This window comes from Urocampus carinirostris, chromosome 9 (assembly GCF_059441175.1).
Source record: "Urocampus carinirostris isolate Australia breed hairy pipefish chromosome 9, RoL_Ucar_1.0, whole genome shotgun sequence".
Lineage (NCBI taxonomy): Eukaryota > Metazoa > Chordata > Actinopteri > Syngnathiformes > Syngnathidae > Urocampus > Urocampus carinirostris.
In genome coordinates, this window is record NC_142357.1 from 38,791,952 (window position 1) to 38,936,130 (window position 144,179).

The 144,179-nt window shown below is 40.7% G+C and overlaps 4 protein-coding genes and 1 long non-coding RNA gene across 6 annotated transcripts; 3 read left to right on the top strand and 2 right to left on the bottom strand.

Annotated features, from left to right (window-relative positions):
• Window positions 1–6,641: 6,641 nt before the first annotated feature.
• Window positions 6,642–13,186, top strand: urp1 (urotensin-related peptide 1). Its single transcript, XM_088344236.1, has 5 exons — window positions 6,642–6,763; window positions 10,444–10,560; window positions 10,630–10,670; window positions 10,750–10,855; window positions 13,070–13,186. Exons 1-5 carry the CDS (start codon window positions 6,673–6,675, stop codon window positions 13,099–13,101), a joined length of 387 nt encoding a protein of 128 aa, XP_088200362.1. The 5' UTR covers window positions 6,642–6,672; the 3' UTR covers window positions 13,102–13,186.
• A 9,037-nt stretch (window positions 13,187–22,223) lies between these two features.
• Window positions 22,224–32,768, bottom strand: clic2 (CLIC family member 2). Its single transcript, XM_088343787.1, has 6 exons — window positions 32,603–32,768; window positions 29,170–29,279; window positions 27,262–27,387; window positions 25,210–25,310; window positions 24,970–25,151; window positions 22,224–22,672 (listed from the first exon to the last, which is right to left on the bottom strand). The coding sequence occupies exons 1-6, from the start codon at window positions 32,654–32,656 to the stop codon at window positions 22,511–22,513; spliced, it is 735 nt and encodes a 244-aa protein (XP_088199913.1). The 5' UTR covers window positions 32,657–32,768; the 3' UTR covers window positions 22,224–22,510.
• On the top strand, window positions 29,192–98,081 carry LOC148360246 (uncharacterized). The gene is made up of 5 exons (XR_015851300.1): window positions 29,192–29,331; window positions 32,217–32,331; window positions 73,766–73,948; window positions 84,564–84,651; window positions 97,455–98,081. It is a non-coding gene; the product is annotated as an uncharacterized LOC148360246 (long non-coding RNA).
• Window positions 44,104–59,897, bottom strand: LOC148360247 (alpha-1A adrenergic receptor-like). Its single transcript, XM_088343785.1, has 2 exons — window positions 58,817–59,897; window positions 44,104–46,888 (listed from the first exon to the last, which is right to left on the bottom strand). The coding sequence occupies exons 1-2, from the start codon at window positions 59,709–59,711 to the stop codon at window positions 46,377–46,379; spliced, it is 1,407 nt and encodes a 468-aa protein (XP_088199911.1). The 5' UTR covers window positions 59,712–59,897; the 3' UTR covers window positions 44,104–46,376.
• A 416-nt stretch (window positions 98,082–98,497) lies between the features above and the next one.
• LOC148360248 (cell adhesion molecule DSCAML1-like) lies at window positions 98,498–116,185 on the top strand. 2 transcript variants are annotated; one of them, XM_088343783.1, is made up of 14 exons: window positions 98,498–98,610; window positions 100,740–101,075; window positions 103,968–104,096; window positions 104,159–104,326; window positions 104,421–104,491; window positions 106,775–107,021; window positions 111,067–111,150; window positions 112,608–112,676; window positions 112,762–112,890; window positions 114,503–114,667; window positions 114,745–114,794; window positions 115,628–115,733; window positions 115,859–115,889; window positions 115,964–116,185. In XM_088343783.1, the coding sequence occupies exons 1-14, from the start codon at window positions 98,556–98,558 to the stop codon at window positions 116,019–116,021; spliced, it is 1,698 nt and encodes a 565-aa protein (XP_088199909.1). In that variant the 5' UTR covers window positions 98,498–98,555; the 3' UTR covers window positions 116,022–116,185. The 2 variants fall into 2 exon arrangements, with proteins under 2 accessions (XP_088199909.1, XP_088199910.1); XM_088343784.1 differs by having other exon boundaries at window positions 112,623–112,676.
• The last annotated feature ends 27,994 nt before the right edge of the window (window positions 116,186–144,179 follow it).

Below are 144,179 nucleotides of genomic sequence, written 5' to 3' on the forward strand. Positions count from 1 at the left end.
ACATAAAAATGACGTTTTTCAAAATAAAGTTCTCCAATTGGTGGGTTGAGTCGTAATCAGCGTAAATTAGTTTGGACTCATAACAAAATGAGTACTTTTGATTACAAATGAACATTTAGGGCTTTTAAATCTTTATTATACAGCTGAAAAGTCTGGTCACTTCTTGTGAATAAGTTGTGGGTCTTATGTTGTGTATGTTATGTTGTAAATCTAAAAATGTAATATGTAAACAAAATGAAACATAAAATAGCATTTTCGCAAACCAAAATATTTTCAGAACATCATTTTTGATTTCCCAGAACTGTTAAATATGTATTGCTTGAAAAAAGCCACTGCAGTTTAATTTACCCATTCAGAAAAAAAAATAGTTTGGCTAAACCTGGATTCCTAATCAATTTAACTAACCGGTTTGTTATTTTTTTAATGTTTTGTAATAGTTTTTCGCAATTTGGGATTGTCTTAAATTGATCACCAGAGGGGAAAAAGAAAGAGACTTTGCTCATTGGAATGGATAAAGATGCATCCAAAACTCATTTTCTCACATTATTTAACATTTTTATTTTGCTATTAAAATACAAGTGAATCAAAAGAACATATTTTGGTGAAGGACAATATGTTTCTTCAAGTAATATGAAATATGTTTTTTTTATTTCTATAAATCTGCTTATATTGGGTGTTTGATGATAATGGGTCATTTTGTCTCTCGAGGCAGAAATGGCTAAGGTAGCCAAATATTTTACTCAAGTAAAAGTACGGTTACTTCAGAATAATGTGACTCAAGTGGAAGTAAAAAATAGGGATTCTAATATTTACCTGAGTAAAAGTAAAAAAAAGTACTTGGTGTAAAAAATTAGTCAAGTACTGAGTAGCAACGTCTTATTTATTGATTTTTTTTTTTTTTAAACAACCATTCAATTAGATCATCAAAGTCCTATCAATCAAAAAATAATTTACAACTGAATGTAATTGTAAGTCTATGTACTCAGACAGTTTGATTGGGTGATACCTCTGTGGATTAAATATATATAAACAGTGCATCCGGAAAGTATTCACAGCGCTTCACTTTTTCCACATTTTGTTTTGTTACAGCCACATTCCAAATTGTATTAATTTAATCTCTTATCTCAAAATTCTACACAAAATACTCCATTATGACAATGTGAAAAAGTTTTTTTTTTACTTTTTTTGAATTTATTAAAAATAGAAAACTAAGAAATCACATTTACATAAGTATTCACAGCCTTTGCTTAATACTTTGTTGCGGCGCAGTGGTTAGCGCTTGTGCGGCACAGTTCATGTCATGGGAACCTGTCGTGGGTTCAAATCCAGCTCCAGACTTTCTGTGCGGAGTTTGTATGTTCTCCCCGTGCTTGCGTGGGTTTTCTCCGGGCACTCCGGTTTCCTCCCACATTCCAAAAACATGCATTTCAGGTGAATTGGCCGGTCCAAATTGTCCCTAGGTGTGAATGAGCGAATGAGTTGTCTGTCCCCGTGTGCCCTGCGATTGGCTGGCAACCAGTTCAGGGTGTCCCCTGCCCACTGCCCGAAGATGGCTGGGATGGGCTCCAGCCCCCCCGCGACCCTAATGAGGATAAGCGGTACAGCTAATGAGAGATGAGATGATCCACCTTTGGCAGCCAATACAGCCTCAAGTCTTTTTGAATATGATCCCACAAGTTTAGCACACCTATCTTTAGGCAGTTTTGCCCATTCTTCTTTGCAATAAGTCTCAAGCTCAATCAGGTTGGATGGGAGACGTTTGTGCACAGCCATTTTCAGATCTCTCCAGAGATGTTCGATCGGATTCAAGTCTGGACTCTGGCTGGGCCACTCCAGGACACTCACATAGTGGTTCTGAAGCCAATCTTTTGAGATCTTGGCTGTGTGCTTTGGGTCGTTGTCCTGCTGAAAAATGAACTTTCGCCCCAGCCTAAGGTCAAGAGCGCTCTGGAGCAGGTTTTCATCCAGGATATCTCCATATATTGCTGCATTCATTTTTCCTTCTATCCTGACTAGTCTGCCAGTTCCTGCTGCTGAAAAACATCCCCACAGCATGATGCTGCCACCACCATGCTTCACTGTAGGGATGGTATTGGCCTGGTGATGAGCGGTGCCTGGTTTACTCCAAACACGGCGCTTGGCATTCACACCAGAGAGTGCAATGTTTGTCTCATCAGACCAGAGTATTTTGTTTCTCATGGTCTGAAAGTCATTCAGGTGCTTTTTGGCAAATTCCAGACGGGCCTCCATGTTCCTTTTACTAAGGAGTGGCTTTCGTCTGGCCACTCTACCATACAGGCCTGATTGGTGGATTGCTGCAGAGATGGTTGTCCGTCTGGAAGGCTCTCCTCTCTCCACAGAGGAACGCTGGAGCTCTGACAGAGTGACCATCGGGTTCTTGGTCACCTCCCTGACTAAGGCCCTTCTTCCCCGATCGCTCAGTTTAGAAGGCCGGCCAGCTCTAGGAAGAGTCCTGGTGGTTCCAAATGTCTTCCATTTTTCAGATTTGTGCCTCAAGACAATCCTGTCTCGCAGGTCTACAGACAGTTCTTTTGACTTCATGCTTGGTTTTTGTGCTCTGACATGCACACTCAACTGTGGGACCTTATATAGACAGGTGTGTGCCTTTCCAAATCATGTCCAATCCACTGAATTTACTGCAGGTGGACTCCAATAAGCTGTAGAAAGATCTCAAGGATGATCAGTGGAAAAAAGATGCACCTGAGCTTAATTTTCAGCTTCATGGCAAAGGCTGTGAATACTTATGTAAATATGATTTCTTAGTTTATCTATTTTTAATAAATTCAAAAAAAGTTTGAAAAAAACGTTTTCACATTGTCATAATGGAGTATTTTGTGTAGAATTTTGAGATAAGAGATTAAATTAATACAATTTGGAATGAGGCTGTAACATAACAAAATGTGGAAAAAGTGAAGCGCTGTGAATACTTTCTGGATGCACTGTATATATATATATATATATATATATATATGGGCAGCACGGCGGCGCAGTAGTTAGCGCATGTGCGGCACAGTTCTAAGGTCTTGGGAACCTCCTGTGTGGGTTCAAATCCAGCTACCGGACTTCCTGTGCGGAGTTTGTATGTTCTCCCCGTGCTTGCGTGGGTTTCCTCCGGGCACTCCGGTTTCTTCCCACATTCCAAAGACATGCATTTCAGGTGGATTGGCCAGTCCAAATTGTCCCTAGGTGTGAATGAGCGAGCGAGTTGTCGGTCCCTGCGATTGGCTGGCAACCAGTTCAGGGTGTCCCCTGCCCACTGCCCGATGATTGCTGGGATGGGCTCCAGCACCCCCGTGGCCCTACTGAGGATAAGCGGTGCAGCTAATGAGATGAGATGAGATTTATATATATATATATATATATATACATATATACCCTCCGCATACAGTACAGTTAAAAAAAAACGTTACTAAACTTGCTCACAAGGTACACCAAGTGGTTGTTTGCGTCACTGTTCACTTCTAAAAAAAAGAAACAGGTCTCTAACAGAAAAAAGCGCCTTAGCAGAAACAAACCAATGCGTTCATACGAGGAAAATATTTAAGGAACGGTTTCCATGTAGCGCAATGTAGTGGAGTAAGAGTACAGTTTCTTCTTTACAGATCTACTCAAGTAAAATTGAAAAGTATATTGATTTAAAAATACTCCGAGAAGTACCAAATGTCCCAAAACCTACTTAAGTAAATTTAACAGAGTAAATGTAACTCGTTATTAATACCCACCTCTATATACAATCTATAGTATCTCCCTCCAAAGTTTTCCAGACCAAATTTATACTCTTGTTCACCAGAAAGACGAATTAAACGTCATTTTTTTTCGAACAAGTCCAGAGACGCCGAGACGCACTAATGCATCATCTGACACCATCCGAGGATCATTACGGACCTTTCACTTTGACAAAAGACCCTATAAGATTTTTCCAGTCCACCATTTTTTCTACGAATCTTTAAAGAAAAGGCTTTTATCGAGCTTGTTCACACTTTACCCGCCATTAGTCTGTCAACTCAAAATAAATGCTGTGAATAAGACCAGGTCAAGATAAGTCCAAATGAAATATATATTGTAGAATATATTCAATTTTACTCTATTAGCAGCAAATGTTGCTTAAATAAAGGGACATTGTGTAATATTTACTGCCTCCTAGCGGATCATTGAAAAGTGTTAAAGGCGTTGAATCCTTAATTCCAAAATAAGTGTCAGGGCCAAAACGGAATCAGGACCCACTTGCGTAACGTTTCTCACAAGTTTCATTGGGAAGAAGGCAAAGGATTGCACACCCGATCCAGTGATCGCTGGTCGCGGGGAGCAGGTCGCTCTGAACGTGGAAGTGGCACTTCCGTGGCGAGCGATGGCGGTGTCAGGAGCGGGGAAAACAGGTCAGTAGCCGGGACAGGAGAGCGAAATACGTGGTCGAGATCAGAAACGAGTCGAAAGCCAGAAGAGGAGAGTAGACGTGGTCAAGGTAAAAAAACGGATCGTTATTCGGGACGGGAGAACAAACGTGGTCGAGATCAAAACAGGTCGTAATTCGGGACAGGAGAGCCGACGTGGTCGAGATCAAAACAGATCGTAGCGAGCGAGCAAAAAACGGGACAGGCGAAAAAGAGCTTGCCGTGTAAAAACAGAGATTCGCAGACGGACCGACAAAAGGTGACTGACAGGTCAGAGTTTAAATACTGCCAGGGAGCCAATCTGTCAACAAGTTGCAGCTGGTGCCACACGGGCGGGGCCAATTGGGCACCATGGCAACCGTGACAATAGGGCCTTAATCGGCATTAACATTTCTTAAATCCAACCTTCAACAGTCCTAAAATGTGAACACGGAGATCTAGTAATACTTATCAATTGTCCACATCCAGGGAGTACTACATTTTTTTTCCCAAGCATAATTTTTCATGACGCTACACTCAAAATTGGTCATGATTACAGCAATGTTATGTTTTTCAAAAAGGTTTTACACTGGACAAAAAAGTATTTTTTTCCTGCATCATGATAAAAGAGTTATTTAAATTTAGTCATTATTTATTGTTTTCCATGTCCAAAACTTTGAGAGTGCTCCGTTGTTGTTTTTTTGAATGGAAAGTTTTTAACTGGACCAAAATGTGATTTAAAACACGCTCTCTTTTTCTTCGTACGCACTCAAAGGGGAAGCCTTGTCGGCCTTTGCCCCCTTGGGACGATGGGAACAGAGGAGGCCTCGATCCACGGCCTTGTCTCTTTGGCCATGAGGCCTAGCTCAACCCAGGAATGTGGCCGGGTGGGCCCATTTAACTCTTTTGCCTTCTCCATTGACTGAAAAAAAGGGTCAAGAAAGGAAAAAAGGGCCTTTATGCTGTTTTTCTAATGTAAATAATAGTTCAAAAGAAAAAAAATAAAGCAATAATAAAAAAAACTAAACAATACGAAAATGTAGATGAACACACGTCAAAACGCAAGTACAGACGCTGCCCTACTTACGAACGAGAAACGTTCTGGACGATCGTTTTTTTCATAGTTATATCATAAAATTAAACATTTCTGAACATTAAATACGGTTTATGAGATACTAAATGTGTTTTTGTTTCTTATTGGAATCCATATGTCATGATTACTGATGTGACTCAGCTGTGCCCGCTCCTTTGGCGCAAACTGCCGCAGGTTCTGATTGGCTCCCGGTCAGTATTTTAACCCAGTCCTGTCTGTCCCCTTTTGTCAGTCCATCTGCGAATCTCAGTGAACACTAGGCAAGCCTTTTTCGACGCTGACTCCCACCTGTCCCGTTTTTTGCTCCCGTCTGTCTCCGGCTTCGACCCGTTTTGATCCCGACCATGTCTGCTCTCCCTTCCCGGCTTACGACCTCTTTTTGTCCCCGACTACGTCTACTCTCCCTTTCCGGCTTACGACTCGTTTCAGACCCTGACCACATTTTTGCTCTCCTGTCCCGGCTACCGACCCGCTTTTTCCGTCCCTGACACCGCCATCGTTCGCTACGGGGAATCCACTTCCGCGTTTGGAGCACCATCCGAGTACGAGAGCGACTCGCTTCCCGCGTCCAGCAAACACCGGATCGTGTTCGCAGCCCTTTCTCTTTCCCCCAATAAAACTTGTGAGAATCGTAACGCAACTGAGTCCTGTTTCCGTTCTGGTTTTATTTAAATAGTGTTTTATTTAAATCAATGATGTACTTTCACACCACTAGATGTTGCTATATACCACACATTCATCCTCGAAGTCATTCACTAAACTCTATTACGATCATTTCAATTCTCGTCAATGCATCTTTCATCGGTCGATGAATCAAACTCAAACTAAACAACGGCAATGCGTCATCGAATCGAAAATGACGTGGATTCGGCCAATGACGTCCGCGTCCGCACAAAACCGTCGGACTTTGAGTGATGCTTCGAGGCTTCGCTAGCGAAAAAGCGCGCTCGCTTATTGCTCGGGAAGAGTAAACATTTGTTTGCTTTCCCTGTACAAGCACAGATAGACTTGACAGGCTTCCCCTAAATGGCGTCCGTGACGCCTCATCCGTTAACGTATTGATCGGAGCTGATGGACGGCTCCAAAAACGGCTATTTGAGTCCGGTTTTCGGGGGCCGACGGCTATTTAAGTCCAGTTTTCGGGGCCGAACCGAAAGGAACCGGTTCGACTGTTGGGGTAAAGTCAACATGCTGTCTCTGGCTGTGCTTTGCCTCCTGGTTGCAAGATGGACGCAAGCGCTACCTCTTTATCCTGACTCCAACTTGGAGACGCAGTCTGGTAAAATCGAAATTTTCTCCGTTTTCCAGCATTTATTTCTTTGTTTTATACATTTTGGTTCTGCTAAAGGCTGAAAAAGATGGAACCTGTATTTATTTAATCTATCTACTTCGGGAAAAGCTATTTTCCGGACTATAATTGGCACTCAATAAGCAAAACTAGCCAGAAATTGGAAAGTGCGGCTTATAATCCAGTGCGCTTTATAGACCAAACATTTCAGTAGGTTCAAATATACATCATAAAATTCTAATTACAAATTTATTTTAAAATGTTACAATTAAATTGTTAGTATGTAATCTGTGAAATAAGGTTTTTGATTTTCTAAAGCTCTTAGAATCCAACAAGACTTATATACCAGAGAATACTGTAGGTTTGAATGTATTTAGTAAAAATCTGACACAATTAGGAAATGCATAGTGACTAAAAATGTTATAACATAGGGTAACGTTTTATGAATTAATCTATTTTAAAATGTTAGTTTATGTTCTATGAAATAAATGTGATTTTTTGAAGTATTTTGAAATCAGGTGAGGTTTATAGACCAGAGTATACAGTAATTTCGAATGTATATAATAAAACTATAAGTACAATATTAGGAAGTACATAATTTCTATACAATGTTACAACATATGGTAACTATTTAAACATGAATATATTAAAAAATGTTAGTTTATGTTCTATGAAATCATATTTTTCATTTTCTGAAGATTTTTGTATTGTCACCTCTGCTCCTATAATCCAGTGAGGCTTATATACCAGAGAATATTGTAGTTTTTAATGACGTTACAAAATTTTATTTACAAAATTAGGAAATGCATGATTACTATTACATGTTACAACATATTGTAACTATTTAGACAGTAGTATATTTTCAAATGTTAGTTTATGTTCTATGAAATCAGATTTTTCATTTTCTGAAGTTTTTTGTATTGTCACCTCAGCTCTTATAATCCAGTGAGCCGTATATACCAGAGAATAGTTTAGATTCAAATGTACATCATAAAAATATAATCCCAAAATATTTCCTAAAAATGTCAAAAAATAACCTATTTTATTTTGAAGGCATGATAGTATCAGTTATTTTAAAAAGTTATCAGTATCGGTCCCCAGAAGCAGGATTTCTTCAATTATCAGTGACGGTAGGAAAAATACAGTTATCGTGCATCTGTAGTATTTTTCCGAAAATTGTCAGAAAGAACCTCTTTTATTTTGAAGGCCTTTTGGTGTTGGTTGTAAAAGAAAAAAAGAGGCAGGATTTTTTTCATCATCAGTATCAGTAGGAAAAAACAGTTCGTGCATCCGTAGTATTTTCATCCATCCATCCATCCATCCATCCATTGTCTGCACCGCTCATCCTCAGTAGGGTTGCGGGGGTGCTGGAGCCCATCTCAGCTATCTTCGGACAGTGGGCAGGGGACACCCTGAACTGGTTGCCAGCCAGTCGCAGGGCACACAGGGACAGACAACTCACTCGCTCATTTACACCTAGGGACAATTTGGACCAGCCAATTAACCTGACATGCACGTTTTTGGAATATGGGAGGGAACTGGAGTGCCCAGGGGAAACCCACGCAAGCACGGGGAGAACATGCAAACTCCACACAGGAGGTTCGATCTCATGACCTCAGAACTGTGCCACACATGCGCTAACCACTGCAGCGCCGTGCTGCCCTTTAGTATTTTCATAATTACAATAAAATGTTACAGCACATGGTTACTATTTACGAATGAATCTATTTTAAAATGTTTGTTTATGTTCTATCAAATAAGTTGACTTTCTGAAGTTTTTTTCATAATGCAACGTCAGCTTTTATAGTCCAGAAAACACGGTAAAAAGAAAAAAAAACAAAATTCATAATTATGATAAAACGCTACTACATACGGTAACCATTTATGAAGCAATCCATTATTTTGTGTTGAAAGCAGATTTCATAATGTGTCAGGACCAGAACGGAAACAGGACCCAATTGCGTTACGTTTCTCACAAGTTTTATTAAAGGAAAGAGGGAGGACTGCGCCCACGATCCGGTGTTGGCCACAATACGGGTGACAGCTTCCTGAGGTCAACATCATTCATAAGATATGGAATAGAAGTGTGCTTTAAGCCTAGATTTAAACAGTTCTACTGAGGTTGCAGATCCGATCTCAGAGGACAGAGCATCCCACAGCGCTGGGGCCAGCTCTCAAACCTGCGGATTTCTTCTTGGCTCTTGGGATTACTAGTCAAACAGCATTTTATGAGCGAAGATTTCGAGCAGTAACATAGTCAAGTCAAGTGAAGTCATGTTTTTTGCTAAGCCCTAAATCACAAGGAATCTCAAAGGGCTGCACAGATTACAGATTACTGCAAACTACAGACTATTATTATACCATCCCCTGATCTAAAACCAACATGAGGCCGAGGAAAAACTCAAAACCTCAGTATGAGGAAATTAAGAAACCTTGAGAAGGGACCGCACATCAGGTAATCCCCCTTCCAAGATAACCAGGCTGCAACGGATGTTACAGTACACCGACATCGTCAACATGAAACATAGGTCATTCAAATGCTATCGAATATACGTTTTTTTTTAAGCCTAGATGGAAGCAGTTCTACTGAGGTTGCAGATCAGATCTCAGAGGGCAAAGCATCCCACAGCACTGGGACCCGAATGGAGAACGCTCTCAAACCTGCGGATTTCTTCTTGGCTCTTGGGATCACTAATAGACCAACACATTCTTAACAAAAGCCTTGAGCAGATGGATAAATAGATAGATAGATAGATAGATAGATAGATAGATAGATAGATAGATAGATAGATAGATAGATAGATAGATAGATAGATAGATAGATAGATAGATGGATAGATAGATTTATAGATAGATAGATGGATAGATAAATAGATAGATACTCTATTCATCCCCGCAGGGAAATTCACATTTCCAGCAGCATCCCTGCACTGAGAACAATACAATAATAAAGCAAAAAGAATACAATATACAAATACCCAATGTGACGTGCTAATACCCACTGTAGCATGTTATATAAAGTATCTAGATAGTGCTACACAGAATACACATTGCAATAAAATACGGTAATATGCAATGTAAAGGTAAAGAGCCTCATGGCATGAGGAAGAAAAGATCCCTTCAGTCTGTCCGTGGTACAAGACAGTGACAGCAGTCTGTCGCTGAAGCTGCTCCTCTGTCTGGATATAATGCTGTGTAGTGGATGTGATGAATTGTCCATGATTGACCGCAAGTTTTTCAGTGCCCGTCTCTCAGCTACTGTTGTCAGGCTGTCCAGCTCTGTGCCCACAACTTATTTGTAATTTGAAATTGTATATAATAAACTATTTGATTTGAAATTAAATCTGAAAGATATGAGGGGGCAAATTCACACCTGTTTTTGTATACTACCAACAGAACCTTAAAATTACATCTTAAGCTAACAGGGAGCCAATGCAGGTTAGCTAAAATCCGGGTCATGTGATCAAACGTTCTTATCTTAGTTAAAAGCCTCGCTACGTCATTTTGTACCAGCTGCTGGCTTTTGATGCTAGACTTCAGGAGACCAGAGAATATTATGTTTTTTACCCCACAATTAAAATCATAGTTGTACCAATATATTCCCTCTGTCTTACCCTTAGCCCTTTAAATTCGTTTCTTGAAATGTGACGATTTTGCTCGTTTCTGCACAGATTTCCTCCAAAATTTGGTGTCAGAAGACGCTTCGTACAACTCAGAAGGAGAACAGAAGGAAATCAACAATCAGTATCCGTTACAGCACAACGCACAAAGACAATCCTGGAACAGAGGTGTTTAAAATTATATTTTGTTGTAACCCTAACAAATCAAATACTGAAAAACGTCTTTTTGGGTTAAAGGACCCGGGGATTGGCCGCAAGAGGATGCATATTCAAACATGGTAAACTCGTCGTCATTTGTGAGAGAGTGAATGAAAAGAATAACTAACTGACTCATTATTTTTCTTTGTTTATGTCAAGATGGACGGTCTTAAAGCAGTGGTTCTGAAAATGGCCGCTGCTGACAAGCTTCGGTCTCAAGGTTTCATCAGGTCCGGGCAAGGCTTGCCGAAAACCAACAAGAGAGGTGAGAGAATAAAGGCAACAGAATCATATAATTGTAATAATAATAGTAAAAATAATGATAATAATAATGATAGTAATAATGATAAACTACTGAAACACAGTCGTTTCCTGAAAATCTGACATTTTAGGAAAAATACCCAGGGTGCATGATAACTGTTTTTTTTTCTACTGATAACGGTTAAATCCTGACCCTGGAGAGCGATACTGTCAGGACCAGAACGGAAACAGGACCCAATTGGGTTACGTTTGTCACAAGTTTTATTAAAGGAAAGAGGAAGGGCTGCACCCACGATCCGGTGTTCACTAGGTGTGGGAAGCAAGTAGCTCTCTACTCGGATTGTGATCCGAACACGGAAGTGGATCTTCCATAGCGAGTGATGGCGGCGTCAAGGACGGAAAAACAGGCTGATAGCCAGGATAGACAGGAGAGCAAAAACGCGTTCGGGTCAGAAACAGGTCGTAAGCCAGGACGGGAGAGCGAACGAGGTCAGGATCAAAACAGGTCGTAGCCGGAGACAGACTGTCAGGCGGGACGGAAGGAAAACTGAGATCACTTGAACTCGTTTCTTGGTTTTTATTGGAAGGAAGAAATGACAAGACGTGAATCTTCGATCCGTTGTTTGACGGATTGTCGAAACTTGACAGGCGGATGAAGGCTTGGCGGGAATGGTCGTGGACAGGCGTAGTCATCGTGTTGTTGGTTGGGGCTGGAGAAGAAGGGCGTCGTTGTGTTCGGAAGAGAGATCAGGAGTCAGGCGGGCAGGGCAGGTCGTAGGCAAATTCGGAAACGGGTCAGCAACGGAGATCAGGTAGAAAAACAGGAGGCAGGCAAAGAGTCGGAGGTACGGGCTTTCTGAGCAGATGGCAACAGATCGCATAGTACAATCGGACGAAGTGTTACCGGAAGCTGGGGATTTAAATGTACAGGGTGCGCCAATCAGCTGTCCTGGCTGTTGGCGCCAAATCCTGAACGCAGGTGTTCCCGATCCGGGTGATTGTGACACAGACGGGAGCAAAAACAGAACAGGTGGGAGTCAGGGTCAAAAAGGCTTTGCCTAGTATTCACTGAGGTTCGCAGACGGACTGACGAAAGGGGACAGACAGGACTGGGTTCAAATTCTGACAGGGAGCCAATCAGAACCCGCGGCAGTTGGCACCAAATGAGCGGGTACAGCTGAGTCACATCAGTAATCATGACACAGGGTGCATGATAACTGTTTTTTTCTACTGATAACGGTTAAATCCTGACCCTGGAGACCGATACTATCAAATGGATAACATTTTTTAAAATAACTGACACCATCAGTATTAATGTGGTGGTATTTTTATAGTATTTCCATATTAGTATCTCTGTAGTATTGTTTAACAAGTTTGTAGTATATCTGTACTTTTTTTCGTAGTATTAATGTAGTGGTATTTTTTGTAGTACTTCCATATTAGTATCTTGGTCGTATTTTGTAACAAGTTTGTAGTATATCTGTATTATTTTCTTAGTATTAATGTAGTGGTATTTTTGTAGTATATCTGTCATTTTTCTGTAGTAGAATTTTTGTATCATAGTGTGAATGTAGTGGTACTTTGGCAGAATTTCTGTAGAAGTATTTACATAGTACAACTTTCATCGTAAGTCTGTAGTATCTCTGTAGTATTTACATGGTAGTTTTTTGTAGTATTTCTCTTGTAATATTTCTTCATTATTTCTGTAGTATTATTGTTCTTTTTTAGTGTAATGAATGTTATTTTTCACGGTGTAATAGTAGTCTGTACAACCCTTTGAGACTTAGTGTGATCAATGGCCATACGGATAAACACACTGCCCCTTTAACGTCAGGAATACCCAAAAATATACGGCTCGCAATCGCTAGTAGCTAAAATTAACCAAATTAAATTTTCCGAATGCTACATTATTTTTACCTATCAGGGTAATAATTTGGGTCTTCGACTATACCAGCTCAGTAGCCTAGATGGTAGTGTGCCCGCTTTGAGACTGGGAGGTCGCTGGTTCGCGCCTCGGCCGAGACATACCTAATTGGTATAATGGCGGCGCCCTCTGTTGGCTGCGGCTGCATCGACTCGCTACAACGGGTCAGCTGTATCGACATTTCGTTCTGTGTACATTGTTACAAAGAATGACAATACAAAGGAAATTATTATTATTATTAGCTCAATATTTTTCACGTATTTCTACTTACAATCTCCTCTGTTCCTTCCGCAGCGTGTTTTTGGAAATATTGTGTGACAAATTGACCAAAACATGCAACATCATGAGAAGACACAACGGGATGAAGAAAATCTATTTTTTAAAGTTGTACAAATTGTCTTTTTTTCTGACTGAATAAACTATTACACAAGTGTCTAGTGTGTCTGTGTAATACTGTCTGAGGCTGTTTGAAATCAAAGATTTTTTACAATAAGTTATCGAGCAATGGGATACAAAACGTGTTTTGTTTTTGTTTACACAATTTTCGTTGTATTTATCATTCATTTTTTGTTATTTTATCACACAGCCTACTGTATATAGTTTAAAAGTCCCTCCATTGCATCCACCCACTAACTCCCCCGTACCAGCCCAGGTCAAGTTACACCAAACATAAATACAATTTTACAAGTATATTTATTCCTAATTTTTTTGTAATCATTTGATCTATATTACAATTATGTCGTTCTTACATGACACTCTTTTGCGCAGTTAGTCTCAACAGTCAAGGAATAAAATATTGTGTTGTTAGCTCTTAAAGCAGTGGCGAGTCACCAGCGACATATTTGAAAGTCCTTGAAATACATATAAAAAAATTATAAAAAAAGAAAAATGAAACATTTTTTTGTTAATTTATTACAAAGCTTTTGAAATGAGTTTAAATTTCCCTCCATTGCGTCCACCCACTAACTCCCCGTACCAGCTCAAGACACGTTACACCCAATTTAAGTACAATTTATTTTTTCCTCTCCAAGTATATTTATTCATAAAAAATTTTAATCATATGAACTTATATTCCAAGTGTGAAATACATATAAAAAATCTATAAAAAAAGAAAAAGGAAAAAAGACACATTTTTTGTTATCTTATTACACAGCTTTTGAAATGAGTTTAAATGTCCCTCCATTGCATCCACCCACTAACTCCCCTGTACCAGTTCAAGACATGTTACACCAAATATAAATACAATTTCGTTTTTCCTCTCCAAGTATACTTATTCATAGGTTATTTTAATCATATGAACTTACATTCCAAGTGTGTCGTTCTTACCTTACACTCTTTTGTGCAGTTAGTCTCAACAGTCAAGGAATGAAATATTGTGTTGTTAGCTCTTAATGCAGGTGCGGAACACCAGCTACATAATCGGAAATCCTCGAAATACATATAAAAAAATTATGAAGAAAAATGACACATTTTTTTGTTATTTTATTACACAGCTTTTGAAATGAGTTTAAATTTCCCACCATTGCATCCACCCACTAACTCCCCCGTACCAGCTCAAGTCAAGTTACATCAAAAATAAATACAATTTTGTTTTTCCTCTACATGTACATTTATTAATAATTGTTTTTTTAATCATATAAACCTATACAACACGTATGTAGTTCTTAGAATACACTCTTTTGGTATTTTCATGTTTTTATCTGGTGTTACTGCGGGTTTAGAGCTAATTAGCCTTATGTCAATTTCCCTTTACGATCTTTACCTCAGAAAAGAGTCATGTTATATATCGGGGTCTACTGCATTCAATTCTCGGCAATAATTATAAAATAAATACAACACTGTGAGATTTAAAAAAGTATTTTAATACATTTTATAAGTGTGAACGAGGCACATTGACATTGTGACAACTGTTAGTAGAAAACAATTCAGATTCAGATTCAGATTCAGATTCAGATCTACTTTATTGTCATTCTAGTACACGTGTATACAGAACGAAATGTCGATGGATCTGACTCCCACAGTTTCCCTCAGTGTTCCTCAGTGTACAGATATAAATAAAGCTGTATTGTGTTATTTACCATAGTGCCGATAGTGCAAGAAGAGACGCTAACCAGATGTGCAAGATGGGCAGTCAGGTTAACAAGTCAGGTACACAGTACCATTATATTGTAAACAATAACACTGTAAGTAATAACACTGTAAGTAACAATAGTGCAGAGATCAAATGTGCAAGGAGTGGCAAGCTATAAAAAAACTGCCACTAGTGCAAAAGTCAAATTAGCAGCCGTTTAGATTTAAGTTAACTATATGTTAGATTGACCATTTAACAGTCTAATGGCCAGGGGGACTAGACTATTGCGGAGCCTGGTGGTCCTGCACCGCACACTGCAGTACCTCTTCCCAGAGGCTAGCAGAGTGAATAGTCCATGATGGGGGTGAGAGGGGTCCCCGGTAATGTTCTTAGCATGGGATAAGCAGCGCTTCTGGCCAATGTCCTGAATGGAGGGAAGTGTAGTCCCGATTATTTTCTCCGCTGTCCTCGTTACCCTCCTCACACTACCCCAGTCGGTAGCGCTGCAGCCTCCACACCACACAGAGATACAGCTGGTCAGGATACTCTCTATGGTGCCCCTGTAGAATGTGATGAGGGATGGTGGGGGCAGGTGGGCTCTCCTCATCCTCCGCAGGAAGTACAGGCGCTGCTGTGCCCTCTTAACCAGAGATGCAGTGTTCACGGACCAGGTGAGTTTGTTTGTGATGTGCACCCCTAGGAACTTGATACTGCTGACAACCTCCACAGCCTTGTTGTTGATGCAAAGTGGGGCATGGTTGGGCTGGTTTTTCCTAAAGTCGACAATGATCTCTTTAGTCTTGTCAACATTCAGGACCAGGCTGTTGTCCTTGCACCAGCCCACCAACTGCTCCACTTCCTCTCTGTAGGCCAGGTCGTTGTCATCCCTGATGAGGCCCACCACCGTTGTGTCGTCAGCATACTTCACGATGTGGTTTGTGGCGGACCTAGGGACGCAGTCGTGTGTCATCAAGGTGAAATACACATATTTTAGCAGGAATTTCAATAAAATAAAAGTTATTATTACACCCGTTACATACACCCCCCTGAAATTCTGCTAAATATGGGAGTGCTACACTAAAAAGAAAAAAAATCACATGCCAAAAAGGCAAATACTGATGAAAAAGAGGACACGAAAACTGGTACAGTATTACAAGGAACAAACTGAAGTGCATGTCAGTTCTAAAACTCTCCCAAAAAGGAGTGTGAAAAGAAAGGAGGCGAGCAAACTCCTAACTAAGCACAGACTCAAAGATGCCTGTTACATCTCTGAAATATCAAACATTGTTCCTGTAGTTGTAAGTGCTCACATAGGCACAATTCTTGTTTCTTACTCAAGCTTTGTTACTCAAACTGAAAGTGCATCTCTACTGAACTTAAACTAGGAACTTGCAGATATTGCGGACAGATGATTGTCACCTACCACATGGTCATTCATCTGACAAATAAGACGACTAGGAGGCCTGATGGACTGGCGGACCCTAAGACCATAACGGTTAGGTTGAGCACAAATAACCTGAGCTTGAAGGTCTGGGGCAGTCAAGTCTAAACAGTCAGTATCAGGGGAGTCTGCGTCCAGATGGTCAGTGTTCAATGGGGTCTCGTCTGGGAGACCCATACCCAAAGGGATCATGTTTTCAGAGCACTGTGATGGGCTTTCCGTATTGTCACTTGAAGTATGGTCAACATCTTGTTCGGGGATGTGCTGACTTCCTCGGCTGGATGTATCAACACTGCGAGAGTCGGACTGGGCATCAGATCTGCTGTCTAGTGAGTTATCCTCTACCTCTGGATGAACTTGCTCTTCACCTGCCTGTATCACCCAGTTTACTGTACGGACATCACTGTCTTCAACCGCGTCAGGTAAATCAGGGCATACATCACTTCCATGCATAGCAGCGTCAGACTCTGAGTGTTCAGATTCGCTGGCCACATCATCCTCACAGGGCAAGAAGCTAACAGAGAGCAGCAAATTCCTGTGAACTACCTTCTCTTTGCCCGTCAGACAATCCTTGACTCTGTAGACATTGAGATCAGGCTTGACTGATATGACTTCATACGGGGTTGACTCCCACTTGTCTGCAACTTTGCGTTTCCCCGGGACACCTCTGTTGGCGATCAACACCCGGTCTCCCACGACGAGAGGTGATCCTTTGGCCCTACGGTTGTACAGCTTGGCATGACGAGTCTGTTCTCTGAGAGTATTCCTCTGTACAATCTGAGCAGCTTCATGTAGATCTTTCTTCAGATGGCGTACAAAGTCAGAGTAGCTGACAACAGCATCATTGGTATTAGCATGTTGAAACATGACATCGACAGGGAGACGAGGGATCCTACCAAACACTAGGTAAAACGGTGCAAACCCTGTTGTCTCATGCTCTGTGCAGTTATAGCAGAATGTGAGCTGCTGCAGCATTTGTGGCCACTTTGCTTTGGGCTGAGGGGGAAGGGTTCTGATCATATCTCCCAATGTTCGGTTGAATCGTTCTGCGATGCCATTTCCCATGGGGTGGTACGGAGTGGTATGGGATTTCTGCACCCCTGCCATCTCTAGAAGCTCTTTGATCAGTTTGCTCTCAAAATTAGCTCCCTGATCAGAGTGGATACGCCGTGGGAAACCATAGACAAGGAAGAAATCCTGCCACAGACGGCGAGCAACTTGTTTGGCGGTTTGATTTCTGCAAGGGAAGGCGTGCGCCATCTTGGAGAAATGATCAGTTACGACCAGGACATCTACAGACTTGTTCTCTTGCTCAGCAGTCCAAAAGTCTATACAGACCAACTCCATAGGCTCAGAGGTGACTATGTTCTTGAGTGGTGCACGGTTGTGTGGTTCCGGTGTTTTCCCTACTACACAACGCTGACAGGATTTGACATAATTCACAACATCACGTTCCATGCCATTCCAGAAAAATCGTTGCCTCACCAGAGACAAAGTACGGTTCTGGCCTTGGTGACCTGCTGAGTCATGTAAACCTTGAAGGACTTTCTGTTTCAATGAATCAGGCACCACAAACTGGAAGATTTTCTTGGCCATGTGAGGATCTTTCCTTATTTTGTAGAGCATGCCATTCTGTATGGTGAGTCTGCTCCAATGTTTCAGTAGTTTCATCACACTAGGCGACTCGACAGCTCTCTCACGCCTGGTAGGTCTCTTGTGTCTATGCACAAAGTACATGGTTCTGCTTATTGTGTTGTCCTGTTCTTGTAACCCAACAAGCTGACTCTGTGGGAGTGCCGTTGACTGATCTCCCTTCTGCAGAAGATTGAGGTTGGCATCTGTTCCCATCACTTGACCCACGCCACCAGTGGACTGAGCACTGAAGACAGCAGCAACTTCTTCTGATGTCACAGAACCATTGGAGCCTGATGGAATTGCCCTTTTTACTGACTCGTCTGATGTCCCAGCACTCTCGTCTACAACAGCGTGACAATTGTTGGATACTCTGAACACCTCTTGCACAGTACTGTTGTTCACCCCGTTGACTTGGTCCAAGAGCGAAGTATAGGGCTCGGTAACAAGGCGATGACCCACACATGACCGTACAAATGGCTCACGGCTCAGAGCGTCGGCTACGATGTTCTTTGGGCCGGGAATGTACTTCAGGTCAAAATTGTATGCAGCAAGCTTCGCTACCCACCGCTGTTCACACGCATCAAGTCTTGGTTTGGTCAAAATGTATGTCAGTGGGTTATTGTCGGTCCACGTGGTAAAGTGTCTTCCTTTCAACCAATGGCTGAATTTATCACATACCGCCCATTTCAAGGCAAGAAATTCGAGCCTGTGTGCAGGGTAGTTGAGCTGGGAGCGAGAGAGCGTCTTACTTGCAAAGGCGACTGGTCTGGCTACTTTTCCACCAGGTGGCAGCTGTGACAGGACTGCTCCAATCCCATCAAAGGATGCGTCGACAGCCAAAATAAACGGCGCATCAAAATCTGGGTGGGCCAGAGTGACACCTGTCACAAGGTCGTGCTTCAGTGTTTCAAAGGCGTTCTGGCATGCATCGGACCAATCTGCAGGCGTCAGCTTCACTTGACCTTTCTTGCGGGCTCTCTTGCGCTTATGCTTGTCACCAGATTCAGATGTGAGCCTGAACAGCGGTTTTGCCTTCGCAGAACATGCTTCAATAAAGCTTTGGAAATACATCACCATGCCTAGAAAGGATCTGATTTTACTAGGGCATGGCGTCTTGCCATCCGACTCCATTAGATCAGCGACTTGTACGTCATTTATCGCTCTCACTTTCTCGGGGTCAGTCCGAATTCCATCCTCACTGATGACATGCCCAAGAAATTTCACAGTCCGTCTGAGGAAAAAACACTTTTTGGGTGCGAGCTTGAGGTTGTGTTCCTTAAGGCGAGTAAACACCATCTGCAGGCGTTGGAGTGCAACTTCCTCTGTGGGGGCAAACACCATCAGATCGTCCAGGTAACATAATAGGCTCATGAAATTCTGATCACCGAATATTGACATCATCATCCTCATAAATGTTGCTGGGCTGTTGCAAAGTCCCTGAGGGAGCCGGTTGTACTCGTGAAGCCCGAATGGTGAGGAGAATGCCGTGTACTTTTTGTCGTCAGGGTGCAAGGGGACATTGTAGTAGCCTGACGTCAGATCCATTGTGGAGAAAAAGGCATTTCCCCCAAGTGCGGCCAAAGCATCAGCTTGATGCGGTAGTGGGTAGGCATCCTTTATGGTTCTTGCATTAAGCCTTCTGAAATCAGTACATACCCTTAGTTCTCCATTCCGCTTCCATATGAGAACAAGCGCAGATGCATAGTCGCTAGTCGACTTCTGAATAATTCCTTTCTCTTCCATCTCGTTCAGAGTCGTCCTCAGTTTTTCATACTGACTTGGTGGTATACGTCTGTAGGGTAGACGGAACGGCTTATCATCAACAAGGTGGATACGATGTACAAACTCTTTGGCCTCTCCACAGTCCATCTTATGGCGAGAGAAGATTGACTCGAATTGTTCGATGATATGGAGGAGCTTGTCTTTACACTGCAGCGAAACCTCACATGACTTCAGGTCAATGTCTTGCAGTCCCAGAGCTTCCAATGTACGCATCATGTCCTCTTCTGACCTGGGTCGGACCTCTTTGCTCTGTACACTCTGCACGTTGCACTTGACCTCCTCTGCATTGGGCAGGTCTTCCGCTGCGATACAAGGAGACACATCTGCAATTTTCCTGTTTCTCCTCAGCACCACAACTCTGTCCGTGGGATTAAAGACTTTAACAGGCACCCATCCATCTCCCCAAAGTGGAGTAACAACTCTTCCGACAAGGACTTGTCTGGGCCCTGCCTTTGATTGGGTTGGCTCAACGACCACTGTGCTGCCCGCAGACGTCCCGGCCAACTCAGGTAACTTGCCCCAAATAACGTACTCGGTCCGTGGATTCAGCGTCACGCAACTCTTGATTTTTACTGTCCCTACTTTGTCTGGAATGCAGTCACCTCTCCATCTCTCTGTGTTAGAAAGCATTGACAGGAATTGACTGTGGTTATCGGACAGACCGTTGTCAGGAGTGGAAACTAATCTCCAGTAGCCATCAGTACTTTTCAATTGAGTCAAAATATATTTGATGGCATTGCTGCCAAGGATCATCTGTTCGGTCTGGCCTGGCACAACCATTACTGGTATTATCATTTGGCACCCGTAAACTGTGACGTGAATGTCGTACATATCTCTGGGAGAAACTTTCCACCGCAGCCTACAATGACATAATCATCGGCCGTGTAACTCATCATATCAGGGAATTGCTGCAGGAGGGACTTAGCCGTGTCCTCACTTACTGTACAAGCCATCGACCCACTGTCCAACAGCGCTCTGAAAGTGGGGCCTTCTTGCACAAGTACAGGTGTGTAAAACAGTTCGTCAGTCTCCGCTATTCTCTGAAACCCCTGAAAGATCAGCTTCTTCGATGGAGGTATCTTGTTGCTATACAACTCATAAATTGATTTATTATCTTGCATGTCAGGCTTCACATTAGTGGTGGGAGGTATACTCAGTTGATCTGCACTGTTCTCCCCTAAGCGCAGATCAGTTAGTTTCCCTGAGGCAGCGGGACAACTTTCGTCACTGGACAATCACGTCGAGAATGCCCTGGGGCATGGCAGTGAAAGCAAAGGTTTTTGTCTCGGCAATGAGAGAGAGCACTGTGTTCGACCTCTTTGCAAATGATACATGGCTTGGCAGTGAAACCATTGATTCTGGCTCCAGGTCGCCTGGTTGGAGCTCCCCCTCTCTCTTGAAACTGGTTCGAGGTAACACGTATCAGAACTTTCTCCAACATACTAATAACGTCCGTTAGAGAGACATACTGTGGGCTCGAAGTCTGAGGTGGCTCGTGCACGAGGGTTGGACCATGGTTCACCTCAGCTTTGTGTACTGCAATTTCCGCTCTATTCGCAGGTTGTTGTAGGGAATTTGCTTTGTAGCTCTTCTCAGCGTGGTATTCATTCAGCACCTCTAGTACCTCACATGCTGACCACTTTTCGATGGTTTTTGATCTGTAAGTGAGTGCCAGTTCCTTGCATGGGCAGTTCCTAATAAACATGCGAGTAACCTCTATTTCAGGGTTGTCAAATGTTTTTCCCTGCTCACTCAAGCATTCAGAGGCAAGGTCAGCTGCTCTGTTTAGTCTCAGCCAGTAGTCATAGGGGTCTTCCTGGTCTTTGGGCAAAGTTGAATAAAAGTCAGCTAAAGGGACAGCAGAGTACTTGGCACAGCTAAAGTATTTCCTGAGAAGACTATAAATCATGTCAGGGCGGGTATAGACGTCTATATTACTGTTTCTAACGCCAAACCTAACTACATCTTTAGCTTTTCCTCTCAAATGTATAAGGATTTCCTCTGCTTGCTCTTCAAGTCTCACATTACTCCTTTTAATAAATGTCCTCATTAGATCTTCCCACTCATGTATTGTTATTGAGTCTGAGCCATCCCCAATAAATGACGGCGGTTCCTTAACCTTTCTCTGCGTAACCACCTGACTCAATCTGTTTGCTACATCTTGTGTGGCAGCAGCGTTAGGAGCTACTATATTATGTGACTGAATATTTGAGAATATGCTATCAGCCAATTTATGTCCTATCTCCTGAATAATATTTTTCATCTGATCAGCTACACCCTCAGAAATGTCACTCGTGCTCTGATTAAACATGTTTTGAATATGTAAATGAGTCAAAATCACAAAATAAATCAGTAGCCTGAGTAACACGTCACTGTATAGCAATTTTAAATACTGTGAGCTGATGACTTCATGAAACGATGTGGCAGGTAGGACAGTCCTCGGTTCGGAGAGTTTGAATGAAGTCACGGGTCTCGGCACCAATGTTGTGCTCATGGCGGCGCCCTGCTCGGCGGAAATGTGAATTTCCAACATTAAAAAAATCAGTTATTCACGGACAATTATTGAAAAAATACTGTATGTATGTACACTATTAACACAAATTTGGAAAATTAAATAAACAGTCAATTGCACAGTTAGTCTCAACAGTCAAGGAATAAAACATTGTGTTGTTAGCTCTTAAGGCAGTGGCGGGAAACCAGCGAAATCCTCGAAATACATATAAAATGTTTTCAGGAGAAAAAAAGAAAAAATAGGCTCCCGCATCCCGATCTCTTTGCCACCGGGTACGGATAGCGAAGGAAGGTTTCATTTCCTTTTATTGACCACTCCGAAGTAAGCCTTCTCAATTTCAATTTCGGCCGGGCACGTTTGTTTGAATTCCTCCCTCTCGTATGCGTTTTGCAGGTAGCGCCAAACGCCGGTAAATTGGGCCGGGATTTCGAAGTTGCAGTACTTCTTGGAGGCCACCTGGATCCAAAAAGAAACATAGTCTATGAAACGTTTGACTTTTTAGAGCTGAGGCATATTTAAAATATCAGTATTATAGACTATCCTAGCTAGAGCTACTATAATCTTGTCTATTATACAGTAGGCCCACAGGATACGGCATCTCCCCTTTGTGATGGTGGTCAAAAAAATTTTTTTTTTCATGTGAAATGCTGGTCTTCTGTCTGTTTGCGTCGCTGCGTTATGAAAATACCAATATTTTATTGGCTGAACTACTTCCCACAATGCCTTTCTCTTTATATAGTTCAGAATCTGGTGTGCTTTGTAAAGACTTTGCGAGTCAGCAGTACAATTTATTTGTACTATTTTATTTGCTGTGGGACCAAATCTTGCAGTGATGCCAAAGGGAAAAAAATGACATGATAACCATGGAACTGAAGCTTGTAGAAAATGCGGAGAGGGCACTCAAAAGTTACATGGCCATTAAACATTTGATGAAGGTGATTTAAAAAATGGTGGTGATCAATGCAAGGAAATTGTCAAGGGGCAAAGACAATATTTGCAAGTGGAAGTATTAAAATCAGTTTTATTTCATAGCTTAAAATGAGCAAAATGTTCTGCCAATGGGGTGATTTTTGTAGCTTTTGTGAATGTTTTTATTTCAGCAGTAAAAACTCTTGCCGAGTAATACAAGATTATGAAATATGCTAAAATTTATATCGTTTTTTTTCAATGGAATACACCGATTTGGATCACCTGTGCCCGCTCATTTGGCGCCAATCGCTGCGGGCTATCTGATTGGTTCCCTGTCCCCTTTTAAACCCAGTCCTGTCACTCTCCGGTTGTCAGTCCATCTGCGAACATCTGTTGTTACAAGCCAAGCCTTTTTGACCCTGATTCCCGCCTGTCCCGTTTTTGCACCCGTTTTTCCACCTGTCTGTTCTGATCTCCCTGTTTGTCTCCGGCTACGACCTGTTTATGATCCCGACCACGTCTGCTCTCCCGTCCCGGCTTACGACCTGTTTTTGATCCTGACCACGATTTTGCTCTCCTGTCCTGGCTATCAACCTGTTTTTCTGTCCCTGACACCGCCATCTCCCGCTACGGAAGATCCCCTTCCGTATTCGGATCACGATACGATTGCGAGATGGACTCGCTTCCCGCGTCCAGTGAGCACCGGATCGCGGGGGCTGCCCTTCATCTTTCTATTCAATAAACTTGTGGTTAACGCTACGCATTTGGGTCCTGATTCCGTTCTGGTTGTGACACTTTTCATCATTTAAAAATGTTACTTATTATTTTATTATGGAAAAACAAGTGAAAAACTATAGTAATATATGACAAAAAAACTCTAAAATGAGCAAGGTTTCTGCCGAGAGTAATTTATCGAATGTTTTTTTTTTAAATTTGACCTGTTTTTCATTCAAGAAGAAAATCAAGTATAAAATATATTAATAGGAGACCAAAATACACTAAATTAGGAAAACTGTCAGCCAAAGGAGTACGTTTTTATATATTTTTTTCAAAGTGTAGCATGTAGCGCGTAGCATTAAAAAAAAACTATACACAGATAGTAGTTATAATTATACTGTATATCATATTTTTTATTTGATTCGAAAAACAAGTTCAAAAACGATAGTAATAAATACTCTTAATCGACCAAAGTTTTCCGACAGTTGAGTTGCATTTTTTTTCTTAAGTACTAAGTAGCTGCAGTCTTATTTATTGATATTTTTTAAACAACCATTCAATCAGATCATCAAAGTCCATTTAATCAAAAGTCGATTACAAGTCAATGTAATTGTAAGTCGGTGTACTCAGACATTTGTTTGGGTGAACCCTCTGTGGATCAAAAATATATATCTGTGAGGCCGCTATATACACTGCACATACAGAACAGTAAATCAAAACGTTCCTAACTCAGCTCGCAAGTGTCACCTGGTGGTTGTTCGAGTCACAGGTCAATTCTAAACATAATAAATGAGGTCTCTGACAAATTACATGTGCCTTAGCAGAGACACAGATGCATACTTACCTGGAGGGGATTTGAGTAACGGATTCAATGTAGCCTAATGTAGGGGAGTTATAGTACAGTTTCTTTTTACAAATCTACTCAAGTAAAAGTAAAAAGAACAGTGATTTAAAAATACTCCTACAAGTATAAAGAATAAGTCCCAAAACGTACTCAAGTAAATATAACGGAGTAAACGTAACTTGTTATTACGCACCTCTGTATGTATGTAACCGTAGCAACATGTTATCTGTTATTTTTAGAGATAAGAAAAAAACATTTTAGTGCATCTATTAATCATTATTACCCTGATGACATGCAGTTTTGGTAGAAGGTTGCAATCGGCTAAAGTGAGACGATCTCCATCCAGGAATTTCCTTCTAGAAACTCCGACGGCCTCCGTGGAGTTATGGTCGATTTCTTCAGGCAAGGGAGAGTTGAGGTAATCGTCCAAACGCCTAAATTCCCGCAGCAGGTTTTTCTCCTGAACTGGAAGAGATTTCTCATCATTTTTTCTGATAAAATGTCCGAGAGGAGGCTGACTCACAGGCGTTGTTTGGCGCGTTCTTGATGAAGGCGGAAAACTTGGCGAAAATGTCGGCACCCACGTTGAAGGACTCCTTATTTATTGGGCTGAGGTGAGGATACCTGAAAAAACAGTATCACTTTTATATACAAATTATTGGGTACAAGTGAGTGGTTTGGTATTTTTTAGCACTTTTAATGACCCTAAAAAATGTTGCTAATGTTAGCATTTAGCATAACAGAAGCTAATTTTCAGCAATACAGAAAATGAGGCTAGTTTTTGTTGGTGAAGATGGTGGCGCTAAGTTTGGCATAGGTGAGTTATGTTTTGGGAATGGAAAATCTCATTCCTAGTTTTCTATGTACAAGAAGATTGCGCTAGTTTTGAACAGAGAAAAAAAAAACAATGTTAATTTTGGCCATGGAAGAAAAATAGTGGAGTTTTCGGTATAAGTTAAAGACACTACCTTTCAATATATGGGAAGCTAACGCTAGTTTGGGGTATAAGGAGAAGACAATGCTATTTTTTATTATGATGGAAGATATGGCGAGTTTTGAAATAGAAAAAGAGATTTGTTTTGGGGATGGAAGATGCCAATATTAATTTTAGATGCATTTATTTTCAAAGTATATATTTTTTAGTTTTTTTTTTAATTTGACAAAGACAATGCTAACGCTAGTTATTGGTGACTAAGAACATGATGCTAATTTTGGCATAGAAAAAGAGCTTTATTTCGTCTATGGTCGATTGCTAGTTTAAAAAAATGTATTTTCTATTTTAGCATTTTAGCAGTACAAAAAGACAATGCTAATCCTATTTTTAGCATAACAGAAATGAGTTTTTGGTGACTAAGAAGGTGATGCTAATTTTGGCATAGAAAAAGAGCTTTATTTTCTGTATAGAAGAAGCCATTTCTAGTTTTTTTTAGTATTTTCTACATTTATATTTGAGCATTTTAGCAGTATAAAAAGACAATGCTAAGGCTATTTTTGGACTAAGTTTATGCTAGGTTCGGACATAAAAGATGACAATGCTAATTTTATGTCATGACAGAAGAAGTTTTTTGTAAACAAGAATACCCTAGTTTTTGGTGTCCAAGACAAAGACGCTAGTTTTCTGCGTATGGGAGGATAATGCTAGTTTTTTATCATGGAAGAGGAAGGGGCTAGTCTAGAGTAAAAAAGATAACTTTAATGTTAAAGACGCTAGTTTTTTGCATGGTAGAAGATAAGGCTAATTTTCAGTAAACAAGAGTACGTTACTTTTTGTGTACAATACAGAGATAATAGTTTTTGACATGTATGACAAACAAAATCGTTTTTTTTTATCAAAATGCTCTTAATTTTGGGGGCATAGAAGAAGTTGATGCTAGTTTTTAGAAAACAAATGTACGATACTTTTTTGTGGACAAAAAGATAACGCTAGTTTTTGACATTTAAGACAAAATAAACTCGGCACAGAAGTAGAAAACACAGTTTTTTTTGTCTTAAAGATGAGAGAGATGGATAGATGGATAAATACTGTTGGGAATTAAATATATTACAAATGTATCGTTTACCAAATTGTTCGAATTAGTTATCTGACTCCATTAACCAAACACAAACTTCCATAGATAGATAGATAGATAGATAGATAGATAGATAGATAGATAGATAGATAGATAGATAGATAGATAGATAGATAGATAGATAGATAGATAGATAGATAGATAGATAGATAGATAGATAGATAGATAGATAGATAGATAGATAGATAGATAGATAGATAGATAGATAGATAGATAGATAGATAGATAGATAGATAGAAAATGAATATGCTAGGTTTGCAAGTGAGGATAGTGAGGTTAGTTTTCAGTAAACAAGACTCTGCTACTTTTTTGTGTCTGGGTAAATATGCTAGTTTTCTGCATATAAGAAGATGGCACTAGTTTTGGTCATGAAATAAGGAATAATAATTTTTGTTATGTAACAAAGACTTTATTTTCAACAAAATAAGACTACCCTCGTTTTCTGGGTTCCGTGCTAGGATACTTTTTCTCAACCTATACGAAGATAACGCTAGTTTTAAACAAACCTGGGTGGTGCCAGCGTCTGCTCCAGGAACTCCTCGATTTTGATGAAGTCCGTTTTGAGGGTTCCGTTGTAAAGCAGGAAAGGTGGGTTGGTACCGGGGGCCAAGTCTTTTAGCTCCGCCGGCTTCCTAAGGAGACAGAGCAAATAGCTGGATTTGGTGAGAGCTGGTGTAATTAACTAACAAATGTGGCTAGTGGGCGAAGCTACTAAATATTCCAGTAAAACATTGCAAGAGCAAAGCTGAATTTTTCAAGTGTTAGGGACCCTGAATCACACAACTGAAGGACAAAGCAAGCTTTATCTATATGTAGCAGGAAAAAATAACAATAGAGACCTGCGGCAAGCCATAGCCTAGAGCCAAGTGGCCAACGTGAGGGGCAGAGAACGAAACAGTGGAAAAAAGCGGCGGTGACATAAATCACAGAACTCAGCAATGTTGGCTAGCATGCTCTGGAAAGCGAGTGACACTGACACTTATTTACATGGAGCAGTGAACAATAATGCAGCTAGCAATGAGTCATAGCCCACAGCCATGTGGCTAGAGAATGAAAAAGTGAAAAAAAATGCCTGAATGACAGGACTTTCTCATGACCAGCTGTGGGAGGCGAGCAAAACTGAAGGACAACGCAAGCTTCATTTACATGTAGCAGGTTATATTAATGGCCAGTAGCAAGCTATAACCTGCAGCTGAGTGGCTAGAGAATGAAAACGTGGAAAAAAAGCAAAATATGCCTGAATGCAAGGGCTCAGCGACGTTTTTCTCTTGACCAGCTGTGGGAGGTAAGCAAGAATGAAGGACAAGGCAAGCTTTATTTACATTGGGCAGCTAACAATAATGGCTAGTGGCAAACCATAGTCCACATCAGTGGCTAGAAAAGGAAACAGTTGGGGATAAAAAGACCAGATGCCTAAATCACATGACCAACACATAGATGAGCAGCTGTGAAAGGCAGGTGACACGGAAGACATAGCAGGATCAGCTAACAAAAACAATAGCTGCTAGAAGTGAACCACCGCTTGCATCTAATTGGCTATCACTATTGGCTAGAGAAGTAAACAGTGGATAAAAGTAGGAAATGCCTTAATTGCGGAACTCAGCGATGCTCATTTGCAAAACCCACTATGAAAAACGAGTAACACTCAAGGACAAAGCAGGAACAGCTAACTATTACAATAGCAACTAATGGCGAGGATGGTTGGCTAAAGAACGAAACAGTCAAAAAACAGTGGCAGATGCCTGAATCATGGGACTTGGTGACCATCACGTGCATGACCAGCTGTCAAAAGCAAGAGACACCGAAGGACAAAGCAGTAACAGCAAACATAGCCTGCAGCCAAGTGGCTAGAGAAGGAAACAGTGGAGGGAATAAAGCACCAGAAGCCTGAATGACGGGCACTCGGCATCCATCACATGCAGGCCTCAGATGTGTGTGGTGAGTAATAACGTACCACAAGTTAGCTTTGCAAAATGGTCATTTGGGCTCCTGTAGTTTTAAAATGGCGGCCAAACAAGTCAGCTCCCTTAAGTTCTGTCACATCATTACACATTTCTAAATCTAAATTGTGTTTGGAATAGAATAGAATAGAATAGAATAAAACTTATTCTCTTTGTGAAAAGCACAATAAAATTACACATGTTACAATGAAATCATCCATATGTTCTTCCTTATTTGGAAGATTATTGTTTTATATCACTGAAATCAGTATTTTTGAATCACAAGGAATCGCCACTAGGGGTCGCCCTAGTAGACAAGCTCTTTAAGATATTGTCATTTTATGCAGAACATAAATGAAAACAATCAAGTTCATTTTCAAAGAAGTGATAGTGGATTAAAAAACAAAAAAGGAAATATAAAGAAACAATTATAAAATATATTTGAGAAGATAACAGGAAGTGGATGTGTCTCACTTCCTCATGTCAACGGTGGTCACGGTGAACTTGACGCCTTTGAGCCAGAGCACCATGAAGAGTCTCTGGCAGAAAGGACAGTTGCCCACATTCTCTCCATCGTGGCCGGCCTGAAGAGGGAGAACGGAAAAGGGGTTAGGGGTTCGAACACAGAAAAATAAGGTAGAGATGGTTTCCTTCCTGTTGGGGAACTTTCCTTGGTGGAACGATTTGCCTGCCGCTCTCATTGTGAACTATTTAAAGCTGGGGTCTCCCACCTTTTCCAAGCTACTATTTGTTACTAATTAGTGCAAAGTTCATCCACATTTTTAAAATAGCAACTTAGCTAAATGGCTTGCTATATAGCTAAAACGTAAAAAGGTAAAGAATTTAAAATAAACTAACAAGGAGCTATTTAGCTAGCTAAAAAGTAAAAAGCCAATTAATTAGCGAGGTAGAAAGCTAAAAGAAAAACAAAATGTAGAAGGCAAGCTAGAAACAATCTAGCAAAAAACTACACAATTCAGGCTAGATAATATTTAAAAAAATTTAAAAAGCTAGGTCGATATAAAAGGGTAGCTAGAAAGGTAAACAGGTCAAAAAGATTTATATTCCTAGCCAAAACTGTAACAACAACTAAATAGCTAGCTAGAAAGTTAAAAGAAAAACCTTAGAAAGCTACCTAGAAACGAGGCCAAAATTTAGCTTAGATCAATTTAAAGCTAGATTGTATGCAAAAAAAATGAAAAAGCTATCTAGATATCTTACGCTATAGCACAAAGGGTAGCTTGATAGTCACCTGGGAAAAAAAACTAAAATAAAAATAATAATAATAATAAAGAGCTATACACATAGATAAAAGAGTAAAAATATGACTAAATAGCTAGCTAGGAAGCTAAAAGAAAAACCTGAGAAGGCTAACTAGAAACAAGACCAAAATTTTGCTTGGTATCTAGCAAAAATAGATCAAATTAAAGCTAGTTAGTAGGCAAATGGGTGAAAAGCCAAGCTCGTTTAGCTTGTGCAATAATTCCACAGGTAGCTTGATGATTAGGTAGAAAGGTGGAGAGGTAAAAAAAACTAAAAACGAGCTATATATCTAGCTAAAAGAGTAAAAAGCCAGATAGAGAGCTAAGAAAAAAAAAGTTAGATGGCTAGCTAGAAACGAGGTCAAAAATTTAGCTTGATGTCTATCAAAAAAGGTCAAATTTAAGCTAGTTAGTATTCAAAAATGTAAAAAGCTATCCATATAGCTTGCGCAAGAGCTAAAAGGATAGCTTGATGGTTAGCCAGAAAGGTAAACAGTTAAAAAAAACTAAAAAAAGAAAAAAGCGTTATAGACATAGCTAAAAGAGTAAAAACTAAATAGCTAGCTAGGAAGCTAAAAGAAAAACCTTAGAAGGCTAACTAGAAACGAGGCCGAAATTTAGCTTGATATCTACCAAAAAAGGAACAATTTAGGCCAGTTAGTATGCAAAAATGTAAAAGCTATCTAGATAGCTTGCGCAAAAGGGTATCTTGATGGTTAGGTAGAAAGGTGAAGAGGGGAAAAAAAACAAAAAAAAGAGCTCTATAGCTGGCTAAAAGAGTAAAAAGCCAACTAAATAGCCAGATAGAAAACTAAAAATCAAGCAAAAACAAGTTATCTAGAAAGCTATCTAGAAACGAGGTCCAAAATCTTGCTTGATATCGAGCAAAAAAGGTACAAATTTAAGCCAGATAGCAAATACAAAATATAAAAAGTTAGCTAGATAGCTTGCTAAATAGCTAAAAAGGCAGGACAATAGCTAGCTAAAAAAATGCACATTTTTGGCTCATTGGCTTCTTAAATCCCATAAATTGGAATATTGTTTGTTGTATTTCCTGTCAAATAAATGTAAAAAAGACGAATAAATACTTTTTTTCATTAGGTGAATACATTCTCATTCATTCTTTTATTTAATTAATTGCTTTTTTTAACAAGTTATCATTAGGCATTTATAAAGTCTTTGTAACAGAGATTTTGTCTATAACTCCAATAGGGGATTTAGCATTGATTATTTAGTATTTATTACACATTTACAAGCTTTTATAAGAGACATTTTTAAGCATAACTTCTTTATGGAATTACTAGTGATTATAAATAATTTATTACACATTTTAAAGCCTTTATAGTCGAGATTTTACCTGTAACTCCTTTAGGGAATTTACCAGTGATTATAAATCCTTTATTACACATTTTAAAAGCCTTTATAGAAGAGTTTTACTTATTACCAATTTAATTATTTTAATAATGTTTATAAAGTACTTATTACACATATATAAAGCCTTTATAAAATGTTTTTTACTTATAACTCATTTAGTTATTTCACCTGTGTTTATAAAGTATTTATTACAATTTTTTAAAGGTATTTATCAAATTTATTTATAAAGTTTTTATAACAGTTTTAACCTATAACTACTTTATGGAATTTACCAGTGCTTATAAATCCTTTATTACATATTTTTAAAGCCTTTATAGTCGAGATATTACCTATAACTCCTTTAGGGGTTTACCAGTGATTACGGAATATTCATCAAATATTTCTAAAGTTTTTATAACAGATAGTTTAAACCCAAAACTACTTTATGGAATTTCCCAATGATTATTAAGTATTTATTACATTTATAACATAGATTTTATCTATAAGTACATCAGGGAATTAACTAGTGATTACAAAGTATTTATTTAATATTTATAAAGTTGTTTTTTTTTTAGATAAAAAACAGTTTAGACCTTTATGGAATTCACCAGTGATTATGAAGTATTTATTACACATTTGAAAGCCTAGTCTAGATTTTACCTATAACTCTTTTAGGGAATTTACCAGTGATTTATTACACATTTACAAAGCCTTTATAACACAATTTAGCGCCTGCTTGTAAAAGTGGGTGTGCCCGAGTCATGTTTTTTAACAGCTGAGACTGTCAAAACGCGACCTCACTCCACTTAAACACCAAATAAAGCCGCACAACATCCGTCCCTCCCTTCTCTCTCAAAGAACATTTCGCAACTCTTTACTTTTTTCTTTCCTTTTTTTTGTTTTTAGCCCCCACCCAATTCATCCGTCCTGTGACCTCAGAATGGAAAATAGGAGTTCTGTGAGGAAACAAGGATCCATTTTCTGCACGGCATGCATGCTTTGCAGGGTGTGACTGCATAAGGTTTTTATTTTTGTTTTTTTCTTTAAGGGGAAGGGGGGGTCCTTAAACCATCACACAGCACGCTCTCTGCTCATTCGTTCTGTGATAAGGCCGTGCCTGTGCACTGATAAAATAAAGGAAAAAAAAAACAGCCGCTGCTCAACTGATGTATCAAATCATCAAAAATTCATGAAAGTGAAAAACAAGTTAAAAAAAATCAAATAATTCCATATTAACTGCAGATAAGATAATAAAAATGACCCCAAAATGACACAAAAATGACAATACTGACCTTTACGAACAACTCAATGCTTGGCTCCTTTTCTGAAAGTTGTCGCAGTGCCATTCTGTTCCCAGAAATATTCAAAATAAAATTAAAAACGCCTTAAAAATACAAGTCAAGAGTGCAGGATACCTCACAGCTTCTGAATGCATGGAGCATGTATCGCCCTGAACAAGTCAAAAGAGTGGGAGGGGCTACAGAAGTGGGCGTGTCCACACTCTTATAAAATGAAGGATGCTGTTAAAATAGACACATTATTCACCTGCGGTAGACGCCAGGATACAACATGAATCCCTTCTGAAGGTGGTGGTCCTAAAGTGAAATTGCTGTATAGCGGGGGATGGAAACGTATGTAATTAGCTATTGCGATCTGACAAAAACCCCGGGACCCCACATTAAAACGTTACAATCCAATACTATTTTGTTATTTTATCGTAATATGTCTGTACATGAGGGGTGGCAAACTTATATGAGCTCAGCTGCCAAATAGAATAAAAGCACACTTGCAGGGGCTCGACTAGTAGATTAGAAAATAAGAAAGAAAGAGAGTCAGAGAAAGAGAAAGGGAGTGAGAAAGAGAGAAAGACAAAGAGGGAGAGATAGAAAGAAAAAAAGTGAGAAATAAACAAAGACAAAGTGAGAAAGAAACAGAGAAAGTGAGAAAGGAGGAAAGTAAATGGGAAAGACAGAAAAGGTTAAATAATTTACGAGAGGAAAAACAAAGAGAGAATAGATAAAGAAATAAATAAAATATTTGAAAGAAACAAAGAGAGAATGAATCAAGAAGTACAGAAGGATTAAAAAAGAAAGACAGACAGACAAAGTGAGAAAGAAACAAAGAGAGAAAGAAACAAAGAAAGTGAGAAAGAGAGCAAGGAGGAAATTAAATGGGAAAGATAGAAAAAGTTAAGTAATAATTGAAGAGAGGAAAAACAAAGAAAGAAAGAAAATAGAAAAATAAATAAATAAATAAAAAGTTTGAAAGAAACAAAGAGAGAATGAATAAAGTAAGAAGTAAAGAAGGATAAAATAGAAAGACAGAAATAAAAACAGAAAGGACAAAAGGAAGAAAGAGAAAGTGAGAAAGAAACAAAGAGCCAAAGAAGGAGAGAACAGAACAGAGAAAGAGAATGAAACAAAGAGAAAAATAGAGAAGGAAACAAATACAGAAAGTAGGAAAGTAAAAGAGAAAGAAAGAGAGAAAAGGTTAAGAAATAATTGAAGAGAGGAAAAACAAAGAAAGACAGAAAATAGAAAAATGAAATAAATAAAAAGTTAAAAAAGAAACAAACAGAATGAATACAGAAATAAAGAAAGAAAGAAAGAAAGAAAGACATAATTAAATTGTAATATTTTGTCGTTGATGACGTATAGCGGGGTGGAAGGGCTGAAAACAACACATGTCCTAAGGTGTATTGCAAGAAAGTGTTGAGTCAAAGCAAATTTTACACACTGTGGTCACTTTGCATTCCTTTGCGGTGAGATGTACAAGGGTGGGACGGAGTGAATATTTACTAAATATAAATCATATTATTGAGCAAATATTGGGAGGATGTCAAATCTGAGGATTTAGAAGTGGTGCTCCAATTTTTTTCCTAATAAATGAATGTTCGTTTACTCTTCAAGTTCGTCTATTGTAGAACTAAAAACTAATAACTGTTACATTATTGTGTCAAATATACATTTTTCTTGGTAAATCACAGTATGAATGTCTGATTAGTCTGATTGAGTGACTATAATAGTAAAAGTAATATGTTATAATTATTGTTATTGATACTATTGTTATTTATATTGATATTGTTATTTATTATATAGTTATGATATAACAATGGTGTGATTCTGCAATGGACCCAAAAGCAGGAAGTAGGATGAGGCAAGGTGCTCAAAAACATGTCATTTAACAATCTGTGTAAAACAACAAGGTAACTGCCAGAACCAGGAGTAAAAACCAAACCTCACAAATGAGTATGACACTGGGAAAAGGTGGAGTGATCTTGATGGTTGAAAATGAAAATGACCCGACAACGTTTATGGTGGAAAATGTCCTTTTTGAAGGGTGCAGGATAATTGGGTGGAGGTGTGTGGTCATTACACACTGGAGCCCAGTTCAAACACCAGTTGGGGCCCTCTGGTTGTAGGAGGAGGTAAAAGACCCTAACAAAAATATCTGTTTTTGTATTTTTTGTGATTTAAAAATCACAATTACTTCCAAGAAAAAATACTTACATTGTTTTTTTAGTTTACTTTTTTAAAGTTACAGTTTTCATGTTTTTTTTCATGAAAGTATACAAAATATACAAATAACATGTAAAAATATAATAGTATTGCAATAGTATTATGTTTTTTTAATTTATTAATTTAATTTATTAAGTTACAGCTTTTAATGGACTTATCATAAAAATATAAAATATAATTTTATGTAAAAATAAAGTTTTTTTTTTTTTTTACTGTTGTTAATTATTTTTCATAGAAAATAAAATTGATTCAATGTAAAAATGAACAGTATTTGTTTTTAAGTTTTGGTCAAAAAGTTAAATAAACATTTTTTTTAAATCCTAAAAATAATGTTGAACTTATTTTTAAAGTGTTTTTTGGTCATAGAATAAAAAATAAAATTATAAAATTAATATTTATGCTAAATTAATTGTTTCGTGTATTTATTTCTCGTTTCACTGTTTTTAATGTAGCTGTTGTAAAATGTGAAAATAAAAATAATATTCTGCAAAAATAATGAGATTTATATTTTATATATTTTTCATTGTACTGTTTTTAATTGTTTCACATCAAAATTAAACTATAAAAGTATTATTCTATGTAAAATAAAGATTTTCTATAAATAAAGAATAAACTATTTTCTAAGTTTATTTTGTAATCATTGAATAATCAATAAAATAAATACCCTATGCGGCAATAAATAGTATTAATTTTTCTTTATTTTTTTTCCCATTTAACTGTATTTAATTGTTTTGTTGTAAAATACAGAAATATCCAGTGTAAAATTAATCCGTATTTTTAAAAATATTAAAAAAAAATGTTTTTGTTTTTTTATCATAGAATAAAAAGTCTATATATTTCATTAAACATTAAATAATACTATTTGGCTTAAAAATATTTGACTGTTTTTAATTATTGTATTGTGAAATATTTAAATATGATAAATAATAAATCAAATAAAGTGTTATTTTTTATAATAGATTGTTATATTATTTTACTGTTTTCGTTTTTTGCCTTAATAAAATAATAAAAAGATGCAAAAAAATACGTAAACAAAATAGTTTTATTTATTATTTTAACTAAACCATTTTATTTTTTTGTCATTGAAAAAAAAACAATAAAAAGAATATTCTCTGTACAAATAAATCAATTTTAATTTTCTTTTTGTATTCTTTTTTTTTTACTGTATTCACATTTTTCTTCATTAAGACAAATAAAATAATAAAATAATACATACTTCTTTCCCTTCCAAGGAATTTAAAGGAAAAAGACGCAAATAATCCTCAATTCTGCTTATCTTGCCCACTAATGATTTGAGGAGTTTTTAGCCCTCAGTCGAAGTATGACAAATATAAACACTTCTATTGAAATTCCAGAGAAAAACGTGAAAAATTAACGATCTGGAGATGGAAATCGGTAATAGGGAGTTTTCTCGCTATCTGGATTATGCGGCTCACAGTATTCCAGCTTTGACCCTTTGTAACGGAATTCAAAAAGGAGGGAGTGCCGCAAATATTCAACAAAATGATAAGCTGCCATTATGTTGCCATGGCCCGAGTGTTTATTTGAGATTGTTTGACAGATTATTATATTCGTTTAAAGCGAGGGGTGTGCAAACTATAGCCTGCGGGCCACGGGATGTCGGACAGACCCAAATGCAGGACACAAGAAGACGTAAAACAGGGTTACTCAGTAGAGTAGAACTGGGACTGCTGAGGAAGGCAAACTTGGGGTGGCGAAAGTCTTGAAAAGAAGATTTGAAAGTCTCTTGAAGAAGATGGTAAGTGAGGAAGGTCTTGGGATGAGGAGGGTATTGCCGAGGAGCAGAGACTTAGGAGGGAAACCTGGGAAGGTAGTTTTAACGTGGTGAAAGTTTAGGAGTACCTTAAATAAGATGGCTGGTAAGGAAGGTTTTGGGATAGGGAGGTAGCTAAAGAAGAAAGTCTAATGACAATAAGCTTGTCATCTTGGCAAGTAAATATCTTGATTTAAAGACGAATCTGCAACGTAAAATGGGAAGCTGGAGTGTTTATAGTAAGGGTTGACTGATTGGCTTATTGGGAGCTCCTGGACAGGGGAGTTGAGAGGGAGTCTGGCAAAGTGGGTCATGATGCCACCTCTTGGAGAAGGGGAGGGATAGCAGGTGCTGAACCATGACAATGTCAATTTGTTTTTCAATTCTGCTCCTGTTTATCATTTTGAAAATAATCGAAGCTAGGCGAAATCTTTGTAGTAGAGACCTTCATTTTTTACAATTATTATACAATTAAATAGTCTATTATACATTAAAGCCACAGAACAAACCCTTTTCAAAGGGTCAAGCATTATTTTGACAAAAATTATAGTACAGTATAAACGTTTTTTATTACAAAAACATTTTTTTAAGCTAGCCACTTTCGACACAGCGCTCTTTCTTTTAAGATTGGCTCACTCCGACAAAAACACAAGTTTGCTTTAGCACAGCCAAGCTTAGCTCCTACAAAATAAATAAACGACGCAGAATAAAAGTAGTCCTTCATTTGAGTTAAAAGTCAAATTGAACTTATCAAACTAAAAGAAGTACCCCCCAAAAAATAGCGCTATAGAGAGGGGTAGCTGTACTACAAATTTAGTTTTTGTTGTTTTGGTGCCGCTCTTGTCCCCAGTGTCCCCTATGTGGCCTTCTCTATAAAAATGTACGTTTTTATACCACATTATGGTATTATCTACTTCATACGTATATTAAAATAATCAAATTGTTAGTGTCTAGCCAAGGGATGGGAAAACTATGGCCCGTGGGTTTATTAATACAGCCCATTAAGCATTCGAGGAACCCACACCTGTTTATCATGACCTATTATACCCTAATGAGGAGACATGTATTTAAGGACTGTGCCGACAGCAGAAGCTGTTAGCTCGTTGCTTGCCATTTTGATGTTCATATGTATGCTTCCTGACTCCTTGTTTCCTGTTTCCAGTTTTTTTTTTAACCCTATTGAGTGTTGATTGTTTTTTTCGCTTTCGTCCTATATGCGGAGCACTTTTTGTTATTTATATTTGCCCCTATTAAACCATTATCATTCAGCTTGTATTTCTGCGCTTTGGTCCTCCTCCCCAAAACATATTAGCAAATATAGTGCTTAAAAATGGGCGTAACATATTACTCCAGTAATTCTGAGGGTCTAATGATAAACACATATAAAATGAATATACAATGTAGTCTGCATGCATATTTATTCATAAATACATAGTATACTCATCTGTAATTTTTTCATCTCAAGAGGTTTGTTGGACCCCGAGTTGTAGTATAGTAAGGCGTGTTAAGTGTTTTGTCGCCATGACAACAAACATCACCCTGTAAAGGAAAAACAGCTGATTTTGGCATATTCCCTCAGGCGGGAATTTCCAAAGTCTTCCAGGAAACGGCAAAGAAACGGGAAATACGGGAGCTCGCCATTGACCTTTCGATTTCTCTCGTAGATGAAAACAAAACGAAGCGAGGCGCTATCGGTTTAACTGGCATATCTTTGCTGAGCACATAGCAACCGGAAGCAACATCCTGAAAAAAAAAACCTTATCTAAGAGCACAGGACCTTCTATGTTGACAAGAAGAGAAACTGGATTTTTACCGCCAAAGGAGAAACAAAACAAAAAATCAGGCGAGCGAGATAAAAGGAAATGACAAAAATGGTGCTATGACAATGGGCTAGGGACAAAAAGGTGTAAAGTGAAAGGAAATCCAGTCACTGGGAAATCCTAAAGGGCTCCAAAATTCTCGAAATGAGGTTGGGTTTTGCTGAGTTTAGCTTGCACCAGAGAAAACTAAGCCACTTGGGGGGCCCCCCAATCGGGGTTACTCATATGTATATAATTTAGGATCTAGTATTAGTACTGTGGGCATCACGGCGGCGCAGTCGTTAGCGCGAGTGCAACACAGTTCTGAGGTCATGAGATCAAACCTCCTGTGTGGAGTTTGCATGTTCTCCCCGTGCTTGCGTGGGTTTCTTCCGGACACTCCGGTTTCCTCCCACATTCCAAAAACATGCATATCAGGTTAATTGGCCGGTCTAAATTGTCCCAAGGTGTGAATGAGCGAGCCAATTGTCTGTCCCTGTGTGCTCTGCGACTGGCTGGCAACCAGTTCAGGGTGTCCCCTGCCCACTGCCCGAAGATAGCTGGGATAGGCTCCAGCACCCCCGCGACCCTACTGAGGCGGCAGTAGTTCAGGAGGTAGAGCGATCGTTTTAGGATTAAGGGATCCCAGTTCGAATCCCGGCTTGTCCGTGTTACATGCCGAAGTGTCCTTGGGTAAGACACTGAACCCCCAATACCCCCAATAAGCAGGTTAGCGCCTTACATGGCTGCACAGATCTTGGCCGCTATTGGGAAATGTGAAGCACAATGTAAAGCGCTTTGGGAAGTCATTGACTTGAAAAGCGCTATATAAATGTAGATCATTTCATTTCATTTCATTACTGAGGATCAGCGGTGCAGATAATGGATGGATGGATGGATATTAGTACTGTTACATGTGGCTGCCCGTCAATGCAAAGTCCTGATCTCCAGCTCATCTCTGAGGAGCGATATTACGCTTCACACTGAAAAACAACGGCGACCAGATGAGGAAGGTGCAGTATCTGAGTCAGATCAGAAAGATTCTCCTGCTACTAGCAAACATGAAAACCAGTACTATCCGTTTCATGTGGGGGAGCAAACCCCCTACCCAAAAAAAAAACAGCCTAGAGAGGTGTGGGCATTGCCAGGCTGTACTTGCCCAAGACATACCATGGGAAGTGATGCCCGTACCACCCAAGTGGTTATGTATATATATATATATATATATATATATATATATATATATGTGTATATGTGTATATGTGTATATATGTATAAATGTATTTTGGCTGGCAACCAGTTCAGGGTATCCCCTGCCCACTGCCCGATGATTGCTGGGATGGGCTCCAGCACCCGCGACCCTACTGAGGATAAGCGATGCAGCTAATGAGATGAGATGAGATATAAGTGTATGTGTATATATATATATATATATCTTCACCCGAATATCCTCCTCAAAATAGTTTTTGTTTTTGGTTAATATTCCATTTGTTTGTTTAGAAAACGTAATTCATAAAGTTTTTGTTTTTTTGTTTTAGGAAAATATTGTTTTACCAGATTTTACTATATTTTAAGTAAAATAGAAAATTCAATTTATAAATTAAAAAATAAACTGTTAAAAAAATAAATTAAAACGTTAAACAAGATTAAAAATAGGTTTGAAAAATCCAAAAAAGTAACAAAAAAATATTTTTTTAGATTTAAGATATTGTATTATTTCTTAATTTTACTACATATTTTTTTCCAAACAACATCTGAAAACTAACAAAATTGGAAAAAAATAAATGTGTTTTTTGGGGTTTCAGGAAATATTCAATAGTTTTACCTGGTTTTATTACAATTTTTGAAGGTAAAATAGAAAACCTGGTGAGCTTTGTTGTGAATGGTGGTGTTCATGTGTGCACGTGCACGTACGTGTGAGATTCTCTCTCTCAGCCTAATAATAGTGTATTGTGAAGGAGTGCCTGGCACTGCCCAAAATAAACACACACTTGACTATTGTTGTTCATGTTTGCATGTGCGCTCATAGTCCAATACATCTCAAGGAGCTCCACCTAATGACTTCAACTTCACCACCCTTTTGGAAAAAATGATTCGTTTTTCTCATATTTTAAGTTTTTTTAAGTTTTTTTTTTTTAACTTGTGTGCCGTAAGACCTTGCCAAGTGTGTACATATCTGTGTACATAAGTATGCCATTATTCTGCATATTTACTTTCTTCTATTGATCAGCCGAGAAACTGTTGTACTCACCCATATCAGTAGGTGACAGCAGATTGCACTTTTTTTTGCTATGCTGATTATCTGCTCATAAGTTGGCGCAGTGTATTTGAAAAGGTATTTTTTTTAACAAAAAATGGCCTTCTCAATGATTTTTCACTTTCCTCATGCTGAGGTTTGAGTTTTCCCTTGCCCTCATGTAGGTTTTAGATCAGGGAATACTGTAATAATAGTCTGTAGTCTGTACTAGTCATTGATCTGTGCAGCTCTTGTGATACAAAAAACATGACTTGACTATAAGATTGCACTGAAAAAAGTAATAATACAAACCACATGTAGTAAAACACATATTTTTTCTTATTTCAATCATTATTTTCTCCTTTTTATGTATTTGTAATCCGCTCATGAGGTAGTAAAATAAAATATTTGAAATCATTTTGTTTAATGAAGCTCTTGAAGATTGCACTACAAAAATAACAGTAATACACCAAATAAAATAAAAAGCTTGCGCACACTTTTGCTCATTACACTTATCATTTTCTTAGTTTACCCCCAATCCCCGAACATGACTTGACTTGACTAGTTTAAAAAAAAAAAGAAAAATACATTTTTTCACTGGCTGATCATTTCTGCTCATTTTAAGTATAATTTTTGCTTTTTCCCCCCTTGAAAAACAAGATAATTTTGAAGGTTAAAACTTGAGATTGTCTTAGAATAAAGAAAAAGAACACACTCTGAGTCAGACACAAGGTTTTTGATAGCCCATGCATCGGAGGCGCGTACTTCCAAGATTGGCTCAGGAAGGAATCATGCTCCCCCAATGGGTAGAGACTCATTTATTGAAAACACAGAACAACACATCTTATTGGCTTAAGTGATGTCACATAAGTACAAGAAACGAATCTGATTGGTTTAGACAAAAAATCCCATATTTAAATGAAGTGTAATGGTGGTCGCTAGATGGCGTGCAAGCATAATAAATGAGCGGTAAGGAAAGGGAAACTTTGTAACACAAGAGGTACAATGCGTCACTGAGAAATCAAGGTAATAGCAAAGGGAGGCAAACTCTTCCCCGCACCTCCCAGCACCAAAGCAAAGGCAATCTTGATTAATAGTTTGCGGGCCCCAAGAGGATACAATTGTTGCAAGAATACAAACAGCACCTGGAAATAAGCCTTGCCATTTCGTAACTTTTGAGGATAAAATCATACTGAGGCACATTCAAACTATAATCAAACTATAATTCCCTCTACCACAATAATACAGTCTTACAGTTAATACTTATAGTACAAAAGTGAATAACCTGCATTATCTCCTGAGCCACGGTGACCACAAATGATCAGAAAAGCATTGTACTTTCAATTTAGGTAACATGATAATTTAAGCTTTAAGAACCAAACAAAGCCTGAAAGTTGTGCCAGGAATTAATTTTTAAACATTTTCAATGGACTTTGTGTCCCGAGCTTTTTTAATTTAATTTTTATTTTTTTAAATTAAAAAAGGTTGAAAAGCACTGTTTTAAGTGACAGTGTGTAATGATCCACCACTAGAGGGTATTGTAGCTTAAGTGCGCACATTGGAAGAAGACACTATAGACGTTTGAAGGAAACCACTCGGCAAAATATAGTTAGAATTGGTCAGAGCTGGTGTAAGTGGCTAATATTAGTGGCTAGCAATAGAAGCTACTAAAAAGGCCTGTAAAACATTGCTATAGTACAGCCAAATTTGTCAAGTGTCGGGACTCTGAATCAAGGAACTGAAGAATGCAGCATAGCATAGCGTATAGCATAGCTATATAGCATAGCATAACCTGTAGCCCAGTGGCTAATATGAGTAGCCAGAGAAGGAAACAGTGAAAAAAAAGTTCCAGCTAACATAATCATGGTACTCAGCAAATTTCGCTTGTGTGACCACTTGTGGAAGGCGGTTGACACTGAAGGACTAAGCAAGAGCAGCTAACAGTAACCAAATCCCATCCCATTGTTTAGGTATCTTCCACTTTTTTCCACCATTTCCTTTTCTGGCCACCCGTGTTAGCTGCTCAGCTGCAGGCTATGCTCGCCACTAGCCGCTAGCAAACATTGCATGCATCCAAAACCTTATATTACCATTGTGTTTGGATTTTTCTGGCCCCTGAGGCACACCACTTAATACATTTAGACTGTAACATAAAATAAGGGTTAATTCCAATAATCTGCAACAAAATAAATAGAAAAATTCAACTCAGTAACACAAAAACAAAAAACCCACAATGTGACTCATTAGCACTACATTTCTCGAAGAAGAAGAACTCTCAGTTTTTACGTTTATATTTGTCTTGTGGTCGGGACACGAGTAGCTCTGAGGAACATGGTGTCCGAATAAGACAGATAAAACGGAAAAACATGTCTTGGTGGGACGCATAGTCTTTCCCATGTGGTTTTTCACAACGCTGGAGATATACTACACAGGAAATTATCCAAAGAACATAAAATCTGTGAAAAAAATCTGTATAAAATGATGAAATTAAATCGGTTGAGTTAACGTCACAATCGACCCTTTTATCAAAGCCCCGTTTTGTATTATAATATAATAATAATAATAATTATTATTATTAAAATACATAAAATATGCACATAAAGGAGGCATGTCTTGTGATCAAGGGCTTTACAAATAAACATGACTTAAATTCAGGGTTGGATAGGATTACTTTAACTGAATTACTTTCAATTACTTTTGGATTACTCCAATACCAAATATGTTGATATTAGACAAAAGAAACTAAATATGAAATCAAATTACAAAATTTTGTGCAGGCTTGGGGAGTAACGGAATACATGGAACGGCAAAAATGATGTTGGCAAGCTGTTTGGATTTATTTTCATTTTGTGTCTGTCGCATCCTATGTTAGTTTTGCCAGAGATCAAAGCCAGGAGAGAAAGCTTACCACGTGTTGTGAGTCATCATTTTATTCATAATTAGTTTCTTTTGTCTTTTATTAGCATATTTGGTATTGGAGTCATCCAAAACTAATTGAAAGTTATCCAGTTAAGGTAACCCTACCCAACCCTGCTTAAATTGACTTAAATTGAAGAAGTCCTTTGCAATCTGGTTACACTGTCATTTAATTTTTAGGTCTGACTCATTTTCAATACATAGCGACCTCCAGTGGTGAAAGAATGACTTCATTTATTTGAATAAAAGACTCTAAAGTGAAAATGATAAGAAAACACATGTACTATCTCGTAAACATGATTTTGGGTTGTGAAATTTGTAATTGTACTACACAACCTTAAAGGGGCTGATATCAGGGCCCCCATTTTGCTTCTAAGGAAGCCCGCATGATCATTTTGCCGAGCTAGCTTGTCCTGGTGGTGCTATTAGTGTGGGGAATTAATTCAAAATAAAATAAGGAAAATAGGAAAAGGTAAACAAGCTAAATAACAGTTTGCTTTTTAAAAGTGTAGCTATTAAAAACGTAAAAAAATCAATAAATAACAGGCACGAGTTTCACAAGCCATTTTATTTTCACAACATGAACAAATCCAAAGAGTGCCACAAAACGAAATTTGTCACATTTTACTGTACATCAGTCAGGTCACATTTAGCTTCTCACTAATAAGATGCCGATTTTCAAGCGCAGAATACCCCAAATCTTTGATATTGATATACAGTAGACCCCCGCGATATAGCGTCCCAGCACCTTATTCCACATTTTTCAGTGTGGAATAAGGTGTTTTTACACCCCCCTTTCGTTGCATTTTCTGTTAGCACCAAACCGGCCTCAAGAGGGCGTCAAGAAACAGACAAACTGCAAGACCCCAGAGCTGTTTTCCATTACCCACACCTGACTCTAATCAGGATAATAAATGACTGATCATGAAACTGCTGGTATGCTATTACCCGAACTACTTCCCACAATGCCTTTTTTCATTCGGTTAAGTGATGCGGCGATACAATACTGTATATTTTTGTACTTATTTATTTGCTATGGGTCCCAAGGCTTGCAGTGTTGCTCAAGAGATAAGCAAAAACATGGTAACCAAAGAAACAAAGTTTGCGACTATGAAGAAAAACCAAGGAAAGCCCCCGTATCACTACCCTGCCACCAATCTGCAATCTAGATTATTAGCAAGAATAAGTAAAATAAAGAAAGGGAATCTTCATAATGGTGCGACAATCCTCGTAAGGGGAAGGTTTGTCATCAGTTTCAGTTTTAATCAGCCGTTCCCTGAACCCTCTGCATCCACCCGTACTCTACCGAACCAGCTCAAATAATTTCCCATCAAAGATAAGTCATTTGTCCTTGATATGTACTATAGCAACCCTAATGACCGTAACAGGTACTGTAGCTCCCATTAGAAGTACAGCGGCCCTAATGGCCTTCTTGGTCATTGTGGGTCGCATTTGAAGTCAAAGGGAGCCTATTGACTTCAACTTGAAGTCTTTAAGTATAGCGCCCCTAACGGCTGCGGTGGGTACTGTAGCTCCTATTGGAAGTCATTGGGAGCCTAATGACTTCAATGTAATTTATGTTAATACAGCGCCCTTAATTGCTGTGGTGTGTACTGCAGCTCTCATTGAAGCCAATGGGAGCCAATCGACTTCAACATAATTTCTCTAAGCACAGTGCCCCTAATGACCATGGTTGGTACTGCAGCTCCCATTGGAAATCATTGTGATCCTGTTGACTTCAATGCAATTTTTCTAAATACAGTGCCCCTAACGGCTGTGTTGAGTACTGCATCTCCCATTGGAGCCCAGTGACTTCAATGTCATTCCTCTAAGTCAGGAGTGTCAAACTCGTTTTAGCTGGGGGCCACAAATGCTATACCAAACTCTCACGGGGGCCGGACTAGTAAGTTTAAGTGAAAGAGAGAGGGAGAAAAAGACAGAGAAAGAGAGTGAGGGGAAGAGAGAGCGATAAACAGATAGGGAGAACAAGTGAGACAGTAACAGTGAGAGAAAAAGAGAGCAGAATAGAGATACGAATGGAGAAGAAGCGGGAAATGAATATAGAGGGATAAAGGAAGTGAAAAAAGAGAAAGATAAAAAGAATAAGAGAAGTGAAACGACAGAAAGAGTCAGCAGGAGAAAAAGAGACAAAGTGAGGTGAGAGAGAGGTCGAAAAAGGGAAAGAAAGAGGGTGAGAAAAAAAGAGAAAAAATAGAAAGAAAGGGAATTAAAGTGTAAATTAGAGAGAGAAAATAGAAAGAGAGCAAGACAGAGAAAAAGGAAGAGTTAGAGAGAAATTGAGAAAATAGAAAAGGAGAGAGAAAGAGAGGGTGAACAGGAGAAAGAAAAAGAGGGAGAAATAAATAAAAAAGAAGTGAGTCAGAGAGAAATGGAGAAATACTACCACCATTGTTTTGCAAGTGTAAACTGGCTTTGGTGACATCCGGCGGAAATATTTAAAACTACAGCTCATTTTCCTCTTGCGCTTCTCTCACTGTTGTCTTGCGGGCCGGATTTAAACCATTGATCTGGCCTGCGGGCCGCCTGTTTGACACCTGTGCTCTAAGTGTATATTTATTTTATCATGGTATTTAATCATACATGTATATTGCACATAAGTAGTTATTATTTGAATGTTTTCTTAATAGGGTACCTGGGGTTCGGAGCGCATTAGCTAATTAGGTTTCTATCGGGCAAATTTCACTTTGCGATCCAACCTCAGAATGGATTTGTGTCGTATCCCAGGGGTCCACTGTGCACACAAATCCCAGCAGCTTGAGAATTTTAGATTTATTTACTTTTCAAATACAGATAAATAGCCAGTCACACAATATAACCTGGTTCCGTACAATCAATTCCAACCTCTTCCTTGCGTTTTTCTCTCGCAAAAGAAAATGAAAAAACTCCCAGCTCATCTCCCACTTCCCTCTCACGAACTCCCGGTAAAATATTAGAAGAAGGTGAAGGCGTGGCCGACCAGGTATACAAAACCTGGCCCTCGGGGCAGGTCGGGAGTCCCTCCGCTAGGTAGCTCGGGCTAGCTGAGGACGGTAGAGTTTTCTGGCTCCCGTTGGAGCATCCCGGTGGGAAATCTCCAGAGCTCTTGCGAGAACGTCCGGACGAGCTGAAGGTGGACTCCGACCGGTAGCGGTAAGAAGTCCAACGGGGTCCTCGGGGTTGGTGGCAGCGGCAGCGTAAAATGCGAATAAAAGCTAGCTTGAACTCGCGGTTGTAGCAGGGGTAGATAATTGGGTTCAGGCAGCTGTTGAAGTAGCCCAACCAGAAGATCACCTTGAAGAGGACTTCGGGGGGTCGGAGATTCACGTTGAAGGAACCTGAGGGGGAAATGCAGGGTCAAATGTAGAAATAGACAATAATATACTACAATACAGGGTAGGGGGTTAGGTGAGTTGGATGAAGGGTTACAGATTAGAAGTTAGGGGGGGGCTAGCTGGTTGGAGTCCCTTGGGTTAGGGGAGTCATAAATTACAGTGAAATGTTAGGGTCCTGGTTTGGGGAGGAATGGGGTTATGGTTAGAGTTACTGTTCAATGTTAGGGTGGTTTGGACGGTTAATGTTTAGAAATTAAGGGTTCAGTGCGGAGGTAATCTGGTAAGGGTTTTTGGGTGATGATTAGGGGAGTCAGGTTCAAATAGGATGAGATGAGAGGTTTAAATGTTAGGGGTTAGGGTCAGGGTTGGGTGGGATTAAGGCTAGGGTAATGGTTAGGTTGGGTTAGGGTTATTCTTATAGGTATATGGTAGGTTAAGAGAAGTCAGGTGAAAGGGTTATGTTAAGGCTTTAGGGGATTAAGGAAGGGTTAGGGTTAGTGGGGGTTAGAGTTAGCAGATCAGGGGTTAGGTGGGGCTAGCTGGTTAGGGTTCCTTGGTTTATGGTGAGGGGGGTCAGGAATGAGCATAAAGTGTTATGGTCATGGTTGGGGCATGATTGGGGTTAGGGGTGGGGGTCCAAGAGTTAGCGTTTTACGTTAAGGTGGGTAGAGTGGTTAATGGAGAGTCAGGGTTTAGTGTGGAGGTAATATGGCTTGGACTAGGGGAGTTAAGGGTTAGGTTCATGGTTGGGAAGGATTAAGGTTAAGGTTGATTTTTGAGGTGGTGGTTGGGGGGTGGGGGTGGTGTAGAGTTGGTGTTATAGGTATAGGGTAGGTTAAGGGGAGTGAGGTTAAAATGTTAGGTTTAGGCCTTAGAATAGAATAGAATATACCTTTATTGTCATTGTTACAAAATGGGTTGAACATATTGTGACAACGAAATTGGGAGTCGCACTCCAGTTTCACATTTAACAATGAGGATAAAAGAAAACCAAGAAGATCACGGAACAAAGAAGATAAGGTTATAATTTACACAATATAAAGGAACAAAGAAGATGAGGTTATAATTTACACAATATTTACATAAGAAATGTGGGCATGTAGGATGTTACATACAGTTTTGAGATCGTATTCGTGCAATATGCGTTAAGTGCAAAAATAGTCAACATTGTGCAAAAATAGTCAACATTGTGCAAAGTGAGCATAGGCATGAATACAATTTGACATCTGTATGAGGTAGTGTGTTTGCAAGAGTTTCAGTTTTTTTTGTGCGGTGTGTGTTTAGGGTGCTAATGGCTCTGGGGAAAAAACTGTCTCTGAGTCTGTTAGGGGGTTAAGGAAGAGTTAGGGTTAGTGAGGTTTCAAATCGGCAGATCAGGGGTTAGGTCTAGGGGGGTATGGTTAGAGGCAATGTTTAGGGGTAGGGTTGAGGGTCAGGGGGGATAGGATTAGGGTTTCATTTGTTAAACAGATGCTTGAGCTTATACCAAGTGTTTGTCCTTTGGTGTCAGTGTTTAATGGAGTATTAAGTTGTATACTTATTGTAAAAAAAGAGTTTCTCTTCATGAATTTCGCTTGTCACGGATTCCTTTGGGAATGACCCCCCCCCCGAAAAAGCGTTGGTTCACTGTATTAAAAAATAGTAAATTAAGGCATTTACAGTTATTTAACTCAACAAAGCAAGTTGATTAAACCAAAAAAAATGTCTCTTTCTGTTTAAAATATCACAAAAATATGTTTGTTTATAAATCAACAGTACTGTATTTACTTTCATATTTACAAACTGCCCCCAACACGATGACGTCATTTCACTGACCTCCTTGTTTAACCGCTAGATGGCAGCATTAAAACGGAGAAAGCAATTTAATCATAACAATCAAGGGATAAATTGGATGTTACAAAAATAAAATGAAACACAGGGCTGAAAATCATCTTTTACTATTTTTAGGTAGTCTACAATGAAATGTTAATAAGCAAACGGGACAGTGTGTCACCACTAGATGGCAGAATATCTTAATATATTATTAGACGCGTGAGTTTATAATAAAACGGGTAATATTAGATTTATAGAGAAACTATCTCGGTGCCAATCAGTTGTGAGTTGAGCATTTTTTTAAAATTTGTAATGCAAAATTGTCTTTTCTGAAAGACTAACTAATAATGTAATTAGTTTAAGTGAAACAATGGTTTACCTGTTTAATTGTTACGTGACACTGACAATTCTTTATTCATTGAAACGAAATTCACTAAAAAAAACATCTTAATCCGAGAAAATTTTGTGTATTATTTATTTTCTTATTTTACTATATGTGTTGCATTTTTTTGATAAAATGAAATTAAAAATTAAAAACGTTTTCATTGAGTCAGCTTCCCCCCTGATTTATTGTTATTATTATTATACTTGAACTGAAAGACACACTTTCTTAAAATGAAAATCAATTGAATTGAGTTGGCTGAAAAGTGAGTCAAAGAAAATATGTTGTGGTTATTAAATATATCATAAAATCTGAAAAATAATAAAGAGAATATTTTGGCTTTTATACGGCAGGGTAAAGTTTATTTAAATGACGCTGTGATGAAAAACTGCTTCTGCAGGTCAATTCCAACCTTAATACTAACATTAAATGTTGTCATTGAAAATATAATGACTGCGTAGAAACAGATGCGTTAACGTGAAAGCCAACTCAATCTCGGCTTTTGAATGATTAGGAGGGAATTGACGAGCTCTACGAAATTGGCTGAGTGCTGACTGAGAAGGTTTTGGCTTTGCCTCAAAATGGAAAAGCCTCTTTTATACAACTTCATAAAACCTCCATCTGTATCGTTTTGTTATCAAACAGGAATAACAGCTCCACCTCAAATGAAGCGTTCGTCTCTGCTGGGAGTCATTCAAATTCATGAAGTCAAATGGGTGTTATTTGTTATTTTCTGTTGAATTGGAGAGTCAAGTCAAGTCTAGTCATGTTTATTTGTGACGCCCTTAATCACAAGAAGTTTCAAAGGACTGCACAAACCACAGACTATTACAGACTACAGACTAGTATTACACCATCCCCTGATCTAAAACCTACATGAGGGCAAGGGAAAACTCGAAAACCTCAAGTCAAGTCTAGTCATGTTTATTTGTGATTCCCTTAATCACAAGGAGTCTCAAAGGACTGCACAAACCACAGACTATTACAGACTACAGACTAGTATTACACCATCCCCTGATCTAAAACCTACATGAGGGCAAGGGAAAACTCTAAAACCTCAAGTCAAGTCTAGTCATGTTTATTTGTGATACCCTTAATCACAAGAAGTCTCAAAGGGCTGCACAGATTTTGATTATTATTACACTATCCCCTGATCTAAAACCTACGTGAGGGTAAGGAAATACTCAAAAAACTCAGCATAAGGAAATAAAAAAATGTTGCAGACTCTGACTCAGTACTAAATAAACTTTTCTGTTTCACCTTATAGTTTAGTAGAAACAAGAACCCCCCCCAAATATTACACACTGGGGCTTTGATATGATATTTTAGTTGTTTTGCTATCCGGATACTGAGCGTGTCCGCTCCCACAACGTTGCCAAAATCGATCTCCATCCAAATAAACGTCAACATTATGAAAAATCCATTAAACCAAACGCCCTTTCTAGAACTTTCCATTGGGTAATCATTTCTTAATTGGAGATAATGGAAAAGGACAGACGTGTGGGCTCCTCCAGGCCAGCGCTCCCATAAAGCAAAACAAGATGACATTTATGGACAATTGCCTCCAACATCCGAATAACCTTCTCGAGCTACCGTGCCATCACATGACCCGTGGCTAATTTTAGATTAGCTTTAGCTTCCCTATTCTCTTGTAATGTCACCATGCAGCAGACCCTCGGGATATGGCGACCCCGCCTGGTGATGTTTTCACTTTACGGTGTGGAATGAGATTGTTTTTTTTTTTTTTTTAGGATGCTCCATCTCAGGAGTGTCAAACATGCAGCCGGCAAGCTGTATTAGGCCTGACAGTGGACAAGGCTGAGAAAGAAGCACAAGAGAAAGAAAACGAGCTGCCCTGTTGAATATGTCCACTTGATTTCACCAGAACACTCACAAAACGACTGCAGGTGTATTTGTTTTTCTCTCTCTCTTCCCCCCTCAATCTCTCTCTTTGTGTGAATTTCCCTGCGGGGATGAATAAAGTATCTCTCTTTCTCTCTTTCTCTCTTTCTCTCTTTCTCTCTTTCTCTCTCTTTCTCTCTCTTTCTCTCTCTCTTTCTCTCTCTCTTTCTCTCTCTCTTTCTCTCTCTCTTTCTCTCTCTCTTTCTCTCTCTCTCTCTCTCTCTCTCTCTCTCTCTCTCTTTGCCTCCGCTCTTTCAGACTTTTTTTATCACTTTCTTTTTCCCTCTATTTACCTCTTTCTCTCTCTGTCTCTCCCTCTCTCTCTTGCTATCTCTTTGTTTCCTCTCTGACTTTTTTTCTTTCTCTCAGTCTATTTTTCTCTCTCTCGCTCTTTTTGATCACGTTCTCTTTCCCCCATTTACATCTCTCTCTCTATCTCTTTTTCCTTTTCTCATTCTTTTTCTCTATTTTTCTCTCTTTTCTCTTGCTCACTTTTCTATCTCTTTCGTACTCTCTCTCTCTCTCACTCTCACTTTGTCCCTCCTTTTTTCTTTTTTTTTCTCTCTTTCACTCTTCCACTCTTTATCTCTCCTCTTCTTTCTCTTTTTTGCTCCCTCTTTTATCTCCCCCACAATACGGCAGTTTCTCTTTTCGATCCACAAAACGGATCAATGTGGTATCTCGTGGCTTCACTATACGTATACTAAAAAGAAATAAATGAAAAAAAGAAATCTCTATTTTTAAATCACATTTCTAGAATATGTATTCACACATTGAGTGTTTGTCACATTTGAAGGCGTATTTGCACATTGAAGGCACGCTTTCACAGGACATTAGCGCTCGTTTGGGGTGTTAAATATCTGCAAGGACGGTGTGCCGTCAACTGGAACCGATATTCCCCGAAGACTCATTATTCTTCTCCCGCTAATGACTTATACAACTCATTTAAATATCCATTATTAAAACATTTGCGTCACTGGAAAAAAAACGAAAGATCAAATTTTACACCGGGGGTGTCAAACTCGTTTTAGCGTGGAGGGCCACATCTTTGACTAGTAAAGAGAAAGAAAGAGAGGGAGAAATAGAAAAAAAGGGGAAAGGAAAGAAAGACAACAAACGTGTGAATGAGAGCGAGCGAGAGAGAGAGCAAGAGAAAGATAGAGAGAAAGAGAGAAAGAAAAGAAAGAGAGAATGTGCAAGTGAAAGATGGACATCTTGAGAAAGAGAGAAATAGAAAAAAGAAAGAAATTAAGACAAAGACATTAATAGAAACGAAGAGGTAAAGACACACATATAAAGAGAGAGAGAGAGAGAGAAACAAAGACATTGAAAAGCGAAAAATGCAAAGTGAGAGACGGACAAAGATAGAGAGGGAGGAAAAAAGATAGAGTGAGAGAAAGGAGAACGATAAAAGAGAGCGACAAAGACAGAGAGACTAAGGGAAAAGGTTAAACAAGAGAAAGACAGAGACAGAGAAAGTGAGGAGGAGAGAGAAAGAAAGAGACACAAAGAGAGAGAGAAAGACAGATAAAGAGAGAGAAAAATGAGTAGGGAAAGAAACAGAAAGAAAGCGAGTATGTGAAAAAGATAGAGGGAGAAAAATACAGCGAAAGGGAGGCAAAGAAAAAGAGGGAAAGATGCAGAGAGATAAACAGAAAAAAGAAAGAATGCAAGAGGAAGACATACATAGAAAGGAAGAGAGAGAGAGAGACACACACATAGAAAGACACACGGAAAGAGAGAGAGAAAGAGAGTGAGAAAGACATTGAAAAAGTGAAAAATGCAAAGTGAGAGAGGGACAAAGAAAGAGGGGGAGGAAAAGAGAGTGCGAGAGAAAGGAGAAGGATAAAAGAGAGAGACAAAGATAAAGAGAGACAAAGAAAAAAGAGGAAACAAGAGAGAGACAGAGAGAAAGCGAGGAGGAGAGAGAAAGAAAAAGACACAAGGAGGGAAAGAAAAAGAAGGAAAGAGTATGAGAGAGATAAAGGGAGAAAAAAAAGAACGAGAGGCAAAGAAAAAGAGAGACAGATGCAGAAAGAGAGAGAAAAAAAGAACAAGAGAGATTGGAATAGGGAAACAAATAGAGAAAAAAATAGAGCCAAAGTTTCTTTGTGTGTGTTGCTTGGCTTTGGCCACATCAAGTGGACATTTCAAACTGCAGCTCATTTTTCTCTTATGCTTCTCTCAGCGTTGACTCGCAGGCCGGATTAAAACCCTTGGTGGGCCTGATCCGGCCCGCAGGCCCATATTTTCCACCTATGTCTTAATGCTTTCTCATTTTAAGCGTAATATTCTCTAAAGAGCTCAGGTTAACGCATAAAAACTTGTGTTTTTCCATCTGAGAGCAATGGCAAAAAAATCGAGTGATCCCAGGATTTAATATTAATCCATTTCGATGTGAGGATTGCTGTATAGAGGGGATAATAGTAATGCGTAGCGAACACCAAGTACTCCAGAAGAAAACATTAAAATAACAACTTAATCTATAATAAGTGCTAAATGTGTAAAATGTGTATTTGTGATTACATAGATAGATAGATAGATAGATAGATACTTTACATAACACATATACATAACATTATGTATATAATATATGTATATAGCATAACACAACATATAATAGCATAACATATGACCAAAACATTCCTAGATAAAAATTAAAAGTGACTAAAGAATCCACCAGAGGGTGCTGGAATTTGATACATAAAACGGATGGGCTGCTTTTTGAGTAGTAGCCTTTAATTTAGACTACAATAATTGTTGGGGAGCCCAATTCTTTAGGCCGTATGAACGATGAATAAGAGTAGAGACAAAACATTCCTATATAAAACTAATCCCAGTGAATATTTAAACCACCACAGGGTTTTAAAACTGCATGAGTAACAAAAATAGGTTGCCTTTTAAGATTGTGGCATTGATTTCTGGTTGCAAGGGTTGCAGAGAGAACATACTGTATCTTTGCTGCTATTAATCGCATATGGGAGTGGAGGCAAAACATTCCTGTTTAAAATTAAACTGTGAATAAATGGGCCACAAGATGGTGCTAGAGGTGGATCAATGACACGGATGGGTTGACTTAGTAGTCGCCTTGAATTTAGACTACAAGAGTAGTACAGAAAACAATTTTGGGTGGTAGGAACAGTAAATCAAAATAGAGACAAAACATTCCTATATAAAATTAAGCCGTGTGAATATTTCATCCACCAGAGGGTTTTAAAACTGCATGAGTAAAATAAAAAAAGGCTTCCTTTTGTGGTTGCGGCCTTAATTTTAAGTTGCATACGTTTGCTGCTATGAATCACATATTGGAGTGTTTAAAATCAAACTTTTAATAAATGAGCCACGAGAGGGTGCTAGAGCTGGATCAATGAAACAGATGGGCTGCCTTTTGGATAGCCTTTAATTTAGACTACAATAGTTGTAGAGAGCCCATTTTTTTGGGGTGTTATGAACAATAAATCGGAGTAGAGACAAAACATTCCTATATAAAATTAAGGTGTGTGAATATTTGAGCCACCAGGGGGTTCTCAAACTGCTTGAGTAAAACAAAAAAAGTGCCTTTTGAGATTGTGGCCTTAATCTTTGGTTGCAGAGAGAACATATCTTTGCTGCGATGAATCAAATATGGGAGTGGAGCCAAAACATTCCTGTTTAAAATCAAACGGTGTGAATAAATGAGCCACAAGAGGGTGCTAGTACTGGGTCAATGAAACATATAGGCTGCCTTTTGGGTAGCTTAATTTTGACCACAAGAGTTGTAGAGAGACCAATTTTTTGGGTGTTATGAACAATAAAATGGAGTAGAGACAAAACATTCCTATATAAAATTAACGTGTAAATATTCATCCACCAGAGGGCACTAGAGCTGGATCAATGACACAGATGGGCTGATATTTGAGTAGTAGCCTTGGATTTAGACTACAAGAGTTGTACAGTAAACAAATTTGGGTGATAGAAGCAGTAAATCGAAGTCGGGACAAAAGATTCCTATGTAAAATTAAGCCCTGTGAATATTTCATCCACCAGAGGCAGGAGTAAAAAAATGGCTGCCTTGTGAGGTTGTGGCCTTAACTTTTGGTTGCAGAGGGAACATATCTTTGCTGCTATGAATCAAATATGGGAGTGGAGCCAAAACATTCCTGTTTAAAATCAAACGGTGTGAATAATTAGCCACTAGAGGGTGCTAGAACTACACAAATTAAACAAACGGGTTGCTGTTTAAGACTGTAGCCTTAACCTTTTGACTGCAACATTGAGCATTTCATCAAGTCAATGTTTTTAATTGAATTATGCCGAGAAATCTGTTTTATTTTTGGTAAGAGATCCCCAAAAAAAAATGCTCCCACTTCTCTCTTAACCATTCTCCCTTCTTTAAATCACAGCCTTAGTCGCCATTTCCTGCTTTCATGTCCACGCAATGAATAGAGGTTAAGTAATCCCCGCCGTGGGACGCTTTTTACTGAGTGTGTGGAAAGCCAAGCTCTCCTTAAATGACCGCCATCAATTTTGCCTGTGCTTCCGAATGGACGTGTTTACAAATCCAGTTGATGTAATCCTATTAAGCTTTCATCCCACTTTTAATCATGATTCTATTTTAAAAACTCTCACTTTAATGTCTTCATTGGAGTCTCACGAGGGGCCGGACGAGTAGAGTAAAGGGAATGAAAGACAGACGGAGAGAAAGAGTGAGAAAAAGAATGAAACAAAGGAAGAGAGAAAGAAATAGAGAGCGAAAAAAAGAGAAAGGAATGGAAAGAGGGGAGTAAGAAAATATAAAATAATAATAATAATTTCCTTTGTATTGTCATTCTGTGTAACAATGTACACAGAACGAAATGTCGATACACCTGACCCGTTGTAGCGAGCCGACGCAGCCGCAGCCAACAGAGGGCGCCGCCATTTTACCAATGTTATAAGTCTTAGGTATGACTCGGCCGAGGCGCGAACCAGCGACCTCCCAGTCTCAAAGCGGGCGCCTTACCATCTAGGCTACTGAGCTGGTAAGAGAGAGAGAATGATAGAGAGGGAGGGAGAGAGAGAGAAAGAGAGAGAAGGAGAAAGAGAAATAAAGAGAGAGAGAGGAGAAAGAAATAAAGAGAGAGAGAAAGAGAGAGAGAGAGAGAGGGAGAGAAAAAGAAAGAGAATAAAGAGAGAGAGAGAGAGAGGGAGAGAAAAAGAAAGAGAAAACAGAGAGAGAGAGAGACAATGATAATGATAAAAGAAAGAGGAGAGTGAGAAAAAATGGAGAGAAAGAGGGAGTGAAAGAAAGAGTGCTATAAGATAGAAAGACATATAGAAGGCGAGAAAGAAAGTAGCATAAAGAGAAAGAAAGAAAGAAATAAAGAGAAAGAGGAAGAAAGAAAGAGAAAGAAAGAGAGAGACGAAGAGAAGGAGAAAGAGAGAAGGAGAGAGAAATGATAACAATAAAAGAGAAAGGGGGAGAGTGAGAAAGAGAGGAGAAAAATGAAGAGAAAGAGGGAGTCAAAGAAAGACAAAGGGAATAATAATATAATTTTAACTTGTATTTGTTTCATGCTCTGATGCTTTTTTATGACTTCTTAAAAGAATAGATGCTTTAGCAGGGCTTAAAATGGATTAACAAATTCACATTGAAAACTGTCCCTACTTATGAATGTTTCAGGTTACAAAGCTACATCCAGAACCAATCAAATTTGTAAGTAAAGGTACCACTGTGTGTACGTGTATACATATATATTACAACATTTCTACAAACAGGGCCCTTATACATTATATTTATTTTATTCTGAAAAGAAAAACTATCATACAAATACTACAAAATACCATTACTGTACAGCAATACTGTAATGAAAAAACACTACAACAGAAGTTTTATACCAGAAATTCTACAAAAATACAACATCCCAAAATATTAAAGACATACTAAAAAAATACTACAGTAATACGACAAAATACTACTTTGGAAATACTTCAAAAATACTTTTACACAAGTATTATTATACTGTACAAAAATATATCTTCAGAAATATAATGATAGGAATACTTACAAAATACTGCTACACAAATATTACAATAATAATTGTATTACAGAAATATTGCACCAAAAATTCTACAACTACAGTAATCCTACAAAAATATTGGATACGAAAAATACTACAATAATACAACAAAAATACTACTTTTGAAAAAAATACCTAAAAACTATAATACAAAAATATTCCTACAGAAATATTATAATATAGGAATACTGCAAAGATACTAATACAGAAATATTACGACAGACATACTGCAAAAATACAACTACAGTAATGCTACAAAAAACTGCCAGAAAAATTCTACTATAGAAATAAAACATACTAGAGAATTATTACTTTGGAAAAATGTTAAAATTACTTCTAAAGAAATACTTTATTAAATTACTACTACAGTAATAACATATTACAAACATTCTACAGCAGAAATAATATGACAGGAATACTACAAAAGTACTACTACAGAAATATTACGACAAAAATACTGCAAAAACATAACTACTGTAATACTGCAAAAATACTAAAGATATACTAGAGAAATTCACTCCAAAAATAAAACAGAAAGACTACGAAATACTGTTATGGAGACCCTAGAAAAATACTACTGCAGAAATACTACAATAATACTACAAAAAGACTATAAAACAACATATCAAATGATTGTTAGGCTTTAATCTCTTAATCCATACTTATAATAAGGAACAATAGATTTATTGCAAGTGGGAAAAGAACTGCAAAAGATGCTTAAAGAATTGTTTGCGTTGTTTTTAGTAATAGTAAATAAAATAAACTTGTTTAGACAAATCATCTTTGTTTTTCTTCTATATTTCTGTCTTGCTGTGAGTAAATAGGGGCCCCGTAAGGTTTATGATTGCTTAATAAGCTGAATTGCAATCATTAAGAAGGGGAGTATGTATGCCTTAGAGCACAGGTGTCAAACAGGCGGCCCGCGGGCCAGATCAGGCCCGCTAAGGGATTGAATCCGGCCCGCGAGACAACACTCAGAGAAGCGCAAGAGAAAAACAAGCTGCAGGTTGAAATATGTCAACTTGATGTTGTTAAAGCCAGGTGCATCAAACAAAGACACTGTACTTGTATTTCTTTCTCTCTCTCTCTCTCTCTCTCTCTCTCTCTCTCTCTCTCTCTCTCTCTCTCTCTCTCTCTCTCTCTCTCACTCTTTCACTCTTTCACTCTCTCTCTCTCTCTCTCTCTCTCTCTTCTCTCTTTCACTCTCTGTGTTTCTATTTTTCTCTTTCTTTGTTGCTCTTTGTCTCTTTCTCTCTCTGTGTCTTTTTAACGGCTTTTGCGATAACTTCCTTTTTTCCTTTTCTCTCTTTTCTCTTTCTCTCTTCCTACCCTTTGCGCTTTCTTTTCTCTTTTCTCCCCTTCTGTCTTTCTATTTCTCTTTGGATTTCTTTCTTCCTCTCCCTTTACTTTCCCCGTCTCTCGCGACTTTTTATCTTTTGTTTCTCACGCTCTCTCCCTCTCTCTCTTTTTCTTTTTTTAGTCCCGCCCTCTCTCCTTTTCCCTCCCTCTTTCTCTTATTTCTTTATCTTTTTCTTTCTCTTTAATCTACTAGTCCGGCCCCTGACAGAATGTTTGTTCTATCGTGTGGCCCCCGAGTTAAAATGAGTTTGACACCCCTGCCTTAGAGAATTAGAATTTCTTTCTTGATTTTGGGTTTCAGCTTTTCATTAGGGTGGGACGGTGGCTCCTCAATTTCCACCAGTTGAGGAACACTGCACAACACAATACAGCAACATCTCGTGCTCGAATAATACACACTGTCCCTTTAAGAGAGCAAATTTTCTAATGTGAACTCACCAATGGGCAGAGCGAGGAAGAAAGGCAACCAACAAAGCGTAAACATCCCCACCACCACTCCCAAAGTCTTGGCCGCCTTCTTCTCCCTGGAGAACTTGAGAAGTTTAACGGTGAGGGAACTCCTGGCCTGTTGTCCTCGTCCCTTACCCACCGGCGCCTCCTCCTGCACCTGAGCCCCTTTGTGGATCCTCAAAGTCAGCTCGCCCGAGTCGATCCTCTCCCGCATGACGCCCGCCTCCAAGTTGCGGGTGGTCCTTTTGGCCACCACGTACACTCGGCAGTACATCACCAAAATGACCACCAGGGGGATGTAAAAGGAACCCAAGGAGGAGAAGAGTGCGTAAAAGGGTTCCTCAGTGATGAGGCAGATGTTCTGGTCTGGAGACGGAGGTTGCTTCCATCCCAAAAGTGGCCCGATGGAGATGACCACAGACAGCACCCACACCCCTAGCATGGCGAGTAACGCCCGTTTCTCGGTCACCACGCCCGGGTACTGCAACGGGTGACTCACCCCGATGTAGCGGTCGATGGAGATGACACACAAACTCATGATGGACGCCGTGCAGCACAGAACGTCCACCGCCGCCCAAACGTCGCAGAAGATCCTCCCGAAGACCCAACGGTCCAGGATCTCCAGGGTGGCCGAGACGGGCAGCACGGTGGTGCCCAGCAGGAGGTCGGCCATGGCCAGGTTGACGATGAAATAGTTAGTGGGCGTGCGCAGGTGCCTGTTGCACACCACCGATAAGATGACCAGGATGTTCCCGGCGATGGCGAAGGCGATGAAAGCCCCCAGGACCAAACCCAAAGGGATGGCTCTGCCCAGTTCCACCGGGGTGCCCCCCGAAGTCTCGTTGCCCCAGGAATCGCTAACATTGTCGCTTCTCATGCTCATTTTGCTCCCCCATAGCAGGCTTCACATGCTCTCTCCCTGCAAGTCCGGAGAACTTGCAGAGTTGAGACGAAACGCTCCCCCACTTACCACCTTCCCCCACCTCTTCTGCAGTCCCGTGGGGGGGGGAGGCGGTGTGAAGTCACCCACTTACCCTACGCATCGTCGCAAAGAGAGGAGAGTGAGGTAGTACCCGCCTGATCCTCTATTTATGCAGCCCCCATGTGGGAGGGGGCTTCAGCAGAGGAAAGCAATTTGTGGGCAAAGTGCATTACATTGGTTCAAACATGTAAGGAAAATCAAATATTGGTGCATATACTGAATCCAGGATTCTCTTGTATACTTTTGGGAGGACGGGAGCAAGACCAATTAGATTTGAACAATTTCAATCAGGGAAAATTTGCTCGGTACACAAGCTATTAGATCTACAATCCTGAAACAAATTAAGCTTGTAAGAGAAGAAGTATAACTGTTAGATTTGTCTTCGGCTACGACTCGTTTTGATCCCTACTGCGTCTGCTCTCCCGTCTCGGCTTACGACCCATTTTTGATCCCGACTACGTCTACTCTCCCGTCCTGGCTTACGACTCGTTTCCGACCATGTTTTTGCTCTCTGTCTCGGCTATCGACCTGTTTTTCCGTCCCTGACACCGCCATCGCCCGCTACGGAAGATCCACTTCCGTATTTGGATCAAAGTCTGATCGCGAAAGCGACTTGCTTCCTGCGTCTAGAGAGCACCGGATCGCGGGCGCTGCCCTTCCTCTCTCTATCTCAATAAACTTGTGAGAAACGTTACGCTATTGGGTCCTGTTTCCGTTATGTTCCTACATCTCGTGAGAATTGATCATGATTTGGTTCTTTCGTTGCACTTTTTTTACTGAGGATGAATGGTCTCAAGAAAGTTATAGATAAGGGAAAAGGAAATCAGTTAGAACAACCAATCCTCGTCTAGTAATCTCCAAAAATGTGCTTAATGCCCCAGTCTGTAATATTTGACCATTAGATGGCACCGTGTTGTCCCGGTGCAAGCAAGGGCCAGGGCCATAGAGCACATCGTGGCGGCAGGATCTTTTTTTATGGAATGCAAGTATTTTGTACCCGCAAGATGTGGGTTTAGACTCGGTCCTGTTCCTGTTGGTATTTACTGTCCGGTATTGTTCCCGTTTATTTTGTCCTGTTTAATTTCGATTTCCAGTTTTGTTTCCGTCTATTTTCGTCCTGTTCATTATTTTCTCCAGTTTTCGTCCCCGTCTAGTTTGTCCTGTTTATTTTCGATATCCTGTTTCATTATCATGTCTGTCCTGTCCTGTCCGGTATCGACCCCATCAGTCCGATATCAACTCAGGCAATTGGTATCGATCTCGTCGGCCTCTGGCTTCCTATTATTTCGCGCCAGACTGCTGCCTAACGTGCATGACTTTCCCGTGATATAAAAGGTTTGTGTGAGTAACGTCACGTGTTTGGGTCCTGATCCTGTTCTGGTTCATGACCGTATGATTTGTTATTCCAACATCCATTGCAGCCTGGTCATCCTGGGAGGGGAATTACCTCATGTGCGGTCCCTTCTCAAGGTTTCTTCATTTTCATCATGTTGAGGTTTTTGAGTTTTTCCTTGCCCTCATGTAGGTTTTAGATCAGGGGATGGTGTCATATAGTCTGTGGTTTGCAATAATCTGTGGTCTGTGCAGCCCTTTGAGACTCTTTGTGATTAAGGGCGTCCCAAATAAACATGACTTGACTTACCAATAGATACACTAAATACACACTGCCCCTTTAAATTGACAGCAAAAGACTGGCAATTGTTTCTCATTGCCAAACATTAGAAATCATTCCTTTTTGTTAAATCAAAACAGAATTTTCCATGATTCGTTATTTTCTCGGGACGTGAGAAGATTTATTCAAGGGACTTTCGAAATTCAGCGAGTGTAGTTTTATTTTAGCTATAAGTGGTTTTCCAAGCCATAAAGCAAACAATTGAGTTTATTCCAACTCTTTCTTGCTGAACCTTTTTTGGGTCTATGCTCCGTGCATGAGAAACCGTTCTTTGCCTTTTGAATAAAATAGGAGACCCCCGGGTTACAGCGTCCCCGCCCTATGATATTTTCACGCAAGGAAGATAGTGTATTTGTGGCCCCTCCTTACAGCATTTTAAACCAACGAAATTAACTGTGCGGTGTTCATGCAAAACACAGTGCGGGTCACTAGTCTCAGATAAGTCTCAAAATAGAAAGAATCAATTTTATTTTGAAAAGCTCCAGATGACCTTAACAAAAGTGGCTGGAGTTGTTTTATTTTGTCAAAAATAGCCGTCTTGACGCCTGCCTGTAAAAAAAAAATCGATACCAGCCCACGTCCTTGAGTGGGCTCCGAACAATACGGCTGATGTTGTGTAATATGCAGAGGCCGGTATAACAGCCCAAAATTGTACTCAAGTAAAAATACTGTTATTTAAAAATAATATGACTCAAGTAGTACTAAAAATGACCTGAATAGAATTAAAAAAGTGAAAAAATGTCCTCCTGATGGTGTCCTGAATAACTGTAGAAACGTCTTATATATTGATTTTTTTTTCTTTAAAACAATCATTTGATCAGATCATCAAAGTCCATCGAATCAACAATAAATGACAAGTATATGTCCTTGTAAGTCTGTGTACTCAGACTGTTTGTTTGGATGAACCCTCTGTGGATTGGAAACGGAAAAAATGAAAAAAATATTTATATATGAGAAAGAGAATGAGAGAGATAGGATGAGAAAGAGAGAATAAGGAAGAAAATTAGAGTCAGAGAGAGAGAGAATAAGAAAGAGAATGAGAGAGAGAAATAAAATAAGAAACACAATGAGAGAGACAAAGAGAGAGAGAGCAAAGTAGAATAAGAAAGACAATGAGAGAGAGAGAGAGAGAGAGAGAGAATAAGAAAGAGAATGAGACATAGAGAATTAGAGAGAGGGAGAAAGAGAGAGTGAAAGACAATAAGAAAGACGATATATATTCATGAGAGAGAGAGAATAAGAAAGAGAATGAGAGGGAGAGAGAAAGAAAATAAGAAAGACAATGAGAGAGAGAGACAAAGAGAGAGAGCAAAGAAGAATAAGAAAGACAATGAGAGAGAGCGAGAGAATAAGAAAGAGAATGAGAGAGGGAGAGAGAATTTGAAAGAGAATCAGTGAGAGAAAGACTATAAGAAAGAGAACAAGAGAGAGAGAGTGAGAGGGAAAGAGAATGAGAAAGAAAAAGAGAATAGGAAAGAGAGAGAGAGCAAGGGCGAGAGAGAGAGAGAGCAGTCAAAACCTTCCTAACCCTGCTCACAAGTGCTACCTCATAGGTTTTAGAGTCACTGGTCAAATCTAAATAAAAGAAACGAGGTCTCTGCCAAAATGACTGCGCCTTAGCAGAGACGGACAGACGCTTACTTACGCGGAATGTATTTAAGTAACGGGTACAATGTAGCACAATGTAGCAGAGTGAGTGTACAGTTTCTTTTTCACCAATCTACTCAGGTAAAAATAAAAAGTATAGTGATTTGAAAATACTCCTAGAAGTACACAAATACCCCATTCTATTTATCACATGCATTTTGCCGGCCCCTGCTCAACCAAGGATAATGGATCGCGGCTGCTCAAGTTCATTTTAGGAAGGGAGGAAAAAAGAATCGCCACGCAGAAAAGACAAACCGTTTTCAGCAATGATGAACTGGTAATAATGTAAAGGATTGCAGCCAAAACAGTGCGGTTCATTTTAGGTGGGTAACATGGCTAGCTTCAGTGGCCTAAACCTGAAAAAGAAAGCCTTGCTTCCTTGCTCTCAGCAGGGGTCCACCAGGGATAATGGCCACAACTGTGCATTTCATTTTAGGCAGGCCAGAACAGCATGCCTACCGACAAAAGGGCCTTCTGCTGGTCCCCGCCAGCAGCAATATGGTATTGGGGATAATGGATCGCAGCCTGTATCTTCCTTCTGGCCAGGCCACAGTTTTTTTCACCATCAGGAGGCGCTAAATAATACACACTGTCCCTTAAAGAAAGTGGCTATCAATATTCAATTTTGAAATGCTGTGGTGGACTAATGTAATAATAATGTAGACTCAAGTATATGGATGCATGCTGGATCTCGTCCATATATTTGCATAATTATGCTGCCATCATGGCAGTCCTGATTAAATAAAATTTTAGTAGCACTTAAATGGAATATTCATAAAGAAGTCACTTAGAAAACTATTTTGAAAATCCATTCATGGAATTTAGAGAAATAATGTATGACAGGGCCATAACTGTTCTTCTTTCTTTACTTATGGAGATCAAAATATTTCTACATTGTTTAGATCGTTCGGGTTATTAGCTAAAATAACAAAATAGTATTAACTAAGTAGTACTCGTGTTTGATATATGTGTGTATAAAAAATGTCATTTTGCTTGCTGTGGTGTAATGTGACTTAAGCTGGTCAAGTGGAGTCATGGTGGATGCAGAGAGGGGAGGAAACGGTGGATTCAAATTTAAACTGACTTTCAAACTTCCACTTTCCAGGATTTTCATGCTCCTAATGTCATTATTACCGATGTGAATCACAAGTGCCCGCTTATTTAGCACCAACTGTCGCGGGTTCTGATTGGCTCCCTGTCACTATCTGAACCCAGTCCTGTCAATCCCCTGTTGTCAGTCCGTCTGCGAACCTCTGTTTTTACAAGGCAAGCCTTCTTCGACCCTGACTCCAGCCTGTCCCGTTTTTGCTCCCGTTTGTCTCAGCTATGACCCGTTTTGATCCAGACCATGTCTGCTCTCCCGTCCCGGCTTTTAATCTCTTTTGTCCTTGACTACGGCTTCTCTCCTATTCTTGCCTTACGACTCGCTTACGACCCCGACCACGTTTTTGCTCTTCTGTCCCGGCTACCGACCCGTTTATGATCCCGACTACGTCTACTCTCCTGTCCTGGCTTACGACTCGTTTCCGACCCCGACCACGTTTTTGCTCTCCCTGTCCTGGCAACCGACCTGTTTTTCCGTCCCTGACACCGCCATTCCTTTTCTCTCTTTTCTCTTTCTCTCTTCATACCCTTTGCGCTATCTTTTCTCTTTTCTCTCCCGTCTTTCTATTTCTCTTTTGATTTTTTCTTCCTCTCCCTTTCTTTTCCCCCTCTCACGACTTTTTATCTTTTGTTTCTCACGCTCTCTCCCTCTCCCTCTCTCTCTTTTTCTTTTTTTTTTCCCGCCCTCTCTCCTTTTTCCTCCCTCCTTCTCTTATTTCTTTATCTCTTTTTCTTTCTCTTTAATCCACTAGTCCGGCCCCCGACAGAATGTTTGTTCTATCGTGTGGCCCCCGAGTTAAAATGAGTTTGACACCCCTGCCTTAAAGTGAGGACGTCATGAACTAGAGATATTGTATTCCAGAAGTTTACTGTTATTATAGTTGGTATTGTTCCAACTCAATCAGGGATAACAGATTTTGAGTTAATTAGTGACTCTACTTCATAAAATGTAATTTGCTATTGTGGACAAGCGCAGTTTAGTTTGTGTTTGTTTAAGTTGAAGGTCATTGTCCCCGAAGCATTTTTCCACCAGATCCCACGAAGCTGCGACATCCCGTGTCACTTTATTGAACTTAAGATCAAGAAGATGATTTTGTATTTGTATTTAGTTTTGAAGTATTACTGTAGTTTTTTTGAAGTATGAATGAATGAATGAAAACTTTATTTCGAACATTATAAAATAAACAGGACAAAAACAATAACTCAATAACAAAATAATGTTAACATGTTCAAAAATGAAGCAGACTCTTATTTTCCCTACCCTTTCATCTTCCCTATTAAATACATTTTACAGATCCTCTTCTCCTCTTGTGTCTATTATAACAAAGTCTCATGGATATACATATTACATAGGTCAGATATCAATAATTACAATAATAACAAGTCACATATTTTATACACTAATCATCGTAGTACCCATCCCTCAACGTCATAATGCCCCTAGTCGCCAAACATCACTGCAACACCAATGATAATAACAACAATAGCAATAATATTAATCAACAGTTATGATATAACAATAGCAACAATAACAACAAGTTAACCATAGTTGTAAACTCAGTATTTCCAATCTCCCGTATCACTCATACGCCATTTTCTTCATCTCTGCATTCTGCCAGTGTTTTTTTGTATTTAAATTTGAACAAGTGAATAGTTTGACATAGTTTGATCTGGTCTTGTAAATTGTTCCAAAGTTTGACTCCACACACAGACACACACATACTTTTCCTGGTGGTTCTCACCAGTGGGATTTTGAATTTACCACAGCCCCTTAAGTTATAATTTCCCTCTTTCCGAATGAATCATTTTTGGATGTTTTTGTGGACCTTAAATAGCAGTTATAACATAAAAATATTTACAAAATCATCCAATGTTAATAATTTGGACTGCTGGAATAAAATATGAGTATGATTCCGATATCTTACCCTGTGTATGGTTCTAATTGCACATTTTTGGAGGATAAAAATAATAATAATAATAATAATAATTTCCTTGTATTGTCATTCTGTGTAACAATGTACACAGAACGAAATGTCGATTGCACCTGACCCGTTGTAGCGAGCCGATGCAGCCGCAGCCAACAGAGGGCGCCGCCGACCACTTTTTAAGTCTTAGGAATGACTCGGCCGGGGCGCGAACCACCGACCTCCCAGTCTCAAAGCGGGCGCCTTACCATCTAGGCTACTGAGCGGGCTGCAGTCAACTTTTGTAATTATTGCCCCAGACCTCTGCACAATATGTGCAGTATGGCAGAACTAGACAATAAAATAAATACAATGAAATATAGTTTAAAATGAATTTGGCTCTATTAATTATTGAAATGCTTTTAGATACTTTAGTTTCTTTGTGTCTGATGTGTGTTTTCCAGCTTAATTTATTGTCTACTTTGACCCCTAAAAACTTAATTTCTGATACAGTGTCTATTGCAGCACCATCCATTTTTACTTCTAAATCTTGATTTTCCTAGCGATTACCAAAGAATATTACTATTATTTATATCCATACTTTAAGGTTAATTAATTCACGATTAATGCAGGTTACCAAATCAATATAGTTATCATTTGAATAGAAAATTTTTGTGTCGTCTGCACTAATTTACTAGTTTTGAAACATTAAAAATATCATTAATATATAAATTAAATAACTTTGGACCCAGGATAGAACCCTGTGGTACTCCACAACAGATGTCCAAGTACCGTATTTTCCGCACTATAAGGCGCACCTAAAAGTCTTAATTTTTTTCAAAAGCTGACCATGCGCCTTATAATACAGTGCGTCTTATTTATGGATCAACATTAAATCACAAGGTCTAGCAACTTACGCAACAGCCGCCGACTCGATTTTCCCCCGAACGTGGAGTAGTCCGCGGTGTATGCTGGGATTTATATACCGGCGTTTCATTGGCTAACCAATGTGTCAATCATCATTTGAATCGATCACTATTGGCTGAAGTTTTTCGGAGCCTCGGATTGGCTAGAGCGCCAAAACAAACCCTGCAATTGGCCGAAAAAGATGTATCAATCATCCGTTGAATCGATCGCTATTGGCTGAAGTTATTCAGAGCCTCGGATTGGCTAGAGGGCCAAAACAAACCCCGCAATGGGCCAAAAAAGATGTGTCAATCATCCGTTGAATCGATCGCTATTGGCTGAAGTTATTCAGAGCCTCGGATTGGCTAGAGGGCCTAAACAAACCCTGCAATTGGCCGAAAAAGATGTGTCAATCATCCGTTAAATCGATCGCTATTGGCTGAAGTTATTCGGAGCCTCGGATTGGCTAGATGGCCAAAACAAACCCTGCAATTGGCCGAGTTTAGCAATGGCGTAGCAAGCTTAGCAAGCTTGCTAAAGTACACCATAAAGAAACATGTTTTATTAGTCTGTATTTGCAAATCATTTACTCTCCTGGATTTACTTCACTCACGGTTGTAAGAAGACCATGATTGCGTAACGTGAGAACTTAGGTGAGCTATGCGGCTTTATATTTTCCCGGTATCTTGTTTTAGAACGATCTTGATGTTGCTGTGATGAGTTGAGTGAATTAAACTCAATTCCAAGTGTTTATTGTCATATGCACAGTAAAGTTGCGAGCGAAAAAGAAAATAGAAACTTAGAAATGTTTGGCATTTCTTGAATCCCAAGACTTTAACCTTCCGAATGATATTTGAAACGATGCATTTGAGTGACATCGTACGGACACCGCATCCGCACGTGTCTACGACACGTATTTGCTTCTTTGCAAGCTTTGGGAATGTTAAGGGGGTAATCAGTTGGACTGAATCATCTGACTCTTTTGTCGACGTTCCCATTGTAGCGCCTTATAATCCGGTGCGCCTTATCTATGGAAAATATAGGACCAAAAACTATTTTTTGGGGGTGCGCCCTATATCCCGGTGCGCCCTATAGTGCGGAAAATACGGTATTCAGATGACAACTCTCTCATTTTTCATATTGCTTCTGTCATGTCCTGCACGGTTGTCATGGCGCCCAGCTGGCCCCGCCCCTTGACACCGGCTGAGACGCATTGGACTGATTGCTCTTGGAGTACTTAAGCGCGCCTTTTGGAACTTCCTTCTGCCAGATAATTGCTTAACCTTGTTGAAAACCTGTTCATGCCTTTTGTAATTTTGCCTGCCTTTGAACCTGCTTTGTTTTGTTTTTGGTCCGTTTGTGTGTTGGACAACTTTACTTTCTCAATTAAAGTGACGGATTGTCTACGCAAATGAGTTCCGACTTCCTGCTCCCTGGCCCATTTCGTGACAGCTTCCTCCCCGTCAAATAATTTTGAATCCATTGCAAAGCCACACCACTGATGCCACACATGTTAAAAAAAAAGTTCCAGATGCCTCGTGCCCACCCCCATAAGGAACCTGACTCACTACCTTAGAAAACCACTGAACTGCCGCATCCCTATAAATAACTTTTCCAAAAAAAATGATACAACGGTTCCCGATTCTGAGATATTTCTGCCCGAAAAGGTGGACTGCTGTGATCCAGATGACTCCCATCTGAAAGGTCCTCATCACATGACCCAACAAGAGCCTAGATATCTTCCCAAAATGACTACTTTCATTTATAGTCCACTAAGCTTCCGCTCCAGCGATAAATCTCATCGGCCGGACCTTCACGGTATTGGATGGCAAATGCATTCTCACAGCGGTAGCTCGATAACTGGCAGAGAAACTCGCAGATCCTACGATCCTCCAATCGGACGCAAAAGATTTGTGGCTGAAGTTACGTGGGTACGGACACACAAAGCGATCGTTTTGGATGCCGTCCCAAACGGGAGAACGTGCACGAGTGAAAATAAACTCTGCGCGGAAGTTTGTAAATAAGTCCCTAATATGACCCAACAGGGCCTTTTCTTGCCAAGTCTGACAAAAGGGAAATATTTTCATCATGAGAATCGAAACGGACCATGAGATAGTGCGGCCAGGAAAATTGGGGAGTATTTTTGTAGAGGATGGCAAAAAACAGGGCTCTACCCCTTTATGATTGATCTGCAAGTTGGGGATGGAAAACATTTGTTGGAATTCATCCTATCAACATAAATGCAGTAGACCCCCAGAATACAGCAGCCCCACAACACATAAAATGCTGGTCTGCTTTTGTTTTGCACCGCTGTCGATTTGCTATTGGCTGAAATACCTCCCACAATGCCCCTCTCTCTCTACGTTCAGTTAAGAGTATTGTGTGCTTTGTTTGCAAGTTTGTGCAATACAATACTGTGTTTCTGTCCTGAAACGATTAGCTATGGATCCTAATACTTGCTAAAGGGAGAAGCAAAAAACTGATAACTGTCGTGATTGGAAAAACGCTTGCGATTATGAAGAAATGTGAAGAAGATTTGCTACCTTGGCTATGGAATATTGCCATAACCAATCAACAATCGGGATTATTCATAAAAATAAGGGTGTGAATAATACAAGAAAATCGTCTAAGGGCGTCACAATTCCAAAGTGGAAATTTTAAAATCAATTTAATTTTTAATCAATTGTCGCCGCCTCCCACCCTCTTCTGCATCCACCCATTACTCCACTAGACCAGTTCAAGTCAATACAATTTCAGTTTAACTTTACATGTATATTAATTTATTATGTTATTTACCCATATTAACGTATATAGCTTATAAGTTTATACAATTATTTTTATTTTAGCGTTTTTATTTGGATAAACTCATTGGCTAATTATCATGGGTTTTTACCCCCCGCCGAATGACAATCTTACTTACGTTTCCTACTTCAGAACAGATTAATGTCTTATCCTGGAGATTTACTGGACAGAAAAATTATCATTAAATGTTTTCAATTTCTTTTATATTTGGTGGGCCGGATTAAATGGCCACAATTGGCCCGCAGGTTGTAGTTTTCCCACCCATGTACTAAAGCAGTGGTTTCAAAGTCAAATGCACGGAGGGCCAAATGAAAAAAATTGTCTGCAGGCGACTGTTTTTTATGCTCGTGCTCACAGTTTTCTGTTAGTGTAGTACGAAAATGGCGAAATTGAGAAAATAATCGTTGCAAATACAGTCCAAACTCAGAAGAATTGCACCTACCTGCCACACAAGCAGCTTGACAGAGGCTGTCATGATGATTTAAGCCAGAAAATAGCGTCAATGAGTCGAATATTTTCAAATTTCGGACGGCACCTTCCAAGAAGAACGAAGATACAGTAAAAAAAACAACGATTCTTTGTGTAAAATACCATAGTGTTTGTGAATTAGGATAATCTCTGGGGGCCGTAAAAAACCCTCACAAGGGCCAGATGTGTCCCGCGGGCCTTGGCTTTAACATAAGTGCTCTTAAGCAGGGTTGGGTAGGGTTACTTTAACTGGATTACTTTCAATTACTTTTGGATTACTCCAATACCAAATATGCTAATAAAAGACAAAAGAAACTAAATAGGAATATAATGACTCAATTTTGTGAAGGCTTGGGGAGTAACGGAACACATCTCATCTCATCTCATTAGCTACACCGCTTATCCTCAGTAGGGTCGCGGGGGTGCTGGAGCCCATCCCAGCAATCATCGGGCAGTGGGCAGGGGACACCCTGAACTGGTTGCCAGCCAATCGCAGGGCACACGGGGACAGACAACTCACTCGCTCATTCACACCTAGGGACAATTTGGACCGGCCAATTCACCTGAAATGCATGTTTTGGGAATGTGGGAGGAAACCGGAGTGCCCGAGGAAACCCACGCAAGCACGGGGAGAACATACAAACTCCGCACAGGAAGTCTGGGAGCTGGATTTGAACCCACGCAGGAGGTTCCCAAGACATGAACTGTGCCGCAAATGCGCTAACCACTGCGCCGCCGTGCTGCGTAACGGAACACATGGAACGGCAAAAATGTTGTTGGCAAGCTGTTTGGATTTATTTTCATTTTGTTTCTGTCGCATTTGATGTTAGTTTTGCCGGAGATCAAAGGGATCAAAGCCAGGAGAGAAAGCTTACTACGTGTTGTGAGTCATCATTTTATTCATATTTAGTTTCTTTTGTCTTTTATTAGCATATTTGGTATTGGAGTAATCCAAAAGTCATTGAGAGTAATCAAGTTGAAGTAACCCTACCCCCAACCCTGCTCTTAAGTCTGACATTTTTGCCTTAGATGCTGCTTTTGGCTAAGTAAGAGCTTCAAATTAAATACATTAGTGGTTGAGTTTTTCCCATTCTGCTGCTATTACTGAAACCCAATTTGTTGGCTCCCTTGATCATAATCTCAGCCAAGCTTTTTGCCCCCGACTGACACTTTGTATTTTTACTCCAAAGTTCCCTATTATTTCATAGTCTATATTTGATCGGGGTGTTTTTTTAAGTTCCTTTTGACAGTTCAAAACTGCACCCGAAGGATATGATTTACTGACCTCCCCCAGGGGCAAAAAAAATACTCGTATAGCATCCGCCGGGGAAATGCGGAAATTCTTGGTGGTGTTAAGAATCTTTGCGAGCTACAAGATTTGCGCTTCGCCTGCACACATTTCCCGACGTTTTCTAGCTCGAGTTGCAAGAATACAGTCTAACCTTAATTGCCCTAAAGTCGTTTGTTTGTAAAACCGAAGAGAGCAGATGGATTTAGCAGCGTTTCAAACTATGGGGACACTTGGCACTTGGTTTGTTTGCATGCTTTTAAAAGTGGACCCAAGGGCATTTGTCCATGTGAGGTCAATTTTAAAAGCTTCTCTTTAATAAACTGGACTGTGAATTCCCCTACAGCTCAAATCAAGTACACTTGATTAAACGGAACAGTGTAAGTGGAAACATGGAATTGTTGTATCCGTTGGATAATAGTGTTGTAACGATTACTGATGTGACTCAGCTGTGTCTGTCCCCTTTTGTCAGTCCGTCTGCGAACCTCAGTGAACACTAGGCAAGCCTCTTTCGACTCTGACTCCCACCTGTCCTGTTTTTTGCTCTTGTCTGTCCCCAGCTTCGACCCCTTTTTGATCCTGACCACGTCTGCTCTCCCGTCCTGGCTTTCAATCTCTTTTGTCCCCGACTACGTCTTCTCTCCTATTTTTGGCTTACGACTCACTTACGACCCAGACCACGTTTTTGCTCTTCTGTCCCAGCTACCGACCCGTTTTTCTGTCCCCGACACCGCCGTCGCTCGCCACGGAAAATCCACTTCCGCTTTCTGAGTACAATCTGAGTATCAGAGCAACCTGCTTCCCGCGTCCAACGAACACTGAATCGTGGACGCAACCCTTTCTCTTTCTTCCAATAAAACTTGTGAGAAATGCAGCGCAAGTGGGTCCTGTCCCCGTTCTGGTCTTGACAAGTGTTCCTTTTCTAGTAGTTTTGTAATTTAAAACTACACTTTCCACTGTAGGAAACATATCTGATACTGAATTTGTTCTGGAGGTTGAGATCTGATACTTTCACAAAATCTTTTCCTTGTTTTCTATTCGGAATTGTACAAAAAGGTTGAAATATCTTGCAAATTTGTTGTTCATTGACCCAATTTATGAGACATAAAAGGGAAAAAAAATAGTAATTTAGGATCGATTAAAGTATAGGCTACTCAAGTAATATACAGATGCCTAAGAAATACTTAAGCACAGTACTTCTTGTAGCAGCCCTTGGATCCTCAAAGAGAGTCTCGACTGATGCTTAAGGTGTTCTATAATTTATTTGTAGCAATCGAGTTCATTATAGCACCGTGAAAACTACGTGTCTGTCATTAACCGGAACAGGAGGAGAACCCAAATGCGTGACGATTCTCACACAAGATTTTATTATACGGGAAATGGGGCAGTCATGCACTTTAACCCAAACGCCAGTGATTCGGCGATCGTTGGGCGGAAGACGTAAGGTAGCAGTCTGGCGGGAAATGACAGGAAGCCAGAGCCCGACGAGATCGATACCAATTGCTTGAGTAGATATCAGATGGATGGAGCGATAACGGACAGGGCAAGACAGACAGGTTTGATATCAAAACAGGATATCGTTTTAAACAGGACAAACTAGACGGGAACAAAACTGGAGATCGATATTAAACAGGAAAAAATAGACGGGAACAATACCGGACAGGAAACACATGGAGGAACCGGACAGAGACAAAACCCACGTCTTGCGGGGCAGAGGTTGGTTGACGGACTGACAAAGGGTGAGTGAGAGCACTGAGTTTCAATAGAAGGGAAGCCAATCTGTCAACGAGCCGCAGCCGGCGCCACACGGGCGGGGCCGATTGGGCGCCATGGCAATCGTGACAATAATTGACATTCGATTTATCTAAAGACATAATATCATCGTAATAAATAGTTTCGCTCGAACAAAACAAACACATACAAGAACTGATGTGGTCCTTTACAGTTCTAGCAATGTTGAATATTTTAAATAATCAAGACACAACTCAGACGGGAAACGAAAAAAAACAAAACAATTTCATCAGACAGCAAACTAACAAGCGTATCTCCAAGCAATTTATGCAGAAATGAGCAACCATTAAGATGACTCGCCTTCAAACGAAATATTCCAATTACCGAGCAAAGTTTAAATTGTCTTTTAACGTCTCGCTTTTGTCTTGGACAGGAATGCGGGGGAGGGAAGCAATCAGCCATCTGACTGCTTCAAACCGACAGTGATTTTTGTTTTCTTTTATTCATTAATTTTTTGGGGGGGTTGACAATTTAGCAAACACTTCCCGGCTGAGTTCTACATGGCCATCTGTGATGCCATCGGGTCCGTCGAAAGCGAAATGGATCTTCCTTCTCTGTAAGCCAGTTGTTCCGGTATTAATTTCACTTTAGGATCAGTTGCATAAAGACAGTAGACCCCCGGGATACAGCGTCCCCACCTTACAACATTCTCATGTTACTGTCATGAGCCAAAACAGGATCAGGACCCAAACGCGTGACGATTCTCACACAAGCGTTTTATTTTACGAGAAATGGGGAGTCAGGCACGTTAGGCAGCAGTCTGGCGTGAAATGATAGGAAGCCAGAGGCTGACGAGATCGATACCAATTGCCAGAGTAAATATCGGACAGCTGGAGTTGATACCGGACAGGACGGGACAGACGGGAATGATAATGAAACAGGTTATCGAAATAAAACAGGACAAACTAGACGGGAACGAAAACTGGAGGGGATAATAATCAGGACAAAAATAGACGGAACAAAACTGGAAACTGATATTAATCAGGACAAAAATAAACGGGAACAATACCAGACAGGAAATGCCAACAGGAAACCGGACCGAGTCAAAACCCACGTCTTGCGGGGCAGAGGTTTGCTGACGGACTGACAAAGGAAGAATGAGAGCACTGAGCTTAAATAGATGGAAAGCCAATCTGGCAATGAGCTGCAGCTGGCGCCACATGGGTGGGGCCAATTGGGCGCCATGACAATGGTGAAAGTTACAGTGTGGAATTTTTTTTTGTTCCCTCTATAAAGGTGGGGTGCGTAGTTTAGGGTGTCCTCAAAAAGTTTAAAAATAAATATTATTTCTATTAAGTATGAGTTAACAATGCGCAACTGAGTTCAGGTAGCCTTTATATATTTATTTTTCCATCCGCATCTGCTTTTATCTTACTTTTTTTATCGGTGTTGCCGCCAGTCAACGCATGAGGCTGGACGAAAGAAGGGGGGTGATGAAGAGGGATTTCACACGTGTGCTGGTTGTTTTCATTCTTTCAAGGATGAAAATGGTGAAGGTAAGAAGATGCGTTCATTTGGGCGCATCTAAGAAAATAGCTGTTATGGGCACCATCTTTAATGCATTTTTCTCACCGTATGACGTGAACGACAAATTATTCTCGATACAAAATTCAAACTTGTCACAGGTGTCATGGCGCCCAATTGCCCCCCCCCCCCCGTGTGGCGCCAGCTGCGGCTGGTTGACATATTGGCTTCCCTTCTATTTAAGCTCAGTGCTCTCACTCTTTCTTTGTCAGTCCGTCAACGAACCGCTGCCCCGCAAGACGTGGGTTTTGACTCGGTCCTGTTTCCTGTTGGTATTTCCTGTCCGGTATTGTTCCCGTTTATTTTGTCCTGTTATAATATCGGTTTCCAGTTTCGTTCCCATCTAGTTGGTCCTGTTTGATTTCGATATCCTGTTTTGATATGAATCCTGTCTGTCCCGTGCTGTCCGGTATCAACCCCATCTGTCCGATATCTGCTCGGGCAATTGGTATCGATCTCGTCGGCCTCTGACTTCCTGTCATTCCAAGCCAGACTGCTTCCTAACATGCAGGACCCATAAAATGAAAGGCGTGTGCGAGAAACGTTACGCGATTGGGTCCTGATCCTGTTCCGTTTAATGAGAAAACTTTTAAAAGTTTGTCCATATGACTGTGCAAATTACCTCTCTAAGATGCCTGCCTGTTATTGGTTGATATATACAATTCTTGTCTGCAATTGGTTTGCGTCACGACATCATGCCGATATGCTATCAGCTGAAGTCCCTCCCATAATGCCTTTCTCTATGTTTGATCAGAATTGAATGTGCTTCGTAAAGAGTTTGCAAATTAGAGCAAAGCAATACTATATGACGGTATTTTTGTCACAAGTTGAAGTTATGCTAAAGCAATGCTTCTCAATTATTCTATGTCACCCCTTGGAAGAAGAAATCCTATACGTCGAGAAGTTTGTATTTCTTTTAAACAGTGGAACCCCTACCTAGAAGTCGCAGCCATGTTTGTCCGGAATCTTGCTGCTGCGCTCTGCTCTTGGCACTGGCGATAGACAATGCCATCTAGTCATCAAATATTACATGCTAGGGCTTTGAAGAACAGTCAATACCTAATTTAGTCATAAAATGTGTAAAAAAAACACTAACTATTTATTGGTGTAACTAATAACGAATAAATTGTCAGGAACAGAACGGAAACAGGGCCCAATTGCGTTACGTTGCTCAAGTTTTATTAAAGGAAAAGAGGAAGGGCTGCGCCCACGATCCGGTGGTCGCTAGGTGCGGGAAGCAAGTCGCTCTCGTACTCGGATTGTGATGGCGGTGGCGGGAACGGAAAAACGGGTCAGTAGCCGGGGCAGGAGAGCAAAAACGTGGTCGGGGTCGGAAGCGAGTCTTAAGCCAGGAAAGGAGAGTAGATGTGGTCGGGGACAAAAACGGGTCGAAGCCGGGGGACAGATGGGAGCAAAAACAGGTGGGAGTCAGGGTCGAAAGTGTCACGAAGCGGGTCGGGAAGCAGGAAGTTGGAACTCATTTGCGTAGACGATCCGTCACTTTAATTGAGAAAAAAAAGTTGTCCAACACACAAACGGACCAAAAACAAAACAAAGCAGGCTCAAATGCAGGCTAAACTAAAGACTAGGCATTTAACAGCATTAAACAGAACTTGCAGGAATCTCTCAGAATGTTACACCGAAGTGCAACAAAGTCCAACAAGCACAAGAATAAACAGGTATCAAACAGGCACGAACAGGTTTTCAACAAGGGTAAACAATGATCTGGCAAAGGGCATTTCCAAAAGGGGCGTTTAAGTACCAATAGGAGTAATCAGGAAAATGCAGGTCAGCCGGTGTCAAGGGGCGGGGCCAGCTGGGCGCCATGACAACCGTGCAGGACATGACAGAAAAAGGCTTGCCGAGTGTAACTAAGGTTCGCAGACGGACTGACAACAGGTGACAGACAGGAGTGGGTTTAGATAGGGACAGGGAGCCAATCAGAGTCCGAGGCAGTTGGCGCCAAAGGAGCGGCAAAGGTGATTTACATCGGTAATCATGACATAAATATTATAGATAAGATACACATAAAAAACAACCTTAAAACAAATTTAAATGTCATTTTCTTTATGTCCTGGAGAGCTTCAGTAACAAATGAAAGCACTTGGAAATTCTTATTGTGGAACCCATGTCCCGAAATGTCAATACAATAGACAACGAAACGTTCTGCTTCGTGTTCTCGTCTCGGCAGCTGTCTCGATCTCGTGTCATACGATTTCACGCCCACCTTGTTTTTGTTCCGATGACTCCAACTCGGCTTGATTTGTTTTGTCAGGTGTTAAGAACAGCACTGTTCCTCATCTCGACGTCCGATACATACACTGTATACATGTAGAGTAGAAGTATTCATATTTTAAGATGTTTTATTCATGTTTTTTCTCTACTAAAATAAGGAAATCTATACTTAAAGAATGCAAACTTGTCTGTACTAGCATGAATTTTAGTATTTTTTGTTCTAATCTGGGTGGAGAATTTTTTTTCAAAATCAGCAAAAGATGTTCTAATCTCCTTTGTTCCTTTATCTCTTTGTTTTCTTTATCCTCACTGTAAAATCTGGACCTGGAGTGCCACGTCCAATTTCGTTGTCACAATATATTCAACCCATGTTGTAACAATGACAATAAAGGTATATTCTATTCTATTCTAATCAAGGTCATTTTTTGATCTTGAAGAGGATTTGTTTTATTTCATTAGAGAAACTGTCATGACCAGAACAGAAACAGAACCCACTCGCGCAGCGTTTCTCACAGTTTCATTGGGAAGAAGGGAAAGGATTGCGCAGGTCGCTCTGAATGTGGAAGTGGGACTTCCGTGGCGAGCGATGGCTGTGTCGGGAACGAAAAAAACGGGTCAGTAGCCCGGGTAGAAGAGCAAAAAACGTGATCGGGATCGGAAACACGTCGAAAGCCAGGAGAGGAGAGTAGACGTGGTTTAGATCAAAGACTGATCGTTATTGGGGGCGGGAGAACAGACTTGGTCGAGATCAAAACAGGTCGTAATTCGGGATGGGAGAGCAGACGGTCTAGATCAAAACAGATCGTAGTGGGAGACGAACAGGAGCAAAAAACAGGACAGGCGAAAAAGGGCTTGCCGTGTAAAAGATTCGCAGACGGACCGGCAAATGGGGACTTTAAATGGGGAGTTTAAATACTGACAAGGAGCCAATTTGTCAACAAGCTGCAGCTGGCGCCACCTGGGTGGGGCTGATTGGGCGCCATGGCAACCGTGACAAAAACAGGATAAAATATTTTAGAATTATTCTTAACTAAGACAAGAAAGTTTGATCACATTTTGTTTGCTGATTTCGACTGACCTGCACCTGCTTCCAATCCGTTTAAAATGTTTGTCTGTGTGATCCCAAGAGCCAGGAAGAAATCTGCAGGTTTTAGTTTTCCATCAGGGCACCTACAGTAACTCCAATAAGGAATCCAGTATTAAGGACTGTGCCCACAGCAAAAAACTGTCGAAACCTCGTTTTCCCTTAATATTCCTAATCTTCTGCCTGAGATTATTCTGGACTTCTTCAATTTTGCAAGCTGTGAGTTTTTTTCAGACTGTTTTTTGTTACGTAAAGTGTTAAGTCTTGCACTTTTCCAACCCTGTTCTTCTTTTTCTATTGCCATCCATTGTGGAAAGGAGACACGCATTCACACTCATAACGGATATTAGCAGGCCATGTGGGTGGAGAGTTGCTATCTCTTCTCTCTGTTTTAATTAATGTCATCATAATAAATATGCAGAAAAGACATATCATAAAGGAGCTATTGTCGGACTTTCCATTGATGTCTTTTATTAAAGCCCCTGTGTGTAATATTTGACCACTAGAAGGTCTGTATTGTCTAATGCGAATGAAAACCAGTGTAGCAGCATGTTGCCACAAAGGTAAGGATTCCACTATGTAAAATAAATACAAATATCTGTACCTATAATTTTTTTTTATAAAAAATAACATTGCTATGGATAGTTCGTGAAAGTTTTTTGTTCCACTAGGAGGCACTACATGACTGTCATGGTTGCCCATTGCCCTCACTTGGGCCTGCCCGTTTGGCGCCAGCTGCTGCTCGTTGCCTGATTGGCTTCCCTCCTTTTTAAACGCAGTGCTCTCATTCACTCCTTGTCGGTCTGTCAACGAACCTCTGCACTTGCAAGACGTGTATTTTGACTCTGTCTTGTCCTGTCCGGTATCTTGCTCCAGTCTCCAGTATCCGGTATCGATCCTGCCTCTCTCCCCCTGTCCTGTATTTTGCTCCAATCTCCTGTGTCCGGTATCGATCCCGTCTGTGTTGTCCTGTCCGGTATCTTGCTCCTGTCTCCAGTATCCGGTATTGATCCCGCCTATGTCGTCCTGTCCGGTATCGTGCTCCAGTATCAAGTATCGATCCCGTCTGTCTCGTCCTGTTCGTTATCTTGCTCCAGTATCTGGTATCGATCCTGCCTTTCTCCTCCCGTCTGGTATCTTGCTCCAGTCTCCAGTATCAAGTATCGATCCCGTCTGTCTCGTCCTGTCCGGTATCTTGCTCCAGTCTTCAATATCCGGTATCGATCCCGTCTGTCCCGTCCGGTATCTTGCTCCAGTTTCCGGTATTGGTCCCGTCCTGTCTGGTATCTTGCTCGTGTAGCGATCTCACCTGTTCCATCCTGTCCGGTATCTACTCTTGTGTCCTGTATCGATCCCATCTGTCCTGTCCGGTTTCGATCTCGTCTGCCTCTGACTTCTCTGTCTCACTTCTTCCGCCCAGCGATTGCCACATCACAGGCGTTGTGTGAAAACGTTACCCGTCTGGGTCCTTTGTCTGTTCAGGTTCTGACACTAACATTCAATCTCGACTGTGATTCTTGAGGAATCCGAGATTCCTGACACAGTTTTCTGGTAATTCTACATAATTGCCTTTCATCTTCCTAGTTGGGTGCGATTTTCAAGGTTGAATACTTTTGATATTTTAACCGTATGGTAGGAAATGAGTTACAGGTGGAAAAGGTTCAGAGTTCAGCAAATCACAGCAACCGTGTGTCCCTTATTGTACTCGAAGACTGATGGAGAAATAATGGAGAAAAATAGCAATGCATTTCCCACACCTTTGAAAACTAAAGTTAGAGTTAAACAGGGTCCTTTTAAAACATAAACTTAAGACTTCTAATCCGAGGTCAGATATGTGACCACCTGTAGTAAACACAACCTTAGTTAAAAATATGATGTGAAAAGTTGATATATTTTTATTAAGAAAATGTAAGGACATTCTCATATAAATATTTGAAATTAATAACTTTATTGTTAATAAACAAATATGCAGTAGGGCGGCGCAGTGGTTAGCGCGTGTGCGGCACAGTTCTGAGGTCACCTCCTGTGTGGAGTTTGCATGTTTTCCCCGTGCTTGCGTGGGTTTCCTCCAGGCACTCCGGTTTCCTCCCACATAGCAAAAAATGGCTGGCAATCAGTTCAGGGTGTCCCCTGCCCACTGCCCGAAGTTAGCTGGGATGGGCTCCAGCACCTCCGCGACCCTACTGAGGATAAGCGGTGCTGTCACGGTTGCCATGGCGTCCAATTGGCCCCGCCCATGGACACCAGCTGAAACTCTATGACAGATTGCTCCCCTGTCACTACTTAAACGCTGTCCTGAGAGTCGTTTTTTGTCGGAGCGTCTGCGAAACTCTGTTTTGACACGTCAAGCCCTGTGAATCTCTGTTTTTCCTGTGTTTTCGCTCTTTTTTTGCCAAGCCTTGTGAATCTCTGTTTTTTTCCTGTGTTTTTGCTTCTGTTTTTCTCTCGCCACGATCTGTTTGATTTTGACCACTACCAAAGTTCCAAGCAATCTACTTCCGGATCGCGTGTGCGCTCCTTTCTCTTCTCCCCAATAAACTGTGAGTAACGTTACGCGAGTGGGTTCTGCTTCCTGTCCTGGTCCTGACAGGTGCAGATAATGGATGGATGGATAAACAAAGGTTTAAATGGTCAGGCCCGGTCACACACAGAAAAAGATCTTAAAGGTGTTTTTAGTCTGGCAAAGTAATTCCAAAGTGGTCTCTTAGCCTTTCCCAAACTCTGCCTCCATTCGGCAAACGGCCTTCAAGTAAACACGATTATTTACCCGCCATCGAAATGTTCGTCCGATCAACGGAACGACTTTCGTTATGAAACGCTGACCTCTCATAATGCCATCGCGCTCTCACGACACCGAAAAAGCTCCCATAAAACGCGGCGTCCGTCTCCATGGAGACGACCAGCTCGCTCTGGCCTGGCGGCTCAGAGTTCTGGCGGATGCGTTTTGCATGACAATGAGGCCGACGAACAAAAGGGACGGGAATTAGCAACTAGGAGATAAGTTTGCGGGAACAACACTCGGCGGATGTTATACGGCGTTAACGAACGGCACAAAAGTTCAGACGCTGCCCCGTGATCTTTAGCTTCCATTATAATCGTGTTTCGTTTGCGCTAGCTAGCTTCTGCTCATCATTATTATAATTAAAATATCTGCTCTGAGCAGTCTGAATTGTTTGCTTTGAACTGGAAAGTCGCAAGTTATCCTTTGGAATGGAAAAGAAACGAATTGTGTAATTTGGGGAGCTAAAAATCCTCGAGGCTCTTTCAAATAATTAAGGGCAATAGGAATTTTGTCTTAGAAGGAGGGAGGAATGTTTGTTTTTTTACCAATTCAAGGACTTTCTGAGAAAATAAGAATATTTTAATTGGGCTTTTTAGCTTCTGCTAATTGAATTAAAGAAGGATAAATGTCATGCATTCTGGGTTTATCATACTTTAAGTGAAGTATTTTATTGTTTTAATATCGCTGATTATGGCTTACAGTTTACTACTATACTTTTTCATCACATTCTTATATTTTGACATTGTCAGGACCAGAACGGAGACAGGACCCACTTGCGTTGCGTTTCTCACAAGTTTTATCGGAAGAAAGAGAAAGGGTTGCGCCCACGATCCGGTGATTGCTGGACGCGGGAAGCAGGTCGCTATTGAAGGATTTTATAAATTTGACTATAAATGATTTTATACGATTAAATACAAGTTATTAATGGAGTGCAATGAGGATTTTCACCGAGTAGGCTTAAGTTCAATGAGCAGTGAAAGTTCAGGGCACCCTGACGTGAGGCAGATAAGATAATCAGCGCATCTAGACGCGGAGGGGCCCTGATGACGGAGGACGGCCGGCATTGTTTTGATAAACGCTCTGCTGTTTTGAGTTTTTCCAGACATCGAGGCGAGGTGGTGGAGCCCACGTGGGGGCTTTCCTGGCACGCCCATGTGAGGAGCCGGCAAACCAGCTTGCGGAAAAACATGGGCCATGAAGAGAGGCAGAAGATCGGGAGAGAGGAGGCTTGACAGAGACTCGAGCGACACTAATTCTGCTAATTCAGCCATATTCGATGGAGTTCACTTAGTTAAATAGTTTAAGAAATTAAATCTGCCCCCGTGTGGAAACGCCGGTCTCTTGTCCATCTTTTCCATTAAGAAACGAGCGTGCATTGTTAGGTGAATGTAGGTTGTGTTTGGTAATGGAGTCAGATAATTAATTTGAACAATTTGGTAATACCCAATTTCCAACACTCTGAACGCGAAAGTGGATCTTCCGTGGCGAGCGATGGCGGTATCGGGAACGGAAAACGGGTCAGTAGCCGGGACAGGAGAGCAAAGAACGTGGTCGGGGGAAAAAAAGGTCGAAAGCCGGGACGGGAGAGTAGGCGTGGTCAGAATCAAAAACGGGTCGAAGCCGAGGGACAGACAGGAGTAAAAACAGGTTGGAGTCAGGGTCGAAAAAAGGCTTGCCTAGTGTAAACTGAGGTTCGCAGACGGACTGACAAAAGGGGACAGATGAATCCAGTAAAATTGTAATTGGGAAGATTAATACACACAGAAAAAACTTTAAAAATGATTAGAAACATTAATAAAGATAAATCAAGCTCTGTTGCGAAATGCGAGGGTTTTAGGAGTCTGTGCCAATATCTCTCAGTTCTCGAATCTCTTAACCGCTAGGGTCGTTTGGGTACAACTTCCTGTGGTGTGTCTTGAGCAAGTACAGCCAGGTAGCACCCATCCCTGTCCAGGCCAGTTTTTTTGGGGTTGAGGTTTGCTCCCCCATATAAAACAGAAAGTACTGGTTTCCATGGATACCAGTAGCAGGAGAAGCCTCATGATCCGACTCGGATTCAGCACATTCATCATCTGGTCGCTGGGGTTTTTTGGTGTAAAGCCCCATCCTATACCAGCTCAGTAGCCTAGATGGTAAGGCGCCCGCTTTGAGACTGGGAGGTCGGTGGTTCGCGCTCCGGCCGAGTCATTCCTAAGACTTAAAAAGTGGTCGGCGGCGCCCTCTGTTGGCTGCGGCTGCATCGGCTCGCTACAACGGGTCAGGTGCAATCGACATTTCGTTCTGTGTACATTGTTACACAGAATGACAATACAAGGAAATTATTATTATTATTATTATTACTCTTCAGAGATAAGCCATATCAGATTCAGATTCAGATTCAGATCTACTTTATTGTCATTCTAGTACACGTGTATACAGAACGAAATGTCGATGCATCTGACCCCCACAGTTTCCTTGAATGTACAGATATAAATAAAGTTGTATTGTATTTTGGCTACGTATAGTATTTTACCATAGTGCCGATAGTGCAAGAAGAATTAACATCTTTAAAAAGCTGTACTGTTTTAAGACCCTCTGTTTTTCTGAATATTTGATGTAAGTAACATATTGTTTGAATTGGTGACAAAATACAGAAAATTAAGTTTTATTTCTGTGAAATCTGATTATCGGAATAGTATTTGCTGTTGTTATGACATACTTCCTGTTACACTAGCATCACTGAAGACAGAACATGGCCGTCTTCACCAGTCGATTTTAAGATGAATTCTGAGGCGTTGTACATTGTGTTTATGACACTCATCATACCAATGACTATATTCATGTTTATTTTGAAACTTTCATTTTTAAGAGTTTGCTGCAATCTGTATTAGCATTAGCAACGGTGCTACATGTTTACAACTTATCACGGTTGCCATGGCGCCCATTTGGCTCCGCCCATGTGGCGCCAGCTGCGGCTCGTTGACAGATTGGCTTTCCTTCTGTCTAAGCTCAGTGCTCTCCCTGACCCGTCAACGAACCTCTGCCCCGCCAGACGTGGGTTTTGACTGTGTCCGGTTTTCTGCCTGCGTTTATGTCCGGTATCGGTCCCGTCTATTTTTGTCCTGTTTATTGTTATCTCAAGTTTTCGTTCCCGTCTAGTTTGTCATGTTTAATTTCAATATCCTGTTTTGATATCAATCCTGTCTGTCCCATCCTGTCCGGTATCGACCCCATCCGTCCAATATCTGCGTTGGCAATTGGTATCGATCTCGTCGGCCTCTGGCTTCCTATCATTCCATGCCAGACTGCTGCCTAACGTGCATGACTCCCCATTTCCCGTAAAATAAAAGGCTTGTGTGAGAAACGTCACGCATTTGGGTCCTGATCCTGTTCCGGTTGATGACACAACTTTGATCTTGTATTTTAGATTTTCATTACTCTCCAACGAAGTGTACGTTGCCTTTCACTTGGTTAAATGTACAGTCGATAAATAAATACATGCAAATATAGTTTACATTATATCGGATTATATCTTTTCAGCCTAAACTATTTTTATTTTATTTTCAGGTACTTCTTGTCTCCACAGATACTGTCCTCCAAGATCATCGCAAATGAAACAGAAGCTTCCCCAAGGAATGCAAAGATTGACCTACAGGTGAGAAATGTTTTCCTTTTTTTCATTGTCTACTTGCGCACACAGAAGGTTTCCTTCCTTTCGATAAACAGCAATCTTTGCTAAAGATGGACGATAGCTTGCAGGCTAAAGTGTATCTGTTAGCGTAAATAGACATTCCTGAGATTCCTCCAGCAAGTCGTGTTGTCTGTGAGGAGATTCCGACTGGTATGTTGCCATGATGCTTTTATTTATCCTCCATGTGTTCGTTCGAATCCGGGTTAGGTTATGAAAATAAAGGCTGAAAAAGAATGAGCAGTTCCTTGAAAGCTTTTTATTTACAGAATATTCTGGGCGCAAATGAGCTACAGACAAAGGTAATCGGTTACAATCCCACAGTATCGTCCTAATAAGAGTGGGAGTTCACTTAATGTGACCTACCTACCTACCTACTCAATTGAGTTTAAACCTCAGAGACTTCTTTTATTTGCTAGCCTAGGCCTCTCAGATATTAGATAGAAGACTTAAGATGACCTGCTAGGTTTTTTTTGACCTTTCTTGCTTGGTGTGTTTCTATCTAAAAACACCCTTGCACACATTATCCTGTTTGAACCAGTTAAGACCATAGTGTCTCACATATTGTAGGCACATTGTCCCGACCAGAACGGAATTAGGACCCAGATGCGTAACGTTAACCACAAGTTTATTGAGATAAAGAGGAAAGGCAGCGCCCGTGATCCGGTGCTCGCTGGACACGGGAAGCAAGCCGCACACAGAATCGGAGCGTGTTCTGAATGCGGAAGTGGATCTTCCGGAGCGGGAGATCGTGGTGTCGAAGACGGAAAAAACAGGTCAATAACCAGGACAGGAGAGCAAAACGTGGTCGGGATCAAAAACAGGTCGTAGCCAGAGACAAACAGAGAAATCAGGAACCTACATGTAGAAAACCGCTGCAAAAAGCGAGACCGACGGGATTCAGAGTCAAAGAGCTTGCCTTGTAGAAACAGAGGTTCGCTGATGGACTGACAACAGGCGAGTGAAAGGACTGAGTTTATGATAGTCTTATACTGTATAATACTTTCTTAGATATTGTATTGTATTGTATTGTATTTTGTTTTAGAGTTATTCCTCGCTTTCATGCAGGTTTCACATCAGAGGATGGGGTAATGGTAGTCTAGTCTGTATTGCCCTTTTTCAATTCTTGTTATTAAGGGTTGTACACAAAAACTTCTGTGTCTCGCTGCAAAAGGCTCCAAAGCTTTTGTATTCGATTTTTATAGCATCCAGTGAATAGATAAAAGAGAATATGCAGACTCCTAGTTCTTATTTCTAATAGATGGATAGATAGATAGATAGATACTTTATTCATCCCCGTAGGGAAATTCACACTTCCAGCAGTCTACCCTGTTGTTTATTAACAGATTAACATGATGCCCTACGGGTGCTTGTAGCGGAGTGGATGACGGCACGCTAGTCCAAAAGTTCGACATCCCTGCGGCAGATGGAAAATCTTTTTCTTTGTGTCCAGGGATACACCACTTTGTGTTAGCGAGTCCGTATCCTCTCCGATTCCCGTAGGCTTTTGTGTCTCTGTATAGCGGCGCTGAAGCCGGATAGCTCCGGGTAGCTCCGGGTGGCTACACGTTGGAGTCCGGGGTGCTAAACGTGAACCACGTTTCCGCAAAACACAGCAACTGCGCTCCCTGTGCGCTTCGATGTTTTCCACCAGCACTCGTTGGTCTTATTTGGTAGTGAGTTCACATTTACCATGATTACGGATGGTACCAAAGACTTATAACGCCGCTAGCCGCTTAGCTAGATCCGGCTCTTCTTCCACCATAGGCCCCCTCATCACGCCGGCACGAGAATTCTTCAGGGCAGGGAGTTGATTCCTCGAATAAACGCATTTTTGTGCTCTAAAACCCATGTCCATAGGATAGAAAGTCATCCAAAGTGTAGTTGTCAAACGGGAAGAAAAACACCGAAGATAGGAGCAGACAATAAAACAATAAATCACAAAAAGTGAGAGATAACAGGGCATATATATTTATATATATATATATATTTAAAGAAGTAACAATGGTGCTCAAGGTTACTTCTGGCTACAAACGGACGACCGTAAAAATCGAGGGAATACTATAAAACAATATCGGATGTGGGATCATTTGTATTGTGTCAACAGGACTAAGCGTTTGAGTTTGCTTGATGTCATGTTCTATTCAAAGATATAAGGTGATTCCCCTGACCATGGAGCTCAAGGCCACTTTTGGCTACAAACAGATTAAATGCAAAAATCAAGGGATTACTGTAAAAAACTATATTGTATTGTGCCTACAGGGATAAGAAATAGAGTTCGCCTGAAGGGATCTTCTATTTAAATGAATCCGGTGATGAATCTAACAATGGTGTCACGGTTGCCATGGCGCCCAATTGGCCCCGCCATGGACACCAGATGAAACGCGTTGACAGATTGCTCCCTGGGAGTACTTAAACGCTGTCCTTTGAGTTGTTTGTTGTCGAAGCGTCTGCGAAACTCCTGCTAGAATCTGTTGTGATACGTCAAGCCCTGTGAATCCCCGTTTTTGCCTGTGTTTTGCTCCTGTTTCTGTTTGATTTTGACTACTTCCTCGTTCCGAGCAATCTACTTCCGCGACCAACGATCCCCGAATTGAGTGTGCGCTCATTTCTCTTCTCCCCAATCAACTGTGAGTGACGATACGCGAGTGGGTTCTGCTTCCTGTTTCCTGTCCTGGTCCTGAAAAATGGAGCTCAAGGCCAATTTTGGCTAAAAAAATTGAGGGAAAACCGTGATAAACAATATCATTTATATTGTGTTAACAGGGACAAGAGTTTGCTTAATGTTTTATTCAATGCAGTACGGTGATTGACAATGGCGCTCAAAGCCACTTATGGCTACAAATAGATTAACAGTGAAAATTGAGGGAATACCGAAGTAAACAATATCGGATGGTCCAGCACTTTGACATCAATCTTTTTGCAATCTGTTTTGAAGATGTCAAACTCTTTGCAATTTGTTTTGTTTACACTAATAGCCCAATTTTGCTACGTGACAGCAAAATATCGCTTGGGATTCCTGAAACCAGCTCTAGACACACATTGACAACTGATATTTATGACTTGAGAAAGGTGGACGTGACAAAAATGTGCGATATCAGTTCCTCACTCCTCCTCGTCGTGCTTCTACTTTTTCCGTTCTTTTCTCAACTGATAGCGTAAATCAACAGACCAGCGCACGTATGTGATCTGGAGGTTTTCCTCCGCTTGACCTGGCCTTGACATCCCAATAAAGTAAACGTCTGCTTTCCTGTATTTGTCTCACATAGAGGCAAAGTGTTTCCGTTTTCCTATTGTTGGTGTGTCTTCAAACGCCTCATATCTTTTCCTTAGCGCATTATATTATCATAATCATTAAATAATAATACCCCTCCAGCTTAAATTTTTTAAGCACTAAAAATGTTCAACTTATTGAATGAAATAACTGCAATGCTGACTTTAACAGTATAAGAATAAATATGAATATTTATCTTGGAACCGTTTCCGGAAAAATGTCAAGAGAGACAAACTAAAAAAAGCAGCAATGTAACAAAAACACTAATATAACAAAGTAAACAACTTTACCTTCCATTGCACAATATTTCAAAAATAAAGTCAAAGTGGAAATAGTGTAAACCAGGGGTGTGGAAAAGGCGGACCGCGAGCCGGATCAGGCCCGCTAAGGGTTTGAATCCGGCCGGCGAAACAACACAGAGGGAAGCGCAAGAGAAAAACGAGCTGCAGGTTGAAATATGTCCACTTGATGTTGCTCAAGCCAGGATTCTCTCACAAACGCTGTACTTGTATTAACTATTTCTCTCTCTTTCTCTCACTTTCTCTCTCTCTTCCTCCCCTTTTCTCTCACTTTCTTTCTCTCTCTTTCACTCTCCCTCTCTGTCACGGTTGCCATGGCGCCCAATTGGCTCCGCCCGTGTCGTGCCAGCTGCGGCTCGTTGACAGATTTGCTTCCCTTCTATTTAAGCGCAGTGCTTTCACTCACCTTTTGTCAGTCCGTCAACGAACCTCTGCACCCGCAAGATGTGGGTTTTGACTCTGTCCGGTTTCCTGCTGGTTTCCTGTCCGGTATCGTTCCCGTCTATTTTGTCCTGTTTAATATCGATCTTCAGTTTCGTTCCCGTCTAGTTTGTCCTGTTCAATTTCGATATCCAGATTTGATATCAATCCTGTCTGTTCCGTCCTGTCCAGTATCGACCCCACCTGTCTGATATCTGCACGTGCAATTGGTATCGATCACGTCGGCCTCTGGCTTCCTGTCATTCCACGCCAGACTGCTGCCTTACGTTTTCCGCCCAACGATCGATGAATCACTGGCGTTTGGGTTAACGTGCATGACTGCCCCATTTCCCGTAAAATAAAAGCTTGTGTGAGAAGCTGCACGCATTTGGGTTTTCCTCATGTTCCGGTTGATGACACTCTGTCTCTCTTTTTCTTTCTTTGTTCCTCTTTGTCTCTTTCTCTCTTTGTGTCTTTTTACCTTCTTTTGCTCACTCTTGTTTTTTTTTCTTTTTCTCTTTCTTCTCTCTCTCTCTCTCTCTCTCTCTCTCTCTCTCTCTCTCTCTCAGGATCAAAAATGGTCCTTAAGCCTGGACGGGAGACCAGACGTGGTCGGGTTCAAAACAGGTCGTAGCCGGAGACAAACGGGAGCAAAAACGGGACAGGTGGGAGTCAGTTTGAAAAGGGCTTGCCTCGTGTAAACAGAGGTTCGCAGACGGACTGACAACAGGGGATTGACAGGACTGGGTTTAAGTAGGAACCGGGAGCCTATCAGAACCCGCAGCGGTTGGCGCCAAATGAGCGGGCACATCGGTAATCATGACAAGAATGGTACGACCCACCAACAACATTATTATGGCGCTAGTTTAAATGTGAAGACAGAATCGATACCAAGACGATCGTATCGATCCGATCCACGTACCGTAAATTCCGGACTATAAGCCGGAACTTCAACCCTGCGGCTTATTCAGTGATGCGGCCAATTTATGTCATTTTTCTAACGGCCGCCAGCGGCGCTCGAGTGTTGCTATTGTGTTGTGAGCGTATTGCTAGCGTGTTGATACCATTAACTGCCCTGTCACAGGCACCGTTTGGGATGAAAGTTATATTATTATTATTAAAGCTTTGAAAACTCTCTCGGTGTACCGTCTTTCTTTGTAAATATGTGTTACCCATGTATATTTGTATATTTTTGTAACTGTATATTTTTGTTATGTATTTATTTGTGTTTATTTTAGACACTTATTCTGATATGTTTTGCACGGGTGAATGAAAAAGGAGGGGCGCAACAAACGCGGGGTGCCGAGTTTAAGTGGGGACCGCTAAAGGTGAGGGACAGACAAGGAATGAAGAGGGGGTAAAAAGTTGGTTAAAGAAAAAGGAGTTGCGTGAGTAAATGTGTTCATCTGATATATTTTTCCCACCCTTACTCGGACTACAGGTCTCCATCAAACCTTAATTACCTGTATCATTTTCAGTTCATTTTGCCGGCTGTGATTTTTGGACTGTGGACTTTAATGAAGGACATTTAGTTTCAATCGCCGGACTTGAAGTCGGGTTTGGGTTAATTTTGTGTTTGTGTTACATTTTTAAATGTGGGCGCATGCGGCTTATACGCAGGTGCGGCTTGTGTATGTACAAAATCTTTTTTTCTCTTAAATGTGGTGGGTGCGGCTTATAATCAGGTGCGCTCTATAGTCCGGAATTTACGGTACTCGATAATATCCATATTTGGATCGAGCCACCCTACATTTTCACACGAACCTTGATACTTGCGCTGTTTAATCCCAGTCTTTTCCTGAGGCAATAAAAAACAGTATAAGCGATAAGCAGGGGGAATTAAACCTTTAACCTTCACTTGATTAGCTCCTTTCACCCTGATGTTGTGACTGTTTATCTCTTATCTGCTATACCGAGTGAGCAGCTATAGGCGGAGAGGATATTTTCCTCCCTCCGGTTTTCTTGTGGGGGTTTCTCAGCATCCTGCAGAGTGGCCGCTCTTTCCCCGCATTAGTCTCGGGTCAGGAGAACGCCTTCTCTGCTGTACATTCTTCGACATCTCCAGGGCATCGGGTCGTGTTTGTGTCTATGGATATTTCCTGTACAAAATACAGGAGAGTTGCTTCTTCGGGTGCAAGGATTGTGATAAGTTATAGTTTATTAGACACTCAAAGTAAGGAAACGAGATATCAATGTCATTTTCAGCATGCAAGGGGAACAAGTAACATGATTACTTATGCGAGGCACCTGTGCCCGCTCCTTTGGCGCCAAATGCCTCGGACGCTGATTGGCTACCTGTCACTTTTAAACCCCCGTCTTTCTGTCACTGGTTGTCAGTCCGTCTGCGAACCTCAGCTTACACTAGGCAAGCTTTTCGACCCTGACTCTCTCCTGTTCTGTCTCCCGTCCGTTTCCTGGCTCCGACCCTGTTTCTGATCTCGACCACGATTTTTGCTCCCCCGTCCCGGCTACTGACCTGTTTTTTCCGCTCTCGACACCGCCATCGCTCGCCACGGAAATTCCACTTGCGCGTCTGAGCAACCTGCTCCCCGCGACTAGCGATCTACAGATCGTGTGCACTATCCTTTCCCTTCTTCCCAATAAAACTAAGAAAAACGCACGCAAGTGGGTCCTGTCTCTGTTCTGGTCTTGACAACAAAAGAGTATTCTATTGTAGCAAATTTAGGTGGTCGATAAATTATCCGAACAAGGACTCAATTGTCATATTAAAACAGAGAGGCGATGTTATTCTTTAAACTCGTTTCGCGTTTTATAGCACACCGGGTATATTTTTTTTAGATAATATCATCAGGAAAACAGATTAAAAACCTTTGAGTTAATCTGAAAAAATGGCTCCACAACATCCATCTATCCATCCATTATCTGCACCACTTATCCTCAGTAGGGTCACGGGGGTGCTGGAGCCCATCCCAGGTATCGGTATCTTTGGACAGTGGCCTCAACTGGTTGCCAGCCAGTTGCAGGGCACACAGAGAGAGATTTCGCATTCACATCTTGGGACAATTTGTCCCGGCCAATTAACCTGGCATGCATGTTTTTGGAATGTGGGAGGAAACCGGAGTAAACCCACACAAGCACAGGGAGAACATGCAAACTCCGCACTGCCTGGCTACACAACAATCTTAAGTAAATTGTTTTTCCCGTTTTTAAAAGTTCAATTTACACTCAAATTTAATTATTGTTTTACTAATCATTTATAGAAGTAACTATATTAGAACCAGAGGTGAGTAGAGTAGCCAAAAATGTGACTCAAGTAAAAGTACTGTTACTTCAGAATAATAGTGCTCAAGTACAAGTAAAAGTAGTCATCCAAATACTTGAGTAAAAGTCATAAAAAGTACCAAGTACTAAGTAACAGTAGCGATATTCATATCTATCGTTTTTTTTTTTTAAAAACAACCAATCAAATGTTCAAATGATCAAAGTCCATCCGATAAACAAAAAATACATTTAATTTAAAAGAAGTTTAAAATAATCAACGTAAATCCAAGTGCTTTAATAAACAATAAAATGAATATAGTATAAACCAAATAAATTGTCATTTCAAGTCAAGTCATTTTTATTTGTTAACCCTTAATTACAAAGAGTCTCAAAGGGCTGCAATGAATTAATCTCATGTAGAACCAAGTAGGACATTTAAAGCCCCAATACTTATCATGCAGAACAACAACAAGCTAGCCCATGAACTCAAACAAAGGAGACATTGTAGCTGGTGTTTCGCTCCTTTTTTAAGGGGGACATGCTTTTGATGTGTGGCCAGGGGTGCTCTTCTTCTTCTGTGTTTTTATGGTCGTATTGCTAAGCCACATTTTCCATCTATTTCATTCATAAAGAACTTTCCCCCCCGCCAAAGTTAGGAATATGGTCACGTGACGAGGCTGCTACGTCTGATTGGTTGAAAAAGGTAGAGCCTGCCGGAGGTCTCCGTCATAATATATGCGTCTTAGCGGAGACAGACAGACCCGTACTTACGTGGAGGGGATTTATTAGGTCACGAGTAACGATTTCGATGTTGCCTAATGTAGCGAAGTAAAATTACGTTTTTTTTTTTTTTTTTTTACAAATTAACTTAAGTAAAAGTAAAAGTATGAGAATTTAAAAATACTCCCAGAAGCTGACTTGTATGTTAGGATTGCACAGGATGCCCGTTCATTAGTTTGACTATGATACCTCACTTCACTATTTATATATAACATTACTTATTTTGATACTATTACTGATAACTTTTATCTTAATTGTGGTATAAGAACAACTTCAGCTGAAATCAGGGGTGATTTTAGGTTCAGAGCTTTGAGAGTGCTGAGTGCCCAGAGTGTCTGGCCGGCTGGTTACATTTTTTTTTTTCATTTAACTTAAAGGTTCAGTGTGTATTATTAATTGTCTCCGAGGAGTACAAAAGAAAAACCTTCATTCAGGAAAAAAAACGTAACACGTTATCTTTGAGAAAATTGTATTTCGTTTACATAGTGAAATCCATACCTAGTAGTCGCCGCCATGTTTGTCTGGCATCTTGCTCATAGGCTATCCTCATTTGGCACTGGTTTTTGATGCCATCTAGTGGTCAAATATGGCACTTTTAAATTGATTTACTATCATTCAACATTGTTCAGGAGGGTCACTTCCCATTTGTGAACTCCAGATTACACCTAATAGTTAGCAGACACAGTTTTACTCCACCATGCCAATTTTTTATTAGACTCACACTTGCACATATAGAAGTAGAAGCATGGATCTTATTAGACAATGATGCATTCTATTCTATATGCATTAACACTTTATAATTCTGGAAGAGGAGGGAAGCGAGAGCAGTGCTTGGAATCAAATGGACTGAACCATTTCAAGGCAGTGGCATATCTCCGACTGTCAGGACCAGAACGGAAACAGAACCCAATTGTGTGACGTTTACCACACATTTTATTGAAAGAAAGAAGAAGGGCTGCGCCCACGATCCGGTGTTCGTTTGGGCGCGGGAAGCAAGTCGCTCTCGTACTCCGAACACAGAAGTGGATCTTCTGAAGCGAGCTATGTCTCCGACTGTCAGGAACAGAAAAACTGCTCGGTAGCCGGGACTGGGAGAGCAAAGCGTGGTCGGAGTTGGAAACCAGTCGTAAGCCAGAACGGGAGAGTAGACGTGGTCGGGGACAAAAAGAGGTCGTAAGCCGGGACGGGAGATCAAAATATGTCTTAGCCAGAGACAGACGGGAGCAAAAACAGGACAGGTGGGAGTCAGGGTCGAAAAAGGCTTGCCTAGTGGTAACTGAGGTTCGCAGACGGACTGACCAAATGGGACAGATAGGAGAGGTTTTAAATAGGGACAGGGAGCCAATCAGAACCCGCGGCTGTTGGCGCCAAATGAGCGGGCACAGGTAAGTCACATCAGTAATCATGACACCGAAGCGGCGTTATTCACATTTGTTTTAAATATAGCCTATTTAATTAAATCTATCGTTTCCTTTATTAAGAAAAAGGGAGTTTAAAAAATGCTATAATTCTTGGAGGTGCTTGGGTTGAAATTGGGGGTACGATCTAATTTTCTTCTTCAACATTGCAACTGTAAAAGGTCTCAGTCCATTTTCTTCCTCATCCAAGTGTCTTTTCCAGGAGGGAGGTGTTTCCGTTCCCAAAACCCCCCAAGCGTTGTAGTGGGTCCCCAGTGGGAAAATAATGGGAGACAATCCCATGGGGGGACGTCAGGGGGAAGGAAGTATCAAGTCGGGAAAGGAAACGCTCACACTCTGCAAGTCTCCTGCAGTCTCAAGTTTGCTTCTCTTGTTAGCAGTTCAAGAATTTCAAGTAGAAGTTTCCTGACACAATGATGCATTGTCCTAAAAAACAATGTCCTCTTATTTGTGAGTGTTATTCTCAGGTTGTTTTGACAGCGTTTCATCACGTCGGGAAAATGGAGTATTCTTCTTCTTGAATAAATTTTCTGGCTGATCACATCAGAATTTTTTTCTTCTTCTTTCCTCGCCTTTTCCGACACAATCTATGCAGCGAGTAGTCTTCAGAATGCGGATGCATCCACCCCCTCCATGCTAAAATAAACTCAGACTCTGACCTATGGAATCTCACTTCTTCTTCTGTTCGCTCGACTCTATTGTCAGAGATCAGCAAAAGTCGTGCAGGAATTGATTCGTGAGACTCTTAAAGGGCAACTTTTCCCTTTTTTTCGTTTTTTTCCAGTACTGTTTCACTAAAAGCAAGAGGGTTGTCCTCAAACTGTTGTAGCATTGGCTGAATTTTTGACATGAAATGAAAGTAAATCAAACTGGAGTTCAAACAGAGAGAGGGTGGGCAAACTACAGACTGCGGGCCATATGCAGCCCACCAGGCTTTTTCTTCGGGCCCATCAAGTCAAGTCATGTTTATTTGTTTGGCCCTTTATCACAAGGAGTCTCAAAGGGCTGCACAGACTGCAGATTATTGCAAACTACAGACTATTATGAAACCCTCCCCTGATCTAAAACCTACATGAGGGCAAGGAAAAACTCAAAAACCTCAAGTCAAGTCATGTTTATTTGTGACGCCCTTAGAAACAAGGAGTCTCAAAGGGCTGCACAGACCACAGATTATTGGAAACTACAGACTATTATGACAGCATCCCCTGATCTAAAACCGACATGAGGGCAAGGAAAAACTCAAAAACCGCAGTCAAGTCATGTTTATTTGTTTGGCCCTTAATCACAAGGAATCTCAAAGGGCTGCAAAGACCACAGATTATTGCAAACTACAGACTATTATGAAACCATCCCCTGATCTAAAACCTACATGAGGGCAAGGAAAAACTCAAAAACCTCAAGTCAAGTCATGTTTATTTGTGTAGCCCTTTATCACAATGAGTCTCAAAGGGCTGCACAGACCACAGACATTGCAAACTGCAGACTACACCATCCCCTGATCTAAAACCTACATGAGGGCATGGAAAAACTCAAAAACCTCAGTAACACAAAAGTACATAAATGTGGACAAAATCCTACAATAAACAAAACAGTATATCCAGAAAGTCATCACAATCTGTTTTATAATTTCAGACAATAAAACGAAAATGGTCAAACTATAATGACTCTGCCATTCCATATGAATCTGCCATACTCTTATCATACAACCTTGAACATCCAGCTGTGTTCAGTCTGTTTGTAAAGATGTGACTTCCTAACTTTGTAAGGAAAATCCCATCCTAGTAAATTTTATTTTGTAAAGTTGATGACCCTTACCTAAAAGACAGGGGTCTGTCAGGACCAGAAAAGAGACAGGACCCACTTGCATGACGTTTCTCTCAGTTTTATTGGGAAGAAAGGAAAGGATTTCACCCACTATCCGGTGATCACTGGTCGCGGGAAGCAGAAAAAACGGGTCAGTAGCCGGGACAGGAGAGCAAAAAACGTGGTCGGGATCAGCAACGCGTCGAAAGCCAGGAGAGGAAAGTAGACGTAGTCAAGCTAAAAAAACGGGTCGAAGCCGGGGAACAGAAGGGAGCAAAAACAGGAGTGAGTCAGGGTCGAAAAGCTTGCCTAGAGTAAACTGAGGTTTGCAGACGGACTGACAACAGGGGACAGAAAGACGTGGATATAAATTGTGACAGGGAGCCAATCAGAGTCCGAGGCAGTTAGGGCCAAAAGAGTGACACAGGTGATCTTGACAAGGACAGCCATTTTTTAATGCCTTTTGAAGGGAATACTGTATCCTGATCACTGGCCCAGAGTATACTTTTTTTTTTATTTTGTTTTTGTGTAAAAATTCCTCAACTGGAAGGTTCTCTTCAGCTCCTTTTTCTTCGTCCAAATACTCGGTCTGGTCCCGCGAGTAATAAACACGCGGTGAAACACGCGGCGAAACACGGAATGTCTACGCCAACACAACCATAAAAGTAAAAGAAAAACTACCAGGAAAAAATGCTTTTTGGTGACAACATTGTCCTAATCATCCCTTTGTTATCTAGAACAAAATACTACTACAGAAATACTACAAAATTACTACAAAACTAAATATCAAATTTACCGCTTTAAAAGCACGGAACTGATTTGTCATTTTGCTTTTATTCTGAAAATAAACAAATGATATAAAAATGCTACAAAAATAGCACTACACTAATACTATAATCCCAAAATAATACAACAGAAATATTACAAAAGCAATGCTACAAAAATTCAACTCCAGTATTAATAAACACATGATACAGAAATACTATGAAATGAAATGATCTGCATTTATATAGCGCTATTCAAGTCAATGAAGACTTCCCAAAGCGCTTTACAATGAGCTTCACATTGCCCAATAGCGGCCGTGCAGCCATGTAAGGCGCTAACCTGCTTATTGGGGGCACTAGGGGTTCAGTGTGATGTCCAAGGACACTTTGACATATATATCGGTAGCGTGGCCGAGCGGTCTAAGGCGCTGGATTAAGGCTCCAGTCTCTCCGGGGGCGTGGGTTTGAATCCCACCGCTGCCATAGTTCTTTTACCAGCTCGGTAGCCTAGATGGTAGGGCGCCCGCTCCTAGACTGGGAGGTCGCTGGTTCAAGCCTCGGCCGAATCATACCTAAGAACATTGGTACTCATTGCCTCCCTGCTTGGGGGGTTTGGTCATCTAATAAATAAAATGGCGGCGCCCTGTTTGGCTGCGGCTGCATCGGCTCGCTACAGTTTAACTGTACGGGTCAGGTGTATGGACATTTTGTTCTGTGTGCATGGTTACAAAGAATGACAATAAAAATAAATTCTAATCTATTCTATTGTATTCTATTCTATGTAACACAGAAGAGCCGGAATTCGAACTGCGATCTCTTGATCCGAAGACGAGTGCTCTACCTCCTGAGCCACTGGAAATACTTCTACAAAATACCTCTACAAAAATAATACAACAGATATATGCCAAAATACTATTACATACATTTCATGACGGAAATACTACAGTAATGCTACAAAAATACTACAGATATACTGTACTACAAAAACTATGGAAATACTAGAAAAATACCACAGCAAAAACACTATAAATAAAAGTAAAATAATACTACAAGTCAAGTCATTTTTATTTGTATAGAAATACGACAAAACTATTTAAAAAAAAAACAATATAGAATATTTAGTGCCTTGAACAACAGGATAAAAAGTGCATTGAAATAGAGTGCAATAGCACTGGCAGCAATATTGCGAGAAAATAAGAATAAAGAAATAACATAGGAATAGGCATTTTATCATAGATCATTTTTAGATTTGTACTGATTGAGCGAGAGATGCAAACAAAATATTGGAGAGCTGGAAGACCATGTAGTGAAAGGAAGCTTGCAAACACATTTCTTTAAATCATGCTGAGTAACTGCACTAGTATCACTCTATATTGCAAAGAAAATTGCCACTCAATAAAAGGATGTTGGGAAACGTTGGAAAATGCTGCTTCTGGTTTTTTATTTAAAACATAGCAAAACATTTCCCTTCCAAAATAGACTTTCACGGCCATAGTTTCCCAAAGGTGTCAAAGGGCCTTTTAGAGACAGATGAGGCAGCGCATTGCTGAAATTTTCAAACTCATATTTCAAGCATGACCGATGGACTCTTAAATCTGGCCTGCCTCATTTGTTACCTCCGATGACATCGGAGCACATTAACCATGTTCCAGAGTTTGTTGATTAGCCGGATTCCGCCAATTCATCACAGTGAAACTGCCCGGCATCGGACGGAGAAGGAACCAAAACCGCAAAGAAGGAAGCGGGTCCATCTTGGCCTGCAGAACTGTTTGTGTGAGCACTTCGAGGGCAACGTCATGTGACCCTGCAAACTTGTCTGAGATGCAACCTGGCTTTGGTCCAGTTTGATGAGTGGCAGAAGGTAAAGCAAGTTCTTGATATAGATGATACCATGATTGGTTTTCACCTATATTTTATTTATTGTTGCTTCGTCTGCCTCCTTCGAGGTAAGTCAACCAGAATTGCTTCGTAATTAAGATCTTTAAAAAGGATATTTTACTATATTTCAAAAGAATGGATGCATAAAAAATGAAAATCTGGGAGGAAAACCCAAAATGAAACGCCGTAAAATAAATTAATACATAAATAATACTTATTTGCACTGACAGGCGTATAGGACTGTGAACAATTGAGAATATTGCAATAATGTTCCACATACTGGATTCAAATCAAGTGAAGGATTGCAAACCTTATATTATTTAAATGTAGCTAATTATGTCTCACAACCTACAATGTTTTCATTTTCTGAGACTGTATTTTATTATTGTGTTACGTGTATTACCAAATGCAAATTTTAGGCTTTTCATTTATTTACCTATCATACAACAACCACAAAAGGACACTTGAGTGCTTAAAAAAAAATTCAAAGTTCGACAAAAATACTCTTAAAAAAAGGTAAAAAAATGCAATTGACACGAGGAAGTTTATTGCACTTTTAGTCAAGTGGATGATTATAACAAAAAAAACAAAAAGCTTGTAGCTACACTCCATTTTTTAAGTATATATTTTGGAGATATTTAGCTTTTAATGGACATAAAAATGAATAGTGCCGAAGAAGGGAGGGGAGAAGCTATGATGACGATGGTGCTGTAGTTGTCACGGTTGCCATGGCGCCCAATTGGCCCTGCCCGTGTGGCGCCAGCTGCGCTTCTTTGTCAGATTGGCTTCCCTTCTATTTAAGCTCAGTGCTCTCACTCTCCTTTGTCAGTCCGTCAACGAACCTCTACCCCGCAAGACGTGGGTTTTGACTCGGTCCTATTTCCTGTTGGTATTTCCTGTCCGGTATTTTTCCCGTCTACTTTTTCCTGTTTAATTTTATATCCAGTTTTGATATCAATCCTGTCTGTCCCGTCCTGTCTGGTATCGACCCCATCTGTCCGATATCTGCTCGGGCAATTGGTATTGATCTCGTTGGCCTCTGGCTTCCTGTCATTCCACGCCAGACGGCTGCCTAACGTGCATGACTGCCCGATTTCCCGTAAATTAAAAGGCCTGTGTGAGAAACGTCACGCATTTGGGTTCTCCTCAGGTTCCGGTTCATGACAGTAGGTAGGACAATTAAATGCAACAAATGAGTCACACTCGCAAATTCAACAAAGTTGAAGAATAATAATCGTAAACTAAGCCTGCATCGCTTAGGGCCAGCCAATCAACTTTAGGGACGAACTGAATCAATTTCAACTCTCACATGACATGTTAAAGAATTAAAAAGGCACAACTGTAGTAAGTAAGCACAGTAATATTAGCATGCAAACAATGGACGAAGTCTGATTCGCAGTTAACAAAAGGAGACGTTAGATTTAGAGAACTTCAGTAAAAGCTTGGCATGCTTTATGTTTTGATGACCTTCTCCATCTCCTTGATTTTTTTGTGCAAAATAAAACATAAGCATCTGTGTTTGTCACGACCAGAACGGAGACAGGACCCACTTGCGATGCGTTTCTCACAAGATTTTTTGGAAGAAAGAGAAAGGGCTGCGCCCACGATCCGGTGTTTGCTGGACGCGGGAAGCAAGTCGCTCTGGTACTCGGGTTGTGCTCCGACCGCGGAAGTAGATATTCTTGGCGAGCGATGGCGGTGTCGGGGACGGGAAAAGCGGGTCGGTAGACAGGACAGAAGGGCAAAAACGTGGTCGGGGTCGGAAGCGGACAAAAAGCCGGTACAGGAGAGCAGACATGATCAGCACCCAAAACGGGTCAAAGCTGGGAACAGATGGGAGCAAAAAACGGGACAGGTGGGAGTCATGGTCGAAAAAGGCTTGCCTAGTGTTCACTGAGGTTCGCAGACGAACTGACAACAGGGGATTGACAGGACTGGGTTCAAGTAGGGACAGGGAGCCAATCAGAGCCCACAGTGTTGGATACTCACTCGCCCCTGAGTGATGAAAGCTTCAGATGGCTCGCCTCACCTCTGATATGATATCAACAAGTCATGTTACATTTATTTGTATAGCACAACATTTTTCTTTAAAATGCCTTCTTAGGTTATTTTTGGGGGGCTTTGACCGAAAATGGTGGCAGGAAATGTTTGCGGTTTGGAAAATTTGGTGCATACCTTACAATTTTTCCCATTCCAGATTGCAGCCACGCAAACCAAGAAGTGCAAGTGGGAACGGACGTGACGTTACCATGCACGTACGACGCCCGTTACCACGGCAAGCTGGCGGTGTGCTGGGGTCGAGGCCCGATCCCCAACCGGGGCTGTGCAAACGAAGTCATCAAGACGGACGGCACCTCGGTCACCGGAAGACTGTCCGAGCGATACTTGCTCATGGGCGATATCCCGGGAGGCGACGTATCGCTAACCATCAGGCGGGTGGAGGAGGGCGACTCGGGTGTGTACGGATGTCGGGTGGAGATTCCGGGCTGGTTCAATGACCACAAACATCAGATGACGCTGACCGTGGTACCAGGTGAGATTCAACTCTTTATATTAACATTTTCTGATACATTTGTCAAGGTAGACATTAGAATTGGAAAGGAGATACTGATTCAAGTCTAGTCCAATTTGGTTGCATGTAAATGATGATTGCAAGAGTCTAAAAAGGCTTCACAGTTCACAAAAAAACAATGCAAAGCAATTTTATTTTTCCGTCACATGAGTATTATTTTTCCGATATTTTTATAAGACAGAATGTAAAAGTATAAAAAGGCATTGTTATGCTCATTTTATGCATTTTCTTACTAGAGGACCGCTCATTTTATGTATTGTTTTTTTATTTTTTCTCATCTCATTAGCTACACCGCTTATCCTCAGTAGGGTCGCGGTGGTGCTGGAGCCCATCCCAGCAATCATCGGGCAGTGGGCAGGGGACACCCTGAACTGCTTGCCAGCCAATCGCAGGGCACACGGGGACAGACAACTCACTCGCTCAGTCATACCTAGGGACAATTTGGACCGGCCAATTCACCTGAAATGTACGTTTTTGGAATGTGGGAGGAAACCGGAGTGCCCGGAGGAAACCCACGCAAGCACGGGGAGAACATACAAACTCCGCACAGGAAGTCTGGACCTGGATTTGAAACCACGCAGGAGGTTCCCAAGACATGAACTGTGCCGCACATGCGCTAACCACTGCGCCGCCGTGCTGCCCTTTTTTATTTTTTTTTTATTTTTTATCAAACAAAAAGTTAAAAGTATTTTAAAAAGAAATACTAAAGCAAATATTAAAGAAAAGGAAACATTAAAACATTTAAAAGAGCTCATGTTTTTTTCTTCTTTTTTTAAGTTTAAATTAGAAAAAGTATCTTTGTGTATGGTCCATTATGAAAATTACTTTTGGGTAAAATAAACTAAATTAATAATTCATAATAAATTATAATGTTCCGCCACTTGTAATACCAGATAGTTATTTAAAAAATGATTTTCATTATTTTATGTCATGTACGGTAGTATTTTTCTCATTTGTACAAAAGATAGAAAAATAGTTTAAAAAGAGATCACTTTGTTCAGAAATGACATCATTAAACCAGATCAAATGGATTTTCCTATGTCTTTTACATTTCTAGTGGTCAAGTGGCTCATCGTTGCAATCAGGTTTCGATTCCCAGCGCATCCATCCATTACCTGCACTGCTTTGGGGGTGCTGGAGCGGGCTATCTTCAGGCAGTGGGCAAGGGGACACCCTGAACTGGTTGCCAGCCAGTCGCAGGGCACATCTAGAGAGATAATTCCCCTGCTCATTCACACCTAGGGACCTCATAAACATGTTTTTTGGAATGTGGGAGCAAAACAGTGCCCAGAGGAAACCCATGCAAGCACAAGAAGAACATGCAAACTCCGCAGAAGAGAAAGCTGGATTTGAACCTATGTCAAGTCAAGTCATGTTTAATTGTATAGCCCTTAATCACAAAGAGTCCCAAAGGGCTGCACAGATCAAAGACCATTGCAAACCACAGATTACCGTGACACCATCCCCTGATCTAAAACCCGCATGAGGGCAAAAAAACTTAAAATCACATAAGCTAACAGGGAGCCAATGCAGGTTAATTAAAATCAGGGTAATGTGATCAAACTTTCTTGTCTTAGTTAAAAGCCCCGCTGCAGCATTTTGTACCAGTTCAGTGTTCTCGTTTGCCCGCGTCCTAGACGCATCATTTTTGCTGGGGACGCATCAGATCAATGTGCGTCCACAGAATTGTCATTATTACCCGATTACTTTTTTAAACAAAGATTTACTGCACTCCAAACTTTTCTTCAGGCAGATCCGTCATTGTTGTTTTGGTCTCGCGGTTCGAGTTTTCGTCTGCACGCCGATCTCGGCCAACGAAATCTCGTTATGTAGTGAAAGGAAGTCTGTCTTTTTTTAGAGAACCGGCTTTTTTGGCTCAACTCATTAAAAAGAGCCGGCTCTCAAACGGCTCACTTGCTTTAATGATTGATATTACGAATTATGTTGTATAAAGAAGTTAAGAAAAAAAAGAAGTATAAAAAAAGAAAAAAAAAAGACAGGTTTGTGGTTATCCCTTTAATCGGTATTTTACCAACAATAATTTGATGCAGAAAATGAATTAATAATTTGATGATTAAAACTGAATGAATATATAGATTTATATTGTATATTTGTCGCCGATTTACGATTTCAACCTCGATAACACTAAATTTTGGGGACCCATAGATCTCTGTTGGGACCCATAGATTTTTGAGCATGCGAGTCCCCGGGACCCATCACTTTTCACAGGTAAAATGAACACTGCCAGCTGAAGGCTTGTCTATGTATCCAAGCTTTTGCAAGTGTTTTCAACTGATCAATATTTTGTTCAAATACATTATGTAAATGTAAATGGTCTGCATTTATATAGTGCTTTTCAAGTCAATGAAGATGTCCCAAAACGCTTTTAAATGTGCTTCACACTTAACCATTCGCACAATTCTCACATAACGATAGCAGCATCAGCCATGCAAGGCTGCTACTTGCTTATCGGGGGCATTAGGGATTCAGTGTCTTGCCCAAGGACACTTCCACATATAGCACGGAGGAGCCAGGGATGAAACTTGCGACCTCTTGGTACCAAGATAAGCACTGTCTGAGTTATTGCCGCTACGTTGATGCACTACCATAAAACCTAAAGCAGTCAATCTTTGCATTCCTTTATGGGTAAAAAAAAAAAGGTGCAATTTACACAGAATAAACAAACAAAAACATTTTTTTTCTGAACTTTTCTTTCTTTGTGTGCTGCCTGGTAACAAACAACCCATGGCCGTATCGGTCCTCATCACCGTGGTTTCTGATGTCTGGGATCAATTCATCTGTCTTACTTTGTTGCTTCTTTGTGACTGCTAAATTACGATTTTCCCCCTTAAGCACGTCCCGAAGCTGTAAATATAGAGTTGGGTGAGGTCCGGGACAGAACAGTCACCGTTCGCTGGTCTCACGTCTTTGATGGCGGAAGGCCCATCACGTCCTACAGGATTGACCTCAAGAACAAAGACGGTACGCCGACGTATCCCAAAAATGTCAGATCTCGATTCTTAACTTCTCTTTTCTTTTTTCAGATCTTTGGGATTCCGCCGTGTCCACTCTCATGTCGAATCCGAACCTGACTCAGGTGACCTTGGTGGACCTGAGACCTGCGACGTTGTATGAATTGCGCATGTTTGCTATCAACAGCCAGGGCATGAGCGACGCCGGTAATGTTCTCATGGTTATCACAGAAGAAGGAGGTAAAAGGGGAAAAAAAAATCGGTGGTTATTCTACTGACATTTGTTTTCAATTGAAGATTAACATTGGCCCTTTTCTCTATGTTTGATGCTCAGCACCAGATGGTCCACCCCTGGACATGCGCCTTCAACCATACTCATCTACAAGCATCAGAGTCACTTGGAAGGTAATAGACATACCCAAATTCCTAAAAAAATGTATTTTATATGATATTATAATTGTTTTTATTTCATGATGTATCATGATTTTTTTTTAAATGTTTTTAAAAAATATTAGATATTTTTTACTTCAATATTTTATTCATTCATGATTTATGTTTTATTTTTTGCATTTTAAAACTAGATAGATAGATAGATAGATAGATAGATAGATAGATAGATAGATAGATAGATAGATAGATAGATAGATAGATAGATAGATAGATAGATAGATAGATAGATAGATAAATAGATACTTTATTCACATTTCCAGCAGCATCCCTGAGCTGAGAACAATACAATAATAAAGCAAAAAGAATACAATATACAAATACCCAGTGTGACGTGCAAATGCCCACTGTAGCGTGTTATATAGAATAACTAAATAGTGCTACACAGAATACATATTGCAATAAGAATCGGTAATATGCAATGTAGGTGGTGTGGTTTACTGTGGGCTTTTACTCTGCCGGGTAGAGTTAAAGAGCCTCATGGCATGAGGAAGAAAAGATCTCTTCAGTCTATTCTTATTTGTTTCAAATTTTTCTTCTTTCCTTTACTTACTTACTTAAATCTACTTACTGTAATTTTCTTGTTTTTAGTTTTACTAGATAAAAAAGTAAAAAATAATATTGAATTATTCATGTGCAGTATTTAGTTATTAAGGTTGTTATTTACGTATTTATATCTAGTTTTTTGTAAATGTTATTTTTTTTTGAATTTGTGTATTTACTTTTTTATTATTAAATTTTACGCCATCCTTTCACTTTTAAAAAATATATTGTAGTAAAATAACATTAATATAAAAAACAAAACAATTTGTACTTGAGAAATATGTTAAAGTATGGCCAGCAATAAAAAAATTACGTTAAAATGGATAACCTTGGAGTAACTTAAATAATAACGGACAAAAAATATTTTTATTGTAAATACTATTTTTATTAGCCAGAAAAAAAGTTAAAAAATGTCCCTACAATCGTGCAAAATAAAAGTAAAAAAACCCTTTTTTTTTAACTTTCGTGTAGTTGCTCTATCATCAGAAAGGTTCACATTAAGAGCCACCAAATGTTTTGATATTTAGTATATATTTTATTTGTTGAATATGGAATAATATATAAAATCATGTAGTACTCATTTTTTTATTTATTTACATATTTTTTTTCACACTTTTTAGGTAATTGTAATTGATCATTGTTTACATTCTTAAGGTTATCATTTGAATTATTACAGTAAATTAAGAAGCTAATGTATGACAAATTGTTGATTTTTAAGTATTATAAAGTCCCGTGATTGAAATTCATTAATACATAATAAAATCTAAAGATAACTGAGATCTATTGTTGATTAAGGTAAATAAAAGGACAGCGTGTAATATTTAGTGCCTCAAAAAATCAGTGAAAGAAAAACAAAACATTGATTTAAATGGTTGGTTGGTTGGTTGCCTTAACCACTGGGGTCGTAGGGGCACCACTTCCTGTGGTGTTTCTTGGGAAAGTACAGCCTGGTGGCACCCATCCCACTCCAGGCAGAAATACATGAACTATACATCACACCCATGTTCATTTTTATACAAAATTATACGTCGATAAAAATGTATTTCTTTGTCTGCCGTTTTGTTACTTGCTGTGCCACTGGTTTTCGTTTGTATTAGACAACAGTGCCATCTAGTGATCAAATATTACACACTAGGGCTTCTAAGCATGAGTAGTGGAGCCACGTATTCGCTCTCTCTCATTAGCCGTACCGCTTATCCTCATCCCAGCCATCTCCGGGCAGTGGGCAGGGGACACCCTGAACTGGTTGCCAGCCAATCGCGGGGCACACGGGGACAGACAACTCACTCGCTCATTCACACCTAGGGACAATTTGGACCGGTCAATTCACATGAAATGCATGTTTTTGGAACGTGGGAGGAAACCGGAGTGCCCGGAGGAAATCCACGCAAGCACGGGGAGAACATACAAACCGCACAGGAAGTCTGGAGCTGGATTTGAACCCACGCAGGAGGTTCCCATGACATGAACTGTGCCGCACAAGCGCTAACCACTGCCCCGCCGTGCTGCCCTGGAACGTATTGTAGAGTGATAAAGGAACTGATATAAAACATGAAATAAAAGAAAAAGGATTCTTAGTAGTATTTCGTCGTATAGTAGCATTCCCACAGCTGCAAAAGCAGTAAAAAAAGCACACCATGAAATTTGAAGGCTTATTCAAAACACACTTGTCATTGTCATTATATTTTATACCTTCAGCCTCCCCGGGCCAACCTTCAAAACGGCGTCATACGGAGTTACAAGGTCAGCTACCGAGAGTACGATCCGGTTGGCCGACATTTCAAGTGGTGGATGCGGCAGACGGTCTCGGCCTCGGGGCCCCAGGAGAGTCTGGTCCTGAGTGGACTGAGGCCCTCCACCAAGTACGGCGTCCTGGTTCAGGCCATCAACAGGGTTGGGATCGGACCCGCTTCCACGGCGCCCCTCTGCTCCACTTTGCCTGAGAGTGAGTGGCTGGACAATATTCTAAGAACTGTGTGGTAATACAAGTTTATGACCATACCACCCTGAGAACGCCCAATCCCGGGAAGCTAACCTGGGTTGGCCTAGATAGTACATAAGTGCTCTAAATAGGTCATTTGGTGCACGCCTTGCTGCAACAGCTCTCACTATACCCAGCCCCACAAATAAACATAATTCTTATTTTTGAATTACAGTAGGACCTTGCTAATTCGCGGTTCGACGTTCGCGGCTTCAGAGCTTCGCGGTCGGTAATGGTTTTTATTTATTTCTATTTTTTTTGAAGGGGTGTCGCTACTTCGCAGATTTTCACTTTTTGCCGTTTTGTTTCGGCAGAACGTCAGCGGACGCGGGATAAGGCGGCCGGCTGGATGGGAGGGGGGGGGGGTCTCTCCCGGGCCGCGCCAAGGAGCGAGTTCGGCGGACGCGGCGTCACACGGCGTGACGCGAGAAAAGGCGGCAGGCGTGATCAGGCTACCCCCGTAACTGGGGGGAGCCCGCTCGTCCGACGAACCCTGTAGCGCGCGCAACGACAGGCGGCCGTCCGCGGGACCCCCGTAACTGTGTCGGTGTCGTGCGTATCGTGCCCCAAAGTACCCGCGCCGCGGGTTAGGGGCTCGCTCGCGGGAGCGACCGAACGGCACCCGCGGTGCGGCGCAAGTAAAAACCCTGTCGTGAATTTGTCTTCGATCGTCCCGGGCGGACGTAAAATCGCCCAGCCGTATGACTCGTAGCGGTGGATCACTCGACTCGTGCGTCGATGAAGAACGCAGCTAGCTGCGAGAACTAATGTGATTTGCAGCTGTGATTGGCTGGCAACCAGTTCAGGGTGTCCCCTGCCCACTGCCTGGAGATGGCTGGGATGGGCTCCAGCCCCCCCGCCACCCTAATGAGGATAAGCGGTGCAGATAATGAGATGAGATTTATTTATTTATTTATTTAAAAAAAAAAAAAAAATTGGGAAGGTGCGCCGCTACTTCGCGGATTTTCACTTATCGCGGGTGGTTTTGGTCCCCATTAACTGCGATAACCGAGGTCCCACTGTACTAAAAACAGTAGACCCCCATTTTCACTTTATGGTATGGAACAAGATGCTTTTCGCCCCCCCTTTTTACGGCATCAACAACACATTTTTTTGCATGCCCAAAAAACAAATTTTAACTTTGTTGTGTTGGTGCGTATGATGAGTTATGTCTTTAAGACGCTTGTCTACTAGAAGTGGGACAATACACTTTGGTCATGATACCAAGGTGACAATTCAATTTATATCACAATTCTCGATAATCGTGATTCAGTATAATTGATGATTGCGATTTAAATTTCTTTCCTAAAAGAACAAGAAACTTAAATCATACACTTCTGGGACAATAAACCATGAATGGTGTTAAAAAAATTCACATCAGTCTGTGTCAGTCAGTCTGGAAGCTGACATTAATTTCAACTGAGACAATAAGAATGTCACGGCCAGAAGGGAGACAGGACCCACTCGCGTAACGTTTCTCACAGTTTTATTGGGAAGAAGGAAAAGGAACGCGATCCAGAGATCGCTGGTCTCGGGGAGTAGGTTGCTCAGACGCAGAAGTGGGACTTCCGTGGCGAGCGATGGCGGTGTCTGGAACGTAAAAAAGTCGAAAGCCAGGAGAGGAAAGTAGACGTGGTCTAGATCAAAACAGGTCGTAATGCGGGACGGGAGAGCAGACGTGGTAGAGATCAAACAGATCTTAGCGGGAGAAAAACAGCAGCAAAAACACAGGACAGGCGAAAAAAGGGCCGACAAAAGGGGACAGACAGGACCGAGTTTAAATACTGACATGGAGCCAATCCGTCAACAAGCTGCAGCTGGTGCCACACAGGCAGGGCCAATTGGGCGCCATGGCAACCGTGACACACGGGCGCTGCCAATTGGGCGCCATGGCAACCATGACAGAGAACATAACATGTACACTGTGCGTCAAGTTTACAGCCACAAACTGTCATGAACTGAAATGTCAACGAAACAGAAACGTGGCCCTCTAATGATCCTATTTACAGTTTCTACTGTAAGAGGATAAAATCAAATGCAGCCTATAAAAGAAGAAAAAAACATCACACATGTAAACTATCAAACTAAAATCGTGATCCTTCAGATTCAAACACATTTTTTTCAAAAAACTGCTACAGGTAAAGATTTCTGTTGGAGGTGATGCTTAAGGGTGTCAAGAACCGGAACCGGATCAGGACCCAAATGCGTGACGTTTCTCACACAAGCCTTTTATTTTACGGGAAATGGGGAGTCATGCACGTTAGGCAGCAGTCTGGCGTGGAATGACAGGAAGCCAGAGGCCGACAAGATCGATACCAATTGCCCGAGCAGATATTGGATAGATGGGGTCGATACCGGACAGGATGGGACAAACAGGATTGATATCAAAACAGGATATCGAAATTAAACAGGACAATCTAGACGGGAACGAAACTGGAAACCGATATTAAACTGGACAAAATAAAGGGGAACAATACCAGACAGGAAATACCAACAGGAAACAGGATCGAGTCAAAACCCACGTCTTGCGGGGCAGAGGTTCGTTGACCGACTGACAAAAGGTGATTGAGAGCACTGAGCTTAAATAGAAGGAAAGCCAATCTGTCACCACAGTTGGCGCCACACAGGCGGGGCCAATTGGGCGCCATGGCAACGTTGACAGAAGATAATAAAATAAAACATTTGTGCAAAAACTTCCTCTAAAAGAAAGCAGCTCTTGTTTGGAGGACATGCGAGGACAATGACCAATCTTCTGTAATGTAGTGGGCTGTTCGAATGACACACGACTCTGTTCCCCCGTGAGGTCCTGGCGTAAGAGAGATTGGTTCAGCTCTGCTCAGCTTCTCCTTGACGCCCGACTTCACTTCCTTGTAGATCTGAGGAATGGTGTTGGATGGGAAGTGTAATTCAGATTATTTCTTATGTCATTTACCAACCAAACCACAAAACTGAGCCATGATTGGTTATGCTATATGACAGGGGTCGGGAACCTTTTTGACTCCCATAAAAGCAAAAAATATTAATTTTTTTTTGGGAAAGAGCCACACCATATATTATGAGACAAATTTACTAAATTGCTAAACCCGCGCCCCAGACAAAAGCTTAGTCTTCAGCACATTTATTTTTGATGATTTGATAAAAATGATGAAAAGAGAATAATGCCAGAGCCCCTGTCCCAAATTCAACAAACAGACCACTTTAAACTTGTCTCTTTCTTGCAATTACTCAAGATCGGTTAAACTCCTTTTGACCCTTTTTTTCATACATATTGGTTTCAAAACCAGATGCAAGCAGTTATTGTGTAAAAACGTCACAACATTCTGAGAATAGGGAGCCTTATGTGCTTACCTTTGGCGAGAGATGGGAGGGAATCCTTGTACTTTTTGCATAGCTCCACCCATCCCTCCCACTCACCCAATCAAATGACTAAGTTCTCTTCCGGTGTTTTGGCGTATTTACAGTTCTGTGGACTCATCATAAAGTATCTGAACACTGAACACAGATTATATAGTGAACTTTTAAATAAAGGATTCTTTAGCGTTGTACAGCCAAAATGAGTTTTTTCCCCCCTTTTTTGTGTGACACCTTGACTGTAAATTGTAGTGAAAAACGTGCCCTATATATACTGCGAAGTGTTTCCTTTAAATTTAGCTTTGGTTTGGCTTTACGTGTACCTGAATAGCATAGACTTTCACGGTTTTGAACAAGATGGAGAAATTTTGCATGCAATCAAATTGGTCTCTGAGCCATAGGTACTCATAGAAAGAGCCATATATGGCTCGCGAGCCATAGGTTCCCGACCCCTGCTATATGATGTCATTTTTGCTTGACGTCAAGCAACAAAATGGCCTCCTTCTTCGTCATCTCACTGCTGTGTGTTTACAGTATATCAGCAGCGTAGAAAAGAAAACACTATAAAGAAAAGAATGTTCACCTTAAAAAGAAGGGGAATACAAATATTTTGCTTACTACTGATTTATCTATTGTTTTTATTTTTATTATTATTCAGTTCTCCAGACTTCCACCCAAGCAACAGTCGTCTCACCCTTCACTGTGACATGGCAGATGCTAGATACCACAAAGGTTATACCAGGTACGGAGTACACTCAAATTTAAAAACAATTGGGTGGGTTTATTTATTTTTGGGCATTTGGTTTTCATATTTTATTTTATAATTTCATGGATTGTTTTGATTATTTATTTGAGTTATCTATTTTATATCTACATTTGTTTATTATTTGAGTTACTTATTCATTTTAGGTATTATTCTACTTAATTATTTGTTTTATTTGTATTTATTCATTTAAGTTATTTAACCCTGAGACACATCTGTTATTATATTCTATAACCTTGAAACGGGTCACTGGAGACCCTACCACCTTCCATCCGTCCATCATTTGCACCACTTATCCTCAGTAGGGTTGCGGGGGTGCTGGAGTCCATCCCGGCTATCTTTGGGCATTGGGCAGGGGACACCTTGAACCAGTTAACAGCCAATCACACATACAGACGGACAACTTACTCGCTTATTCACACCTAGAGGACAATTTACCTGACATGCATGTTTTTGGGAACGTGGGAGAAAACCCACGCAGGCACGGGAGAACATGCAAACTCCACACAGTGATAGCTGGACTTGAACCCTGAACTGTGGGGGCTGTGCGCTAACCACCCAGCCGCCGTGTTGCCCTACCCTAACACCATAGGGTTGATTATTACATTTATTTATTTGAGATTTTTATTTGACTTATTTGAGTTTTTCATCTTAGTTATTTATCTCATCTCATCTCATCTCATTAGCTGCACCGCTTATCCTCAGTAGGGTCGCGGGGGTGCTGGAGCCCATCCCAGCAATCATCGGGCAGTGGGCAGGGGACACCCTGAACTGGTTGCCAGCTAATCGCAGGGCACACAGGGACAGAAAACTCACTCGCTCATTCACACCTAGGGACAATTTGGACCGGCCAATTCACCTGAAATGCATGTTTTTTGGAATGTGGGAGGAAACCGGAGTGCCCGGAGGAAACCCACGCAAGCACGGGGAGAACATACAAACTCCGCACAGGAAGTCTGGATAGTTATTTATTTATAGACTAATTTATTTATTTGATATGCTTGTATTCATTTGATTTAGTTAGTTGAGTTTTTTACAATAATTTTTTGATTTGAGTAATTGATTTTATTTGTTTGAGTTCTAATGTAGTACGGCGGCGCAGTGGTTAGCCTGTGTGGAGTTTGCATGTTTTCCCCGTGCTTGCGTGGGTTTCCTCCGGGCACTCCGATTTCCTCCCACAAAAACATGCATAATAGGTTAATTGGCTGGTCCTAATTGACCCTAGGTGTGAATGAGCGAGCGAATTGTCTGTCCCTGTGTGCCCTGCGACTGGCTGGAAACCAGTTCAAGGTGTCCCCTGCCCAGTTGCCCGAAGACAGCTGGGATGGGCTCCAGCACCCCCGCGACCCTACTGAGGATACGTGGTGCAGATAATGGATGGATGGATGGAGTTCTAATGTTGTTTATTTATATAAACTGTTCCAATTCAATTGCAGCTTTTGTGTTTTCAGATGTCACAACTCTTGGATTAGACATGAACACAACAGAAGAACAAACCTCAAAAGGTTTAGCGTTTGCAGCCTAGTATTTACTAACTAAATTCATCAGTATTCTATGGTAATTCAATTCAACTGTGTTTGAATTTCTCAGGGGTCCCAGATCCCCCCGTTGTCAAGTTAAAAGAAGTGATCGACAACACAGTTTCTCTCTCCTGGACTCCTGGTTATGAAGGCCGTGCTCCAATTTCGGGATTCGTCCTCGAGTATAAAGCATTGAATGGTAACAAAAAGCAAGATTAATCAAATTCAATTCAATTAAAGTCATTAAGTCATGTTTGAGGATTTTTATTAACACGATTATTAGGAATAGGAATGGTTGAGTGATGATACCGTTATTGATACTAGATTATTATTCAATGGAAAGTGCCATATTGACCCATTTTTTAAAGCTAACTTCTGTGTTTTACCATTGATTAGTAAACATCAGTTAAACATCGCTAAGTTTTTTCAAAAATAGTCGTCTCAAAAAAAAAATGAAGGAAAACAGCTCTTTGTGAAAGGATGCATTCTGGGCAAAACTTTTACTTTGGTTTTTTTTTTGCATTCGTGATACCTCCAATATCTGAACATGTCAGGACCAGAACAGAAAAAGGACCCAATTGCGTGACGTTTACCGCAAGGTTTATTGAAAGAGAGAGGAATGGCTGCGCCCACGATCTGGTGTTTGCTGGGCATGGGAAGCAAGTCGCTCTCGTACTTAGATTGTGATCCGGACACGGAAGTGGATCTTCCGTAGCGAGGGACGGAAAACTGGTCGGTAGCCAGGACTGGGAGAGCAAGACGTGGTCGGAGTCGGAAATGAGTCGTAAGCCATAACGGGAGAGTAGACGTAGTCGGGATCAAAAATGGGTCGTAAGCCAGGACGGTAGGGCAGACGTGGTCAGGATCAAAACGGGTCGTAGCTGGAGACAGACGGGAGCAAAAACGGGACAGGTGGGAGTCAGGGTCGAAAAAGGCTTGCCTAGTATACACTGAGGTTTGCAGACGGACTGACAACAGAGGACTGACAGGACTGGGTTCAAATAGTGACAGGGAGCCAATCAGAACCCGCGGTGGTTGGCGCCAAATGAGCGGGTACAGGTGATTCACATATGTAATCATGACAGAGCAATGCTTTAAACAGAAAGGAACTCCTCTGATGAATAATTGCAAGAGCACTCAAATTATGCAAGAACTTTACAGTGCCCGATTTTTCCAGTGACATGATCAAACTATTTAGGTCACTCGTGTCCCCCGGCACACACACTCTCAATCGCTGGGTAGAGGAAGGAAGTAACACGAAGAAGTGGAGTCTCCTTGATGTGAGAACAAAGATCTGATCAAATCTATTCCTGCCATGTAGTGGTGATTTAGCATACTGAAATTATTCCCAGGGGCTTGATACAGCAGCGGCAACGCATTATTTTTTTTTTTTATACAACAGCAACATTTATCATACTTTCCAGCAGCTCTGTCTATCTATCTATCTATCTATCTATCTATCTATCTATCTATCTATCTATCTATCTATCTATCTATCTATCTATCTATCTATCTATCTATCTATCTATCTATCTATCTATCTATCTATCTATCTATCTATCTATCTATCTACTGAAATTATTCCCAGGGGCTTGATACAGCAGTGCCAACCCCTTAAAATATTTTTTTTAATACAACAATAACAAAAAAACGTATTTTTATATTTTGGCACTCAGGAACAATGCGTCTGAATACAGACAATACTGCAGGTTCCGGTACCAGCCTGGTATCCGTTCGATACTGAGTCACTCATCCATAGTAAAAGTTTTTGGTTTTTTTTGTAATTTCCATTTCAAATTGACTACCGACAGGATCATGGGACTTTCAAAAGACAGTTGCGGATTTCAGCCCGAACCAGACGGAGGCCACCATCATCGAGATAAATCCCTCCACGTACAACATCCGCATGTTCGCCAAGAACAGACTGGGAACCAGTAAAGCCAGTAACATCCTTACCTTCACTACTGGGGAGACAGGTGTCACATTTTTATTCCTTGAATATTCAAATTCAATCCCACGATATGCTTCAAAAATGGATTTGTGATTTGCACAGGTCACAAGCATCATTTCTCCACAACCACTATTATTAATTCTCATGCTGCAGTAAGTATGAATAAAAATTGGATTTTATTTGATGATTTATTGGAGCATTTTATGAATTTATTTGAGTTATTTATTAACTGTATTTATTTGAGTTAATTGTGTATTTGATTTGTTTATCTAAGTTATCTGTTTATATTAATTCATCTATCTCACTGAGCTATTTATTTTCATTTTTTTAAATTAAGTAATCTATTCAATTTATTTATTTTATTCGTTTTAGATATTTATTTTTTGAGTTATTTGAATTATTTTTACTCAAGCCATTTCTTTGAGTCATTTGTTTTATGTCTTTATTATATTTTTTTGATTATTTTGTTAATTTGAGTTTTTCTTTTTATTCCATTCATTTATTTATTCGAGTTAATTTTATACATTTTTTAGTATTTCTCAAATATCTGTTTATTAAGATTCATTTGAGTTAATTATATATCTGTTTAATTTATTTGTATAATTTTTTTAGTTATTAATTTAATTTATTTTGAGTGGAATTATTTTTTTATTTTGATTAATTTATTTACATCATTCATTTATTATATTTATTCATGCAAGTTATTTTTATTTATCCATGCATTTATTGCAATCTTTATTCAATTGAGTTTTTCATTTCATTTAATTGATTGCTTATTTGAGTCATTTATTTGAGATTTTTAAACATTTGCCCATTTAAACTACCGGTAACAATTGCAATCCCTTGCTTTGCATTGCATTGTAGTGCCCTCTAGTGGACAAAAACGAGTCGAATATAGAAGAGATTATGGAATTGAATGATATAAGTGAATACTGTATACGCACTGTATCCTGTATTTTTAAATTTTATTTGACATTTTTTGCAGACAAGCTCTGAAGAAGGCGGACATGGTCACCTTGCTGCCATTATCATTCCACTTGTGCTGATTCTGTTATTGATCGTTGCCATGGCGATGGCATGGCACCTAAAATGTGAGTATGAGAGGTCCCGGATGCACGTATACTATAAAATAATATATAATATACCTGTATGATGACAATAAGTCCATGTATTTATTCACGTCAACGGATTTTGATGAACTTTTATACTCTTGCAGGGATGAAAGGGAAAAAAGCCAACGTCAGCTTGTGAGTTTCTGCGTCCGTGTCAACAAATGTATCAGCCAAAAATAGAATTGATGAGTTCTTTTTTTCTTCCGCAGATGGCTGAGCCGCGGAGCCATACTTTACAGAGGCTCGGGGTCCATGCAAGAGCTGTGAGACGTACAAAAAATAATATTTTTGAAGAAAAGTTTGAAGAACTGCGATAATGAGCCGTAAATCTTTATGATGTTTTAACATATGTTCAATTCATGCTAAGTGATCATGGCGAATTCTCGAAATAGTTGTTTTTTTTACAGTGGAATTAATGTTCTAGTGTAGCAATTTGATTATCTTGGCTTTGTGCAATATACATTAGCAGAAAAATCCGTTTTTATACATTTTGGGGAATGTGTCACGGTTGCCCGTCCGTTTGGTGCCAGCTGCTGCTCGTTGCCTGATTGGCTTCCCTCCTATTTAAACTCAGTATCCGGTATTGATCCCGCCTGTCTCGTCCTGTCCGGTATCTTGCTCCAGTCTCCAGTATCCGGCATCGATCCTGCCTGTCTCGTCTTGTCCGGTATCTTGCTCCAGTCTTTAATATCTGGTATCGATTCCGTCTGTCCTACCCTGTCCCGTATCTTGCTCGTGTATCCAGTATCCGGTATTGATTCCATCTGTCCTGCCCTATCAGGTATCTTGCTCGTGTATCCGGTATCGATCCCGTCTGCCCTGTCCGGTATCGGTCCCGTTTGTCCGGTCCTGTCCGGTATCTTGCTCGTGTATCCCTTATCCGGTATCGATCCCGTCTGCCCGGTCCTGTCCATAATCTTGCTCCAGTCTCCAGTATCCGGTATCGATCCCGTCTGTTTCGTCCTGTCCTGTATTTTGCTCGTGTATCCAGTATCCGGTATCGATTCCCTCTGTCCTGCCCTGTCTGGTATCTTGCTTGTGTATCCGGTTTTGATCCCGTCTGCCTTGTCCTGTTCAGTATCTTTACCCAGTATCGATCCCGTCCGTCCTGTCCTGTCCAGTATCTTGCTTGTGTATCCAGTATCTGTTATTGATCCCGTCCGTCTCGTCTTGTCTGGTATCTTGCTCGTGATTCCAGTATCTGGTATCGATCCCGTCTGTTCCGTCCTGTCCGGTACCTGCTCATGTTTCCCGTATCTGGTATCGATCCCGTCTGTCCCGTCCTGTCCGGTTTCGATCTCGTCAGCCCCTGGCTCCTGTTTTCCCGTGACTGACTTCTCTGTCTCACTTCTTCTGCCCAGCGATCGCCGAATCCCTGGCGTTTGTGTTCCTGCGCATGACTGCCCCTTTCCGGTAAAATAAGGCTCATGTGAAAACGTTACACGTCTGGGTCCACCGTCTGTTCGGGTTCTGACAGAATGTGACCATTCATAACGCTCCAGACTAGAGTGCGGAAATGTATTGGGTTCACTTGTGGGAAAAAAGAGCTTTATTATTCATGTATTTTCTTCTTTAATAAACGTTTTTCCCCTTTTCCTTTTTTTTTTTTTAAATAAATGCACTGTGTTTTGTGTTTTATGGTTGAGTGGTTAGAGCGTCTGAGGCACAGTTCTGAGGTCATGGGATAAAACCTTCCTGTGTGGAGTTTGCATGTTCTCCCGTGCTTGCGTGGGTTTCCTCCGGGCACTCCAGTTCCCTCCCACTTTCTAAGAACATGCGTTTGAGGTTAATTGGCATGTCCAAATTGTCCTTAGGTGTGAATAAGCTAGTGAGTTGTCTGTCCCTGTGTGCCCTGCGATTGGCTGGCAACCAGTTAAGGGTGTCCCCTGCCCACTGCCCGAAGATAGCTGGGATGGGCTCCAGCACCCCTGCGACCCTAATGAGGATAAGCGGTACAGGTGATGGATGGATGTGTCACACAAATTCACAAATAATTTATTAAAATAATTATTATTAAAAATTAAAGGCAACATGAAAAATGAGAGAGAGTAAAAAAGAGAGATTGGTGGAAAGAGAAATGATAAAAAGGATAGAACAGGTGAAAAGGGAAAGGGAAGGCGGGTAAATTAAGGAAGAAAGGAATGAGGAAAAATGAAGACATATGAAGGAACATAAACAGAAAGGAAGGTGGAATATGAAGGGAGGAGGGAATGTATCCAAAGGAAGGAAGGGATACAATGCAAGGAATGCATGGAAAGGATGGAAAGACAAAGGGTGGGAAGGGATAGAAAGGAAGAATAAAAAGGAGGGTATATAAAGGTAAAAAGGAGGAATAGATTGGTTGAAGGGATATGAAGGAAGGAGGGAAGGCATACAAGGGTAGAAGAAAAGGATAGACATGATGAAAGCAAGGAACGGGTTGGGAGAAGAATAGAAAAGAAGGATGGGAATGTAGGAAGGGTCAGAAAGGAAGGAAAGGATAGGAATAAAGAAAAGGATATGATGAAAAAAGGGATAGAAAGGAAGGAGATGAAGAAATGGGTGGAAAGGATAGGAAGGAAAAGGGGATGGCCAAAAAAAGAAGGAAGTGATGGGATGGAAGGAAAGGGAGGAAGGGATACTTAGAAAAGAATGATAGAGATAAAAAAAATAGTGTCGTGAAAAGGTATTAGCCCCTTTCCTGATTTCTGTGTTTTTTGCATATTTTTCACTCACAGATCTAATTTTAATATCACACGTAGGCAATCCATGGAAATACTAAAACCATTTTTGAAAAGTTGATTAAGGCACACAAAAAAATAATAGTAATAATCAGTAATAATCTGGCCTTATTTGAAAAAGTAATTGCCCCCTGAAGCTAATGGAATGTTGGGCCAAAAACACAGAAATCAGAAAGGGGGCAAATACTTCTATAGATAGTAAAAGAAAGACACATCCCATTTCGTTTCACCTAAACACCAGCAGGGGGCGACAAAGCCCAGCAAAAGCAAACGCTTCCCAATCCGGCCTCTATCCGTGTACAGTAACACATCCTCACGAGTAATCTCAACTCGATTTGCATCCATCTGTCTCCTAAATCTCTAAATCGAAAGAGGCAATTGAATATGTGCGACATTTGAGATCGAGGCCTGCCAACCATCAGGGAGCGTGTGAGATGTTTTTTCCACATTTTTGGCTATATATGGAAGAAACGTGGGTAAAAACATAAAAATGCTTTTATTGGGTAGGAAAGGCAACGTGCAAAATCTTCAATCCATTGTTTTTGGTTTGAAGAATTTTATTGACACTATTAACAGCAAATAAACAATGTGAGGTTTGAACAATTTTTCTTGACAATTTTAACAGCAACTAGACAATTCCCGCGGCAATTGTAAGAGTTGTGATTGATCTGGAAGATGATCCCGGCATGTATATATAACCCCGGTTGTTAGCATTATGAGTTAGCATAAAGTTTTTAACTCAGAGAGATGTTTCTGTCAGCCCAACTCGTCACCAACAGTTTTTACAGCTAGCATAAGTAAGCATAGCATCAACCTCTCAACGCTAATTTTGCTAGCGGCGCACATAGCTGTTAGCATCCTCTTGCCAGCATCCACTGTTTGGTATTCACCATTTACCCATGGTTATTGGTAATGTGGGTTGGGCCCCCTCAAGCCACCCTGGACAGTCCCTGATTACTATGACAATCCTCTGGAAAAGCCCTCATTTCCATGACTACCCATAGAAATAAATGGGCCCATGTATTCCAGATGGGAGATTTTCAAAACCCATTATTCCGGATGGGGACTTTTTTTCGTCTCGTATCACTTGTCCGTATCGTCGCAGGGAAGTCCTGATCGGGCCGGAATTTTGGGTATACGAATCGTTGGGCTACTCCAAAAGCTCTGGGAGGAGAGGCCCGTAAAAATTTGGCGGAAGAAGATAGATATAATAAGATCTCGAGGGATTATAATAGTTGTGCCTGCGAAGCACTTGGCAATGTAGTTGTGCCTTGCTGAAGCAATCACAACTGATTAAGCATATTTACAATTTCGTTATATCTGACAATATGACGTTTTAACAATTTTTTCCGACATTTTTAACACCAATAAACACACAATTTCGTTATATCAAATCCCAACGATATGAGTTTTTATCGACACTTTTCACAGCAATTGAATACATTCACAATTTCATTACAGTGGGACCTCGCTACTTCACGGTTCCACGTTCGCGGGTTCAGAGCTTCGCGGGTCTAAAAAAATAATAATAATAAAATCAAATTGAAAAAAACAAAACATTTTTTTTAAGCATTTTTGAAGGGGCGTCACTACTTCGCAGATTTACACTTTTTGTGGGTTGTTTTGGTCCCCATTAACCGGGTCTAAAAAATAATAATAAAATAAAATAATTTAAAAAAAGATATCAATGTTTTTTTTGTTTGTTTTTTTCAGCATTTTTGAAGGGGCGTCGCTACTTCACAGATTTTCACTATTGGCGGGCTGTTTTGGTCCCCATTAACCGGGTCTAAAAAATACTAAAAATAAAATATTAAAAAAAAAAACATATATATATATATATATATATATATATATATTTTTTAAGCATTTTTGAAGGGGCGTCGCTACTTCGCGGATTTTCACTTTTTGCGGGTGGTTTTGGTCCCCATTAACAGCGATAACCGAGGGATTACTGTATATCATATTCTAACAATATGAGGTTTGAACAATTTTTATCGACACTTTTAACAGCAGTTAACCAATGTGTAAAGGGCAATACTATTGTGCAAGGGCGGGGGGATTTTGTAAGGTTTATTGTTCTATATTCTTTATCAAATATCCGTTATCGGTCAAATCATAATACGCTACAAAGCCAAGAGGCCGAGACACTTGCTCCCAGCCAAGAGGCTGAGTCAAGGTCCTAGCCACAGGGCCAAGCAGCGATCAGTGCGAAAGCACCGTTCCCGGAGGTACTGCAATACCGGGCCGATGCGTGGAGCAAGCTCTTATTCCATCTCCCAATTGCACAAATCTGACACATGCCGACACAGTCTGAATCTCACAGTTGGCCGCCATGTTTTTCATTTTCTCCACAAACATTTCTTCAAACGTTTTTAATTGTGTTGCTCTTCAATAGAATACAGTAAAAAATCAGTGAGCGTTGTGGGCGGGACTTTGAGGGGGTTTTTCTTTGATTGGCTGGCTGTCAGTGTATATTTTTTTAATATATATTTACCTCAAACTACCAACAAAGTATGATTGTAATTGATATTTTGCTTTTTTTTTTCATGCAATGATTACAGAATTTTCTCAGTTCTCCAATTATTTTGTCACAATGAATAAATCACTTGTAGATACTTGTTAAATATATATACATATACATATATATATGTATGATTCTATGAGGTGTATACTAGAATAATCAATTCATATTAATAGATTGATTAAAAATACTATATAATAAATACTTAAATAAATCCATTTTAGGGAAACACGCAGATTAAAAATAATTATTCTTTCATAAATTCTTGAAATACTATTTAGATATTTAAAACAAAAAAAGAACAAATTTCGCAGCAAAATGACAGTGACGGTGTGTATAAAAACCACTTATGGTATCAGTGCTTGATAAATAGATTCGATAACACATAATGGTTTGTTTTTGGTAAAAAATTCCATTTAACATCCCTAACAAAGATGAATCATTTTTTCAAAGCAAAAATGTGCAACATGTTTGTTTTTAAAGCAAAATGGTGAATTAAGAAAAAAAGACTAATATTCTGTCATTGTTTTAATGTAAAAACAAAATCGATAGCCATTTTTCTCATTATTTGTCTTCATGGAATGTTAACTTTACATTACGTACAGAAATACAACCCCTTGCGCCAAAAATAAAGTTTGAATGCTGCAATGAATACATTATTTTGCTGTTTCCTTCTCTAGCCACTCATGTTGGCCTCTTGGCTGCAGGCTACGACTCGTGGCCGGACTGTGTTGTTATTGTTAGCTGCTCCTGCTCGACCCTTAACCAATCAGCTTTGCTCTTTTGATGGTCTTTTTTTTTGTAGCTTGTCCTGCGTGCCGCTAATGCTAGCTACTTACACCAGCTCTGCTCAACTCCAGCTATTGGTTCTTTTCAGGTTCTTCGGTGTAACCAGCTCGCTTGGTCTTTTCTGTACCCTGTCAGTGATTGAATTTCATCGTTGCTCAGGCAAGAAAATAAGGTAGTAGACTACTGAATTTTTCCAAGTGGTATCCTTCAGGCTTCCGTAGTGTGTCTCCTTCCGATGCACACGCTTGAGCTCCTTCTGAGTTACAATGGCACGTAGTGGTGAATTATTACACATTTTCACTTTGAAAGTCTTATAAAAATGATATGGCCCTCGTGTCATCTCATATGTCTATATGTGACTTATGAATCACATGTCTCTATTGTGAGCAATGTTCCCTGTAATTTTCCTTACGGGTCTGAGCGTTCACACAAAGTCGGTGAGCAAAGCTTGAAACAACAGTGAGCAACCATAATCCCAAGTGTGGCAAGATCATTAATTATCAAACATGTCCAAAACTTGACATCAAGTTACATTTTGCCGAGTTTCCGGCAATGCAAAAGTATTTTTCTCTTTTGAATGAATTGACTCATGTACTATTGCAAAGGTTGTACGGCCTACAAACGTCGTTTGTTCTTACAATTCTTTCACAAGATATATTTCTTTTTATTTCCTGATATATTTTGTCGCATAATATAAACATTTTTGGGGGCATATTTAGTCGGTTGTAATAATAATAATAATAATAATTTCCTTTGTATTGTCATTCGTTGTAACAATGTACACAGAACGAAATGTCGATACACCTGACCCGTTGTAGCGAGTCGATGCAGCCGCAGCCAATAGAGGGCGCCGCCATTATACCAATTAGGCATGACTCGGCCGAGGCGCGAACCAGCGACCTCCCAGTCTCAAAGCGGGCACACTACCATCTAGGCTACTGAGCTAGTAAGATACAGAACTGTACTTAATCACATTTTTAGTGGAAGTACAATGTTGGCAACAAGATTCACTTGATATAATTGGAAATTATTTGAATGCAACACACTTTTTATTCTTTTTTTTTTTTCTACTTTTAAAAAAAATTCCTTTAAAAAAAATCTCATTGTGTTTATTTTTTCCGATCAGTTACTTTTTTCTTTTTGTTCTCTATTTACTTTTTCCCTACATTTCTTTCTTTTCTTTTTTTCTGGCTTTTTTCTAAATTTTTCCTTCTTTTTTCTCTTCCTTTTGTTTTTTTTTTTTCTCAGCTTTTCACTACTTTTCCATTTTGGTATTTTTTTTCTTTTTTGTTCTATTCCCCCCTTCCTTTAAGTCATTTTGTGCATAATTTTACATAATATTTGGTCATGTTGCTATTAAAGAGGCAAAAACAACCTGAAGAGCCGTTTAGGACCCGAAAGAGCCGGTTCCTTTTAGTGAGCCGAGGCGAAAAAGCCGGTTCTCGACATACTCTACTAACTTTACTCAACTTCGTTCGACTTCAAAATAACGCATTTAGGACACAACGTCAGGGGAACCCGTGTATTTTTACCTTCATGCACTGTAATTTTGACTTAAGTCGCTTCTTAATAAGTAATTTTGAGCCCTCATTTTTGTGCGCTGGCTCGATTTTCTTGTGCGCTGAGAATGTGCGAGCAGTGCGCAATTGCGCACGCGCGCAGTTTAGAGGGAACACTGATTGTGAGCATAAAGGACTAAATACAAAAGGAATTTTTTTTGTTACCTTCGTGCCACCTCAGCACATGTTCGCCTTTTGCAGATGAATCCAGGTGTAAGTTTTTAGCAAGGGGCCTAATATAGCTTTAACAATGGCAGCATTAGCCACTGTAATAAATCATGCACCAACATTCGGGCCACATCAAGGCACTGCAGGAAGCGGTACCGGGCACACCAAAGACTGCGCTCGGCAGGAGGGGGGCCGGCCTGTGGACCACCTTGCCACCAGGAACTGCCAGATGTGGCCTTCTGTGGAGCTCATGACAGCGCCGTGGCTCAAAGGTAAACATTTCATCCTCTTATAGCTCCTCAATTTGCTTCTGGAATCAACTTTAAGATGACCAGTTGCGCTGCATTTGTTACTACTGAGGCCCTGGGAAGGGGAGGGAGGGATGATGTTTCGTTCCAATATTATTCACCAAGGGTGTAGCTAATTTCAAGTAAGAAATGAAAAGTGTGGGACACCCTGGAAATAATAAACCAGGCAGAACTATTTTTGTAATTGGAAGGAAGAAAGGAAGTACGGTTGGAAATTAGGAGGAAGGAAGGTACTCGAGATTTTTGCCGTCAAAGGAGGGAGAAAAAATGAAGGAAGCGCTCGAAAGTGTTGCCACTAAAGGGTGAAAGAAAGGTAAGAAGGTGCTCAAAAGTGTTGCCACAAAAAGAAGAAGAAAATGAAGGAATGAAGGAAAGAAAAAAGAAAGGAAATGTCAGAACCAGAACAGACAGTAGACCCAAATGTGTAACGTTTCACACTAAGCTTTATTGAGGAATTGGAGAAGTCATTTGCAGGGAAACAAACGACAGCGATCCGGTGATCACTGGGCAGGAGAAGCAGGTAGCCCTTGAGATCGGAGCGGACGAAAACGAGTCGAGCAGCCAGGACGGGAGATCGGAGCGTGGTCGGAGGACGGAAACAAGTCAGGTAACCGGAGACGATCGGGAAGCCAGGGACAGACAAGGAGGATACAGGACAGGGCGGTACGGGACAGATGGGAGTCAAAAAGTGCTTGCCTTGCATGTGTGGAGGTTCGCTGATGGACTGACAAGGAGTGAATGAGAGTGAGTGTTGAGTTTAAATAAGAGGGGAACCAATAGGGAGATGAGCAGCAGCCGGGGCCAAACAAGCGGGCACAGGTGAGGGTAATGGGCGAATCATGGCAGGAAAGTAGGAAGTAAGGAAAGAAGGAAGAAAGTAGGCCAAGAAGGACAGTAGGTGGAAAGAGATGAGGACTATTTTTGTAATTGGAAGGAAGGAAGAAATAAAGAAAAGAAGGGAGGAAGTACGGTTGGAAATTGGGAGAAAGGAAGGAAGATAGTTTTGCCGTTGAAGGAGGGAAAGAAAAGGAAGAAATCGCTCGAAAGTGTTGCCACTGAGGGATAAAAGAAAGGTAGGAAGGATAGAAAGATCCTTGAAAGTGTTGCCACAAAAAAGAAAAGAAAATGAAGGAATGAAGGAAAGAAAAAAGAAAGGAAATGTCAGAACCAGAACAGACAGTAGAGCCAAACGCGTAATGTTTCACACCAAGCTTTATTGAGGAATCAGAGAAGTCATGCATGGGGAAACGAATGACAGCGATCCGGTGCTCGCTGGGCAGGAGAAACAGAAAGCCCTCGAGATCGGAGGACAGAAACGAGTCGAGCAGCCGGGACGGGAGATCGGAGCGTAGTCGGAGGACGGAAATAAGTCGGGCAGCCGGGACGGGAGATGGGAACGTGGTCAGGGGACGGAAACAAGTTGGGCAGCCGGGACGGAAGATGGGAGCATGGTTCGAAGGACGGAAACAAGTCAGGTCACCGGAGACGATCGGGAAGCCAGCACAGACAAGCAGGATACAGGTCAGGGCGGGACAGACGGGAGCCAGAGTCAAAAGTGCTTGCCTTGCATGTGCGGAGGTTCGCTGACGGACTGACAAGGAGTGAATAAGAGTGTTGAGTTTAAATAGGAGGGGAACCAATGAGGAAATAAGCAGCAATGGGGCCAAACAAGCGGGCACAGGTGAGGGTCATGGGCCAATCATGGCAGGAAAGTAGGAAGTAAGGAAAAAAGGAAGAAAGTAGGGAAAGAGGGACATTAGGCGGAAGGAAGTGAGAACTATTTTAGTAATTGGAAGAAAGGAAGTAAGGTTGGAAATTAGTAGAGAAAAGTAATGGAAAAAATAGCTCTTAGCTTCCACTTACTGGTATAAATGAATATTTTAGACACTTGGGTGATGAATGGAAGAAATCAAAGATATTGAACAATGACAGGCTTTTTTGCAAAGATAAAATTGGTCAATTTCTCGTGGGACACTCGTGTCCTCTGGCGCACTAGTTAAAAAAATGCTTTAAATTGATATCCGCCTGCAGACCGCATCCATTCCTGTGCATTAGGCGGAAGTCACAACAAAAAAAAGAGAAACAAACTCAAAAAAAAAAAACAACTCACCTGCAAGGACATCATTTACTGTTGATCTGATTATCCAACCTGAGTGCGAGGAAAGCTAGCGCTCCAGTTAGAAGGTCAGATGTACAGTAACCGTTACCATGGAGACAGCAAGTCCAACAAGTAAACTTGGCACTTTATTCGCGCAACTGCTTCAAAATGTCTGTGGCGAAAAGGTTTCGAATTGGACTGCGAAGAAACATAACCGTTTTTCCTACTTTACTTTCGTATCCGTCATGACTTATTGCCACTTTTTACCCGAATTAATGAATATACAGTACTGCATTTCACTTCACACAATGAAAATATATTCAAAAATAATATTGAATTTACAAACGTTTCTGATCACCTACCAGTATTTACAGTGTATGATTAGACAATCAACTATGGAATATGTTTACAAACGAGTTAGAACTGAAGAGACTATTATATCACTCTATGAGGACTTAAACAGAACCCAAACAGACGGTGGACCCAGACGCGTAACGTTTTCACACAAGCTTTATTTTACGGAGACGGGGCAGTCATGCGCGGTAACACAAACGCCAGGGATTCGGGGATCGCTGGGCAGAAGAAGTGAGACAGAGAAGTCACGGGCAGACGAGATCGAAACCAGACAGGACAGACGGGATCGATACCAGAGACAGGATACACGAGCAGATACCAGACAGGACCTGACAGACGGGATCGATACCTGATACTGAATACACGAGAAGGATACCAGACAGGACGAGACAGGCGGGATCGATACCGGATACTGGATACTGGAGCAAGATACCAGACAGGATGGGACAGACGGAATCGATACCGGATACTGGAGCAAGATACCGGACAGGACGGGACAGACGGGATCGATACAGGACAGGACAGACGGGATCGATACCATATACTGAATACATGAGCAGAGTACCGGACAGGACGGGACAGGCGGGATCAATACCGGATACTGAATACTGAAGCAAAATACCGGACAGGACAGGACAGACGGAATCGATACCGGATACTGGAGCAAGATACCGGACAGGATGGGACAGACGGGATCGATACAGGACAGGACAGATGGGATCGATACCAGATACTGAATACACGACCAGGATACCGGACAGGACGGGACAGGCGGGATCAATACCGGATACTGAATACTGGAGCAAGATACCGGACAGGACAGGACAGACGGAATCGATACCGGATACTGGAGCAAGATACCGGACAGGATGGGTCAGACGGGATCGATACAGGACAGGACAGATGGGATCGATACCAGATAGTGAATACACGACCAGGATACCGGACAGGACGGGACAGACGGGATCAATACCAGACAGGACAGTACAGGCGGGGTCGATACTGGATACACGAGCAAGATACCGGACGGGACAGACGGGATTGATACCGGATACTGGAGCAAAATACCGGACAGGACAGGACAGACGGTATCGATACAGGACAGGACAGACGGGATCGATACCAGATACTGGATACACGAGCAAGATACTGGACAGGACGGGACAGACGGGATCGATACCGGATACACGACCAGGATACCGGACAGGACAGGACAGATGGGACTGATAACTTTTTTTCAAAAAAACAAAATAACAAACAAGACCAACACAGCTTCAATTATCGTAAATACTCGCATACAAGCGACCCCGTCGAACTGCTTTGAAATAGCCACATACTAAAAGGAATTCGCACCTAAAGTATTATAGAAACAGGTACCTAAACATTGACAACTATTCAATAACAGTAGGTAGATTAATATAATGATAAAATGCTAAAAATATTACATTTTTAAAAGATTTACTGTACCTCCCAGCAGCACTTCAATGGCAAATACTAGTACACTATTTTCGGATTTCGCAATCATTTTCTTCTTCGACTTGATTGTTGTCATCACTGACTTTCAACGTTTCCTTCTCCTTCTGGTCAACTTTTCCTCAGACCCGAAACAGCAAATAAAACAAACAAAATGACTATAAAATGAGATGTGGTTCCTCTCATTCGCACCGATTGAACAGAAGGAAGGGATGGAGCAGGGCATTATCGCCATCTACTGATGCGGAGTGTAATTGATCCGCCGTTTTTTTCTACGTCTTAGCATTATTTTGCCATGGCGAAGGCCGGCAACCCACTAAAAACAGGTCCGGGATCCATTTTAATAACTACAGTAACCCTTACAAAGTTGCCGTAAAACTAAAAACAAAGTACAAAATAGTACCATCAGCTTGCTAACCATACAGATACATTCTAAGCTAAGCTAAAACACGCTAACAACAATTCAAACAAGAGTACTTCATTTTTTGTAGACATTAACAAAAATCGTCATTCAAGTAAATCGAAATACGGTTTGTACTTTCCGACAATAATTGCCCAAAGCAGCAACGAAATACGATTTTCAATGAGCGTTCAAAAGTTTACCATCCAAGTTCTGCGCTTCTCTTTTATTTCCTTTTAGCAAAAAAACCACACAACATACTAACCACATTGTGCCACGGTTGCCATGGCGCCCAATTGGCGTCAGCTGCGACTCGTTGACAGATTGGCTTCTCTTCCATTCAAGCTCAGTACTGTCACTCACCCTTTGTCAGTCTGTCAATAAACCTTTGCACCCTCAAGATGTGGGGTTTTGACTCCGCCCGGTATCCTGTTTGTGTATCCTGTTCGGTATTGATCCCGTCTGTTTCGTCCTGTTTTGATTTCTGTCTCCGGTGTCTGGTATCGTGTCCGTCATTCTCGTCCTGTCTGATATCTGTCTCCAGTTTCCTATATCTATTATCAATCCTTTCAATCCCATTCCGTCCGATATCGACATCATCTGTCCGGTATCGGCTCATGTCACTGATAATGATCTCGTTGGTCTCTTACTTTCTGTTGTTCACGTTCTGCCTTTCTTCTTTCGCCCAGCAATCTCTGAATCACTGGTGTTTTGTGTAAACGTGCACGACTGCTCCATTTCCCGTAAAACAAACGCTTGTGTGAAAACCGTCACGCATTTGGGTTCTCCTCCTGTTCAGGTTCTGACACATAGTGGCACTCGAAGTGTCTCTCAAAGGCAGAACAGTTACCATATGCATTATCGCTTGATTGTAACTCAAGTTTTGCCCATGGTATTTAATGGATTATATATCTCTGGCCATGGTTGGATAGGGTTACTTTAACTGGATTACTTTTAATGACTTTTGGATTACTCCAATACCAAATATGCTAATAAAAGACAAAAGAAACTAAATATGAATCAAATGATGACTCCCCGAGCCTGCACAAAATATAGTCATTTTATTCATATTTAGTTTATTTTGTCTTTTATTAGCATACAGTGGAACCTCGGTTCTCGACCGTAATCCGTTCCAGAACCCTGTTCGAAAACCGATTTGTTCGATCACCGAAATCATTTTTCCCATTAAAAGTAATGTAAAATCGTTTTAATTCGTTCCAACACCCTGAATGTTTACCATGAACGTAAACATGAAGCTAACCCAGGCTAATCGTACGTTCGCGTTAGCGTAATCTTCCGTACGAAAGATTACGCTAACATGAACGTGTAAAAAAAAAAAAAAAAAGGATTATAGAGTTCTTACCTTTGTGGTGGACGGTGGGGAGAGAAAAATCATCAAAAGTTTTTCAACCTCTTCCAAAACTTGCGGCAGTTGCTTGCTTATAGCGCTAACTTCCTTAGCCGCATCACTCGGTTTTCACAGCCTCCTTATTCTTTACTATCGTACTGATAGTAGATTTAGCCATGCTGTATTCACTAGCAAGATCGGAAATTCGTACACCTCTATTTAGCTATTATGTCTTTCTTAAAGGCAATAGTTTTACGAACAACTTGTCTTTTTTTACCTGTCCTGCTTGCTCTTCGGAGGCATAATTAAGGGCTAAAACACCCGTACGCCGCTCAGCATCGCACCCTAGCGTACCGGCGTTCGAACTCTGATTTTTTTTTTTCTCAAAATTTTTGATCGAACACCGATTTGTCCGAACTGAGAGGCATTCGAAAACTGAGGTTCCACTGTATTTGGTATTGGAGTAATCCAAAAGTAATTGAAAGTAATCCAGTTAAAGTAACCCTAACCAACCATGTCTCTGGCTAATATGGGTATTTTAAGCGTGCCTTATAGTTTGGAAAATACTTCACTCGAAACTTAAGATAATCCAAATATTCCGATTTTATTTATAGTATTACGCCTCAGTCCGTTTCGAGCGCTATGTAGATGGAGGACTTTTATTGCAGGTTATTGTCGAGCGCGTCTCGATCCGAGTGGCAAATTTTCTGCAAGTTTCCATAGAAACGCGGCGGAGTTGGTGCGGGATGCCGCGACTTTATCAAATAGCGGAGAAAAATCATTTGGCAAGCTGTCACCGGGGACAGAAATAACTATAATGGGCGTGCTTGTTGCATCTCTCATAATCCTCAAGCGAACGCTGGCAGATATTTCCATAAACGTTTGAACCTCCCTGAACCGTATCGTTCCTATCACGTCACCTCTCCTTCCCCAGCATTAAGCGTCGGCGCTTTGAACGCGGCCACGGCTCCTAATCTCCTTAAATGTCTTTGCGTTCGCCCCATTTTTTGTTTATAGATTTCTTTACACCTGCCCGGAGGCCAGTTCTCCCAAGATCTCCGTCTGCCGGTCTTGGATGGAGAACACGTGACTGGCACTTTTCAATGAGGGGAGTGTTTAAGGATGGAGAGAGATGAGAGAGGAGTAATCACATCAAGGGATTAGTGGCTGCTATTATTAATGTTATTAATGGAGGACAGGGAATCTGCCTGGCGACACTCTCCGCTCTATCTGTCTGTCTATCCGTACATCCTTCTACCCATCTATCTATCTATCTATCTATCTATCTATCTATCTATCTATCTATCTATCTATCTATCTATCTATCTATCTATCTATCTATCTATCTATCTATCTATCTATCTATCTATCTATCTGTCTGTCTGTCTGTCTGTCTGTCTGTCTGTCTGTCTGTCTGTCTGTCTGTCTGTCTGTCTGTCTGTCTGTCTGTCTGTCTGTCTGTCTGTCAGTCAGTCCGTCGGTCCATCCGTCCATCCGTCGGTCCGTTCATCGGTCGGTCCATTGGTCGGTCCATTGGTTTGTCCATCCGTCTGTCCGTCCATTGGTGCGTCGGTCCATTGGTCCGTCAGTCCGTCTGTCCGTCCGTCGGTCCGTCGGTCCGTCCGTTGGTCCGTCTGTCCGTTGGTCTGTCTGTCCGTTGGTCCGTCTGTCCGTTGGTCCGTCTGTCCGTTGGTCCGTCCGTCCGTTGGTCCGTCCGTCCGTTGGTCTGTCCGTCCATCCGTTGGTCTGTCCGTGCGTCCGTTGGTCCGTCCGTCCGTTGGTCCGTCTGTCTATTTCTTTGTCTCTTCTGTCTATTTATTTTTCTCTCTCTCTTTTTGTTCTCCCTATTCTCTGGCTATGTCTATTTTCTGTCTCCCTCTTTGCTGTCTGTCTCTTTTGGGTCCACGTCTCTTTTCTGTCTATGTCTCTTTTCTTTCTCTCTTTTCTGTCTCTTTTCTGTCAGTTTCTCTTTTCTGTCCCTCTCCTTTCCATCTCCCTTTTTTGTCTCTCTCTTTTCTGTCTTTTTCTCTTTTTTGTCTGTCTCTCTCATCTCGGACTCTTTTCTGTCTCTGTTTTTCTGTCTATGTCTCTTGCTTATTTCTGTTTCTTTCTATGTTCAATCTCTTTCTCTTTTTCTCAATCTCTATTTCTCTTTTCTGGGTCCGTCTTATCTCTTATTTTTTCATCATCCTCTATTTTTTCAATATAATATGTCCATCCATATAAGCATCCATCCATCCATCCATCAATCAGTCATGCATCGTTTTGCTTATCCATCCATCCATCCATCCATCCATCCATCCATCCATCCATCTTTTCTATCCTTTACAGATTTATGTAGTTATATTCTTAAATCAATTTTTTTTTGCCCCAACTGTCTATCCATTTCTCCGTCCATCTATCTTTCCATTTTTCTCTTTATCTATCTAAGCAGAAGATGATTCAGTTACACATCTAGCTGTCTCCCCCCTTTTCCTCGCCCAACCTCCGGGCAACATTTATGATTTCAGTTTGTAATATTCCCGCAACCTACTTCGAACGGGAGAATAATATTCTCCTCCCCAGAGCGATTGTCTATGATTGTTTGTGTTGGCATCCCCCCTTCCATCCCACCTCCCCCATTCTTGAATGATGGCCATTCAATGGTGAACAAACAAGACATTTGTCTGCATCACCTAAGGGAAGACTCACTTATTCCTTTCTTCTCATAACATCCAAACTTTGTTGCAATGATTTGAGCTCTTTGGACAAACACCGCGGGAGTTGACAATTATGTTAATGCTGCATTATGATAAAATACTTTTTCCTCTCCATTTTTATTTTTCCTCTCTTCAGTGTCAAGACCTGTTGTAGCGAGTGCAATATACATTTGTCCAGAGGGGGGCAGTCAGAACCCTTGTATCTGAGCATAACATGTTAGTGACGTCGAAGAAGACAAATATGCCGCGCAGCCGCAGATTGGAACGACGATTGCGATATTTGTCGTGATTTATTGTGCTTAATCAGGTAAGACCGACTACATTATAAATAAAATATAAGTTATCATCATCAGCTAAACAATCAGTTCTCTTTACAGATTTTTCAAATACCAAAGTATTTTTTGAAAGTACATATTTAGAAACTTGACAGCTGATTCATTGATTACAAACTGATTTTTTTCTTCAAAATGGCGGACATAGCTTTTAAATTCATGTAAACAATTTTTTGACGCTTATTTAATTCAACTTTTCGCTAATATCTTTCTTTTTATAAATAATATATGTATATACACAGTCTATATTTGTAATCTAGTATTAACTAACTTCTCTTGTGTTGCTTTAGTTTGACTTTATTTAAATCGTGGTTTTGAATTTGTGCATTAAACGTACTGTGTGTATTATCTAGCACCCCCTGGTGGTAAAAGAAAACTTCATTTGAGAAAACAAAAATATATTTTATTTAAATAATAAGCCAACAAATATGAGCTGTCATTTGTGTAAAATAACCCAGGAAAATGGGTCAAATCGTCCCAACTATTGGGTGGGTTCCATTTTGGAGTTTTTAAGGTCTGATTTTAATTGCAGGTTGTTCTTGTACTAGATAAACTCTGTACACATCTTATATTTAACTCTTTGTGAGTTTTCTCCCTGTACTTTTGTCGACTATCAGTTTTTTCTTGTTAGAGACATACATAGTAAAGGGTGTATGAGCCTGGTCGGTATGTTTAGTTGACAATGTCCAGGTATAAAATTGCAGGTAAAACGCCAATGACACCGGATCCGATGACAACTTGTTCATTTTCATAAAATATGGGTCTACGCTGTTACCTTCAATTTTTTTCCTCGGATCAAGTCTTCTAAAAACAGTCTAAACACAAAGACCGTGGATTGGTTTGTAGTTCCAGCTACTTACAATTAGCTTGTAACCCAATATGGCAGCTGTTTAAAATGGCACTTGATGCTTTGAGCACTCTATAGCAGGGGTTGGGAACCTTTTTGACCCAAAGAGTCATAAAAGCAAAAACAAACCAAAAAATAAATACAAATAGGGCTGGGGAAAATGTCGCGTCAACAATTTGCGTTATAATATTCAATTTAACACGTGAAAATATATTAACGTCACGATTAAAATTTCGTCCTGTTCCAACAAACGAAGAAGAGTCACTTTCGCTTCCTGAAGCTAAGCATGCTAGCGATGGGAAAGAGAAAGGAAACAAGTTTAGGCGGACCGTTTTTCTTTAAAACATCGCCAGATGGGAATCTCGACAAGGCGAAAGTGTTATGTATGCATTGCAAAGGTGAATTTAATTCCCATCGGAGCAGTTCTTCCCTGATGTATCACTCGAAAGCTAAGCGCCCAGATGCGGTGGTACAGTCAGACCTCGGACTTTGTCAAAAAACGTCAGATCAATTTGGTGCAAGAGATGGGTGTTCTACAATGTTTACATAAGGAACTTGACTATTTTGTTTATGGAAGATTTGTCTTCAACACCACAAGCTTTGTGCACTTTTCCTTTACTTGCTATTCATTTTTGTAAAAATATTAACAACAGCTTTCCATCAAATTTAGAGTTCAACAGTTTTGACACAAAGTACTTGAATATCTTTGCTATGAAAGCTATCTTTGGCATTAGTCTGTATGCACGTTTACTGTACTTGGTATAGGCCTAAACCATTAGACGTAATAAATGTAATCTTATTTTTCTGTGCATATTTTTTTACATATTTACTGCCATCCGTAAAATCTGGATTTAATAATTTAATTTTGATGAATCACAATTAATTTATTTTAAATCTGAGATTAATTTATTTATTTTAATCGTTTACAGCCCTAATATATCCATATATATTATTTTAATTTTATTCTAATTTTTTCAAGAGAGCCAAAATTCAACAAAACAGCCTTACACGCCCGACAAAGAATTTATTTTATTTCGCTGTGTGACATTTGATGATTTGATAAAATCTATGAAATAATAACAATGCCAGAGCTTGTGTCCCATATCAATATTAATATACCAATTTAAATTTGTCTCCCTCCCGCAGTTACTTAAGAGTGTTAAGGCTCATTTTTACTGACATTTTTGCCATAAATAATGGTTTCAAAACAATTTGGGGGCATAGTAATTTTGTAAAAATGTCACAAAATACTGCAATTGAGGATACCAACCCATGCTGTGTCCATAGTTAAGTCAAGTCAAATCATTTTTATTTGTATAGCCCTTAATCACAAAGAGCCTCAAAGGGCTGTACAGGTTATTACACAGACTAGTTCCCCCCATTCCTACCGCTCACCTGATCAAATTGCTCTGGGTGCTGTACCAGAGCTTTTGTGTGTTTGCAGTTTGTTTTGTGGCTTTTCAAGTCAAGTCAGATCCTATTTCTTTGTAAAGCCTTTAATCACAAGATGCCTCAAAAGATTGCACAGGTTGCAATCACACCATCCCCTGATTTTAAACCAACTAGCATCATGAAGTGTCTCAACAATGAACATAGATTTTTTAATGAGCTTCCATATAAAGGATTATTTAGCAATTTGACTGTAAACTGTAGCCAAGACTGTGCCCTACATATACCGGACCAAACCCTGTCTGTGGTCAGCAGGGTTGGGTAGGGTTACTTTAACTGGATTACTTTCAATTACTTTTGGATTACTCCAATACCAAATATGCTAATAAAAGACAAAAGAAACTAAATATGAATAAAATGACTAAATTTTGTGCAGGCTTGGGGATTAACGGAATACATGGAACGGCAAAAATGATGTTAGCAAACTGTTTGGATTTATTTTCATTTTGTTTCCGTCGCATCCTATGTTAGTTTTGCCGGAGATCAAAGCCAGGAGAGAAAGCTTACTACGTGTTGTGAGTCATCATTTTATTCATATTTAGTTTCTTTTGTCTTTTATTAGCATATTTGGTATTGGAGTCATCCAAAAGTAATTGAAAGTAATCCAGTTAAAGTAACCCTACCCAACCCTGGTGGTCAGTGACTTCTCGGCTTCGCAAGTGCTACAATCGTCTCTGCGGTCAATACTGTAGACATCGCGCATGTTCTATTTTATCTCGGAGCCACATGTACTCATGAAAAGAGCCGTATATGTCTCGCGAGCCTTAGGTCCCTGACCCCTGCTCTATAGGTGTAATATTACCTAAACACAATGCCCTATCCAGTGACTCTTGTAAGAGCCTCATTTAACTCCCCTCCATCAGTGACCACAAAGTTACCGACGTCCCGCTGCGAACAGCAGACGCAGCTGCATTTCCCTAGTATCGTCTTACAGTTATGGATTTTCACACAAGTGAAGCAAAGGGGCACGGTCCTGAGAGATCTTTTCTTTCAAGGTGCAGCGATCGTGCCACCGAGGAGACACGGAAAAGCGCCAAGACGCCAATCTACATGCACAAGTAAAGTGTCGACGGTGCTGGAAAGTTCGGAGTAAGGTTGAGCATTTGATGTTGTCTCTCGTGCTTTGGGATGCCTGCTGGCAAACCTGCGGCAATTCCCAGCGAGCCGCATAAAACACTCGCAACGATATCTGTATTTATTGGTGATTTTTTTCAAAGAGTGGTGTCTGTTGGACCAGTTGGTATCTTTCTTGTGATATGCAGTTTAGTCATCAATTGAAAATTGGACATTCTTTTAGGATTTACCTTTTGTGAATGAATAGCAATGCAGTTTTGGTTAAAAGGTACAGTAGACCCCCAGGTCATGCCGTCCCTATCTTACGTGTCAAGTCACATTTATTTGTATAGCCCTTAATCACAAAAATATCTCAAAGGACTGCACAGGATTACAATTACACCGTTGCCTGATCTTAAACCCACATGCGGGCAAGGAAAAACTCAAAACCTCAGCGTGAGGCAAAAAGAAACCTTGAGAAGGTGTCACGGTTGCCATGGCGCCCAATTGGCCCCGCTCGTGTGGCGCCAGCTGCAGCTAGTTGACGGATTGGCTTCCCGACTATTTAAGCCCAGTCCTGTCAATCCCCTGTTGTCAGTCTGTCTCAAACATCTGTTTTTACACAACCTTTTTTCAAACCTGACTCTCGCCTGTCCCGTTTTTGCTCCAGTTTGTCTCGACCCGTTTTGATTACGACCGCATCTGCTCTCCGTCTCGACTCACGACCCGTTTTTGATCCCGACCACGTCTGCTCTCTCGTTCTGGCTTACGGCTCGTTTCCGTCCCCGACCACGTCTCACTCTCCCAGTCCCGGCTACCGACCAGCTTTTCGCCTCTGACACTGCCATCGTTGGCTACGGAAGATCCACTTCCGTGTTCGGATCAAAAGCCGAGTACGAGAGCAAACACCGGATTGTGGGCACCCCCCTTCCTCGTGTCTTCAATAAAACTTGTGGTAAACGTTACGCGAGTGGGTCCTGTTTGTGGGGCCTCACAAGTGGTATTCCCCTTCCAGGATGACCAGGGTGGAATAGATGACTTTACGATGTGGAATACGTTGTTTTTTTATGTTGTTACGACATTTTCCCTATCATGCAACATCAACAACAAATTATTTTGCCTGGCCAAGAACTGGCAAAATGTATTCTTTGCGTTTTTCATACGCCAGGGCTGTCGGGACCAGAACGAAGACAGGACCCACTTGCATGTGTTTCTCTTAGTTTTATTAGGAAGCAGTGAAAGGATAGTATACACGATCCATAGATCGCTGGTTGTTGGGACCAGGTTGCACAGACGCGGAAGTGGTATATCCGTAGCGAGCGATGGCAGTGTCGAGAGCGGGAAAAAATGATTGGTGGCCGGGACGGGGGAGACAAAACGTAGTCAAGTTCAGAAAATGGGTCGGAGCCGGGAATCAAACAGGAATTAGAACAGGAGAGAGTCAGGGTGGAGAGGCTTGCCTTGCGTGAGCTGAGGTTCGCAGACGGACTGGCATCCGGTGACAGGAAGACGGGGGGTTCAAAAAGTGAAAGGCAGCCAATCAGCGTCCGAGGCAGTTGACTCCAAAGGAGCAGACTCAGGTGCCTCGCATCAGTAATCATGACACGGGTGATAAAACGATAATTATATTTTCGTCATATAATTTTTGCCACAATAGATAATATAAACGTTCGATAAAGGACGGTCATTCAAACTGTAATTACCCACCGGCTCGGAGAAAATGGGGGCGCTAATGCAACGAAAACGCAAGTTCCGGACCAACATAGAAGGTGACAAGGACAAGTCAATCACATTTCAGGAATAGCGGAAGGGCAGCTCACACAGTGGAAACAAAAAGGACTATAACCTGGTCAAAATGAGAGATAATACGAAGGACACTCACTCAAAACATGCTGAAAGAGTCATAGACAAGAGAAGCCCTTCATCTTTACTCTTTTGGAGATGTTTTGACTATTTAAAAGTCTGATAAAAAATAGAGCGGCAATATGCACTGCATCAGGCAACACGTCAAACTCTTTCCACCATTTAAAACCGTAGCCCAATTGAATACGCTGAAGGAAAAACAACTCCGCTCCAAACGAGTGCTAGTGGACATTCAACAAGCACCGGGCCCCATGAAAAAAACGTTCCACAAGTGCGCTACCTGTGTAATAGTTTGTCACTATACGTCTTTGTTCTGATCCGTTAAAGCAGATCTTGTCAACTTTCAGCTAGGGACATAAATTAGACTTAACGTAAAAGAAAAAAAGGAAATGATAATTAGCGATAAGAATTGATTTATCGTGATAACACTTTTGTCATATCGCGAAGGCCTAGGTGGGTACCTAGTTACAGCATTCAGATGCCAGTCTGCTATATCTCGCTGACCTATAAAATGCTTTTCTGCTATTGGTTCATGTCAAAGCATCATGCAAGTTCATATGTTATTGGCTGAACTACTTCCCATAATGTTTTCATTTCTCTTCATTCAGATCAGAATCTGACATGTTTTGCAAAGTCTTACTGCGATACAATACTTTATTTTTTGTTCTACATTTATTTGCTCTGGGTACCAGGACTTGCAGTGATGCTAAAGCAAAAACACAATAACTATGAGAACGAAGGTCCTGATTATCAAAACACAAAGAGGCACACAAATTGCTACTGTCGTTAAGTTGCATGGATGTAAACAATGGACGATTGGGACTAGATTTAAAAATAAAAACTTGATTGAAGCAAGTAGGGCTTTTAAGAGCATGGCAATCCTCAAAAGTGGACGTTTTTAAAATCTGTTTTAATGTTAATTTGCCTTATTCTCCACCCTTTTGTATCCACCCATAAACTCCACTGTACCCGCTGAAGTCACGTCACACCAAAGGTAAATACAATGTTATTTTTCCTTAACATGTTTATTTGTTATCATATACACGGGTAATAGACATAAGAAGTACTTTCTATATGACTAGTTCTAGGTTCGATTAGAGGTAAAATTCTAAGTGGAAACACCAGAGCCAAAATTAATTTGAACAAAAACTGACCATTTAATGAACAAGACAATAGAGAACATTTAACATTAATTTCAGTAAAATAACGCTCTTATTTGGTTTAAGTTATTAGATGAGAAATCCAAAGTTTGGTTGATCTTGGTTTATATATACATTACACACTGTTTTTTCAATCATTTGTTGCTAAGGTTAGATGTGTATATACAATTTTAATATTTTTACCTAGGGTATCGGGGATAAGAACACATTGGCTCATTACCATAAGACAATTTCACTTTGAGATCCCCCGCTTCAGAATGGACTCATCTTTCCTTATCATGGGGGTATTAAACAGCACAAAAACGAACATTCATTCTTAAAATGTTTTTCAAATCGGGCCTTCTACCTGTGTCTGAAACTCATGACAAAAAGTTAGTGGACACCTGGGCACCCAGCCTTATAGTTGCCTGTCCCATTTTTCACAACTTGAAACACAATAAGACGATTAATTGCAAAAAAAAAAACATTGTTGCAAAGTATTAAGGATTGATAATCAGAATATGTGACAGAACAACAAGTTTATTATTAATCTACTTATAACATTCATTGCATGTACAGGTATATGACATTGCTGTTTTTCATCTACCATCAGTATGTACCTGTATTTGCTCATCTTCATTCATGCAATGTTTGCGTTGCGTCGTCTGCTACAAGCCACGTGAACTCCTCTTTCCACGATGACTTTAATGTACGTTTACGTTTTATAGCGTCATAAATTATGTCAGCTTCTTTTGAATATTTCTTTTGGGGCTGAGGTTTTGGCTTGATTCTTAACCATTTATCCGCTTTTTCTTGTGTTCTTTGTGCGTCTACTTTGGAAAATGATATGCAAATGGGCGAAAGGAAAGTCCAGAAGCACGAAGTTATTCGATTCAGGCTTCTGATTGGCTGCCGAGTATGCAAATTGCCCAACGAACCGAAATTCCGAAATTTCCAAACCGAACGAAGATTTCGAAATCGGAATAAAAGCAAATGGTTGATTTAAAAAACAAAAAAAAAAAAAACAAAAACATTTTTCTTTCTTGAAAAAACATTTGGCCACCCGGGCAGAGATGTTTTGTAAGTTGTACGCCCGACGTAAAAGATACACGCCCCGGGGGTCCGGGCAGACGTTATTTCAAACACTGCTTCTACTTCACTGTTCGACAGCTCGTCTAATGCGTAATTGTTGATCGCTGTACAAGCTCAGTATCAAACGATAGATATTGAGTAATGGGTGATTTGCGCTGCAGCAGGCTATTTAATGAATACAAATAATTCGCACGACTACCATACATTCCAGACAAAAGAATCGCTCATCAGAGTTGTTATATTTCTTTTTTTTTTTTTTTTTTTTTGTTCTCACTCGGATGCGATGTTTTGACATGAAATACAACTTGCCGGCAGCATCATAAGCGGGCTGACACCGAGCGCGCAACTGTAAAACGAACCGGCGGCCAATTATGATTTATTTAGTCGCTTTGGCAAATCTGCAAATAAGTAAACAATGATACAAGTCTGGGGGCTTTTTTCTTGATTTAATTTGGTCCTAAAAGTCTAAAGCCTGCACACATGCACACACTCGCGCAAAGTCACAGGGTGTCTGTCAAGCGTGCGCTCATAATGACATCCTATCCCCTCGCGTTCTCCGGCATCACTGCCGTCGGAGAGAAAAGAGCCATGCCTCCAAACGCTCTCTAAGATTAAGGCTTTGTGTTTTACATGTGTTATCGCGGCTTCCCTTCGTTATCCCCCTCACTTTTGTCTCAGCCTCCCCCCTCTAATTAGGATCGTGTCCCTTTCATTCCTCCGTCTGCGGCTTTCTTCCACCTGTGAGAGCGATAAGAAGAGCGCCGCGTCGAGAGAAGAAGTGGGAGAAGAAGAAGAAGAAGGAAGTAACGGCTCGGAGGAAAGATGAAAAGGCCGGCACGCCGAGCTGGTGGCGGAGCGTTGGGGAATGCGGCGTCTGAGGAGAGGATGAAGGCGCTTGTCACATCGCATCACGCGTACGCACACACTGCGCCGTGCACAACCTGCCGTGCCGCACTGCCACAGATTCCCGCTGAGCCCGGCTTTGAAACCAGGAAAGCACAAAGGGAATGGGAAAAAGAAGAAAGAAGAACAAGCATGAAGAAGCCACTGGGTTGGATGCTTCATTTTGACCCATATTTGTCCTGACACGTTAATCAAACAGTTGCAGAGGAACCTGATGAATCTGTTATGGCAGGGCGGCGGAGAGGATAACCAAACACGTCGCAGCCGAATAGTAGCACGCCATCCCATTCGGAATTTCGAATTTTGCAGTCATGTGAAGCATGAAGCGTTCTTTTTAGAGGTGCGAGCAACTGGTCCGTGTTTCCTTGTGGCAGGTTCCGGCGCGGCCAGGGAAGCGGATCCCGGAAATATAGACACAAAACAAGATTTTAGGAAACGATGTATTTCTGCAACTGAATCGGTATTGGATAGTGTACAGAACAAAACAACAAAGTTGACTAGGGTCTTCAGGATTCGAATACATCGAGAGCGTTCTCCATTCGGGCCCCGGTGCTGTGGAAAGCTCTTCCCCCTGAGATTCGATCTGCAACCTCAGTGCAAATGTTTAAATCTAAGCTTTAAACACACTTCTATTCTAGTACATATGAATAACCTATATTTTATGTTGGCAATAATTGTGTATTATTTGCCCTCATGTAGGTTTTAGATCAGGGGATGGTGTCATAATAGTCTGTAATAATAGTTTGCAATAAGTTTTTGATCTGTGCAACCCTTTGAAAGAAGAAAGAAGACACAGGGAACATACTCGCATTTCGATAGAACAACTACATATCGTTCCAAAACTAACCGACGCTACCAGAACAAAACATGAAAGGATGACACAAGAAATTAAAAAATCAAATACATTCCCACGTAAGGACAAAACAAGAGTGGCTTGACAACGAGACCTTGAATTATAATTAAGCCCCATTCACTGGCTCTAACTGAACAAACATGCAAATAAGACAACACAAAAAATGTTCCAACAAGTTGATAGAACAAGTTCCATGACAGCGAGACCATAAAATACGCCAGCCTATCACAGTCACAGACCTAAAGAGCCACGCCCACGAAACAGAGAGCGCCTTGCCTAATCTGCCCTCCTCTATTAGAAACCAAACGCACGATAATTGAATTAGAAATCTGTGGAGAAGTGAACCAGCGAGAACAGAAGCGGCAAGTAGCAAGGTGTCTCTCTACACAGAAAGTGGAAAATCTGTGGGCACAGAGCTGGACAGCCTGACAACTGTGGCTGAGAGACGGGCACTGAAAAAGCTGCGGTCAATCGTGGACAACTCTGCATCATCTCCAAACAGAAGAGCAGCTTCAGCAACAGACTGCTGTCACAGTCTTGTTCCACGGACATACTGAGGAGATCATTTCTTCCTCATGCCATGAGGCTCTTCAACTCCACCCGGGGGAGTAAAAGTCCACATTAAACCACACCCCCACATTGCATATTACTCTATTTTTATTTTTATTACAGTGTATTTTATGTAGCACTATTTAAATACTCTATATCAACACGCTACATTGGGTATTTATGTATTATATTCCTTTTACTTTATTATTGTTTTATTTTCAACACAAGGATACTGCTGGAAGTGTGAATTTCCCTACGGGGATGAATAAAGTATCTATCTCTCTATCTCTATCTGTTTTCTCAATTAACTTAGTTTTCCAAAATAGTATCTTTTCAATCCAATAAGTTACTATTCAGGGTTGCACTTGCTCGCACCTACATCCCCCCACCTCCTCCCTCGTCCCGTGATGCCGCCTCGCCTGCAGCCAATTTGAGAGCTTGTCCGTCCCCCCGCCCGCAATGTGGCTTTCTTAGATGTGTGTACGCTAGTCACTGCTCCTCTGAGTGCGGTCAGGCCGTGTTTACATCTGTCTGGCCCCGGAGCCGGCGACCTGGAGTTTTGTGCACGCCGGATGACACCCGCTAGACTGCAGAAGGACCCGGGGATCCGCTCTTACTCATGGCACCGACTTACCTATGCATAAATAGCCCACGGTTTCACACAGCCATGTGTCCCTTTGCATAAGCGTCTCCGGTGAGCCTGATGTCTAAAGTCAAACGCGATGCCAAATTCTCTAGGGATGGTGGAAATGAAGATACAGCAGAGACTGGGATAAGATATGAATTCGTTTCTGAGTTTGGGATCGCAAGGTGAAATTGACATATAGCGGATGATAGAATTTTTTGGTAATTTGGGAACATATTACCTAATGATGCACCCCAGGTAAAAACATTTCAATTATACACCCATCCATCCATTATCTGCACCGTTTATCCTCAGTAGGGTTGCTCGGGTGCTGGAGCCCATCCCAGGCATCTTCGGGCAGTGGACAGGGGGCAACCCTGAACTGGTTGCCAGCCAGTCCCAGGGCTAAATTAAACATCGCAAACATTATTAAGTAAAAAGTATATGGTTCTATCCATACATTATTTGCACCGCTTATCCTCAGTAGGGTTGTGGGGGTGCTGGAGCCCATCCCAGCTATCTTTGGGCAGTGGGCAGGGGACACCCTGAACTGGTTGCCAGCCAGTCGCAGGGCACATAGAGACAGACAACTCAGTCATTCACACCTAGGGACAATTTGGACGAGCCAATTAACCTGACATGCATGTTTTTGGGAATGTGGGAGGAAACCGAAGTGCCCGGAGGAAACCCACGCAAGCACGGGGGGAACATGCAAACTCCACACAGGAGCTTCAATCTCATGACCTCAGAACTGGTGCCGCGCACGCGCTAACCACTGCGCTGCCGTGCTGCCCCATATGGTACTATTTATATGTCTTATATGTGTATATGAATAAAAGAACATTATAAATAAATTCAAATGTATAGGAAAATTGACATTTTATTTACCTTTGCCATGACGTCACTTAAACTGGTTGGTTAGAGTAGTGGGTGGACGCAGAGAGGAAGGGAGACTGCAGAGTAATCCTGTCTGGTAATCCTGAAAGCGGGATGCCACATATGCGGTCCCTTCTCAAGATTTCTTCATTTTCCTCATGTTGAGGTTTTTGAGTTTTTCCTTGCCCTCATGTTGGTTCCAGATCAGAGGATGTTGTAATAATATCCTGAAAAAATAGTCTATGTAATAACCTGTGAGGCCCTTTGAGACTCTTTGTGATTAAGGGCTATACAAATACAAATGACTTGACTTGACAGAGTAAACTGATTTTAAAACGTTAACCTGCGCGGATCTTCATTCCTCTGGATGCCTTTTTTGCTTTAATCGCTACCTTGTTTTTACTAAT

Coding starts and splice junctions, on each gene's coding strand:
- urp1 (XM_088344236.1), top strand. CDS start 6,673: ATGCTGTCTCTGGCTGTGCTTTGCCTCCTGGTTGCAAGATGGACGCAA. Junction 6,764..10,443: donor CAACTTGGAGACGCAGTCTG/GTAAAATCGAAA, acceptor GTTTCTGCACAG/ATTTCCTCCAAAATTTGGTG. Junction 10,561..10,629: donor AAGACAATCCTGGAACAGAG/GTGTTTAAAATT, acceptor TTTGGGTTAAAG/GACCCGGGGATTGGCCGCAA.
- clic2 (XM_088343787.1), bottom strand. CDS start 32,656: ATGGCACTGCGACAACTTTCAGAAAAGGAGCCAAGCATTGAGTTGTTC. Junction 27,388..29,169: donor ACCACCGTTGACATGAGGAA/GTGAGACACATC, acceptor CTGTCTCCTTAG/GAAGCCGGCGGAGCTAAAAG. Junction 25,152..25,209: donor GAACGCGCCAAACAACGCCT/GTGAGTCAGCCT, acceptor AATCTCTTCCAG/TTCAGGAGAAAAACCTGCTG.
- LOC148360247 (XM_088343785.1), bottom strand. CDS start 59,711: ATGAGCATGAGAAGCGACAATGTTAGCGATTCCTGGGGCAACGAGACT. Junction 46,889..58,816: donor CTTCCTCGCTCTGCCCATTG/GTGAGTTCACAT, acceptor TTTCCCCCTCAG/GTTCCTTCAACGTGAATCTC.
- LOC148360248 (XM_088343783.1), top strand. CDS start 98,556: ATGATTGGTTTTCACCTATATTTTATTTATTGTTGCTTCGTCTGCCTC. Junction 104,327..104,420: donor GGTTATCACAGAAGAAGGAG/GTAAAAGGGGAA, acceptor TTTGATGCTCAG/CACCAGATGGTCCACCCCTG. Junction 112,891..114,502: donor CGAGTATAAAGCATTGAATG/GTAACAAAAAGC, acceptor GACTACCGACAG/GATCATGGGACTTTCAAAAG.